At 39.4% G+C, this 104,261-nt stretch overlaps 5 protein-coding genes across 13 annotated transcripts; 1 reads left to right on the top strand and 4 right to left on the bottom strand.

The window, feature by feature from the left end:
* Positions 1-1,350: 1,350 nt before the first annotated feature.
* klhl4 (kelch-like family member 4) lies at positions 1,351-27,198 on the bottom strand. Of its 3 annotated transcripts, XM_030725914.1 has the most exons (12): positions 27,079-27,164; positions 22,567-23,033; positions 14,862-15,029; positions 13,657-13,793; positions 13,038-13,234; positions 10,765-10,977; positions 9,432-9,618; positions 9,072-9,296; positions 7,389-7,551; positions 6,006-6,218; positions 4,204-4,375; positions 1,351-3,899 (listed from the first exon to the last, which is right to left on the bottom strand). In XM_030725914.1, the coding sequence occupies exons 2-12, from the start codon at positions 23,025-23,027 to the stop codon at positions 3,840-3,842; spliced, it is 2,196 nt and encodes a 731-aa protein (XP_030581774.1). In that variant the 5' UTR covers positions 23,028-23,033; positions 27,079-27,164; the 3' UTR covers positions 1,351-3,839. The 3 variants fall into 3 exon arrangements, with proteins under 3 accessions (XP_030581774.1, XP_030581776.1, XP_030581775.1); XM_030725916.1 differs by lacking the exon at positions 22,567-23,033 and having other exon boundaries at positions 27,079-27,198; XM_030725915.1 differs by lacking the exons at positions 1,351-3,899; positions 4,204-4,375 and having other exon boundaries at positions 6,194-6,334.
* Positions 27,199-31,029: 3,831 nt separating this feature from the next.
* On the bottom strand, positions 31,030-64,907 carry ahnak (AHNAK nucleoprotein). Of its 7 annotated transcripts, none has more exons than XM_030725906.1 (7): positions 64,714-64,907; positions 57,770-57,834; positions 53,499-53,555; positions 53,247-53,403; positions 52,903-53,129; positions 40,343-52,778; positions 31,030-40,264 (listed from the first exon to the last, which is right to left on the bottom strand). In XM_030725906.1, exons 4-7 carry the CDS (start codon positions 53,401-53,403, stop codon positions 31,950-31,952), a joined length of 21,135 nt encoding a protein of 7,044 aa, XP_030581766.1. In that variant the 5' UTR covers positions 53,499-53,555; positions 57,770-57,834; positions 64,714-64,907; the 3' UTR covers positions 31,030-31,949. The 7 variants fall into 7 exon arrangements, with proteins under 7 accessions (XP_030581766.1, XP_030581767.1, XP_030581768.1 ...); XM_030725907.1 differs by having other exon boundaries at positions 31,030-40,916; positions 41,199-52,778; XM_030725908.1 differs by having other exon boundaries at positions 31,030-44,337; positions 44,851-52,778.
* Positions 64,908-77,838: 12,931 nt separating this feature from the next.
* Positions 77,839-84,824, bottom strand: eef1g (eukaryotic translation elongation factor 1 gamma). Its single transcript, XM_030725902.1, is given in 12 exon segments — positions 77,839-78,207; positions 78,963-79,087; positions 80,130-80,302; positions 81,263-81,479; positions 81,981-82,110; positions 82,237-82,380; positions 82,564-82,596; positions 82,598-82,684; positions 82,687-82,709; positions 83,091-83,155; positions 83,661-83,818; positions 84,723-84,824. Coding segments are annotated over 12 exon segments (1,326 nt in total). The 5' UTR covers positions 84,735-84,824; the 3' UTR covers positions 77,839-78,048.
* A 107-nt stretch (positions 84,825-84,931) lies between these two features.
* Positions 84,932-89,691, bottom strand: polr2g (RNA polymerase II subunit G). Its single transcript, XM_030725903.1, is given in 9 exon segments — positions 84,932-85,253; positions 85,495-85,528; positions 85,881-85,952; positions 86,175-86,240; positions 86,346-86,396; positions 88,591-88,682; positions 88,685-88,749; positions 88,921-89,030; positions 89,306-89,691. Coding segments are annotated over 9 exon segments (516 nt in total). The 5' UTR covers positions 89,318-89,691; the 3' UTR covers positions 84,932-85,239.
* A 527-nt stretch (positions 89,692-90,218) lies between these two features.
* Positions 90,219-93,752, top strand: LOC115777890 (uncharacterized). The gene is given in 8 exon segments (XM_030725917.1): positions 90,219-90,332; positions 90,418-90,517; positions 91,693-91,740; positions 91,743-91,790; positions 91,793-91,824; positions 92,043-92,177; positions 92,179-92,262; positions 92,264-93,752. Coding segments are annotated over 8 exon segments (636 nt in total). The 3' UTR covers positions 92,339-93,752.
* Positions 93,753-104,261: the final 10,509 nt, after the last annotated feature.

Below are 104,261 nucleotides of genomic sequence, written 5' to 3'. Positions count from 1 at the left end.
GACACAACATTTTGCTTGGCATGACACTCCATTGCAACATGTCAGAAGTGCCATGTTAACAGGCTTATTTAAGCACGCTTGACGGGACAATCTTATTCTAAGTTGACAGTTTGTTGTGGCACTTGTAGAGGGATCCATCTAGTCTTTAGTCCCCGTGGTGAAGACTTCTCACATGCTGTTTTTTTTTTATTCTCAGTCTTTTAAGAACACTGTGTTTTGACATATAAGCCGTCAAAAATCTTTTTTTCAGGCACTCTTCATTTAGTATTAAGCCAACTGATCTGTTCTGAGGTTATCAGACTATATTTTGACAGGAAACAATTACACAGTATTATAATTTCTCTGCATAAAAATCCATTTGGTGAAATCCACATTTCTGTCTGTGTAACATTTTGTGTTTGCAATGCAGTGGTTTATGGCATATAAAATCTTGAGTGTCCCCTAAATCCAAAAATACTTATTATATAAGAAAGAAACTTTGTAAACATACTCTGTCTTCACAGCCAACAATCAATATAGTAAAATGTTTGCAACTCATGCTGTGTTGTTGCATCTTTCTCCCATCACTTTCCATCTCTGTTTGCTGTCACAAAAAGAATAAAATATGAGGGAAAGCTGCTTCTTCGGTCCTAAAAAAAATATCTCCCCCAAAAAAGCTAGGCACAGACCTAAAGAAAAAAAATAGAACAGTCTGTCAAGCTTTGTCACACAATTATGAGACATTGTTCAAACTTTTGTGAAGCTGAAATCCTTTTAAAATCTGACAAGTCAGAACTCGTGTTCAGAAGCTTCAAGCTCCCCTTAAAACTCAGCAAAATGCTCATTTGAAGGTAAGAGAATGAGTTGCCTTAACATCCAGTTTCCAAACATTTCATCATCGTGTCTCAATAATTATGCAGGGTTATTAGCTCAAGTATTTGTCCTTGGCATCCTTAATGCTGGTTGACATTTATTATGAACAGTAATGGTATTGGAGATTTTGATTTGCCGTTCACCTCGGTAAGTACAGCCTCTACAGTGCAACAGCACCCTCTCTTGATAATTTATGATAGAATTACATCACCATACAAGAGCATACAGTATGTGTGCGAGATACCTGTGGAACAAAATTCAAGCAAGGGATGCATATTTTGTCTATAAACCTTGTTCATAAAATACAGTGGATTAAATCTTACATTGCACATGCTTGTTGGAACACGTGCGCTGAATACGCCGTTAATATTTTGTATTGTGCTTTTCTCCCTTTAAACACATTTTATAATGTGTCATGCATGTTTTATCGGCTTATCTGTAATGCAGAGGAACCAGTAAAGAACAAAGCATTTACTCTAAAACAGTCAGCATGGAAATATTCAACATACAAATGTTTATCTGAGACATCATATTTTACCTAAACCAATGTGAATTTAAACATTTCCTTGTTCAGATTCACATTTAAATTTGCAGGAATCTTAGCAGAACTCAAAAACAGTCGAGCTACCCCGCCTATTGCCATCTTAATATTTTACAGTTTTTCCAGAGGTCTGCAGCAACATGTTGTGACACAAACATTTTCTTGGGCCCTTGAAACTAGAATCAAATTTTGATTTGAGGCAGTGGATCTTACAGTATTTCAGTCATGTAGCTGATTCAGTGTGCATCCATGTGTGTGCTGCAGCTTTTAACCTGTTACTAGATTGACTTGGCAAAACAGTGTAGTCTGAGTGTTGTCAAAGATTAGGCAATACCGATGTAAACTGTGTGATGAATATACAGAAATTTGGTATATTTGCAGTTTGTTCGAATCTTTGCACAGCCAAATTGAATAAAGCTATTCTTATCATTACGGCTCCATATTTCTACAGCACCGCTTCTCAAATTAACTACAGACATATTCTGACAAATTCCACATTTTAGACTTTGAGAGGTGAGCTTAGATGAAAGCTATTATCCTTTTATTGATTTCCCTTATGAGCTCCGGCAGGAAAAGATGCAGATAAACAAAAACAGAAAGCTGGAGAAGACGCTTAATCTTTACATCATGTGAAATAGGGAAAGTGAAAAAGGGGCTCTTTTTTCTGTTGGGCATCTAATATTGTGTATTTTAAAAACACCAACAGGTTTTTCCGAAAACAAAAAGCGCACACGTGGACACATAAGCCAATATTATGTATGCGAAAGTGATTGAAATCTTACCAAACAAGCTTAGAGGATGGTGGGCTGAAGGGACTATTTGAAGGGTAAACAATGGGGAAAAAACAAAGGCAAGCAAAAGCATTTGGTCCTCAGTCTGTTGATGGGAGATTGAAAAAACACAGCAATATCAACAAACATGCTTGCTTGATTTAAGAAGAGGGTGCTGCAGTGAAAACAAAACTAAGGTTAATGCTGACAGACATCAAAGCAGCTTCCAAGCCTGTTTAGTCAAAGAATCGGTTTGTTTACTTGAAGCAGAACAACAAGAGTAATCAAAATGTGCCCGGTGTGGGGCCACGGCTCTAAACATGGATTTGAACATGCAGAGAAGACTGAAGTCATTTTATTTATGGGTTTTCATGCTGTACAAAATTATGATAAAAACATTAGCATTTGGCCCCAAAACATGTTAGAATTACAGTTACAAATTATTATGAAGAAGGTCATAATGTTTCATTTTTGGAAGCAGATATATCAACTACAAATGTAAAAATTCTAATCATTTGCATTAATGAACTGCTGTGGCAATCAGGTTTCCTAGTGCTGCACGTAACGTGTAAAATAAAAGCTATCATAGACTCACATAGCTGGTTTAGATGCACCTGATTCCACTGCTGTTGGTTTTTTCAGGGTTTATCCAAAGGGAATGTGATGAAAAAAAAATACTATACATAACCCAGAAGGCCTTATAGCCTCAAAAATACAGACAAGACAGTGATCTTCATATATAATATTGTATAAATCAAATCTGAAACATTCACTCGGCTAGCATGCCCAGAAATGAAGCCAAATGAGTAGTACTGACTGTAATCACCAGAGGTCACTGGTTTAGGCATGGTCCTAGAAACACAAATGTCATTTCAGAAAGTTCACAAAAATCTGTACAGCAATGTGAAATATCAATATGATATATTTTTCTGTAATTCACAAATTTGTAAACCTTTATATCATGTGTAACAAGACATCTAAGACAAGCAAATGACTTTGGTGTTCTGTAGCTACAAGCATAAAATAAAATAGAACCAAAATCCAATAAAACGTGTTTGTTATGTCAGTGTTCACAGTGGTCTCCTATGCTTAAGAATTGATTCTGACCACCCATTGAGGAAAGCCACTGGTACATTTATTTCTGTTTATTACAACAATTTCCATTAGAGTGGCTATAAATGGACATATAAACCCAAAAATATATTGTGTGGGATGGTACTTGTACGAAATGCTTGTGTAGAAATGTAAACTAACCCAGAGTTAGGCTTATTTGTTCAGACTGTAAGTTTTAAATGTAATCTTGCAGACATTCACGTTACTTTTCATAAAACTAGTATAACAAAGCAGTACAACAAAGGCCTGGCACTGATTTGCCGCAGCTTGGCCGAGTCTATGAAAATTCTTGATTGGTCGAGAATGTGAAGAATGTGCAGTGCATTCCAGTTTCTGAACAAGTCCTTCCCAGTGGGCAGGCATGTCCACTAATGATAGCAACACTGGTTTATGGGCAAGGCTCTGTCTGTGTTTCCCTCTGAAAATTCTGGAGAGGCGAGTTAAACTAAGAAAAAAATAAAAGCATGACTCTCAAAGGATGTGTCCTTGATCTGTTGTTTTGTTTGTCCACTCTTCTTTGCTGCTCCCTCATTTGTTACCCATGCTGTTGTGAGACAAAACGCTCAAGGCAATTTCACCACCACCACACAGGCGCCTGCCCTGCCAATGTTAAGAGGGACCTCCTACAGGAAGACAGAGAGGTTAGCAACCAGTCTCTCATGTAAGGATGTCTTTTAAAAAAATCCTGTTTTACTTCATGATAATAAGGAGGTTAAAGGGTCAAGATTAAAAACAAAACAAAAAAAAAAGCTAATGCAAAAATGAAAAGCAATTATAAAATATCGATAGGCTTCAGTCACTTCAGATTTAACTGGAGCCCCGATGCTACTTCTAAGTGGTATTTGCAAAATACCTACAGTTATCTATATCTATAGTTTATATAGATATAGAATATATTTGACAATTTAATGAAGTTAATGCAATTACCTCAGTCCACTCATTGTTCTGTGCATCGTAGGACTCCACAGTGTTCAAATATGACTGTCCATCATATCCGCCCACTGCATAAAGCCGGTCACCCAGCAGGCAAACACCCACCGCATCCCGCGGAACACTGAGGGGGGCCACAGTGGTCCAGGTGTCTGTCTTTGGGTCATACCTGTAATTAAAATATTTGGTTGAATAACTGCTGTTGCATTAAGCTTAGTAGGGAGAAACAACATTTTCTCTAAAAGTTCATTTATTCAGTCAGTCTAACAGCATCTCATCCCCACTAATTGGAGCGGCCTTGTGTTCCTCCTCTTTAATCACAGATGTCTGAATGGTCACAGAGAACTAAACTGAAACATTAAAGCAAAAGACAAAGCTGTCTTGTGAAAAGCAGCTGGCAGATGCTCAGTCCAGGGAGAACTTGACTCATCAGACACAATTTCCCACAGAAAGATTTTTTTCATAAGTTTGACAATATTGAAAGTTAAAAAACATCATATGATTGAGTCTGCATGCTTTCTGAATAAAACAGTCACTCAAATGTTTAGAAATTCAACCCTATAGAAAAAAAATGGGATACTATGGGATTATTAAGTATTATGTACTGCATGTACATCAGTGCATCAGTAACAACATATATCTAAAAAGTGAAGCAGCTACCGCACAAGATATTTGAATTTAACAGTTAAATAACTGCCTGTTAAATAACTTCTTATCCAACTTATTCCAGCTGACAAAGTTAAATAGGCAAGGCAAACCCTGTATAGGTCACACGGTTATCACAGGGCTCACAGAGAGACAAAGTACACACTATCACATACACAAGTACATAATCACCACTTAATCTACCAAGCACGTCTTTGGACTGCAGGAGGAAGTTAAGAAGAACATGGAAATTCCAGGCTGAAAGGCACTGCTCACTTCACCTGCTTCTAAGATGCTCAGAAAAGAGCAAAAGTTTGAAGAGGTTGAAGCGCCAGCATCACTCGTGTTACGAACAACTTTATTGCTTAACCAACACATTTCAGCCTGCAGTCTTCAGCAGCCTCTGCAACATTTTATCTTCCTTAGACGCACTCACCATGGAAGAACAACAATGTACTGCTTTAGAATTTTGCTGTTCTTTGTGCACCTTGGAAGTTGTCCCAGGCATCTGTACTCTGTTTCTACAACCTTTTATCTTTCTGAGACACACTCACTGCGGAAGAATGGCATAATGCCAGAAGGTTACAGGCTGAAACATGTTGGTCAAGCAGTAAAGTAGTTCTTCATACCACAGGTGTGGCTGGAGTTTCAGACTCTTGAAAGGACCTGCTCAACTTGGAGTTAAAAACCTGTAAATTTCTTTGTGTGAGGCAACAATAGCAATCACGGCACCACCACAGCAGAAAAGATCAATTAATATATATAAATAATAGAAATTGCAGAGGCCTGACAGGTCAAGAGGAGGGAAATATGCAGATGTCTGAGTGAAATGGATGTTACGTTTATTTTAATCTCTCCAAAGGGTTTACCTCAGGTTTGGTCTAAGGAGGATATTGTGGCCACCAGATGGTGCCAGATACTATAACATAAAACCATGTGCAGCAGCGATTATCTCTTCAATAGGTTATTATAGTTTATAATGCAGACATGTCTCAAAATGCAGGAACAGGGTGGGGATCAAGAGGTTGTTTCTTTTTGTTCCTTTGAGCAAGTTCTCTATCTTGACCCCACCCATTACTGAGTTCACTGAACATCCGTCCAAACACAGCATTGTCTTCTGTGTACTCTGAGGAGGAGGACGTGCATTTACTGACCTCTCAACACAATCGGAGAGTCTAGAACAGTGGTTGGAAGCAGGGGCATCGTGTCCGCCCACGGCGTACAGGAAGTTGTTGTATGTTGCTACCCCCACTCCTCCTCGCCTCTTGGCCATTGGTGCACACATGCTCCACTTGTTGGTGTGCGGATCAAAGCACTCCATCGACCTAAGACAAGAGCTTCCATCTCGACCACCAACTGCAAATAATCTGAAAGATTAAACTAAATTAAACAAAATTCTGAGCAAATATTTGACAAATACCTGCAGTACTCCTGAATCAGACAAATGAGTCTGATTCGTAGACGTCGCATGCTTCAAAACCCACTGAAAGAGCAATGATAATGTGACAGATTTTTAGAAGATATAGCGCTGAGCTTTGGATAATGTTTTTCAAAGACAGTTCTCTTACAAAAAGAAAACGTCAGTGGGTAAAATGTAGCCTGTAGCTCACAGGCCCAACAAGAAAGAAAGCACAGGATAGAGAAATAGTTTCCTTCTTGTCTATTTTTGACCTAGCTGCAGAAATAGCTCTGCATCATGTTTAAAACTGAATACAGGATGTAAAAGGCAGCAGCCTCTTTTCTCCTTCAGCACACAAACATATTCAAATTAGGCTGAGAGCTGGTATGTTATTTGCCTAATTTACTTTTAAATTGTGTTGTAAGGCATTTAATACATACAAATACATCAAGTGTTTTGCATTTATGGAGTCTAGATTACACTGTATAAATTACCACGCTAATCAGAAAAGCCTTTGCTCTGAGCTGCACTGTTGCACATCCACACTGAAGTTTATCTCACACAGACCATAAAGGAAGTATAATGTTGTCGATTTAATAGTGCGTTAATACTGCACTCCAGCTTCTCCTGGACCGCTGCACTGTGAGTTACACAACCATGCTTGTGTTGTTTTATGCTCTAGTCCATCTGCAAGTTTACCGCTTGTTCCATAACAAGGCACACTGCAGCGTTAAAGATTCCTCAATTTTCATATAAACTTTTTTTGCTGTTGATTTTTAGTGCAAGGAAATAAACAATAAGCAAATACATTTGTTCCAGCAAATCAATAAACAACATGATTTTGTACTAAAACTGACGAAGAGATGCAGGAATAAAGAACGACTGTATGATCCTTTTAACAGTTGAATATGCGAGTTTACTACATTCAAGCAGAAAAGCGGAAATTTATGGAAAAAACTGCCCTCTAGAAATTAGACTTCCTTTTTATTTCCCTGTCTTCTTAATATTAATTTGCAGAGGGCAAGCAGAAATACAATAGCACACTTTGCATTAAAGTTTAAGGTTGCACATTTTAATTAAAATGCTATGATGGGGTAGTCAAACAGGTTAGATAAAGATGGGGGTCAGAGCAACTTACTTTCCATTTAGTGCTGTGACTCCCATGGTGCTCCGTGGTGTCGACATGCTGGCCACGTAGTTCCACTGTCTAGCCTGTGGGTCCCAGCGCTCCACTGTGTTGAGATAGCTCCAGCCGTCATGGCCTCCTACAGCATACATGGGGCCCTCCAGCACAGCAATGCCTACAGAAATGGAAGAATGTTTTATATTACATATGTATTTCAATGAAGTGTGATTTTGTCTGCATTTGTTCGGTTGTTTGCCTCACTGAGGTTAAATGAAACAAAGATTTTTGCCACAAAAGGCCAAACAAGGCAATCCAAATCACATGTTAGAGAATAATCAGTGAATAGAGTTCAAAGATTTCCAAATGAAATGCTGAATTATTCTTAGAGAGTCTGAGCAGAGGTACATTTCTCATTTTAGAGCTGAGCAGAGCGAGTCAACCCGCCGGCCAAATCTATTCAGAAAACAGGAAGACTATAAAACTGCTTTGTTATTCCTCATTCCCAAGTTGCACAGGAACATTTTTTTTTCCACCAGCAACAATACAGCGGATGTTTTAGCACAATGGATTTTTAGATTAAAACCCATATTTCCTTTGGTGAGAGTTCAATTATTTAGAGGGAACACGAGGGCAAGACCACATTCAGAGAACATCGAGTGGCACAAAAACTGTCAGGCAAAAACTAGTTTTGCAGTGAGGCTCCATTTTATTACTGACTCACAAGTTAGGAACAAAAAAAACATATACTTTTTTCGCGTCTTTACCCATAATGCACACAGCAGACAATGGCCATGCAGGGATGTTGGTAGACGCTAAGTTCAAACATATTCTGTCTCAAATTTATGCACAAGATAAGCAAAGCACCAAGAGATATTTGGTACAGGAAAGATCAAAGGCAGTGCAGGTAATCTGTACAGTGTGATCTCCTGGGCTTGCTGATACCGCCGACCACACTGTGTGAGTGAGCTGAATGCTTTGACAAGATCTCCCTCCTCTGTTACCCAGACCTGTTTCAACTGTGAATCAAAATGCTTCTGATATGAGATTTATTGGGCAGGGAAGGGTAAGGAAGAGCAGGGCCAGCACAGCTTGCCAAGCTTTGATAGGGGAATGGAAAAAATATCAAAGGTCTATGTCGCTTTTTTTTTTTTTTTTTTCTTAACAGCCTACCAGTTGTGATCTTGCTAAACATGTATCCTGTCTGGTGTTTCATAACATCTGCTTGCTAAACTGGGCTGAAACATATTACAATCATAAGTGTAATGCCTTTGGAAAAAGTAAGAAATAACTTTCATCATGACATAAACAGTAGTTAGTGAATATATTTTGAAAATTGACAGGTTGCAGTTTGTAATGAAATAATCATTTTAGTCATTCATTTGGCAACAATTGAGTATAATATTCGGGAAGGCCACAAAGTCAAGCTCAGCCGCAATCCTGGCAGGTAAGATGATCTCAGTGCCAATCTACAGTAGCTAAGGGTAGCTGATAGAAAGTGAAGAAAGTCCAGATTTCTTTTTAGGTTTTGGCTGGAATGGCAAAATAATCTCTAAATAGTTTACTCTGCTAAACAAAGTAATGTTGTAAAATGTAATGGTGCAAAGGTCTGTCTGCTTTACTTTATAAATGTTTCTTTAAAAAAAAAAAAAAACATAGTTTCTTGTGATGTACTCCTATTATATGCCAATCACTCACCAAGTCCATGTCTGTGTGTTGACATTGGGGGCATGGTGGACCACACTTTGGTGACAGGATTATAGCACTCCACCATGTTGGACGTCTTCAATCCATCTCTCCCTCCAACCACGTACAATTTGTTGTCTATCACTGCCACACCAAACTGCAGCCGGCGCCCATTCATGACTCCAACCTGGACCCAAGTGTTTGTCCGCAGGTCATACTTCTCTATAGTAGTAGAGCCTAAAATTGAAAACACAGCAAATATTGCAATTTAAATTACCCATGTTGCTGTACACTTAGAACAACTGTGCATGAGCTACCCCTCCTGCCAAAGCCATCTTCAGTGTCTTTTCAGTAAGTTGTTGGGTGGAATACCTTTGGTAGCATCCATCCCTCCTACAGCGTAAAGTGCACCAACAGTGGATTTCCTAGGTTTTGTTCTTGGACTCTGAAACATTGGGCGTCTTTCAGGAAGAAGATGGTACTTCATGGCTTCCATCAGCAGCTTTTGACATTCCAGATCATCAGAGAACATCTTGTTGTTTTCCAAATCTGCAAGGAGCTACATTTCAAGAAATAAAATTAGCTGCATTATAATGTATGGAGAAAATTCCAAATGTTTACAGTATCTATAAAAATGACCTTTGAAGGAATGTTATTGCTTGAAATGTAAATGTAATGTAACAGTATTGGAAATTAAGATCATGTTATGTTCATTTCTTTGTGAAGAGAAGAACTCGACACCTTTCTAACTTAAACTATTTATTAAATTGGGGTGAAAAGCAAATGCAAAATTATCCATCAAACTGATATAAATAAAAGAAGTCACTATGTTGTTTATTACAATTAGATAAAACAGCATGGTTAAAAACTTTATAGTCTGTGTTGTTATAATTTTACTTTTTTGTAAATATAATGCAACAAAGCTAAACATTTCCTGTTCTGGAAAAAATCTACTTATGGTAGCACTCTTACATTTCCACATAACTCTACACTGAAGATTACCAAAGCTGCCTTTTATGTGGGATTTCTCAGATATTTCACTGTTATATATTTTGCATTTATCCACTGGTATTGCTATGCCTGCAAGTCTTAAAAAGAACTTTACGAGTTTTGAGGAAAAGAAAAAAAAAAAAAACAGCGACTCATTTCTGTTGTTTATTTGCCTTGCAGCAAACAACATCTCCCAAGCCTGTGGATGAAAAAACGTATGTATCATATCTTCCACATATTTTTCATTTGGAAAACAATAATGCTGCAGGCTACTTTCTCACATATTGACAATAAAAAATATCACTTGAGCATAATTAGTTTTGGAAAGCAATTTGTCTTTGAAAATAAAGTAGCATTTATTTAATACCAGGGACATTTTCATATTTCATATCTGCCAAAAATGCTTATCTGTTTCCTATGTTATTTAAAGATAACAAACTTGTGGAAATATAGCATTCTGAAAAATTAACTGCATTTTACAAAACATAAACAACATATTTATAGCCTGGAAATACTCAGTAGTGGGGGATATTAGTTTTACCTTTACTAACTTGCCTAAAGTCATCAAGTTATAAAATTAGGGGTTATGCCCTGGACAGACTATCAAAAATCACACCTTCTGTTATGAAGCCAAGTTGACTTGTAATGCCAGAGCTGTCACTTGCAAGCTCTAGCACAAGCATAAGTAATTTACAGTTCTGATCAGCTGTCTCACCTGCGGAGGAAGAAGGGGCAGGCGGATGTAAGCGAGGAGCACCCCGAGGTCCTGTTGTCGATTCTGGACATCATACCTCACCCACATCATCAAAGCTTGGAAGATCGTCTCTTCATCAGGAACATTGATGTCATCGCTGGAGAGCAGCTTAACAATTTCAGCTGTGGGGAGCAGCAGGAACTCCTGGTTCTGAATGACCTCGAGGAAGTGTTCCTGGAACATAGCGGAGACACAGAGGAGACAGATAATCATCAGTTATTAGCCGAGGAGTACGCTTGGTGCAGCATTTTGTGTGTGTCTGTGTGTGCGTTTCTACACCTATGAGATCCAAGTGGCACAAGGACAGAGAGGTGGAGAAAAAAATGAATGTGAGGAGATAGGGAGTGCCAGTTTGGAGGTTTTTATCTACAATAACTGATAGCCACAGTAAATTACTCTCCATTTCTCAGTATTATTTTTTTTTTTCAAAGAACAGATGAAGCCATCATCTGTTTAACTTAGTTTAATAAATAAAATGATCTACAGAACAACAGTCTACAAATCAATCTGGTATAAAGAATTCCCTCCAAAAAGCCTCTTCTTAAGCTAATACAGCATTTATTTTCCTGCTGATCATACATGATACCAATAAGCCTTTATAAGTCTTTAATGAAAAACAGGCCCTGGAAACCTCCATTACAATCCCACCAATGCAGCGTCCAGCTCCAAGTTTGATGGAAGCTGGTTTCTACTGCCTTTCTAAAGATTAATCTTCCATTTATTGGCCAGAAGCCCAGGCAATATTACAGCACTGCATGGCTACCTCTTCAAGGTCTTTGTCTCTGGGCAGTTCCATTAGAGATGATATATAAAACATGCTCTGTCATCTGTGCATCTATGGTATGTCCAACATTAAAACACATGAAAGACACACAGAGCGAGTTTGGCCATTTTTCTGCATTGTTTATGTTTCAAACAAAACGGTAAAGCATTCATTATTAAGCTGCCATGGTAACATTAACAAATCAAGTGCTTACTGTAGCAAGCATGTTTAGCAATTACAAGAAACAAGCATGCTATTGATCATCAACATGCAACAAATTACAGTGTTCATCCAATCTATCTTTTGAAGGCAGGTTTTAAGAGCTTAACAAAGAAAGCTTTAATGAAATGAGGGACATCTATTGATCTCTGGTGTTAAAGCTGAGGGAGAAACTCAATCCAGCTCTTTGACATTGCGTTAAACCAACAAATTTGTAATTACAAATCCTGAACCACTTGCAACAAAATTGAAAGCTTAACCAAGTTTGTTTCATAACCATTTAAAAGGATGTGTTTGTAGATACTGGGAGACTCACTGTTGAGTAAACTGTTTGGAAAACAAGACCAGCAGCACAGGATATTAACTGGTCTGATTGAAAGAGTAATTGAAAAAACGAATGCTTAATTGGAGTTAGCCTAGGAAAATTACCTTCCAAGAACTTTTGATTACTCTATATTTTTCACAAGCTGGTGAAACAGACTGCTCTTTATTATTTCCTAAGATCATAATTAATTTAACAAGATCTACATTTTCAAGTATTAATTGAAATATTGTCTGTAGATGAAAGTGTTTTATAGCTGGAAAAAAAAATACTGCAATATGAGACATTAGATATGTATGTACTGAACATTAAAGTATTCTTTCATGAAGGAAAAGGGTGTCAGACGCTGCCTGCTAAAATAGGGAAAAAAAACAAGCTTATCAAAACAAAAATCTTCAACTGAGAGGATAGAGGATGGTCTTCGAGGAAGTCCACAACTCTCCCTGCTCATTACCGAAGTGACTGAACAGGAAGCTGGCCCTCTTGTGCAGTTTTATGATTAGATTAACCTCCTGGTCTTGGATGGGAACTGTGTAAACAGGGTGAGCAGATGTCCTTTAGGAGATAACGCCTGTCTTGTGCTGTCACTTCTGCATGACCAGCAAGAAATTATCTGAGAAGCATGTGGGTGAATCTTAATCCGGTGCAAATATTTCTCGCAGAAATGTACAGTAATTGCATATCTGGCAGCAAATAAATCCAAACAAGTGGTGGCAAGGACTCTGAATAAATTTGGTTGGCTGTTGTCACTTCGTGTGAGCGCACAGTAATTAAACAAAATTGTTTAAAACTCTTTTTAAAGTTATATCTTTCATGATTAAAGAATTTAATGTGTATGCATGCAGTTCTGAGTGCAATCCCATTATTTTTTACAGACTGAATAATGTAGCCCACCATGAAAATGTGGTCTGGCTCTGTTCACAGTCCTACCATGGTGTAGTTATGAGCTACATTGAGCAGGTCCACACAGCCCTGGGCATCTGCAAAAGAACGGATTCCCAGGCAATTGGAGGGATGAAGCTGTTTCATCAGGAAGTTACAGCAAACCTGGATGACTTGTGAAAGCTGGAGGAGACAAGCTGCTGCCAGTAAACTCTCAATGGTCTCCTCTTTCAGTTCAAGGACACCTACAATATCATGACATGGAAAATACATGAAAAAAAATACATGGCTAAAACTGGGAAGATAAAGTATTGTGAAGGAATATTGTGATGAACATTTGAAACAGATAAATGGCAACAAATGGTAGCAGTTAAATTGCAGCGTTAAATATTAAATCATGTAAAATCTAGAGCAGTTCTTTTACAAGGATAGCCATCATTATGATTTTTACCATGCACTTTTGGTAAAAAGTGGACGTTCTGATTAAAGCATATTTCCCAAAAGGACATTTGCCCAGTTAAAAAAAAAGAAGCAATTTTATGTTGAAGTCCTGCCCAGTCAGCCAGCTCTATGATGAATTGTCTTATTGATCCATTTTAATCATGCTGGATTTAAGAAGTCTCATAACTACTTACAAGAGCTAGTGAACATCTTTATAAGTACTCACCAGTGTAGGCAAAATGAACCAGGGATCTGAGGGCTTCTGGATCCACTCCCTCCATTTTTATCTCCTCTTGCTTCGCCTCTCTCACGTCACTGGTGAACATAGCAGCAAAGTAGTCCGACACAGCACTTAGGACCAATCTGCCATAAAGAAAAAAAAATCAATAAATTTACATCAGCTTACATGTTGGTAGGAGATCTATGTTCCTGTGGTTTTAAGAGCGCCCTCAAAAGAAGCTCTGCTTCATAACAAACAGCGTGTCTCACATGTCTCAATACACCATATTCATAATGTACTGTCAGTGTAATTATTCCATTTTACTGTGATTTATAGCCCCCTTCCACCGCTGTATGATTCCACTTTGTCAGCCTGTGATAAATTATTTTATACCACATACAGTATGCTATGCTAATAGCTACAGTGGTCAGACTTGTAATTATGTTAACTAATTTGTAAAGCAAGCGCACACAACAAGCTGGGGGGATTCATGAAAGAAACATGAATGAATAAATCAGTCAATATGCACTCATATTTAAATGCTCTTATGGTTTTTAATATCTGTTAAATGTGGATTTTTTTATGGCTTACAGTTTGCTTTACTGTATCCTAAAGTAGAAATATACAGTTATAAAAAGACATTCAAGCAGCTAGGTTACTTGGATACTTCTTTTATGACACTGTGGAGCATTCCAGATTATGCTTCATATGTCTGTCTGTATAAACTAACATATGCTGGTGGATAGACATACAAGCAGATCCCCTGAATGAACACAATGGTTCTCAGCAGCCAGGAGATGTCACATGATCTGTTTAATTCAGGCATTCAATTAAGGGCTAGATGCTCAAATATTGACAACACCGTGTAATGGATCACAATGTTTGTCCATGTATAAATTGTAATGTAGGAATTAGGTTGGGCAATGGTGTAATTAGATCACAGTGAAGTGGATGTTAAACCAGTGAACACTGAGTTTGCATACTGTTCCCGTCACCAGAAAATCATAAGAGACTTTCTTTGAATTTCAAAGGTTATCCAATTATTCCCCATATAGATCAAACTGACCAAATTTGTTGCAAACTGTGGTCCAGACCAAAGTCTGACTGCCTGCATGGCTATCTTAATGAAGTGCACCCAGATGGGCTTCTTTGTAACTCCAAATCAGTAAGTAATTAATGAAATCAAAGCAGACAGAAGCACAAACACGAACCTATGGGCTGGTATCTTGTGGTCCCCTGCTATCAAAAGGACATCGCACAGCTGCTTGTGCTGGAGGTAGGTCTCCATTTTACGGAACGTCTGTTCCGCATGGTTTGTGGCTTGAAAAAACTCATCGGAAGAATTGGTATTCATCCTAGAGAAGGTGCTCAGAACCAACCTATGGAAAAAGAACAAAGAGAGTGGGAGAAAAAAAAATGTATGATGTGATTAAAAAATATAAAAACAATTAACCAAATATAAAAACAAAAAACCCTGTAACTGTCAGTGCTATATAAATAATATTTTGTGCGCTGCATCAAAAATCTTTTGCTCCTCCTGGGGCATAAAATCTAGCTATGTTTACAAGAAAAAAAAAGATTAGGTTTGTTTGTTTGTTTGTTTGTTTGTTTGTTTGTTTGTTTGTTTGTTTGTTTGTTTGTTTGTTTGTTTGTTTGTTTGTTTGCTTGTTTGTTTGTTTGTTTGTTTGCTTGTTTGCTTGCTTGCTGCTGCAAACTAACACAGTATGCTGCTGGATAGACATACAAGCAGGTCTACTGAGTGAACTCAGTGGTTCAGCCATTCCACAAAGGGCTGGATGTTCAGATATTGACAGCACCATGCAATGGATCACAATGTTTGTCCATGCATAAACTGTAATGTAGAAAGAAGGCTGGGCAATAGTGTAATTAGGTCACAGTGGAGTAGATAAAACAGTGAACACTGAGTTTGTATAGTTTGTATATCTGTTGTTGTAAGAGACTTTTTTATTTCAAAGCCCATCCTAAGGCATGAAATCTAGCTGCTTTTAAATGTGAAAAGAATTGATTTTATTTGTTTGTTTTGTGATGAACTAACATATTTTGCAGGTTTATACCAGCAGATCCACTGTGTTCATCCAGTGGATCTGCTTGTGATTTTTTTTTAAATTTAGCCATAAAGCAAGCTTTTTGTTTCTTTGTTTGTCTTTTATTGTTATTATTATTGACATTGCCATTTATGATATCAAACAGTAATGTAGGAGCAGCAACTCCATTTCAAGAAGGCACAAAACATGAGAGACTGGGGCTAAGACAAATTATTCAAACTACTTTCCTATCCTCACACGCTGTTCACTCTTCCTGCCCAAATATGAAGTAAAAACAAAATTAAATAGCTGTACACAGCGAGATAAGCAACAAATTACTAAAGACACAAAAGAGATTATTTGGACACATTGCACTCCTGCATCCTTTTTTCCCTGTGGTGTATCTGCATCTTTCTTGCCACTCTAAGCTGAAATTAAAACTCTTATGGACTAAACTCCGTACATAAGTGGATAACTAAGCACTGCAGTCCAATGGGACAAGCCAGCAGCACAATCAATGCAACAGCTTTGCAGACAGAATGTGTGTATGCCTTTTTGTCTGTTCCTGTGTGCCTCTGCATATCTGGGTGTGCATGTGTGTTTTCCAAAAAAACAGGGACTTAACAAGTGAACCAGCCTGTTCCTCACAGCATTGTGGCAAGGCTGAGTCCCTGTCCCCATAGGCTGCTAGATTACATGCTGTTTTATAGGCATCCGAGTAATCCCTCACACTCATGGCGAATATTGCAGCCCAGTCACTTTGGTGTCCTTCACAGAAAAAGTCTACTCAATGACATTTAGAGTTGTTTGTTATGCTACATAAACACCCCAGCCATCTCTCTGAGGGAATTTACTGTCATCTCATGGTGCTTCTGCTGTGTAAAGACTGATAGTGCTCAAGAAAAAAAAAAAAAAATGTTAGTGCTATTTTAAGCAGCACTTTATGTTCCCGACTCATTACTACTCATACATTGATATGAGAGCCGCATAAACCAGTACAGTTACAGAGTTGTCAGTACAAATGAACCGAAAACCCTGTAATGCTTGACAGCACAATATATTGGCACACAGTGGGATTGATATCGCAAGAAAGATGGAGGGCGTGGTGGCTCTTATTGATGTCCTGATTAACACACTATTATAAAATTTTCAGCCAAGCGTGTAACTTTCTCCTCTTTTACTACCAAAAGCAAAAACATTTTCCATCTGGGAATCGTTTATACAGCACACCAGTCACTGCCATATCCTATGGTCTAAGCTTTATTGGGAGACTTTATGCTAAATTCAAAATCTAATTTATTGCCCTGTCATGATATTCCCCACTGACTCCGGCTTCTCGAAGAGGCGCACCAAACAAGACTGAATAAACAGTTGGGCCATAAAACTGAGATGCATTGCCTTTGTATTGGCTCGAAGGCATGCTGTAAGGATTTTTCATGCCTACCAATCTCTCCGACACTAATTGCTTCGGTATCACATTCTAGGGTGCAGTAAATTTGCTCTGAGGTGTATATTTTGCTTCCAATAGTGGGCCGGACAATCACAGGTATAGCCCAGTTTTATAGAGGCACTAAAACACCCGGCTCCAAAGAAACTGCTGTGGAGACAATGTTGCACATTGCACATGGCACATTACTAAGCAATTCACATAAAGCCAGAGTGTCAGACAGCATCTAGATTTCTTTTGTAGTGTACAAACTAAAGCATTTTTTGTTATTGTTGTTGTTGTGCCAACTTGAAGTCAAAACTATAAGAACATAAATAATATGACAAAAAAAAACTAGAAGAGAACTGAAGAGTCTGCTTTATTTATCATCACACCTTATCCTACAGCAAATTTCCTTCAGTGAGCACATATCACCCCAAGACTTGTCATATGCTCCTCACACCCTCTCAGAGCTATCACACCACAAAGTGACTAATTGCTTCTGAGACACTGCATATTTAAAATTTCCGCTATGCAGGTGAGGCAGAGGCAATGCAATATTTAAGGGTTTTGTCAAGACCTGAAGCCCAATTGCACACCTTTTGACCACAAGATACAGATAAATGCATACATGCAGAAGAAGAGACACAAATAAATTATAATGCAAGATTGTTTTTTAAAAACTGCATTTACCTGAAAAAATGGTGAGGCTGTTTAAGTAGTTCTGTCATCAGCATTTAAAAGCCTCTAGGTGTAAAGGTTATGTGTCAGATATGCTTTTGAAAATCTCATTCCTATTCCAAATAGTGTCAACTCCATCTCTCTTTGAGAGCGCCAAATGGGAAATGAATCTTTGAAAATGGATTAGAACAGCCTTTTTCCCCAGAAGTCTACTGAGCAGCTTGAGTTGTGTGGAAAATCCAACAACTCCTTCAAAGCTCTATATGGCTTGTGCCAGCTCTATATATTCAGTGAGAGCCTTTTCCCGCTGTACCTTGACAGTCAGTATACTGCCACTGGGCTTTGTGTTGAGAAAAATTTATACACTGACTGTAATAACTTGATCTGGGCAGTGAGACTGAGATGATAGCTTTAGAGTTTTCTCTGCCTTTTTCCTGTTTGACTGAAGATCACAACAGATTTTCTTTTTCTTCCTGTGCCATTGGTATAGTAGTCATACCTGTTAATACCACATCCCCTGAAATCTGCTCTGACTGTGGTCAACGGAGCCATTTATATGAGGATGGATGCAGTTAAGGGAGAAAAAAAAAAGACACAGAAATGCTATTTGGTCTTCAGTGATCCTGACAGGTCATGAAAGCAAAATTCCTGAAAAGATGCAAACAAAAAAACCAAAGCGAAACATGCTCGAAATACAGAATATGATTAAGGGTAGGGTAAAGGATTGGTAATACATTATAATGATGAGTGTCGCCACAAATGTAGAAACAGATACACATGTGTATGTGTATGGGGAGCTGGGGGCGTCCTGTAAGTGAAAAATGTGCAGATCTTAGCAGAAAGCTCCTTACTGCTTTGCTGATGGCAGGTTAACTTGCATACTGTATGAGGCTTTCATCATTGTGAATTGTCCATAATTCATTTATATGCAATGTTAAACAAATTATTCAGCAATATTACAGCGATGGATCTTGAGTTTCATGTGCTGCATATGCTGGATATTTAAAGCTCGGGGTATTTGTTGTATAATCTTTATGTGCTGGTTGTGACTTTGAAGTCTCAATACTTTTGAATGCAGCTAAATTATTGCATCAGTAGCCTAACAAGAATTTTTTCCCAAATTTCCCACATTTTTCCCAAATCCTACCACAGGTACAGTATGAAATTGTGTGTATTGTGATTTACTTACATTTTAGTCTGTCATAATTATAAAATTGATCACAGTCATCTGTACTTCATTATTCTATTTAAGTGCAAATTGCTGTGAAAGAAACTGTTGAATCAGGTCGTGGCCCCTTCTGTAATATCCACTTCAAATTCATAAAAATTCATGTCTCATTTGAACAGAAATTACAGAATGTGGGTGGCATATAATGTGTCTTCTCAGTATTGCTCAAAGCCTTGAATAAGCACAAAATTTTCCAACTGATAATTCTGGCTTCATCTTTAGCTTCCATCTAAGATTGCCCTTGGCATACAGAAAGCTGATTAGGCAGACAACATTCACAATTTATTATATGCAATAACAAAATCCCCTAAACCCTGAAGGTTTAGTTTAAGATTACAACAGAAAGTTTGTGTTTTGCAATTTACAGAATCTTAAAGATGCATCAACTGGATGTGTCACACATAGACCTAACAAGCCTTGTGGCATTATGAGGCATTCAACAAATATCTGAATTGCTGCTGCTAACAGGGGGAGACGTGGTGGTATTTCTTTTCCAAAACGTTGGAGAGGGAATTGAGATATCATTCACAGTAACAGCATGCTGACTCAAGCCACTGTTAGTGTTTATGTGGGAAAGGTCAGGGTTTCCATTACATTCAAGTTAACTTCTGTCATATATTTTCAGTCAACAAAAGGAAGAAGCCATCTGGATGAGAGTCACGAGGACAGGATAAATATACAGTATATGGATACGGCACTGGGGGCATTAAGAGCAAGGGTGAGAAACAGCAAGGTATTCTACCTCATTTACATTTTATCTACATTTGATTTAACAGCTTTGTGCATACAGTATGTAGCATTCATTTGGATTCATTTGGATGCATTCATTTGGATGAGAAATGTTAAGTAATTTTGAGAGAGCATTAACAGAATGGAAATAATTCCAACAGTGCAGTAACAGTGCAGACCACAGCATAAATGAGTCACTGAATTTTTTGTGTTATCTTCAGTACAATTAATGAACCACATTGTATATAATCTAGTAAGTTTACAGCCACAAGAGGTGCACTGTTCTATTTGAATTTGCCAGATAATTCAGTTTGACAATAATCTGAATTATGAATACCACTATGAAAATGAAAAAAAAATGAATGAAACTGGTGGGACGAGGACATTATGTGAATGAAAACTAATCACTGAGTGACATACACCTCAAAATGACTGACAGATATTTCCTAGCTATAGAAAAAGGGCTAAAACTTTTGTGTTTTTCACTGCCAGCAGAACTCATTTGTGAGATTCCGCCTGAGGGACTGTCACAAATTATGTGTCAAGGATTTATGATGTGAGACATAATAAGGCCACCCAGCTGGTAGAGTAAATGAATGTGCATATCTCAGTGACATCCACACATCTGCTTAGCTGCAGATGAACATGTGAGCCATGATGTGTGACACAGCCACTGGTCTAATTCACCGGGCTACATCGTAGATCCATCCCAAAGTAATTTCCAACAAGTACTCCTTCACAGTTATTGAGTTGGTGTATTTCCATTAAGCACAGCCTTGACTGAAAAGTGGCATTATGCAATGCAACCATTTATTTAACTGCTCATGACTGCTTTACTTCCATCTATTTATTGTACTAAATGATCAGAAAATATAGGATTCTTGATCATGTTTAAGCATTTGCTGACAGGGTGATTATTAATATGAGAAGAGTAAGATGAGAAGTAAAGAAATGTCTGTCAATATTCAAGAGTTATTTTCTATTTACATTTTTTAACAGGTTAGGCAGCCAAAAATACATTTAAAATACATTTTTAATAATCTCTGAAATTAGTATAGCTACAATCAGCAACATAAGAACAGATTATATGCTCCAACAGAACCATTTTAATATTTCAGTATCATGTTAATGTGATGACTACGCTGTATTTTACATGGCATGAACTCAAGGTCCCTAAGAGCCAGAGAGTTGAACATTTTTACTGTGAGTTACATCTTTTATGCATGCACTTTTCACACATTGGGACTCCTAAATATGAACATCTGCCAATTATGCCAACACACAGTACAGGATGTTGAATTGTTTCCAAAAATGTATCTTAACTGAGAATTATTCATGTTCTTCCCAGGAACCAAACCATCCACTGACATTCTGACATCCATTCAATTCAGACTGACATATTTTTGGCTGTAGGTAGAGGCTATATATTGAAAATTGCCTGTTTAATCACACTGAGCTCTAACACAAAAACAAAAGGCCAGGTTTACTTCCATTGTTCACTTCTTCACCAGGTGCACAGAACAAAAGCGAACAGGAATCAGCAATGCTTAAGGACCAATTCACCTTAGAATGTCACAGCCGAGATAAAAGGAAACTTGGTCTTTTCATCTTTAATATGACATGCTTTTAGATTTCTGCCAGACGGCGCGCGCACACACACACACACACACACACACACACACACACACACACAGCAACACACATAGAGGTCTAACCTATTTACTTCCTGGAAAAAGCTGTAGGATCACAAGGAAGATGGGAAAAAACGCAACATGAAAAAGCAGGGAGAAGGATTTATAGCTGGAAAACTCACTGTAGTAAAGGATTTGTAATAAGATTCTGGAAGAAAATAAATCAAAAAATCATACACCAACCACTAGCTTGAATAGCTTTTAGCTCATAAAGTGGATGTAGTTGTGCTTGGCAGTCTAGATAATTCATGTGATTGCACTGCTTCCTCTTTTTATAGGTCCAGTACGTGTTATGTGATGAAATCACTCCTTCCCGCTATCCATTTATATTTCTATAGAAGAATACCATAGTGTGCCCGGTTAAAACAAAACTACTCTGAGGTTTCTGGCAGAGGAATACTGTGCATGTAACCTGGACCACAACACAGTCAAGGGAGCAGAAAAAGCCTCAGCTTTCGGTTCACTGAATAATTAAAAGGATGTTTTATTGGTTCATCCTGCCTAACATGCTGTGGACAATGAGAGTGAGCTGTCCCCAGGTGAGCCATGGGAGAAGCTGAATAGCCTGAGTAAACTGGAAAATGATGGCTGTGCAGTTAATTTAATCTTTGCTTAATTAAAGGATCTACATGCATGATGATACAGCTAATATTTAAGGAGATACTGCCTAATGTAGTTTCACAAAAGATTACTTGTTTTCAAGTATGACTGTTATATCTTGATTATTTAAAGTTGGGTTGTGCTCTTTTTTACTAACAACAAAGCATTTTTATTTTAATTTTTTTATTAATGGGACACTGCCTAATGTGTAAGTTTGTTGTTGTTGTTGTTGTTGTGGTGTGTGTGTGTGTGTGTGTGTGTGTGTGTGTGTGTGTGTGTGTGTGTGTGTGTGTGTGTGTGTGTGTGTGTGTGTGTGTGTGTGTGTGTGTGTGTGTGTGTGTGGTTAGATGCAGATTTTATTCACTAACCATACTTTCACTGTGAAACCTGAAGTAATGATTTATTTCTAAAAGATCATCCCATAACCAGCCTCTACTAATTGAGCATGTGATCTAAAGTGACTGTTATAGCACAATACCCTGTCTCCTAATTTCTAACACCTGATAACAGTCATACCTTTCTCTGGCCTCCACCTCTGCAGGGTCTTCTGTGGTACTCTTTACATCTTCTTGGCCAGTGTTTGTGTCATCTTTCCTTGCGGTGCTGGGAGAGGAACTGCTCTTTGAAGAATCTTCGCTGACCTGGGAACCTTGGATGGTGCTCTGCTGATGATGCCATGATTGATGACCTGCTCTGACATACACAGGTGTGGGCCCCGGGGTTGGTGCCAAGATGCTGTGGACTGGGCTGTTAGTCTTCCGGAGACCTCCAACACCTCTTTCCCGTGAGTGACTTTTCAGTCGTCCCTGGGCAGACGTTCCTCTGTGGTCCAAACCGTCCTGCTGAATGTAACCTCCTCCACCACCAACCCCACCGCCTCCTCCACCAGCCGAACCTTGGGATGAATGGCTGAACCAGCGCCACCGAAGCCTGAGGATCTGTTTCACATCAAATTCCTTCTTCCCTGACACAGACATCCTCCTCTGGTTTTGGAGAACAAGGCAATGGAACGTTGAGTCCCCAAAAACATGGAGAGCAGAGAAGAGCCTTGGTTTCAGTCCTCACTGACTATGGTGTGCCTCTTCTCTTCCGTTATTGTCTCATTACTATCATGACCACCCCCTCCTCCTTCTATTACTCCTCCGTTGTTCTTTTTGTGGAGATGGAAAGCAGTCCTCTGCAGCTATTGTTCTTGTGCCTGAGACTACAACCCTCCCTCCAGTTCTCCCTCTCTGTCTTTCTTTCTCTTTTTTCCTCCTGTACTGCTGCTGTTTCTGTTTGTTGCTGCTGCTGCTGCTGCTGCTGCTGCTGCTGTGCGAGTTAATGCACATGCATGATCCACACTCCCTCCCCTTCGCCTCGTCTGTTTCGCTTTCCCTCTGTCTCTCTTTCGCTCCCTCTCTTTCTCTCAAGCTATGCTTAGACCCCTGCGCTTCTGTTCTGTGTCTCAGTGTGACCATGAGTATGTTCTCTCTATATGTGTGTGAGCTGGTTGCTCTTGCTGTGAGATGGAGGTGGGGTATCATAGAACCTGGATGATGAGGTCACACCGTAACAAAGTAAATCACTGCTTGTTGAATGAGGAACGCAGGAAGATAGCTAACTGCCATATACTATAAGGACAATTTGCAGGAGCCTTTATTACATTAATCTATGCAGATGCACATTCATGCTTGTCCATAAACAGAAAATATGGGCTACATTAATCTCTCACAAATAAGCAGCACATATCACCTCACACTGTTACATGACAGAGAAATTAATTTCACACTAACACTCACATTTATGCAGTCTGCCATTCTCACATCAAACAGAATCCCATGGGGGGGAAGGTCTTGATGTAGGTATGCATGCAGAAAAAATATATTCTCCTTCACTGTCTTAAAAGCCCCCTGTAATTACAAGTGAAAAGACTACATATTGATGAGCCTTCAAGGTCATTGTAAACCCTCTTCCACAGTCAGGGCACTATATTTTACTGCTTCAGCCTAACATATACTTCAACATATTTCAAAATAAAAGTGACAGAACAGTGCATAAATTTATTTGGAGACCATCAGTAGATCTTGATGTTTTAATTTACTTTGTTATGATCCCATTGTGAACTAGGAAGAGTATGTGGAACATACCTTATCCTACCTTCTTTCTGCCTGTGTAGGATCTGGCGAATTTATGGTTTCCTGGAATAACTTGATCAGATTTAATGTTTTGCACATTAGCTTCACACTAGTGTTTTCTTGAATTTTACTGCTGCATAACAGAGTTACAGAAAGTTTAACTTTTACTCCTGTATAATAGATGAAAATGACATTTTAGCTCTATCTTTGTGTACTTGTTCCCAATTTCCACTTCTATGCCAAAAGTTAGACACTCAAAATGCTCTTATCCTCCTCCATCAGCTCCATCTAAAACATAACTGACTGTGTTGTCTGCTTGGGTATTTGCGCCGATATTACATGTTTTTTTTTGTTTGTTTGTTTTTTTCACTATAAAATGTGCTTAAATATATTCCCCTAACACACTTTGCATTACCTTTAATCTCTGATCATAAAAAATACTAAAAGCTAGAGCTGGAATGCACAATTCAAAAATGCTTGTGTGCAGTTTAGTCTGTCAAGCCAAGTAATCAAAGAATATTACCTTCATATTTTTAGTGTAATAATTCTGTATTACAGTAGGAGCAAAGAGAATGAACATCACAGATACAATGATATTCTCAGATGATCAAGAATCATAATCTGTTTCCTTTGTCACAGAAGAAAGATGTCTGAGTCTTTAAATCTACATAAACTTGTGGTGTCACCTCACACTAGGGCTGGACTCTTACAGGCTTAAAAATGTAAATAATGAATTGAGCAAAGCCATTATTTAACATGTATGTGCAAATGTCAGTTTTCTGTAAAATATTTATACAGTGTCAGTATTTAATTTTTATCATTTGGAATAAGATTTTTTTCCACAATTATTAAAATTTCCTCAATAACTTTGGCACAAATCATAATTTACAATCAGTGCACAAAACTGAACTTGTAGATCTTTAAAAGGATATTACATGTTTTTGCGCATATTGTGAAAAGAAAACGTGCACCTACTATGTACAATATCATATTCGTTTTTCTTAATTGCTTTGGTATATTTCTCACCTCATACATGCAGCCAAAAACTACAGTTAACTTGCAAAATGCTTTCCCCATCATCTGTCAAAAGGTAATACACATCAGGTGCTGATAAAAAGCACACATGGTTTTACATTTTTTGTATGTATAGAAAGAGTACATTTACATTTGCATGAGGGGGAATATAAATTTTACCTGATGGCCTCACTATAGACTAAACAATTAAACATTTACACAATACTGCACAGAACAGACTGCATGGACTATCATTATCAACCCAAATAAAATACTGTGGAAAAAAAAAACTACTGTGTGCAATAGTATGCTTCAGTAGCAAAAGAGTGCAAGAAATCATTGCTCTCCTTTGCAATTTAACATAAGACAGAACTGATGCATGCTAGAACTATCTGCTGCACTCTTCTGCACCATCTGCTCTTCTTTCATACATCCTTACAGATGAAGTTTACAAAAGATCATGTAAAATTCTTCATAACAAATTGTTACTTTTGTACATCAGAAAGTGCATTTCTTCTTATTTGAATGCATAAATGCATCCTTTTCCCATATATTCTCCCATGTCTCATATTAAATTATTTTAGTCTAAAAGGGAATTGTGCCCTGACCACACTTAGAAAAGGAATATGAAAACTGTAATGTGAAAAAAAAATTGTGATTCCCATAATATTCCTTATGAAACATCCAATCCAACAGTTTTTCAAAACAGCAATCCATCATACCAGCAGAATGAATTCTTAATGAAAGGACTCCTATAATTCCCAGATGAAAATAAATGCACTCTAGCATAGTATAATTAGAGAGAAAATCAAAGTATACCATAATAATGATCTAATGCACAGTAACATCACACAGAGAAATCTGTTTTACTTGCACAGAAGTCAAGGACACAATCTAGCTGCACACGGCACGACACATGAGATGTGAGATGCCAGATTGGCATGGTAAACCATATTATCATCCAACATCTGCCTACTCCAGTACACATACAGTACCTGCATGCGTAGTTAGATATTCTTTGAGTGTGTGTAACATAGATAAGGTAGATAAGGTCTGTTTGGACTAGCAGTCATGCTAAGATGTCAACTGTAGTATAATAAATAACATGTATTACTTTAAAGACATTTTGCAAAGCAGTTAAAATCCACAATTTATGTAAAAATGCAAAACAACTACAAAATTCATGCAATGCAACGCTTGTCAAAAATCCATTTATGTTTTGTTTTGTTTCTCTTTTTTTTGTTATCTAAGAATATAGCATAAATACTTCCTAATTATTTCTTTAAAGAATTTAATGAAAGCTTTGTATTTAAATGTGTGCTTTGTTGTGCTGGGACTATTGAGACCCAATCAAAGAAAATGCAATGAAAACACAAACACACACTAACGTGCACTCATCATTACCAGCACTCGCACAACATTCATGAAAGTTCACTCATACACGTACACACCAACAGGCACTTGAAATTTCCACACGATATAAATTACTACCTTTAAACAGAAGACTATCTAATCCTTTGCTATTGCATCCTTAACTCAGTATTTGTAAAAAATAGGTGCAATTGTTAACTTCTTATGAAAGTCAGGAAATTAGGTTTAGTCTTGCAATTCTGGCTGCAGTAGCAGGCAGGATTGCTATATAGCTTTTGAATGTTTGCAAACATTGTTTTAGATACACTTCAACATGTACACAGAGGATATATGGACTATGGAATCCTATTGTTATATAAGTTTGGACACACTGTTTACTTCTGTTTGGCAAAGAAAAAGTTGAAGATCTTTCAATAGACAGTCTGTGAAGACTTTCATTCTATTTCTTCAACATTCATTGCACATATTTTAACTTTCTTTTTGTATGATCAATCTCATTACATATATTAGTAATATTTATTCTTACCTGAAGAAGAAGCGTACTCTTCAGTATTCAAATGGTGTACTGACTTTCTAAAATGAATGGCCAGCAGAGAGGATCCTCATGACTGCTCAAACTTTTTCACTACAGAATTGTTTGCTTCTCCAGAACGGAAAGGGGAACTTTCCTCTTTTGAAGGAAACTCCTGATAATTCCCTTCCTCTGCATGACAATAACAACTGCATTCAAGCAACCAAGGGCCAAAGGGATCACATCCTGTGTTTGAGGCAAAGCTTTCACAAAGCCCTTTCCAAATTGATGAAATGTAATGCGCCAAAGGTTTCTAACTGTAACATATTAAAATTATTACATATTAAATTAAATCACTATTACATAGTATAGATATGTGCATTGCCAGTAAATTTCAAGCATTTATATTGTCAAGAATGAAAAAGAGTAAAATATAAAAAAGTAAACCAGTGGACTATTGAGAATGTACACCCTGCAGTTCCAAAGTTTGAGTAAATATATATACTCACATTTTTTGTGGGATAAGATTCTAGTATTCTAGGCAAAGCTGAAAAACTGAATTGCCTTTGTCAGTAAGAGAAGCTTTCATTACTTTGTTTTAGTTTTGTTTACTTTTTAGGGTCCGAGCAGGAAATGTGCGAAGGCCCTATTGCAATTGCTCCGTTTTTTTTTGGTTTTTTTTAGGCAAATGAATTGCCTTTTTGGGGGCTTTAACATGCTCATAAAACTCATGAAACTTTGCACATGCATCACACCTGGTGAAAATGTAAGTATTTTAAAGGCATCTGGCAAGGGCCAGCCAAAATGCCTCAGTAGCGCCCCTTAAAATCCTGCCCCACCGCTGTGTTTCACGTACATTTATGAAACTTCATACACATATGTATCATATCCAGACACACAAAAAATCCTCTTGGAGCCATGCTCTAAACCCAACAGGAATTTTTAATTAAACATGCAAATTGGTGATTTGCACCCCTCAGACTTTTACTAATAACTCAGAGGTTTGGGATGGTATCAACTTCATATTTGATTTGTTTAATTTACACACCAAGAGGAATCTACATTTAAAACATGGTGAGTTTTTGCCAAAGGGGCATGGCCCTTATGCCCCCCTGTAAATCAATCATTAGCCAGGAAATTTTGATTGGCTCTCATTCATACCTACATAATCCAATCTGGATCAAACTTTCTCAGTAGGAGGAGGGTCCGGCCCTGAACACACACATATGACAATATTTACTGACAGTCGCAGCGGCACCTAGTGGTAACAGGAAATGTCTCCGTTTTACACTTTGAGGTCCAGCTCCAAGGTGGTTGAGCAGAACCATCTCAAATTTGCCCTGGAAAGCCTTAAGCAGATGGTCTTACTTTATTTTCAAAACTGTGAGTTTTCACCAAAGGGCGTGACCCTGGTGGGATGGCAAAGGTCAATGTTTTGCCGTGAAGACAAAAAGGGCTGTAACTCAAAGCCACATTGCCCAATCTGCCTCAAACTTCAGTGTTTTCATAAGCGCTCTACACTGAACACATTGATATGCACAAAGTCCATAAACATTAGGACGCCACCTAGTGGCAGCTCGAAATATCATGAAATAGCATGTTTTTTGAGTAGCCCCGGAGCTACATTTTATCTACATATCTGAAATTGTGCAGGCTTATGTAGCATCCTAATATGTACAAAAAAGTCTCTTGGACCCATGCCTGAAACCCTACAGGAAGTCAGCCATCTTCAGTTGAAGGTGTCAATTTTTGCCATTTTTAGGCCTGCTATTTGAATCAACTCCTCCTAGGGCATTTCACCCAGTGAGACCAAATTGGCTACAGGTCATCTACACAAGTAGGGCATCCAAAGTTATTCATGGTTTTTTAAAAGTTTGAATGGTGTTGCCGTGGCAACCCTCTGAATTTGGACTTTCTTAATTTCAAGATCCAGAAAGATTCTAATCATCAACCCCATGGCTGTGCTTACTCTGTGTATCTAAAATTGTGCATGCTGATGTAACATGGTAAGATGTACAAAAAAGTCACTTGGACCCATACCCAAAACCCAACAGAAAGTCCGGCATCTTCAAATTAAGGTGTCATTTTTGCAACATTTTTCACCATTCTCAGGCCTGCTATTTGAATCAACTCCTCCTAGGGTATTTGACCCACTGAAAAACCAAAGTGGTTCCAGATCATCTACACAAGTAGCCCATCAAAAGTTATGTAAGGTTTTATAAAATCTCGAACGGTGTTGCCATGGCAACCCTCTGAATTTGGACTTTTGTAATATCAAGCCCCAGACAGTTTCACATCAGTCCCCGGGCTGTACAAACAAAAAAGTCTTTTGGACCCATACCCAAAACCCAATAGGAAGCCAGGCATCTTCAAATTAAGGTGTCATTTTTGCAGCATTTTTCGCCTTTTTCAGGCCTGCTATTTGAATGATCTTCTGCTAGAGCATTTCATCCAGTGACACAAAAATGGCTCCAGATCATCTACACAAGTAGCCCATCTAAAGTTATTCAAGGTTTTATAGCATCTTGAATGGTGTTGCCATGGCAACCCTCTGAATTTGGGAATTCACCAAATGTCACCAAATTGTCACATCTCAAATATACATTGTCCAATCTGTCCCACACTTCACATGCTTCAGGAGAGGGTGAGTGACACAAGACACACCCATTTACCTGCTTTGTTTCACACTTGTAACGCCACCTAATGGTGACAGGAAATCAACAGTAAACAGATAATCATCATCCTATGAGCATTACAATTTAATTGATTGGGTGCACGCATTACATACAGCATCATGACACTTTAATTAGTGGGCGCTCACCCACGCCACCTAGTGGACGCGGGAGACGTTCGGCGGGCGAACAACGCTAGGTATGGGTATCCTGCTGGACTGACAGCATCTGGGTGAGCCAGCTACTCTCTTGTGCGCGACAACCTCCAAGCACTCCAAGCGTCAATCATGCGGGCCCAATCATCACCGCTTGCAGTTTTAATTTAATTTTATTTTTGGGTTTTTTTGTGTAATTCTGTTGGGGTTTTTTGTTTAAATACAAACACCAGGCAGCACGGTGGGACAGTGGTTAGCACTGCTGCCTCACAGTGCTGCCTTCCATCTGGAAGGTCTGAGTTCAGTTCCACCTTGGCCCCTCCCTCCCTCTCTCCCTGTGTGGAGCCTGGATGTTCTCCCCATGTCTGCGTGGGTTTCCTCCCACAGTCCAAAGACATGCACTTACTGGGGTTAGGTTAATTACTGTCATGGACAAAATCTTTAAGAAAAATATTGTGTTAAAATAAATCTAAAAAAATTTTAAAACTTCTTGCAATTATGCAGATCCTCATGATTTCATTAATCACATAAAATAAGAGTTTTCTTCAAAAGTGTTTTGAAGAATAATCAGTAACAGTTATGCTGTATTATAACTCAACCACTGGGTGGTGTAATCACATTTTATTTTTTGATGCCCCACGTGGTGTATCAATATCATAGAAGTTAATGATTAAACATTTAGCTGCAAGGGTCACCCATTTCAAAGAGGGTCATAACAATTATCCTATCCGCATTCCCACAGTTATGAGAAATCTTACAAAATATGGACCAAAGTACTGGGCAACCTACACATTGAGGAATAAGAGAGATAACTGAGTTAGATGTGGTGGGTTTTTTCCGTGTCCCCACTTCTCTCTCTCTCTCTCTCCCCAACTGTGTACCATGGAATGAATGTGAAGAGTATGTACATTTAGATTTTTTTTTTGTATTCATTTTAAATTCTGTAGTCCATTGACAGTTATGTATTACTCGTAATGAAGTCAATCCATGTACATGATATTCGCACCCAAATCAATGTTGAACATGGAAAATGACATCTCAAAAGTGACAATTCAAGTATATCACAAAAAATCCAGTGTCATTATATCACATTTAAAGTGGCAAGATACAGTCATTTAAGAAAAACTAATAATCCAATATAGTTTTTTATTTAGTTTATTTGGCAGATTGCACACAAAATAATAGACCCAAATAATGATCTCTCTTGCATCTATTCAAAGCTATTCAACTGTCTATCAACAAAGTATTTGTAAATTGTATTTGTAAAATTTGTATGCAAACAAACTGACATCAAAGAGGTACTATTTGTGACACTTAATGTATGTATATGGTGCGAATACAAGGAGAAAGTGAAAAAATGAAATAAAATCATTAAACAGAGCATTAATGAGTGAAAATAACACATGATTAGAGATCCTGTTTAAAATACATGAACCAAATTGATATTTGTGGTAAATGGCAGATTTAAGCAAATACATTTTCTTTATGAACAAAAAAGTACTGACAGCACTTGAAAATGTGTAAAACAGCTGCAATAATGGTATATACATTATCACTCTTTACAGTGTGTTATAAAAATCCATCTCTATAATGATTATTTACTGATTATATATTATTAAAGATTGAAAATATAATCACTCCCTACTTAAAAAAGGAAAAAAAAATTGGTGAATGAACAACATTTTAATTCTAAAAAAACTGTTGTATCCGTTCTGTGCAATAGACCCCTGGACACAAATATACCACACCCATTCTTTAACATTTATTTAATAGAATGACAAAGGACACAGTGAAAAAACCCTGTAACAAACTACTGATGTGACTTATGTGAGATGGCATAGATTCAATAAATCTGGACTATATACAAAAACAACATTTATTATTACAAATTAATCTTATTTACACTTTGAAGGGATTTTAAACAATCTCATGCACTTTGATCACGAAAAAAATACTCAAATTTACCACACTGAGATGATTGTGCATGTCCCCTTAGGTTTTAAAGTTTTCAATTATGAGAATATATTTGGTGTGATTGAGGCTTTAATAAGTCTCTTTATCATTTTGTGGGTGAAACAGATAGCTCAACTTTTGGGAACCTGAAACCACCTCTTGAACCACTATCACTGCTTGAGGATGAAGATAGTCTTGATTTTTTAGCAGGTAGTGAAACACCTGCACTCCCCTCTACATGTGCTTCACTGTCATCTCCAAGTGTCACTTCATATGAGCCCTTTGACTTTGAACCAAAACCTCCAAAAGTACCAAACTTCAACTTGCCTTTCTTTCCTTTGACCTTACTTCCTAGATCTAAAGAAATGTCACCACCTTCAGCTTCTAAGTGAGCTGAAGGAGAGCTAACTGAAAGTCCCCCCTCATCACTCAATGAAGAAGATCGATGTCTTGATTTCTTAAAAAGATCCAGTGAGGCTGACTTGCCTTTAGTTGACAAACTCGGTCCAGGATCACCCTCTAATTCTATTTTTCCACTCATGAGTTCCCCAGAATGTACACTTAGCTCTTTAGAGGGTTTACCTGCTTTTCCACTGCCACTCAATTCTGCATCTGGTCCATGAAGGTCACCTGCACTGCTGCCCTTTGCTTTTGATTTGCCAAACAATTTTGGCTTCTTTACCTTTACTTTGCCTTCCTGTCTCAGCTCTGGACTAGGAACCTCAATATTTTGAGAACTGACTTGGTAACTAATGGATGGAGATTCTATTTTGATGCCTCCACTAGCTGCAGGCTCTGATTCAACCTTTCCTGCACTTTCTTGGCCTTCCACCTGTGGCAAAACAATACCAAATTTTGGCACTGTGATTTTTGGAAATGCAACTTTACCCTCTGGGTACTGAAGACCACCAATTCCACTTCCTCCTGAAACACTTGCATTAATTTCTGGATCAATCCCACTTGGCATTTTAATGTTGGAAGACTTTACTTTCACATCTGACCCTTCCAGTTGAACATTTGCACTGTGACTGCCAGAGCCATCAATGGCAGATAAAGATCCATCCCCTTTTACTTTTGGTGATTTGATATCTAATTCAACATCAGGAAAGTGAAGCTTACCAAAAAGAGGCTTCTTTACTTTTGTTCCTTTGGCATAACTACTTGTTGTGTCAACATCTAGTTCTACTGCTGGTGTTTCTATATTAGCATCAGATTTTTTTGGCTTTCCTTTAACTTTTGGAAGTTTAAACTTTCCTTTTTTCCCCTTTATGTTTATATCAATATCAGGGGCATCAAGACTAGCCTCGGTATCAGGGAAGCTAACTTCTGTTTTAGAACCTTTTCCTACAGTGCTGGGAATGTTGATGTGGGATTTAGGCTCCTCAAGAACTGGGGTTTTCATTGCAAACTTAGGAGTTTTGAACTTGGGAAAGGTAATGGCAGTCTTTTCAGCATCATTAGAAATGTCAGCATTTGGAACTTTTACATCTTTTTCCAGGGTGGGCAAAGATACATCCATGTCACCTTTAATTTTGCTCCCTTTTACATCAATTTCAAGGTTGGCTTCTTTAATTTCTGTGTTAGATTTGGGAAAGTTAATGTCAATGCCTGGTCCCTGCAGTTTAGGTCCAGACAGTGATGGTAATTTGAATGTGGGTCCTTTGAGTTTTGCATCAGGACCTTTAATGTCAACTTCTGGCTGGGTAGTGTCAATTTCAGGCGCGTTCGCATCAACATGGGCTTTGGGAAGGTTTAGGTCAATGTCTGTACCCTCAACTTTTGGACCTCTGAAACCAAATGATGGCATTGTGATTTTGGGCATATCCAGTCCACCTCTGGGATATTCAAAGTCAATCTCCGGAACACTGATGTCAGCGTCAGGTGCTTTCATTTGTCCCTCCATTTTTGGAACAGCTACCTTACCTTCAATTTTAGGGCCTTTCAGATTCAAATCCATATCAGGCATTGAAATTTTGGGTCCTGATATACTGGGCATCTTAAATTTTGGTCCCTTGATCTTTCCACTTGGACCTTCCACATCAATGTCAGCTCCTTTGATGTCCACTTCAGGGGCTCTGACATCAATGTCAGCTTTAGGAAGGCTGACATCAATGTCTGGACCTTCAAGTTTTGGACCCTTAACTCCAAAGGATGGCATTTTGAATTTGGGCATTTTCAGTCCTCCTTTGTGGCCCTCAAGATCAACATCTGGTCCTTCAATGTCCACTTTGGGGCCTTCTATGTCTCCCTCAATCTTTGGTGCTGACACATCAACATCTCCCTTAAGTTTGGGCCCCTTCAAATTGATGTCAAAATCTGGCAGTTTAGGTCCTGATAATGATGGCATTTTGAATTTGGGTCCTTTGAGTTTTGCATCAGGACCTTCAACATCAACCTCTGGCGCTTTAATATCCACTTTAGGTGCTTTGACATTGATGTCGGCCTTGGGAAGGTTTACATCGACATGTGGACCCTCAACTTTTGGACCTTTGACCCCAAATGATGGCATTTTGATTTTGGGCATTTCAAAACTACCTTTCGAACCTTCAATGTCAACCTCTGGACCTTTGATATCAACTTCAGGTACTTTTATTTTTCCTTCAATCTTTGGAACATCTATGTCACCCTCGACTTTGGGGCCTTTCAGATTGAAATCCATATCAGGCATGGAAATTTTGGGTCCCGATATACTGGGCATCTTGAATTTTGGTCCCTTGATCTTTCCACTTGGGCCCTCAACATCTAGCTCAGCTCCTTTAATGTCCACTTCAGGGGCTTTGACATCAATTTCAGCTTTAGGAAGGCTGACATCAACATCTGGACCTTCAATTTTTGGACCTTTCATCCCAAATGATGGCATTTTGAACTTGGGCATTTTCAGTCCTTTGTGGCCCTCCATATCAACATCTGGTACTTCAATGTCCACTTTGGGGCCTTTAATGTCTCCCTCAATCTTTGGAGCTGACACATCAACATCTCCCTTAAGTTTGGGCCCCTTCAAATTGATGTCAAAGTCTGGGAGGCTGGGGCCTGATAATGATGGCATTTTGAATTTGGGTCCTTTGAGTTTTGCATCAGGACCTTCAACATCAACTTCTGGCACTTTAATATCCACTTTAGGTGCTTTGACATTGATATCAGCTTTGGGAAGGTTTACATCAACATCCGGACCTTCAACTTTTGGACCTTTGACCCCAAATGATGGCATTTTGATTTTGGGCATTTCAAAACTACCTTTGTGCCCTTCAATGTCAATCTTGGGGCATTTGATGTCAACTTCAGGCACTTTCATTTCTCCTTCAATCTTTGGAACATCTATGTCACCTTCAATCTTAGGCCCTTTCAGATTGAAATCCACATCAGGCATGGAAATTTTGGGTCCTGATATACTGGGCATCTTGAATTTTGGTCCCTTGATCTTTCCACTTGGACTTTCAACATCAATGCCAGGTCCTTTGATGTCCACTTCAGGGGCTTTGATATCAATGTCAGCTTTAGGAAGGCTGACATCAACGTCTGGACCTTCAAGTTTTGGACCCTTCATTCCAAATGATGGCATTTTGAATTTGGGCATTTTCAGTCCTTTGTGGCCCTCCATATCAACATCTGGTACTTCAATGTCCACTTTGGGGCCTTTAATGTCTCCCTCAATCTTTGGAGCTGACACATCAACATCTCCCTTAAGTTTGGGCCCCTTCAAATTGATGTCAAAGTCTGGGAGGCTGGGGCCTGATAATGATGGCATTTTGAATTTGGGTCCTTTGAGTTTTGCATCAGGACCTTCAACATCAATTTCTGGTCCTTTAATATCCACATCAGGTCCTTTGAAGTCGATATTGCCTTTGGGAAGGTTTACGTCAACATCTGGACCCTCAACTTTTGGACCTTTGATCCCAAATGATGGCATTTTGATTTTCGGCATTTCAAAACCACCTTTGGACCCCTCGGTGTCTATCTCTGGACCTTTGATGTTAACGTTAGGTGTTTTTAATTTACCTTCAATCTTTGGAACATCGATGTCACCTTCAACTTTTGGGCCTTTCAGATTGAAATCTATATCAGGCATGGAAACTTTTGGTCCCGATATACTGGGCATCTTGAATTTTGGTCCCTTGATCTTTCCACTTGGACCTTCCACATCAATGTCAGCTCCTTTGATGTCCACTTCAGGGACTTTGACATCAATGTCAGCTTTAGGAAGGCTGACATCAACGTCTGGACCTTCAAGTTTTGGACCCTTCATTCCAAATGATGGCATTTTGAATTTGGGCATTTTCAGTCCTCCTTTGTGGCCCTCCATATCAACATCTGGTACTTCAATGTCCACTTTGGGGCCTTTAATGTCTCCCTCAATCTTTGGAGCTGACACATCAACATCTCCCTTAAGTTTGGGCCCCTTCAAATTGATGTCAAAGTCTGGGAGGCTGGGGCCTGATAATGATGGCATTTTGAATTTGGGTCCTTTGAGTTTTGCATCAGGACCTTCAACATCAATTTCTGGTCCTTTAATATCCACTTTAGGTGCTTTGACATTGATATCAGCTTTGGGAAGGTTTACGTCAACATCTGGACCCTCAACTTTTGGACCTTTGATCCCAAATGATGGCATTTTGATTTTGGGCATTTCAAAACCACCTTTGGACCCCTCGGTGTCTATATCTGGACCTTTGATGTTAACATCAGGTGTTTTTAATTTACCTTCAATCTTTGGAACACCAACCTCACCTTCAACTTTAGGGCCTTTCAGATTGAAATCTATATCAGGCATGGAAACTTTTGGTCCCGATATACTGGGCATCTTGAATTTTGGTCCCTTGATCTTTCCACTTGGACCTTCCACATCAATGTCAGCTCCTTTGATGTCCACTTCAGGGGCTCTGACATCAATGTCAGCTTTAGGAAGGCTGACATCAATGTCTGGACCTTCAAGTTTTGGACCCTTCATTCCAAATGATGGCATTTTGAATTTGGGCATTTTCAGTCCTCCTTTGTGGCCCTCAACATCAACATCTGGGCCTTCAATGTCCACTTTGGGGCCTTTAATGTCTCCCTCAATCTTTGGAGCTGACACATCAACATCTCCCTTAAGTTTGGGCCCCTTCAAATTGATGTCAAAGTCTGGGAGGCTAGGTCCTGATAATGATGGCATTTTGAATTTGGGTCCTTTGAGTTTTGCATCAGGACCTTCAACATCAATTTCTGGTGCTTTAATATCCACATCAGGTCCTTTGAAATCGATATTTCCTTTGGGAAGGTTTATGTCAACATCTGGACCCTCAACTTTTGGACCTTTGACCCCAAATGATGGCATTTTGATTTTTGGCATTTCAAAACTACCTTTCGACACCTCGGTGTCTATCTCTGGACCTTTGATGTTAAGATCAGGTGTTTTTATTTTACCTTCAATCTTTGGAACACCAACCTCACCTTCAACTTTAGGCCCTTTCAGATTGAAATCTATATCAGGCATGGAAACTTTTGGTCCCGATATACTGGGCATCTTGAATTTTGGTCCCTTGATCTTTCCACTTGGACCTTCCACATCAATGTCAGCTCCTTTGATGTCCACTTCAGGGACTTTAACATCAATGTCAGCTTTAGGAAGGCTGACATCAACGTCTGGACCTTCAAGTTTTGGACCCTTCATTCCAAATGATGGCATTTTGAATTTGGGCATTTTCAGTCCTCCTTTATGGTCCTCCATATCAACATCTGGTACTTCAATGTCCACTTTGGGGCCTTTAAGGTCTCCCTCAATCTTTGGAGCTGACACATCAACATCTCCCTTAAGTTTGGGCCCCTTCAAATTGATGTCAAAGTCTGGGAGGCTGGGGCCTGATAATGATGGCATTTTGAATTTGGGTCCTTTGAGTTTGGCATCAGGACCTTCAACATCAACTTCTGGCCCTTTAATATCCACTTCGGGTACTTTGATGTTGATGTCAGCTTTGGGAAGGTTTACATCAACATCTAGACCATCAGCCTTTGGACCTTTGAACCCAAATGATGGCATTTTGATTTTGGGCATTTCAAATCCACCTTTGTACCCTTCAATGTTACCCTCTGGGCCTTTGATGTCAACATCAGGCACTTTCATTTTTCCTTCAATCTTTGGAACATCGATGTCACCTTCAACTTTAGGCCCTTTCAGATTGAAATCCACATCAGGCATGGAAATTTTGGGTCCCGATATACTGGGCATCTTGAATTTTGGTCCCTTGATCTTTCCACTTGGACCTTCCACATCAATGTCAGCTCCTTTGATGTCCACTTCAGGGGCTCTGACATCAATGTCAGCTTTAGGAAGGCTGACATCAATGTCTGGACCTTCAAGTTTTGGACCCTTAACTCCAAAGGATGGCATTTTCATTTTGGGCATTTTAAGTCCTCCTTTGTGGCCCTTTAGATCAAACTCTGGTCCTTCAATGTCCACTTTGGGGCCTTCTATGTCTCCCTCAATCTTTGGTGCTGACACATCAACATCTCCCTTAAGTTTGGGCCCCTTCAAATTGATGTCAAAGTCTGGGAGGCTGGGGCCTGATAATGATGGCATTTTGAATTTGGGTCCTTTGAGTTTTGCATCAGGACCTTCAACATCAACTTCTGGCCCTTTAAAATCCACTTCAGGTGCTTTGACATTGATGTCGGCCTTGGAAAGGTTAATGTCAAGATTTGGACCTACAACTTTTGGACCTTTGATCCCAAATGATGGCATTTTGATTTTGGGTATATCAAATCCACCTTTCGGTTCTTCTATGTCAACCTCTGGAACTTTGATGTCAACTTCAGGTGCCTTCATTTTTCCTTCAATCTTTGGCATGTCAATATCACCTTCAAGTTTGGGACCTTTTAATTTAAAATCTACATCCGGCATGGAAATTTTTGGTCCTGAGAGAGTTGGCATCTTCAGCTTTTGTCCTTTGATCTTTCCACTTGGAGACTCTATATCAATGTCTGGTCCATCAATTTTTACTTCTGGTGTCTTTATTTCAGTGCTAGGTTTTGAAAGATTTATATTAGCTTCTGGTATCTCTGTCTTTGGGCTTTTGAAACCAAATTTTGGCATTTTGAATTTAGATCCTTTGGTTTTTGGTGAAGACAGTTCCATATCAAGGTCAAGACCCTCCATGCTGCTGGTCTTCCCTTTCAAGTTGATGTCACCTTTCAAATCAGTGTCTGGGACATTTGTCTTTGGACCTTTGAATCCAAACTTTGGCATTTTGAATTTTATTTTCTTTGAGCCAGTTTCAGGGATGTCAATTGAGGCATCAGCTCCCTCAATTTCAGCTTTTGGTAAGTGAGAATCTCCTTTCAAATCACCTTTTATCTTTGGTCCCTTTAAATTAATATCAACATCTGGCATGGAAAATTTAGGTCCACTTAATGTAGGAAACTTCACCTTTGGCCCTGAAATTTTGCCTTCTGTAGATTCAACATCCAAATTGGGACCCTCAATGTCCACTTCAGGGATTTTAATTTCTCCTTCAGTCTTTGGAGATGACACATCCATATCTCCTTTAATCTTTGGCCCTTTCAAATTGATGTCAAAGTCTGGGAGGCTGGGTCCTGATAATGTTGGTAGTTTGAATTTGGGTCCTTTGAGTTTTGCATCAGGACCTTCAACATCAACTTCTGGTGCTTTAATATCCACTTTAGGTGCTTTGACATTGATATCAGCTTTGGGAAGATTTACGTCAACATCTGGACCCTCAACTTTTGGACCTTTGATCCCAAATGATGGCATTTTGATTTTGGGCATTTCAAAACTACCTTTGTGCCCTTCGATGTCAATCTTAGGGCCTTTGATGTCAACTTCAGGTACTTTCATTTCTCCTTCAATCTTTGGAACATCTATGTCACCTTCAACTTTAGGCCCTTTCAGATTGAAATCCACATCTGGCATGGAAATTTTGGGTCCCGATATACTGGGCATCTTGAATTTTGGTCCCTTGATCTTTCCACTTGGACCTTCCACATCAATGTCAGCTCCTTTGATGTCCACTTCAGGGACTTTGACATCAATGTCAGCTTTAGGAAGACTGACATCAACGTCTGGACCTTCAAGTTTTGGACCCTTCATTCCAAATGATGGCATTTTGAATTTGGGCATTTTCAGTCCTTTGTGGCCCTCCATATCAACATCTGGTACTTCAATGTCCACTTTGGGGCCTTTAATGTCACCCTCAATCTTTGGAGCTGACACGTCAACATCTCCCTTAAGTTTGGGCCCCTTCAAATTGATGTCAAAGTCTGGGAGGCTGGGGCCTGATAATGATGGCATTTTGAATTTGGGTCCTTTGAGTTTTGCATCAGGACATTCAACATCAACTTCTGGCCCTTTAATATCCACTTTAGGTGCTTTGACATTGATATCAGCTTTGGGAAGGTTTACGTCAACATCTGGACCTTCAACTTTTGGACCTTTGACCCCAAATGATGGCATTTTGATTTTGGGCATTTCAAAACTACCTTTGTGCCCTTCTATGTCAATCTTGGGGCCTTTGATGTCAACTTCAGGTACTTTCATTTCTCCTTCAATCTTTGGAACATCTATGTCACCTTCAACTTTAGGCCCTTTCAGATTGAAATCCACATCAGGCATGGAAATTTTGGGTCCCGATATACTGGGCATCTTGAATTTTGGTCCCTTGATCTTTCCACTTGGACTCTCAACATCAATGCCAGGTCCTTTGATGTCCACTTCAGGGGCTTTGATGTCAATGTCAGCTTTAGGAAGGCTGACATCAACGTCTGGACCTTCAAGTTTTGGACCCTTCATTCCAAATGATGGCATTTTGAATTTGGGCATTTTCAGTCCTCCTTTGTGGCCCTCCATATCAACATCTGGTACTTCAATGTCCACTTTGGGGCCTTTAATGTCTCCCTCAATCTTTGGAGCTGACACATCAACATCTCCCTTAAGTTTGGGCCCCTTCAAATTGATGTCAAAGTCTGGGAGGCTGGGGCCTGATAATGATGGCATTTTGAATTTGGGTCCTTTGAGTTTTGCATCAGGACATTCAACATCAACTTCTGGCACTTTAATATCCACTTTAGGTGCTTTGACATTGATATCAGCTTTGGGAAGATTTACGTCAACATCCGGACCTTCAACTTTTGGACCTTTGACCCCAAATGATGGCATTTTGATTTTGGGCATTTCAAAACTACCTTTGTGCCCTTCTATGTCAATCTTGGGGCCTTTGATGTCAACTTCAGGTACTTTCATTTCTCCTTTAATCTTTGGAACATCTATGTCACCTTCAACTTTAGGCCCTTTCAGATTGAAATCCACATCAGGCATGGAAATTTTAGGTCCCGATATACTGGGCATCTTGAATTTTGGTCCCTTGATCTTTCCACTTGGACTCTCAACATCAATGCCAGGTCCTTTGATGTCCACTTCAGGGGCTTTGATGTCAATGTCAGCTTTAGGAAGGCTGACATCAATGTCTGGACCTTCAAGTTTTGGACCCTTCATTCCAAATGATGGCATTTTGAATTTGGGCATTTTCAGTCCTCCTTTGTGTCCCTCCATATCAACATCTGGGCATTCAATGTCCACTTTGGGGCCTTTAATGTCTCCCTCAATCTTTGGAGCTGACACATCAACATCTCCCTTAAGTTTGGGCCCCTTCAAATTGATGTCAAAGTCTGGGAGGCTGGGGCCTGATAATGATGGCATTTTGAATTTGGGTCCTTTGAGTTTTGCATCAGGACCTTCAACATCAACTTCTGGCCCTTTAATATCCACTTTAGGTGCTTTGACATTGATATCAGCTTTGGGAAGATTTACGTCAACATTTGGACCCTCAACTTTCGGACCTTTGACCCCAAATGATGGCATTTTGATTTTGGGCATTTCAAAACTACCTTTGTGCCCTTCTATGTCAATCTTGGGGCCTTTGATGTCAACTTCAGGTACTTTCATTTCTCCTTCAATCTTTGGAATATCTATGTCACCTTCAACTTTAGGCCCTTTCAGATTGAAATCCACATCAGGCATGGAAATTTTGGGTCCCGATATACTGGGCATCTTGAATTTTGGTCCCTTGATCTTTCCACTTGGACTCTCAACATCAATGCCAGGTCCTTTGATGTCCACTTCAGGGGCTTTGATGTCAATGTCAGCTTTAGGAAGGCTGACATCAATGTCTGGACCTTCAAGTTTTGGACCCTTCATTCCAAATGATGGCATTTTGAATTTGGGCATTTTTAGTCCTTTGTGGCCCTCCATATCAACATCTGGTACTTCAATGTCCACTTTGGGGCCTTTAATGTCTCCCTCAATCTTTGGTGCTGACACATCAACATCTCCCTTAAGTTTGGGCCCCTTCAAATTGATGTCAAAGTCTGGGAGGCTGGGGCCTGATAATGACGGCATTTTGAATTTGGGTCCTTTGAGTTTTGCATCAGGACCTTCAACATCAAACTCTGGCCCTTTAATATCCACGTTAGGTGTTTTGACATTGATATCAGCTTTGGGAAGATTTACGTCAACATCTGGACCTTCAACTTTCGGACCTTTGACCCCAAATGATGGCATTTTGATTTTGGGCATTTCAAAACTACCTTTGTGCCCTTCTATGTCAATCTTGGGGCCTTTGATGTCAACTTCAGGTACTTTCATTTCTCCTTCAATCTTTGGAATATCTATGTCACCTTCAACTTTAGGCCCTTTCAGATTGAAATCCACATCAGGCATGGAAATTTTGGGTCCCGATATACTGGGCATCTTGAATTTTGGTCCCTTGATCTTTCCACTTGGACTCTCAACATCAATGCCAGGTCCTTTGATGTCCACTTCAGGGGCTTTGATGTCAATGTCAGCTTTAGGAAGGCTGACATCAATGTCTGGACCTTCAAGTTTTGGACCCTTCATTCCAAATGATGGCATTTTGAATTTGGGCATTTTTAGTCCTCCTTTGTGGCCCTCCATATCAACATCTGGTACTTCAATGTCCACTTTGGGGCCTTTAATGTCTCCCTCAATCTTTGGTGCTGACACATCAACATCTCCCTTAAGTTTGGGCCCCTTCAAATTGATGTCAAAGTCTGGGAGGCTGGGGCCTGATAATGACGGCATTTTGAATTTGGGTCCTTTGAGTTTTGCATCAGGACCTTCAACATCAAACTCTGGCCCTTTAATATCCACGTTAGGTGTTTTGACATTGATATCAGCTTTGGGAAGATTTACGTCAACATCTGGACCTTCAACTTTCAGACCTTTGACCCCAAATGATGGCATTTTGATTTTGGGCATTTCAAAACTACCTTTGTGCCCTTCGAAGCCAATCTTAGGGCCTTTGATGTCAACTTCAGGCAGTTTCATTTCTCCTTCAATCTTTGGAACATCGATGTCACCTTCAACTTTAGGCCCTTTCAGATTGAAATCCACATCAGGCATGGAAATTTTAGGCCCTGATATACTGGGCATCTTGAATTTTGGTCCCTTGATCTTTCCACTTGGACTCTCAACATCAATGCCAGGTCCTTTGATGTCCACTTCAGGGGCTTTGATATCAATGTCAGCTTTAGGAAGGCTGACATCAACGTCTGGACCTTCAAGTTTTGGACCCTTCATTCCAAAGGATGGCATTTTGAATTTGGGCATTTTCAGTCCTCCTTTGTGGCCCTCCATATCAACATCTGGTACTTCAATGTCCACTTTGGGGCCTTTAATGTCTCCCTCAATCTTTGGAGCTGACACATCAACATCTCCCTTAAGTTTGGGCCCCTTCAAATTGATGTCAAAGTCTGGGAGGCTGGGGCCTGATAATGATGGCATTTTGAATTTGGGTCCTTTGAGTTTTGCATCAGGACCTTCAACATCAAATTCTGGCCCTTTAATATCAACTTTAGGTGTTTTGACATTGATATCAGCTTTGGGAAGATTTATGTCAACATCTGGACCTTCAACTTTCGGACCTTTGAACCCAAATGATGGCATTTTGATTTTGGGCATTTCAAAACTACCTTTGTGCCCTTCAATGTCACCCTCTGGACCTTTGATGTCAACGTCAGGCACTTTCATTTTTCCTTCAATCTTTGGAACATCTATGTCACCTTCAACTTTAGGCCCTTTCAGATTGAAATCCACATCTGGCATGGAAATTTTGGGTCCTGATATACTGGGCATCTTGAATTTTGGTCCCTTGATCTTTCCACTTGGACCTTCGACATCAATGCCAGGCCCTTTGATGTCCACTTCAGGGGCTTTGATGTCAATGTCAGCTTTAGGAAGGCTGACATCAACGTCTGGACCTTCAAGTTTTGGACCCTTCATTCCAAAGGATGGCATTTTGAATTTGGGCATTTTCAGTCCTTTGTGGCCTTCAAGATCAACATCTGGTACTTCAATGTCCACTTTGGGGCCTTTAATGTCTCCCTCAATCTTTGGAGCTGACACATCAACATCTCCCTTAAGTTTGGGCCCCTTCAAATTGATGTCAAAGTCTGGGAGGCTGGGGCCTGATAATGATGGCATTTTGAATTTGGGTCCTTTGAGTTTTCCATCAGGACCTTCAACATCAACCTCTGGCACTTTAATATCAACTTTAGGTGCTTTAACATTGATGTCACCTTTGGGAAGATTTATGTCAACATCTGGACCTTCAACTTTTGGACCTTTGATTCCAAATGATGGCATTTTGATTTTGGGAATTTCAAAACTACCTTTGTGCCCTTCGATGTCAATCTTGGGGCCTTTGATGTCAACTTCAGGTACTTTCATTTCTCCTTCAATCTTTGGAACATCTATGTCACCTTCAACTTTTGGCCCTTTCAGATTGAAATCCACATCAGGCATGGAAATTTTAGGTCCCGATATACTGGGCATCTTGAATTTTGGTCCCTTGATCTTTCCACTTGGACCTTCCACATCAATGTCAGCTCCTTTGATGTCCACTTCAGGGACTTTGATATCAATGTCAGCTTTAGGAAGGCTGACATCAACGTCTGGACCTTCAAGTTTTGGACCCTTCATTCCAAATGATGGCATTTTGAATTTGGGCATTTTCAGTCCTCCTTTGTGGCCCTCCATATCAACATCTGGGCATTCAATGTCCACTTTGGGGCCTTTAATGTCTCCCTCAATCTTTGGAGCTGACACATCAACATCTCCCTGAAGTTTGGGCCCCTTCAAATTGATGTCAAAGTCTGGGAGGCTGGGGCCTGATAATGACGGCATTTTGAATTTGGGTCCTTTGAGTTTTGCATCAGGACCTTCAACATCAACTTCTGGTGCTTTAATATCCACTTTAGGTGCTTTGACATTGATATCAGCTTTGGGAAGATTTACGTCAACATCTGGACCCTCAACTTTTGGACCTTTGATCCCAAATGATGGTATTTTGATTTTGGGCATTTCAAAACTACCTTTGGGCCCTTCAATGTCACCCCCTGGACCTTTGATGTCAACATCAGGCACCTTCATTTTTCCTTCAATCTTTGGAACATCTATGTCACCTTCAACTTTAGGCCCTTTCAGATTGAAATCTAAATCAGGCATGGAAATTTTGGGTCCTGATATACTGGGCATCTTGAATTTTGGTCCCTTGATCTTTCCACTTGGACTCTCAACATCAATGCCAGGTCCTTTGATGTCCACTTCAGGGGCTTTGATGTCAATGTCAGCTTTAGGAAGGCTGACATCAACGTCTGGACCTTCAAGTTTTGGACCCTTCATTCCAAATGATGGCATTTTGAATTTGGGCATTTTCAGTCCTTTGTGGCCCTCCATATCAACATCTGGTACTTCAATGTCCACTTTGGGGCCTTTAATGTCTCCCTCAATCTTTGGTGCTGACACATCAACATCTCCCTTAAGTTTGGGCCCCTTCAAATTAATGTCAAAGTCTGGGAGGCTGGGGCCTGATAATGATGGCATTTTGAATTTGGGTCCTTTGAGTTTTGCATCAGGACCTTCAACATCAACCTCTGGTGCTTTAATATCCACTTTAGGTGCTTTGACATTGATGTCAGCTTTGGGAAGATTTACATCAACATCTGGACCTTCAACTTTCGGACCTTTGAACCCAAATGTTGGCATTTTGATTTTGGGCATATCAAAACTACCTTTGTGCCCTTCTATGTCAATCTTGGGGCCTTTGATGTCAACTTCAGGTACTTTCATTTCTCCTTCAATCTTTGGAACATCGATGTCACCTTCAACTTTAGGCCCTTTCAGATTGAAATCTACATCAGGCATGGAAATTTTGGGTCCCGATATACTGGGCATCTTGAATTTTGGTCCCTTGATCTTTCCACTTGGACTCTCAACATCAATGCCAGGTCCTTTGATGTCCACTTCAGGGGCTTTGATATCAATGTCAGCTTTAGGAAGGCTGACATCAACGTCTGGACCTTCAAGTTTTGGACCCTTCATTCCAAATGATGGCATTTTGAATTTGGGCATTTTCAGTCCTTTGTGGCCCTCCATATCAACATCTGGTACTTCAATGTCCACTTTGGGGCCTTTAATGTCTCCCTCAATCTTTGGAGCTGACACATCAACATCTCCCTTAAGTTTGGGCCCCTTCAAATTGATGTCAAAGTCTGGGAGACTGGGGCCTGATAATGATGGCATTTTGAATTTGGGTCCTTTGAGTTTTGCATCAGGACCTTCAACATCAACCTCTGGCGCTTTAATATCCACTTTAGGTGCTTTGACATTGATGTCAGCTTTGGGAAGATTTACATCAACATCTGGACCTTCAACTTTCGGACCTTTGACCCCAAATGATGGCATTTTGATTTTGGGCATATCAAAACTACCTTTGTGCCCTTCGATGTCAATCTTGGGGCCTTTGATGTCAACTTCAGGTACTTTCATTTCTCCTTCAATCTTTGGCACATCTATGTCACCTTCAACTTTAGGCCCTTTCAGATTGAAATCTACATCAGGCATGGAAATTTTGGGTCCTGATATACTGGGCATCTTGAATTTTGGTCCCTTGATCTTTCCACTTGGACCTTCTACATCAATGTCAGCTCCTTTAATGTCCACTTCAGGGGCTTTGATATCAATGTCAGCTTTAGGAAGGCTGACATCAACGTCTGGACCTTCAAGTTTTGGACCCTTCATTCCAAATGATGGCATTTTGAATTTGGGCATTTTCAGTCCTCCTTTGTGGCCCTCCATATCAACATCTGGTACTTCAATGTCCACTTTGGGGCCTTTAATGTCTCCCTCAATCTTTGGAGCTGACACATCAACATCTCCCTTAAGTTTGGGCCCCTTCAAATTGATGTCAAAGTCTGGGAGACTGGGGCCTGATAATGATGGCATTTTGAATTTGGGTCCTTTGAGTTTTGCATCAGGACCTTCAACATCAACCTCTGGTGCTTTAATATCAACTTTAGGTGCTTTGACATTGACGCCGGCCTTGGGAAGATTTACATCAACATCTGGACCCTCAACTTTTGGACCTTTGACCCCAAATGATGGCATTTTGATTTTGGGCATATCAAAACTACCTTTGTGCCCTTCGATGTCAATCTTGGGGCCTTTGATGTCAACTTCAGGTACTTTCATTTCTCCTTCAATCTTTGGCACATCTATGTCACCTTCAACTTTAGGCCCTTTCAGATTGAAATCTACATCAGGCATGGAAATTTTGGGTCCTGATATACTGGGCATCTTGAATTTTGGTCCCTTGATCTTTCCACTTGGACCTTCTACATCAATGTCAGCTCCTTTAATGTCCACTTCAGGGGCTTTGATATCAATGTCAGCTTTAGGAAGGCTGACATCAACGTCTGGACCTTCAAGTTTTGGACCCTTCATTCCAAATGATGGCATTTTGAATTTGGGCATTTTCAGTCCTCCTTTGTGGCCCTCCATATCAACATCTGGTACTTCAATGTCCACTTTGGGGCCTTTAATGTCTCCCTCAATCTTTGGAGCTGACACATCAACATCTCCCTTAAGTTTGGGCCCCTTCAAATTGATGTCAAAGTCTGGGAGGCTGGGGCCTGATAATGATGGCATTTTGAATTTGGGTCCTTTGAGTTTTGCATCAGGACCTTCAACATCAACTTCTGGCACTTTAATATCCACTTTAGGTGCTTTGACATTGATATCAGCTTTGGGAAGGTTTACATCAACATCCGGACCTTCAACTTTTGGACCTTTGACCCCAAATGATGGCATTTTGATTTTTGGCATATCAAAACTACCTTTGTGCCCTTCTATGTCAATCTTGGGGCCTTTGATGTCAACTTCAGGTACTTTCATTTCTCCTTCAATCTTTGGAACATCTATGTCACCTTCAACTTTAGGCCCTTTCAGATTGAAATCTACGTCAGGCATGGAAATTTTGGGTCCTGATATACTGGGCATCTTGAATTTTGGTCCCTTGATCTTTCCACTTGGACCTTCTACATCAATGTCAGCTCCTTTGATGTCCACTTCAGGGGCTTTGATATCAATATCAGCTTTAGGAAGGCTGACATCAACATCTGGACCTTCAAGTTTTGGACCCTTCATTCCAAATGATGGCATTTTGAATTTGGGCATTTTCAGTCCTCCTTTGTGGCCCTCCATATCAACATCTGGTACTTCAATGTCCACTTTGGGGCCTTTAATGTCTCCCTCAATCTTTGGAGCTGACACATCAACATCTCCCTTAAGTTTGGGCCCCTTCAAATTGATGTCAAAGTCTGGGAGGCTGGGGCCTGATAATGATGGCATTTTGAATTTGGGTCCTTTGAGTTTTGCATCAGGACCTTCAACATCAACCTCTGGCGCTTTAATATCCACTTTAGGTGCTTTGACATTGATATCAGCTTTGGGAAGATTTACATCAACATCTGGACCCTCAACTTTCGGACCTTTGATCCCAAATGATGGTATTTTGATTTTTGGCATATCAAAACTACCTTTGGGCCCTTCAATGTCACCCTCTGGACCTTTGATGTCAACATCAGGCACTTTCATTTTTCCTTCAATCTTTGGAACATCGATGTCACCTTCAACTTTTGGCCCTTTCAGATTGAAATCTACATCTGGCATGGAAATTTTGGGTCCCGATATACTGGGCATCTTGAATTTTGGTCCCTTGATCTTTCCACTTGGACCTTCCACATCAATGTCAGCTCCTTTGATGTCCACTTCAGGGGCTTTGATATCAATGTCAGCTTTAGGAAGGCTGACATCAACGTCTGGACCTTCAAGTTTTGGACCCTTCATTCCAAATGATGGCATTTTGAATTTGGGCATTTTCAGTCCTCCTTTGTGGCCCTCCATATCAACATCTGGTACTTCAGTGTCCACTTTGGGGCCTTTAATGTCTCCCTCAATCTTTGGAGCTGACACATCAACATCTCCCTTAAGTTTGGGCCCTTTCAAATTGATGTCAAAGTCTGGGAGGCTGGGGCCTGATAATGATGGCATTTTGAATTTGGGTCCTTTGAGTTTTGCATCAGGACCTTCAACATCCACTTCTGGCTTTTTAATATCCACTTTAGGTGCCTTGACATTGATATCAGCTTTGGGAAGATTTACGTCAACATCTGGACCCTCAACTTTTGGACCTTTGACCCCAAATGATGGCATTTTCATTTTGGGGATTTCAAATCCAACTGTGGGCCCTTCAGCGTCACCCTCTGGAACTTTGATGTCAACGTCAGGCACTTTCATTTTTCCTTCAATCTTTGGAACATCTATGTCACCTTCAACTTTAGGCCCTTTCAGATTGAAATCTACATCAGGCATGGAAACTTTAGGTCCTGATATACTGGGCATCTTGAATTTTGGTCCCTTGATCTTTCCACTTGGACCTTCCACATCAATGTCAGCTCCTTTGATGTCCACTTCAGGGGCTTTGACATTAATGTCAGCTTTAGGAAGGCTGACATCAACCTCTGGACCTTCAAGTTTTGGACCCTTCATTCCAAATGATGGCATTTTGAATTTGGGCATTTTCAGTCCTCCTTTGTGGCCCTCCATATCAACATCTGGTACTTCAATGTCCACTTTGGGGCCTTTAATGTCTCCCTCAATCTTTGGAGCTGACACATCAACATCTCCCTTAAGTTTGGGCCCCTTCAAATTGATGTCAAAGTCTGGGAGGCTGGGGCCTGATAATGATGGCATTTTGAATTTGGGTCCTTTGAGTTTTGCATCAGGACCTTCAATATCAACTTCTGCTGCTTTAATATCCACTTCAGGTGCTTTGACATTGACGCCGGCCTTGGGAAGATTTACATCAACATCTGGACCCTCAACTTTCGGACCTTTGATCTCAAATGATGGCATTTTGATTTTTGGCATTTCAAAACTACCTTTGGGCCCTTCAATGTCACCCTCTGGACCTTTGATGTCAACGTCAGGCACTTTCATTTCTCCTTCAATCTTTGGAACATCAATGTCACCTTCAACTTTAGGCCCTTTCAGATTGAAATCCACACCAGGCATGGAAATTTTGGGTCCCGATATACTGGGCATCTTGAATTTTGGTCCTTTAAGCTTTGCATCAGGACCTTCAACATCAACTTCTGGTCCTTTAATATCCACTTTAGGTGCTTTAACATCAATGTCAGCTTTAGGAAGGCTGACATCAACATCTGGACCTTCAAGTTTTGGACCCTTCATTCCAAATGATGGCATTTTGAATTTGGGCATTTTCAGTCCTCCTTTGTGGCCCTCCATATCAACATCTGGTACTTCAATGTCCACTTTGGGGCCTTTAATGTCAATTTCAGGTGCTTTCATTTCTCCTTCCAGTTTTGGAACATCTATCTCACCCTCGACTTTAGAGGTTTTCAGATTGAAATCCACAGCAGGCATGGAAATTTTAGGTCCAGATATACAGGCCATCTTGAATTCTTGTCCCTTGATCTTTCGACTTGGACCCTCAACATCAATATCAGCTCCTTTAATGTCCACTTCGGGGACTTTGATGTCAATGTCAGCTTTAGGAAGGTTTACATCAATGTCTGGACCTTCAAGTTTTGGACCTTTAACCCCAATGGTTGGCATTTTGAATTTGGGCATTTTCAGTCCTTTGTTGCCCTCAATGTCCACATCTGGTCTCTCAATGTCCACTTTGGGGGTTTTTATGTTTCCCTTAATCTTTGGAGCTGACACATCAACATCTCCCTTAAGTCTGGGTCCCTTGAATTTTCCATCAGGGCCTTCAACGTCAACTTCTGGTCCTGTAATTTCCACTTTATGTTCTCTGATGCCAGTTTTAGCTTTTGGAAGGTTTATGTCAACATCTGGACCCTCTAATTTTTGACCTTTGAAGCCAAATGATGGCATTTCAATTTTGGGTATATCCACTCCTCCCTTGGGCCCTTTAATATCAACATGTGTTCCTTCAGTATTCAATTTTGAAGCTTTTATATCCCCTTCAGACTTTGGAACTGATATATCAGCCATTTCTTTTATTTTTGGACTCTTTAGACTGATGTCCAAATCTGTCATCTTTGTTCCTCGCAGTTCTATTTTGGATTCTTTTAGTTTTGCGTCATGGCCCTCAGCGTCCGCTTGTGCACTTGGAATGTCAAATTCAGGTGGTTTAATATTAATACCAGCCCTGTAAGGGTTAATGTCAATGTCTGGCCTTTTGACATCAATATCAGACACTGTGACGTTTACCTTTGTTCCCTGAACATCAACATCGGGTCCTTTAATTCTTACATCCTTACTTTCAACAAATCTTGTTGCTTTCATATCAGCTTCAGGAGTTTTTACATCAGTTTTTCTTCCTTCCTTCCCCTCAGTGCTTATAACTGGACTTTTAATGTCAAGTTTTGGTGCTACTCTAGCTCCCTCACCAGTTATATCAATTTTTCCCTCTTCCTTAGAACTCTTCAAATTCACATCTCTGTCCAGCCCAGATAAAGATGGAACTTTAACCTCCATTTTGTATTTGCCATCACTCGTTGGCAGTTTGATTTGGATGTTAGAGTTGATTTCAGTGCCTTTGATGTCACTTTCAGATTCTGGAAGTCTCAAAACTGTCCCTTCAGTCTTGGCACTGGGACCTTTGGTCTGCACATTGGCCCCTTTGATGTCCAGTTCTGATTTTTCTGAAAAAAATCCTGTGGTAACATTATCTAATGTGATTGTTGATCCTTTTATCTTGGCATCTTTCAAATCCATATCACTATCTGTGGATCCTCCTATTCTGACATGTGGAATACTACCTGATCCTTTTGTCTGTGGGTGACTGACTGTAATTCCAGAGATATTCACTTTTGTCCTCTCACTTAAACTACTGTCTGAACTTCCCATCTGTCTATTGTCTGTGGTTGTACTCAAAATTTTCATTCCTTTCCCTGGTAAAGACATACTTATGGTCCCTCCATTTTCATCGGTTGAGGTTATCCCTCCCACAGTAACGTGCCTGCCGGCCGTGTTTTTGTCATCACTTAGTGTCATGCTTATTTCTGAATCCTGAATACTTATATCTCCTTGCTCTCCACTCCCTCTTAAAGTTTCAGTGCCTTCCTGGTATTTTCCAACTGTTACTCCAAAGCTAGGACCCTTAAATCTGAGATCTGTATTTCTTTCTTTTTCCTCTCTTATATGTGTTGTAGTTTGAACCCCACCATTGCCCCAGCGTGTCACTGTGGAAGTAATCTTTGGCCCAGTGTAAGTTGCATCACTTGACTCAAAAACACCTTCGTCTGCTCCCATTTTACCTGAAGGGCTGCCATGTGAGATTCTGATATGAGAAGATCCAGATTCGTGCCTTAGCCCTTTGACGTCCGGGCTTGAAAGTTCAAGCTGCTCACTTATGCCACTTGGCATGTCTACTGTGTAAGTAGTAATACGACGAGTGATGGTGGTAATTGTGCTGCCATCGCTGCTCGTGCTGCTGTGCCGCTCTGTGCGCACATCTACTCCCTCTGCGAGGTCTTCAGACTTCAGCCTTGGTTTTATCTTTTTTGTGTATATTCTCTTATAATCTTCATCATCCCCACTCTGTTGATTGAAAAAATAAACATGCACCTGTTATAGCATACCATGTATAAGTCCTCTAGCTTTCCTACAAAAAAATGAGTGATAATTGTTTAAAAAAAAAAACAAAAAACAAAACATAACTTACAAGAATGATGTCTGGACTGGAATCTCCAAAGCGGGTCTTCCCTTCCCATGTAAGGGTGCTGATTGGTGAACGACATGGTGTGCTCAGCGGTGAGTAGCAAGGGGATTTGTCTCCTTTGTTTTGTAGTTTCAGTCCAACCTTGTGTTTGTTCAGTGTCTTCAGTAGCTCTGCTGTTTCTTCTGAACTCATATTGTCAAAGTAGATAGTGGCACCCACAATTTGGTCACCTATGATTTAAGTGGAAGCAGCAGCAAAAAAAAAAAAAAAAGTCAGCATATACATCACATATATCTTAATAAACCTTTAATAAAAGTTACTAATTTGTAGAAAAAAGTATTTCTTACCTTCATATACTTTTCCAGATCGTGCTGCTGGTGACTCTCCTTTCACCTCCCTAACAAAGAGCTCTCCTCCACTTCTCTGTTCAATGGTCAAGCCAGTTTTATCAGGACCTTCCCAGTCTGGAAAGAGCACCTCCCTGGTGTCCTCCTCATCAGCCATCTGTAAACATAACCATAAAAATAGCAGGTTCAACAGAAAAAGTCTAGGAAGCTAGCAACAACGCAAGTTGTTGTAATCTTAACTTCCTAAAATACCTTGTTATTGTTTTCTTCAGTTCCCGCCCTGGTGTCACACAAATTCTCTTTGTTTTCCTGTAAAAAGAAAAGACAGACTTGATGGTTGTATGTGAACAAAATGTATATTTGCCTGAAAGAAACTGATTAAATCCCACTTTGTAAGGAGTCTGACTTAAAAGACCCAAAGGTGAACACTAGATGGCGTTAAAACTCCTTCAGACAACATAGTCTCTCTGTCCCCAAAACACCAAACCCTGAGCTCCTTCCCTCCAGGATGCGCTATGTTTTGGAAATTTGCTTAAAGTCAGGCCACTCCCTGCCCTGAGGAAGTAGCCAAATCCCCTGCCTACAGGCCAGCTCAAAAGTCAACAGAAACGGAAATGATGGTTAAAGTTACTTTGTTTTAGGAAAACACACAGAGGTGGATAAGTATATGGTAACAAATATATCACCTGTTAGTATGCACCCTCTCGAGTTAATACACACATACAACCATAAACACTAATCTGCTATACAAGTACACACTTGTTTAACAGATTAAGCTATGCATCCATTTTCAGTACCTATCCATAGATTTGTTATTAATGTATTTATAACTACTGCTGAGTCTGTTATTAAGCTGATGACAGTGATCTACTTTATGATGCAGTGGTACCACATATTAGGTTATTCATTGGGTAAGTCCATTATAGTTTAGATACACTGGTGGTCCAGTACATTATGCCTTCAAACAATTTCTCAATTTACCATATTTATCATATTACTATAAGGTAAACTAGCAATATTACCATATTACATATATTTTTCATGCTTAAATTCATACTTAGCTTTTCAACAACTGTCTATCACTATTTGCAATGTAACAAGTATATATGCAATTATCACAGCAATGATAAAAGGCTGTTGATGACATTCCCAGACGTGCCTCCTCAAACATGCTGACTGGTCATACCCACTCTTCTTTTTGGAACAGAGAACCTATTGTTTCATTAGTACCAAGCTCTCTGCCACCCACTCCTTGAAACACACAAAGCTGTCAAAAATGATACGTCTTTACCGCAAGAAATAGATTTACACTTCTTTCTTTTGTTTAATTGCAGAAAATGTAGATAGCTATTGGTGGCAACAGTATTAGAAGTGCTTTTTGATTAATGATGCTGCAGCATTGGACAGTAGAAAAGCTCTAGTACCACAGTCATTTCAGTGAGACAATCACTACAATTGCCTGGTGTAGTCATTCAAGAGGTTTTAACAAATGTCCTGTCAGGCAACAGAAAATGGCACATCAAAAGCCTGTTCACGGGTGTCATGAATGAAATAGGATGTGAGTCGCTGTGGTAATTATTTGCCTGTTTTTGTGGATATGATGAAAAATACGGATTTGAGGAATAAAAACTCTTTTATTATGACACAATTATGACTGATTAAAAAAAAACTTTTCTGACTTTACAAAAATATTTTTATGTTAGTATCACTGTACTACAAAATAATAATAATAGCAGTAATATTATATTTTTCTATCTTATTTTGCACCACAGTCAAAAACACTGTTACAGCTATAGGCCATAAATCCCTTTCTCATTCAGTGATACTGCCTCACTGTTCTGCAAGATAACAAGCTGCTGGAAACAAAAGGAACCTGAGATAAAAAAGATAAAAATGCGACTGTTTCAAAAGACTCTGTAACATACATCGCTCATTCAGCAGCCATACATCACTCATGCCATGCTGGCAATATACAGTATTTTAAACAAATTAGATGAAAACAATTCTGGTGTTTTCTTCTATATCCTAGTTATGAGATGTGACCCGTTACACTGCAAATCTTGGTGGTGAATAGAGTTATTTGTGTGTGTGTGTGTTTGGGTTTAAGTAAGTAGGGTACAGACTTGCTTGTCTCTGAACAAAATTTTATCTCAAACATATAAACTGCTGTCTCAATAATTTAGATATTTGCTTAGATTGTGCAGGAAAACAAAATTCTCACAAAGTCTTAGCTCCTTCCATGCATACAGTAACAATAGATAGATGTGCCACCAGTGAGCATGAAAAGTTAAGTATGTAACAAATCATTAAAAAACAGATAGTTTGGAAATCAAATTGATTCGCAAATGGTTCTTCCAGTCTGTTGATGCTAGTCTGAGGTCACATAACAAGCCCTCTGCCAGTTAACACAAGTCAAAAAACAGACTAGTTCTGCATGATTGGGAATATTGAAGAAAGCATACAATGCTTTGAGGTAAAATTAAACCCTCTTTCAAATATAGCCTTTAGGCCACTGAGAGTGATTATACCAGAGAATGGGATAATGCTCATTCAAAAGGTGATGCCATACACTTCCAGGTATATACAACCTGATCTTCACTTTGTTTCTTGCTCAGTCCTCCTCCCTTCTTTCTATCGCATTGTGTTTTTCTGCATGACCTCACTGCATGTGGGAACGTGAATCTATCAAGACCTTAAGGTGTAACATTATGTCAGTTATAGCTGAAATATACGAAAACAGAACGGGGCAAACAAAGCAGAAAGTAGTACCAAAAACCCAGCTTTATTCAATTAACTTGGGTAGAGCACATTCAAATCAAGTCAACTACCACTGCCACTTAGAAAATCTTTACTGTGTCCCTCAGATCCCATACTGACAGTATTTAGGGAAATCAAAAGGACTTTGAGTCTTCCCCATGGGTTAGAATGCAGCTCATTTCACACACCCATATCCTGTCTTAATTCAGTCAACAAAAATAGACACAAATAGCTGACAAACCTTTCACATGATCTTGGTTTATCTTTCTCTAGGCTTATTGGCATTGCACAGATTACTGCTGGATGATATAAGTGTTTAGAAAGAAAATGTTCATAAAGGAAAGCAAAGGAAACATTCTTGCATTTACAAAAATATCACAAGAGTGAGAAGCTAAGAATGCACTCTCACACAAATGGATAATATTGGCAACACAACTATCCCTCTATTTGCCCTCATTGGTTTCGTTTTAAACATAATCATATAGTATTGATTAATATTTTGATAATAATTTTAATAAACCCTTGCACACAAGCTTACCATGTTTGAACTACTTGGGCCACTATGTCCTAGACATTTTGACATATTTCTGGCAGCAAGCTGTGGGGAGGAGTTGATGCATGCAACAATAATCAAGGGGGAATTTCAAGCACATAGAAAGAGATACAAGGAAGAGGAAGTTAAAAAAAAATGAAAGTGAAGTAGCAAATATGTAAGGCAGAGATATTGTTGTCAGACTTTGCTATGGAATGGAAGACAGTGAAGAAGAGAAAGGCATCCAAGCACAACTGAAAAATTGGGGATTCTTCTTAGAAGCTCAGAAGACCAGACTGTGTATTAGAAAATATGTACAGAAAAGGCTCTGTCCTTTTAACTTTCATCACTAGACTGAGTCACAAGTATTCCTTCTTTGCCTCTTTTTAGACAAGCTTGGAAAGTTGTCTAATGTAGCATAAACTACATTAGGAAAATTAACAATTAACCCAAAAAGATTGTATGATTAAATTGGATTGTGTTGTAAACAGATGAACCTTTGTTCTTAATATCATAAGACAAGCAACTAGTCTGTGACTCCAAGAGTTCAGAGTACATGACAGTCATCCAGCTCTCTATTCTTTCTCTTTCATTTCTATAACATGCCTTAGTACCACTGATCCAATGCTAAATGCAAAGGTAGACCAACAAGCCACCTAGGCCTCTGTCTGTCATGTTTTATTATGGCCTGGTATGTGTGTCCAGAAGGGGGGATATGGGGACAGCCAGCCAGACAAACAAAAGCTCCTGTTGACTAGCAGGACGTTTCTGGATATGAGTCTCTTATACAGTATCGCTCACCTACAGAAGCAGCACTAATGAGCTACTTTTCTCTCCACACAAAAGAAATAAATTATCTTTGGCAGGCTCTTCATATGGTCATTTCTTAAGAAGGTAAAAAGGGCTCAATGGAACAGGTGGTCACTTTTGGAGGAAGGAGGGCATAGAAAAAGGAGGAACATGGAGCAGAAGCAACCAGGTGTCAGGTTTCCACAAGGCAGGCCTTTCACAGCTGAATGACGAAGGCATGACCTTCCAGTTACGTCTGAGGCTTTGCAGCAAACATTCCAAAAGTGGTTTGGAGTCTGGCTGTAAAATAGATGCTGCTCTGTTTTGATACTGACTAGATGGTGTTTGAACAAAGTGATGATAGCAAGAAAGTTGGCTTATTTTTTTTATGTAGCCTTTCATACATGTTCTTTGTGCCATTTGCATTATATATAAGGACACTTACCTTGGATTGCTCAAGCAAAGCCAAGGAGATTCAGTTTGTTGCTTCTGTTCTTGAATTCTTGACTTCTGCTGACAGGAAGAAAAAAAAAAGACATACTTAAGATGACTTGTAAAGAATTTAAGAATTTTTAAGGCAGCAAAGAAACGTTTGCTGCACTCTTTTACAATAACATGCAATAACATTCCTTGTGATTGATATATATATATATATATATATATATATATATATATATATATATATATATATATATATATATATATATATATATATATATAAAAATGAAGCTAAGTTTAAGTCACATGCTTGAAAGATTACAATAGCTAAAATTTCTCAGATAGAACCAACAATTATCTGGTAGCAGTGCTGACACTGGTAAGGAGTTATGCAAAACTCTTTTAAAGTAAATAAATCCAACTCCTTGTCTTCAAACTAACACAACAACAACAATTCAGTTTGCTAGAGTTTGAAACTGAACATCAAAAAAGAAGCAAATCTGGTTATAGAGGGATTCAAAAAGGAAATATATTTTTAAATATGCTCACGCCATTCCTCTGCTCTAGTTTCATTGCTCAAAAGATGACTGTGAAAAATATAAAATCGCTCCAAAAAAAAAGCAAGAATGAGCGACAATATTAGCAAATATGGCAGTAAAATAAATATAAATATAACTTTTCATTTAAATTCTAAGCATCATTCAGTAGTCAAGTCAATCTTATTTGTACATGCTGTAACTAGCCCAGCATCTTACAGGTCTTATGCCAGTTGTGTTACCTCAGCAGCATATTGTGAAACAAAGCCTTCTTTTTGTCAGTCCCAGTACAAACAGAACCAGACCTGATGTGCATTGAGACACGCAATACCAGTGAGAACATGCCCTTAGGAAAATTCTTCTGAGACAGCCTCTTCAACCCCATCATTAACTTCCGCCTCCCCAATATTTTATGTTCAGTAACCTAAACTGCTCATTATTGTGTTTGTGAGATAGAACAGTCAGGTTTGTAATGTAACTTAAAAAAGTAAGAGTGTTTGTTAAAGCCTCTAACAGTGATGCAAAGTTTGAAAAACATATTAAAGTTTGGCCTGAGAAATGTATTGTTATTGAGTGCCTTTCTGAATGAGACTTATACAGAAATAGAATACATAGCAGACCAGTATTGGGTTCCCATTACAGCTGTGAAGGGAGGTTTGCACCACAACAGCTGTGTATACTCTAGCTCATACCCTTGTTACAGATTCAGACTGTTATGTTAGGGGATACAATGAGGTAAATTAAAGAAAATGTGAGACTGTGTTTGCCTAAGTGATAAAATTATGTGAGCTTTTAGTGTGGTATGTTACAACTTCCAGATTTGATTATATAAAATGACGTATCACAAAGTGGCTATATCAGATTTAACAAAGTCAAAAGATAAGAGTCAGTTTGCTCCGCCCTCTTTACTCAGTGCCTTGGTGAGACCACACACATACACATGCGCAGGTATTTCTGGAAGGTAGTCACCAACAGTGGAAAAAGTAAATAAAAACACATGCAGTGCCTACAAGTAACACACCACAGGTCCACGATGCAGATCACGTCGCTGTGCCTCTCTGATTTGCTTGCAGAGGGAGCAGCAGAGTGCACAGCCCCACCCAGCCCTCCAGTCACACACATTCCTTGATAGAGCCGTCAGGCCAGCTGGAAGAAAGCCCAGCCTCTCCCCACAGTGACTAGCTCCAAAGCAATGTCCTCTTTCTGACTCTTATTCTATGCCTCCCACCCTGTACCCTGCTGGAGTGCCCACCCACCTGCACTGAGTCCACCATACTCCCAACCTCCAAGTTCTGCTCAAATAAGCAAAAAATTCAGCATTCAGTCAGAAATGCATGTGATGGCACCCTGAGACTGAAACATACCTACATACCTGGACTGTTAACTGTCATACTTTGTGCTTAAGTAGGTCACTACGCTCTGGAAACCGATCAAAGTGGCTTTACTCAATCTACCAATTTGATTGCGAAATCCAATCAGTTTGGTGAACAGAAAAGAGGAGCAATGTGACAATAATTACAGCTCAGTTTCTGAATGTATCGTGCAGAGTAGAGCTGCTGAGTGATAAGATTTGATTATGAGGAAATAAAAAGACCAAGGCAGAGATGGATAGAAGACCAGTGACCCAATCAGTCTTGTTGTCAAAACAGAACAGACTCTCTGTTCCCCTTGCTGCATAACAAATCCAAATGCAAAGGAAAAAAAAACACCAAAAAAGACACAGCAGACCCTGGCCTTCATGCTTCCTTCACAAATGGAGATAGAAAATGTGTGTGACGCATATAAAAGGAATGTAGTCAAAATAAATGGTTGTTTTCTGCACTCCATAGTCTACATAGCCCTGAACCAAACCACAAGTCCAGCATAAGACCAAAGCCTGCCCACTGATGCTAACTTGGCCTGCTTCTGATTAAGCCATTGTGACTTTGGCAGGAGTCATGCACCAAATGGAAAAATTGGAGAAACTCTTAAAAAATCCTCTTCTCTTACTTTTACAAGATAAAAAAACAAGGGGCTGCATTTAAAGCAACCTTCAGCTTTGCCTTGATTTTCACATACATTTTAAGCTCTACAATGCACGAGGCACTAAGTACCACATAACTTATGGTTCCTGTCGTGACTGCTTTTTCTCTGTTATGCACCAAGACATCTAAGATCTCACTTTTAATTTCCTCTCTCGAGGGTTCTTACATGCATGCAAAGTTATATTTAGAGATCTGTTTCCTTTCCATTCTTAATCACTGCATCAAGAGCTGCCTCTGAGAGCAATATATATAATATTGTTCTATACAAAAAAACTTTTTTTGAAAAAAAATGTATGATAGCAATTCTACTATAAAATGAGAAGTGATCCAGGGCTGATGCCTGACAATAGTTTCAGAGCCATGCATACTGAGCAGCTAACAAACTACTACATAGGACAGGATGTAAATTTTGAACTGGCATGACTAGTTAGACCACAGAGGAGTGCCAGGTTTGCACAGAGCAGCCACATAAAAAATAGCAGCACCAGAGGCTTGCTGACACCTTAAACCTAGAACACCCACATGAAAGTGATCGTAATAATGTTATAAAACTGCACATTAGTGTTCTTGGGTTAAATAGGCATGCCATCCATGCTCAGTTAAATGTGACAATGTATTCAGGATTCTTTTCAGCTTCTTCCACAGCTGCTGCTTGAATGAGAACAAACACAAGTCCATTCATGGAGCAAGGTGCAAGGTTAAGAGGAGAGGTTAGGTGGCAACCAGAGACAAGAGATTAAGATTGAGCTCTTATCTCTAGTAGCAACATTAGCAGCGGATGTGATAAACGGATGTAAGCAGAGCATCAGGATTGTATTTTCAATTCACACTTATGTTTAGGCCACACCAGAGTAATGCAGTTGTTTAGAGCAAGATAGACTGTTGGATGGATGATGGATGACGAGTATCATCCTTGATATCTTGTGCCAGATAAAGAAAAAAATATGTTGAATATATTTCTCAATTTACATTCCAAGCCAAGACATTCCTGACATTCGAGGCACGTAAATCCAAATAGTGTTTATTAACAGATGCTTTTTTTTCTGTATATAACAGATGCTTGGAAGAGTACTGGTGTAAGTTATTGCTTTATCAGAATGAAATTATTCACACCATTATTTAAGCACCACACTTGGAAAAACCCTACATAGCTAAAGTCTACAGAGAACAAGTCTGAATTGCATGCAGGTGCATGGTTGCGGTGAAGATTGGTATTTTGTGTGACTTGTCATGACTATTTCATCATAAATTTAAAATGACTGTTTCTCAATAACATGGCAAACTAATGATAGGCGCTCCACAAAGAATACCGAGTACACACTGAAACATTCCAAACCAGCAGTGGGTGAGTGAGAAGGGAGTGGCTGCTGGGTGGATTGCCTAGAAAGATTTTTTTTAAAATAAAAAAATACATTTGCACTATATCGCACTATAATCACAAACACACACTATAATCACATCATGGAAGCAAAAATTTCCCCATTGAAAATCTTTTGACTGTACATTTTGCATTGTTTTATCTAACCAGTTGCCAGGCTGGGAGTCTGCTGGACCTTTAAGATGTTTGAGACCTCAGCTTTGTTTCTTAATGAAAGCCAAGTGTGAAAAGTATATGCTACAGTTTGTTCATAATCACCATACTTTCTTTCAGCTTATTGAGCACATCCACCTCACTCTTTTTGCCAACACCCCGCCTTCAACCACCCACTCGACAAACCCATGAGGAAATAGCAGAGGAAGCATGCCACAGACCTGTTTCCTTGCATTTTATACTGGCACATATGAGTAACGCCATTCCTCACGCCTGCAGTGTCAGTCAACACTGCGAGAATATGCCGTTGCACTGGTAGAGAACTGCGATAAGTATCTTAACACTGTTATGGTTCCAAATAGTCATGAGGCATGCTCTTCTTCTAGTTCTCCCTACTAAAGATGCTGTTCATTACATGGGTGACAAGAGCTGCAACATAGGACTGAGAAAAATGTGATCAATAAAGCTTCTTCAGAATTTCAAGGTGTGTTTTTTGGAATTCCAAGTGACCTACATTACCAGGTGACAACATAATGTACCCTCTGTACTGCTGCACTGGTAGACAGAGCAAGTATTTAGACAAACAGTTTTTGCCCTTGGCCAAGATGAGGCCCTGTTAACTGACGAGCGTTTCAGCTTTGGGGCGGTTAAAAGCAGCACTGAATGTTTGAGCAGCTGAAATGTAAATTATGTTTCAAATTTATTATATTTAAGTCCACACCCTCACTTACAGCAAAACTCTACACCTGGAGTATCATGTCTAGTATGACAAGTTGCACCATATTATCACCAAGTAAACCTAAAAACACTAAATATGTTGAAGATTAAATGGCAATCACTACTCAAAGACCCTTTTGACTCTTTAAGCAGCCTGTGCCATAATCAATCACCTTGACAAGAGCAATTTGAGAAATGCCACACATTTACAGCTGCACATTTAAAGGCACGTTATAGAAAAGACTGCAGAGCGGGGCAAAAAGCAGCTCTCACTAACACTCCTCTGAAGTGACTTTTGGGTGTGGCAAGAGGGAGCTGCAGAGGACACGCAACTGTACAATGAAATTTGACTTCCAAGTGAGATCCAACAAAGGATTCTTTTGGATCTTTTTAATCATCCTCTTTCTCACCTTAAACACTCACTTCATATAAAATATAGGCTGGACCACATGTAGCGATTCTAGTTTTGACCACACCTGAAACTATACCATTTTAGGCTTTAAGTATATCATAGGCATGAAAATAATCCCCTGACTTTAGGGTTTCAGAAATGCCACGTTTTCTTTCCCAAAATGTGGAAAGTCTCAGCTCCCCCCCCTCTCTGCCTCAAACCTGGTTTCAATTAGCTTGTCTTTCCAAACCACTACATTCCATTACTCCCCTCCTCACCCCCGCCGCGCCCATCCCCCCCCTCACCAACTCACTCCCTGACTCTCTTTCCCTGTCTTCCTCCCTTCTTCTCCCCCAGCACACCCTGGCCAAGAGCCCAGGTTAAGAGACCGAAGGTAAAAGAGACAAAAACACATTTTTCCCTGTTCAAGGCATGAGCCAAGTAGCAGTGAAAGTTTTCAACTTCTTGTTATGCAACACAAACCAAAAAAAAGTTTTTTTTTCTCAAAAGCTGACACATATGTAGGCACGAAACAAAAGCGATTTGCATTTAAAAGGGTAAGAGTTTTTGTTTTTCCATACATATAATAATCATACAGCAACCAACAACAACAGTGAACAGGCATAGAAAAAGTGATGATCACAACTTTGCTCTTTGCCAGCACGCCCTTAGTATCCCACGAAGGACACTTAGATGTATTTGCTGAGACCCCGTTGTAAAAAAATGTCTGCAGCGTGTTTGGTTTTTTTTTTTTTTTTTTTCCCCTGAGAGTAAAGGGTGTGCCACTGTGAGGAGACAGCAAACAAAAAGGGAGGGAGAGAAAAAAAGAAGGGGGAGGAGAGAGGGGGATCCACACCCAAGCTTGTTGCTGTAGGCTCTAAGTAGCAGTAACTTTTTAAAGTTCCATGTCTTGGCAAAGGGCGTTGGACAGATAAAAGAAATACTTGAACGATAGCATCAACACTGTCAACAATCTTATGATTCCAGCACCTCTGTGATTCAGCTTTATTCTACTTTATGGGTTATTGCAGTCTTGTAAAAAAAGAAAGGTTTGCTATTCCACTCACTATGCAAAGGACATCCACACTACTCAGCAAATCACTCAGATAACTACACGAATGTGGTAATTCTTATCTGTTACCTCAAAGAAGGCTCAAAATCATCTCAAGATACTGTATAGCCACAAATTTAACACTTACTTGTGTCATGGATAACAACTTTTCTTAAAGGAAAAGTAAACTGCACAACTCTGGTCTAGTGTGTGTTCATGTGGTGGGTGTGTAGCCACACCCACTTCTCTTGTCCTGCACTATTTTAATTAAATATTTACTACGTAGGAATATTTTCACACAAAATGACTGCCACTTTACACCTTTACAGAGAAAAAAAAAGTAACAACAGAATCTTTATGCAAGATGCATGTATACAAAAACTTTCCATTAAGAAAAAAAAAGTCATGAGACACCTCTGGAGACAAGTTTTCTAAACAAATCAGACAAGTCACAATAATCTTACACTGATACACACACTCACTGGTGTTATTAATAGGAATATTGGATAGATAATTCTGACGCCTTTGCAACTTAATTATTTAAACTTTGGCCAAGTTGGAACAGCTAATTTGCTATCTTGCAGCACAGTGAAGCCTAAGACAAAGCACAGCTGTTCAAGTTCAGAAACTGAAAAAGAAAAAAAAAAAAAAAAAAAAAACTTTTCACTGCAATCTAAGAAAAGAAAAACATGCATCTTTACCTGCGCGCAGCCTTTGCGCCCTAGAAGCCTCACACCTGCTTGAGCATCCTTGAAAACTTCTCCCCTTCTCCTCACTCCAAGAAAAACACTTTCACACTGTCACACCTTTGCAGTCTGTTAGGACTCTGTCAGTCTTTTTCGATTTCTTGATCAACCAGATTTCCAGGGCGTTTTCTCCCCCTCTCTCTCCCTCCCTCCTCTGCTCTGAGTTGATTTTAACCTCTTTTTTTCTGAGTGACTGCTCTTCTGGGCTGAGCAGAGTGGTTGGACAGGGAGCTGGGCTGGGCTCCTGGTTTGCAGAGGGAGGGGAAGGCAGGGGAGGGGACCTATGTGTGGGGAGTGGTCCTCAGCGTTTGTGGGACCACCCACTGTTTCACATAGAGGGCTGCAATGACAGGCAACAGGAAAAGTAAGCTCTGCTTTAAAAAAAATGTACTTACTACACTTTAATGTAAGATTTTAAAAAGAGTTTTAATAAATTATTCAAGCAAGAAACTCACACTTCTTTTTTCAAGGTCTTTAACCAGTTCAGCTGTTGCTTTACACTGCAGTATAACAATGAAGGACACAGAGAAGCACGCCACAAAATGGTTATCATGACAGACAATGACATCAACATGTTATTAAAACATCTAAACTGCCGCACATAAACTGACACAAAGCTATCATTACCAAAATGACTCAGGAGTGTGGCCTTTACTTAAACACAAAAGGCAAAATGTCTATTTACAAGTCATGATTTACAAAAGTCTTTTGCTTTAACAGGGCCCACCCTGTACCAGTGAACTGCAGTAGCTGTATATTTTGTATTAAATAATTTTGCCCCTCTCTTGGACTTTAAAACGGAGTTTAAGATTTTGCCGTTTGCATAGCATGTTTTCATAAGCAGAAACAGTAGTTATAATAGTGATCTCTGCAGTGAATGCCACACCAATACCATGCTGTGTGTAACTGTAATAGTGTGTGTCACATGAAAGTTTATTTTTAGAGTGAAACTTGTTACGTTAACTCTCAAATAGTGCTCCTCCTACAGCCCACCATTTTAAAAGCACTCTACAGATATGGATTGAACATTATGAATTAAAGACAAAACATCACACATGATCATAGATATAAAATGCTTCGATGTGGCAAACAAATGAAGAGAAGAGCATGATAACTTGTTAAGACAGTCATTGGGCGGTGCCTCTGAGAAATCATCCTGGGATTATGGGTATAGCTGTGTCACCAACAGGCTTATAGATGAGAACATCTGATAAAACATGACTAGGACTATGTTTTAAATGAGGTTTTCCCTGCATTATTTGTGTCTGAGATACACCAGCAGCCCCTGTCAGATGACCTGAAGTACCCCTTCAACGACACATTTGGGCGTTTCTAGCACCGTTAATACAAGTGTGGAATTTGTTAGCAGAGCAGAATGTTAAATCTTTATGTTGGTTTCTTCAAGTGTGCTGTGTAGCTGTCACTACAAGCTAACCTTTACCATCACTTATCCATTACTTTTAGCTGCTTTGACCATTTATCCATAGCTATTCTGACCTATATTGTCTTGCATACTTTTAGCAAAGTGTAATTGCTGTTTTTTGGTCTTGTTTTTAAGAAAATAATTGAGCATTCTATAACAATTCCACATACATTTTTTTGCAGCTGCTGAAGTGCTTTACATATGAGTAGAGGTGACTGATTTAGGATATAAGCGTGCTTCCAGTTTTGCAAATGGGATGCTGTTTGGGTCACAGATGCATGTATGTGTTTCAAATGTACACATGTGCGTCTTCACTTCTCACGCCAGTGTCTGGTTTCCTTGAAATTCCTCGAGTGTCCTTCTCAGTATGTCACACCCATGCTCAGCGAGATGAAATTGCAAGGAACAGATTTACACAAAGGAAGTTACTGTGTTGTTTTTGTGGGGAGTGACCCGGGAATGGTACACACACACACACACACACACACACACACACATTTTAATGTTACCACATTAGACCACCTTGAGTCAAGAGATCTCCGATTTTGTTTTGTTGCGAAAACAGGGTGTTGCTCTCACACAAAAAGAAGACCCGCCTCTTGCACGTGAATGTCTGTAATTGTGCGCATGCTGAGATAAAAGTGGAGAAATAATACTGATCATGTGCGAGATAAGCAGAGATCCTAAAGAACTGCGTATGAAGTGGGGTATTGCTTTACTCTTTCAGCTGTAACAGTGTTTAAAACAATGTTAAGAGGCAGTAAAAAAAAAAAAAGGAGCAATAAAAGTTCCAAATGGAAACACGTTACTTTAAAGCTATGAAAGTTTTTCTAACTTTAACTGACTTAACAGATTAAGATTTCCAGCTACTGCACCTATTTATTCAGCTCTGAGCATGTTTGCCTTTTTTTGCCAGTGAGGTGTGGCCATTAAACAACAGTTTCAGCTAACAGACAGACAACACCTATTATGTCTGCTCACAGTCACCATTACTCCTGTCAAAAACAGTGCACTGATCAAAAACTTCAGCAGGTGTTGTATGTTTATGGTTACTTAATAACTCAATAGCCAATAACTCACGCTCTTGGTTATTATTGAAGAACTTGTTCTTACATTGATGAGGTAAATCTAGAACACAGGCGTTCACTTATCAAAGTGTCTCTTTTTAATTCTAAATGAACTCACAGCAGTAGGTGTGGAGGAGGGGCAGCTAAAGATAAGCGGAAGAGTTAGTTAGCTCTGGGACAACTAAAATATAAATATGGACTGTAGAAATGGGATGGCTGTGAAATATGCTAAATATCTTGCATGCACATCTGTGCATGCTCTTACAAACTGAATGTCGTCTGTGTACTGCTGGTTTGTCACAGGTCACTCGCTTGAATACAAGGATATGTGGGAATGGGTGTGTTTCCTGGCTCTAGGTGTGTCAGCCAGTGTGAACCAGCACAAATAGCTTGGTTCAGATGCACGATGAGTCACGGCCCATGACTACAATGAAAACATGGGCAGCTCAGACTGCAGAGAGGAGTAAAATCAGAGGATTAGACTGGGATGGACGGTTGAATAAATATGTGTGTGTGTGTGTGTGTGTGTGTGTGTGTGTGTGTGTGTGTGTGTGTGTGTGTGTGTGTGTGTGTGTGTGTGAGATTGTTTGCGTGCATGTGCGTGTGCATGTTATGAATAATGTCTCCCGCAGGATAAGGGAAGTCACATGTCGCTGACTTAACTGTAACTTGTGATATTATGGAAGAAAAGTAACATAACAACCAGGCCTAATGACTTTAAATTCTATTAATTTTTGTCATCAACTGTCTGGGCCTGCCCATAGGTAAGAGAGCCAAATGGGTGTGAGTAGCACATTCGATTGTGCAACATGGGCTTAATCAGATCCAAAGGACTGATCTGAATCAGTGAACTCCAACCACATATCATGTTTTTAAACCAAACAGATGAGCAAATGATTTTAAAAACAGCTGATAAAATTTATTAAACGATGAACAGAAAGAAAATTCTTGTATTATACCTATAAAATGTTACAACTATGAAAGGAATATCAGACTATCAAAGTTCTTAGGTTCATACAATGCCAGCAGTGTACTGGCAAAGCACTTGTTTTTCCGAGTCGTGGAGATAATTTGCGAGATACGACACGTGTCCATTCAGAGCATATTTTAAGAATCTAACTCGATGTTTGATGCTTTTTATTTCTAGCTGCATGTATCACATTTTCAAAATACTTCTGTTCTGAACTGAAAGCAATGTAAAGACTGAGCATCACTTTCCCTGTCAGTAATCCCAGGCGAAATAGTGATTTACATAAAAAGTAGAAAAGAAAAAAGGAAATTCAAAGCATCTCTGTGAAAACAATGTTGTTTGCTAAAGCTTCGGTTGCTTGAAAATGTCAGTAAATCTAAAAGTATTTTAGCAGTCTGGTTTGCATGTGGAGAGCTTATCAAACGCAGGCAGCCAGTACACAGAAAGTGTGCAAATAGAAGGCTTCTTTGTAACATCATTAGATTTTATTTTACACAATGCAACATTGTTGATATTGTGTAGAGTGTTTTGCCAACCAATGCTGAAGACAGAGTGAGATAAACATTGTCAAAGAGGCATTGTCAGTAGCGGAGAATGTCAAAAAGAAATTTACCACAAATTCCACTTGTGCTTTTGGTGAATGAATGCACTATTGTAGAAGATGAGTCAAAATAGCTGCAAAAATAATCAGCGCAAACAGTGACCTGTCTTGTGTTCTTGTGTTCCGATGGCTGCTGCCAGTTTAAAAGATGCGAAAGGCACCGTCTTCTTTTTATTTATTTAGGATGTTTTCTCTCTTGTTACTGCTTGAGTCTAAAGGCAAATCACAAAGCAGTAAGAGCATCTTTAAGGATAAAAACCCTGCAAATCTAAAAGTTTATTACCTTTATTATGTATTCAAATGCATTGAAATCAGACAGGAATGAGCAGAAACAGTTTGAACTACTTTACCTAATTAAGTAAGATCTAAAATGCTGCACTGCATAATATTTTTGCTTACTATAATTGTTACTTACTATAATCTTATGGGCATTTTAATTATGAATGTAACTACTTCATTTAAATGGTTTTCTTGAATGCTGCAGAATGAACACTAAACTACTTTATAGATTTTTAAAGGGAAGTATTGCACTTTTCACATCACTTCTTCACTAACTGCAAATTTTTACGGCCCCAATACCAAAAAAGCTGGAACACTATAAAATGTAAATAAAAACAGAATACAATAATGTGCAATTCTCTAAAACCCACATTTTATTCACAATCATTATATATTAGAGTATATATTATGAGTATATATTATAACAGTAATGTAAAATATGCCATTTTACAGTGTTGTGAAGAAGCATTTTCCCTATTCCTGATTTCTTATTTTTTAGCACATTTGCCACACTTACATGTTTCAGATCATCCAACAAATTTTAATATTAGGCAAAGTTAACCTGAGTAAATATAAAATGCAGTTTTTAAATGATTATTGATGAATGATGAAATGATGAATTTAATTTATTAAGGTAAAAAAGCTATCCATACCTCTCTGGCCCTATGTGAAAAGGTTAAATCATGAATTAACTGTGATTAAGCACATTTTTTTTTAGAAAGCTGAGCTCAATTTCACTGCCTGCACCCAGGCCTGATTACTGCCAGACCTTCAATATTAAGAAATCACTGACTAGAACCTGTCTGACAAAGTGAAGTAGGCCAAAAGAGCTCAAAGAGCAACATATTATGCCATGATCAAACAAACATATTTCTAAGGCTTTGGGACTCCTGTGAACCACGGTGAGAGCCATTATCCACAAAAAGAGAAAACTTGGAACAATTGTGAACCTTCCCGGGAGTGGCTGGCCTACCAAAATTACTCCAAGAGTGCATCAATGACTCATCCAGGAGGTCACAAAAAAACCCAGAACTGCATCTAAAGGACTGCAGGCCTTACTTGCATCAGTTAAGGTCAGAGTTCATGATTCAACAATAAGAAAGAGAAAGAGAGCAAAAATAAGAAAGAGAGCAAAAATGGCATCCATGGGAGAGTTCCTAGGAGAAAACCACTGCTGAGCAAAAAGAACACAAAGGCTCGTCTTACATTTGTCCAAAAAAAAAAAAAAAAACATCCTGATGATCTCCAAGACTTTTGGGAAAATATTTTGTGGACTGATTAGAAAAAAGCTGAACTTGAAAGGTTTGAGTCCCATTATAAATGCTGTAAAACTAACAGCATTTCATAAAAAGAACATCATACCAACAGTCAAACATGGTGTTGGTAGAGTGATGGTCTGGGGCTGCTTCACGACCTGGACGGCTTGCTGGAATTGATGGAACCATGAATTCTGCTCTCTACTTCTGCTCTAAGATTCTGGAGAATGGCCAGCCATCAGTTTGTGTCCCAAAGCTCAAGCTCACTTGGGTTATGCAGCAGGACAATGACCCAAAAAAACCAGAGTCCACCTCTGAATGGCCAAAAAAAAAATATATATATATATATATATATATTAATTAAGGTTTTGGAGTAGCCTAAACAAAGTCCGACTGTGATGATTTGGCATGACCTTAAACAGGACGTTCATGCTTGGGAACCCTCCAATGTGTCAGAACATGAATCAGAACAAATCTTCAGTGAAGAGTGGGTCAAAATTTCTCCACAGTGATGTGAAAGACTCATTGACCGATATCGCAAATACCTGATCGCAGTTCTTGCTGCCAAGGGTGACACAGCCAGTTATTAGTTTTAGGGGGCAATTACTTTTTCACACATGGCCAAGTAGGTTTGGGTAACTTTTTTCCCCTTAATAAATTAAATCATCATTTAAAAACTGTGTTTTGTATTTACTCAAGTTATCTAATGTCAAATACTGAGGGCAAATACTTTTAAACAGCTTTTTAACAACACTCCATAAGCATCTGGAAACTGATCAGACCAGATGCCTGGTCTCCTTGGTCTTATTTTTCATTTCAAATGTTTTCAGTTGTTGAAAATTCTGGACTGCCAATTCAACACCCAGGCTCTTCTACTACAAAGCCATGCTGCTTTAATTGCTGCAGCATGTGGTTTAGCAGTGTCTTGCCGAAATATGCATGGTTTTCCCTGAAAAAGGCTTGATCTGGATGGGAGGATATGTTGCTCTATAACCTGTAAACATCTTTAAGTATTGATGGTCCCCTTTGAACTGAGCACTGTTAACAAATCAGATGGTTCCTTCTCATCTATACTCCACAGGACACAGCATCCATGTTTTCCAAAAAAATATATATATATAAAAATCTAATTTCAATTTATTTGACCACAGAACAGTTTTCCATTCTGCCTCAGTCCATTTTGAATGAGCTTTGGCCCAGAAAAGACAGCAATATTTCTAGATCGTGTTCATATATGGCTTTTTTTTCTCTGCATGACAGAGCTTTAACCTACATTTGAGGATGGCGCGGTGAACTGTGTTCACAATGATCTCTGGAAGTGCTCCTGAGCTCATGCACTGATTTCCATCACAGAATCATGTCTGCTGCCTGAGAGCCCGAAGATCCCAGGCATCAGATACTGATTTTCGGTGTTGTGTGCATAAATTTCTCCACCTTCTCTGACTATTTTGATGATGTTGTGTAATGTAGATGATGAGCTATTCAAAGACTTGCTTTTTTTTTTTGTATCCACTCATATTACTGACCTGTTGCCAATTAACCTAATTAGTTGCAAAACTTTCTCCCAGCTGTTTCTTTTCCAGTCTTTTGTTGCCCCATGCCAAATTTATTTTATGTATTATTATTGTGAATAAAATATGGGTTTATGAGATTTGACAGACACTGCATTCTTTTTATTTACATCCCAATTCCCAATATCTTTGGAACCTTGGATAAAGAGCACAAATTGTCATCTTTTAAGCTCATTTTGAGTTACAATTCTCTGTTAAGTGCATCGTACTAGTCGAGTTACAGACCTGTGTCTGTCTGTCATTTGGTGAGCAGGTAATATGCAATGCATTTTCAGAGCTATTGCCTGCTCCTGTTGAAAATGATACTTTGAAATGAGCAAACAAAAATCTAAGCAATGAGTGGAAACTCATGTTAAGCTCTCATAAAGCTAGGGGGGCTGGACATTAATATTAATGCACTGGAGTGAGTCACTTCATGCAAGCCCTCTCACAGTGTAACTGTCATGCTAAGTCATTTTAAATAAAGGCCATATACTTGCAAGGGAATATTTGAATACTGGGATTACTTCTGTAAGGACAATGTGTGTTTTCTTCTAATGCTTGTGCTATTTCCAAACATATCTGAAGTTTAACAAGATAAAAATTGCTTTACTGTCTACGACTCTGTTCAAACTGTTCAGACAAGGGAAGTTTAAATTCTCAAACATAATTCCTCATTTGTAAAACTGATTTGCAAGTTAAGTACTGGGTTCATCCTATATGTGAAGCCCTGTTTAAAAAACAATTTAAGCCAATTTAATTAGCACTGATAATTGAATTTTCTTCATCTTCTGGGCAAATTAGTAAGCCCATGGAATGAAATCCACAGTGATCGCCCCATCATTAAGAAGTTTCCCCATAACTTAATTACCACATGAATCATTTGTTACATTTGACGCAATGTGTTACCACGTACGCAATTCTGTGCTACCCTAGCCCTGGAGTGCTGTGAGTAAGACTACAAGCTGAAACTTCTCAAAACAAAGTGGACCTCAAATAACCACTGTGAGTAGTGTGCATCTATGAAGAGATTAAAGCTACAAAGAAATCACTGGCAGCTCATGAATGTGCAGTACTCAAGATAAACTATCTCGCAACACACAGGTCAGGCTGCCTGTTACTTGCCATCACCATAGTAACTCGTGTATTGGTAATCTTTTTGGAATTCCCCTCAGTTCCTGCTCTCCTCACACACTGCCTTGCAGCGCACACACAAGCATATGCTGATGATTCAGAAAGGCAAGCTGTTCCTTTGGTAGAGAAGAGAATGTCAGGGAAAAAAGGGGAATAAGAGACAGATCGAGTTGTGGTTTCCACTGCAAGTTATGAGTCACCAACACGAGGGAGTGACTCAAAGAAAAAAAAAAAGAAACTATTCTGGGATGGCTACTATAGCAACATAATAAGCAAGGGGGCAGGTACTTGCAGAGATGTTTCCATAGCAATGCCCTGTGTGTGTGTATGTGTGTGCGGATAAATATCACATGCCACAAAGCAGTTTGTTATGTAGTAAGGAACTCTGCCCCACTTTTTACACAAAGTTTATAATGTTTTTTTGGAGCCGATTACCCCACCCCCACCCAAAAAAAAAAAAAAAATTCCTATTTTAGCCTGAGCAATCTTTTTTGTCTGGACACAAGAGTCAAATAAACAGGCTGACGCTTGGAACACCTTCCACATGTTTGGTCTTGCCATCGCCACACTGAACAGTCACAGTCAACTCCTGCACACCTCAGGTATATTTCCGCTGGCTAAGCATTGCAGCACATAGCACCCTGTAAATTAAGCAACAGCTCTGACACATTACTGACACATGCCCTGTGATCAGTAATGTGTCAGTTTTCTTTGCTGTCTCTAACAACTATTGACTAGTAACTGTTTTCAGCTACTCATCTCTCACTCAACTTCCAACTATTGTGTTTTTGAAACAGGCAGATACGGTCCCAAGCTGCACATTCCAGTCATAGCTATAAATGTCGACACTCTAATTCACATGAGTATAATGTAAACGACCAGCAAGTCAGTACATGGAGAAGTAACGAATTAAGTGGGGGGTACCTGTTTGCTTACAAAGTGCAACCAGCTCTAAACGGTCTAACAGAACATCTTCAACTGAAGTGAGACACAAGTGGTACCTGTTTTAGTTCTGCAAAAAATACATTTCTGGCAAAGTACGTTAGTGTTTCATGTGAAGATAGCCTAAGGCTATTTTAAACACTGAGTGTTCAGTACACACCCAACCACAACTGTGGAGCTATTATGACTAAGTTCTGAATTAATTATTTCCTAATACACCATGCTGTACCCTTGTCAGGTAGCGCACACACTGAAAGGTTTATAAGAGAATACATTTTTTTTATTATTATTATTATTTTTCCAAGATGCAATAATTCTGCCTTTAGTAGTCATGGCAGTGCATTGTTGTAGTTTTGCCTTAGTTTGACAACATGCCCCACCTCCACATTCTGGTAACATGAGCCAGGAGCAACTCTGGGGTTTCATGTCCAAAAGTGCAGGGGCTGTCTGTTTTCTCTCTGTACCTCTGACTCGTGTCACGCACTTTCTTCTCTACTTTCACACCGGCAACCTCTGTTGCAGGGCAACACAAAATCACCAGTAAACAACATATTAATAATCACTTCTCTAATGACAGTAACTGCTTCAACTTAGGGGGTTTTACTTGCAGCGGATGCTTCTTGTTATCTGGTGTGGAGCGTTTTGTTACTACTGCAAATGCTTGGTTACTACTGTTTTTCCCTGCCGCCTTCAGTTATTTCCCCTCAACATACTCACCTATGACCTCCCTCATTCCATTCTAGTGCTGCATTTTAGTGCTACAGAAGAATGTGCTACTCACACCCTTTGAATCCACTAAAGGGATGAAAAGACCCTAACACCAAACAGATCTGAAGGCCACTTTCTCATCTAACAGGATATAATACAATATAAAGCATGCAGGTATACATCTGTAACTATCTGTCGAGTGTTGCATATAATTTTCCCCTGTATTGCCTTAATCTTTAGTTTGCATTTCTTGAACTTCATATTTTCATTCTTGGCTCTGGCTGTACCGTAAAAGCAGAGGACATGACATGAAGTCACCCTCGGGTGCTGACTAAGGATCCATCTTCTTGACCTCATTTGTATTGCTCAAATTTAGTGTGTCTAGGGAAACCCATAAAAGACTAAGGGTGGGATTATGCGGTGGCTGAGTGCTGTTTCTATCCGCCCAGAGATGTCCCTCCAACTGTGACAAGAGTGATGTGCTCTTGTTTTGGTCAGCAGGCCAATGCAACAAGCAGAGCTCTAAAAATGTCTAAATTTGTGGAGTAAATAAACATATGTAAGGCTTTTACAGCTAACTTCAGACAGAAATCTGCACACTACACGGTCTAATCATAATTCATAACATGCTTAACCCATATAACAGGAAATTCAGTGGTAGGCCTTACAGCATCTGCAGTATATAAAACTCCTTTCATGAAACTGTGTCAGATTTCTTCACCTTGCTGCTCCAAGCCCTCCACCCGGACTACCTTCACCCTTTTCCAGATGTGGGTCTTGCACCACCAGATGTTCAACACATGCATACCATTGCCTAAAGCTCCTACTGGGAGCTGACAGCCACACAGGGATCTTGTGCGGTGAAACAATACATCTTCTCTCTGTGTTTCCTCCCTTACAGCGCTCCTCACTGCTGCAGCTGCTTTTAAACTCCCACCCCTCCTCATGCGAGGACATAGAAAAAATGTCCCGAAAACGAGGATCAGTAGAGGAAGGAAAAAGTAGTGAGTGTGTGGCCAAGTGAGAAATGAAGACAGGGGGAGGAAGGTTGGCAGGACTGGAAGAGAAAATGTTGCTGTTGGCATAAGACAGCTCATTGTTCTTGTGGCTTGCTTTAGTTTAGCTTTTTAACTCCGAAGTTCTAAATACAAACAGGCCCAGCATATTGTATGGACTTGATCCTGTCTCCATTGGCCAGGAAACTTGCCTCAAAACGACTCTAAAACTGCATGCATTCTGTTCACAGTCATTTCATATGTTAATACGTTATCAAACAGCTTTGGTAACACCACTCCTTCAGCAATCAAGGGTTATCCTTCAGCAGTGTTGTAACTGCTGCAGTGCTGTGGGTGAAGTCAAAGTTATTTGCTCAAGTTACAGCACTCTTGTGCCGTGATCCACAGGATGGGTGGAGTCATGTGTTCAAGGACTTGGGCGCTTCGCTGTTGTGGGAACATTTCCATTTTCTTATTTCCATGAGACCACAGAACAAACTAAAATGGCTTCCCTGATTCAACACCATGGTGGAAGATGGTTGCACCAAAACGATCTTGAATCACGCTTAGTAAGTAGGAAAGAATGACACATCTGAGTCTCTCGGAGACAAGAGGCCTCTCTTGTGCATCTCCCGTGTGTGTGTGTGTGTGTGTATGTGTGTCAGAAAGCCCCTGTATCCACCCAAGAAGTTTTAAAGTTTAACACATCAGTGAACTACAGTTAACAATACTAAATACACTGCAAGTCTTAAAACTGAGGTGACATAAATCAATGTTTATCTAAATTCATTATACACTGCAAGTCTTAAAATGAGGTGACATAAATCAATGTTTATCTAAATTCATTACATGGGCTGGTCCAGGTGCCTATTTTACCTGCAACATGTACAACAAACAATCCAGCAGCAAACAAAGAAATTGAGGATATGCCAGGGAGCAGGTGTGCCCAAATTTCAACAACAATGATCAACTGTGTTCTACAACCTTTCATATGGTTGGGCGTGTCTGATTAAACCAGAAGCATTGTCCTCACAGTCCAACAGACAAAATTTAGTCAAAGCATCTGCCATTATAAAAAGAAAGCAAGTTTTACTTCGACTGGGGCATTCATGCCGTCCTGAAAAGAACGAATAAATTGATGTGGTGATGATCGTGGTCTATCATCGTTTTCTTTTCCTCTTTTTTTTTTTACTGCAGCAATACCAACTTGCAGAAGTAGGTTCTGAAACATGGCATTTCAGCTTTTGACTGGGGTGTGGTCAAACTCTGCACATTTTTATGTGCACTCTTCCAGCAAATTGATCACCATCAAAAAACGAGGCATTGTCATTTAAAGACAATTCATGTATGTATGCACACACACAGAGGTTTAAACAAATCGAGGATCAATCTGAAAGTCTGTCTGGGACTACAAGTCTTAAATAATTATGTAGTTTGGAGGGAGTCCAAAATGACTTTTATGGATGCTTATCAACTTTGTTACCAAGTCCAAATTTTATGTGAATGACCCTTGTCCTAATGTATCCAAGGGGAGTTCCTTATAAAGATCTGTTCCAGTCTCCTCCTTGGGGAAGCACAAACAACTTCAAAACAAGAACCCATAGTTTAAAGCAGACAACATTCCCATCTCCTTAAACCACAGTTCAGCCTGGTCATTTTCTCTGCTAGAGGGACTCCATTCAATATGTTCCAGTGTTGTCTTTGCCTGCACTCTGCTGGAATTGGAGTACACTGCAGTTTTACATTGATGTACCATATTAAGCCAATATATGGTTTGCAACAGCTACAAAGAAATTTAAAAATGGTCTATATATTTCCCCAAGTCAGCTAGATGTTAAACTATGAGTCTCGAAATCGGCTGCAGAAGCGTGCCACAAACCGCCTGAGCCTAACTAACTAGAATGCTGAAAAGCAGTGTTTCACTGACCCTTCTGGTTGAAAGTTTCGTGACACATTTCAAAATCTAACTGCTTATTAGCACTGACGTCTGGGTGGATATAATGTATGATGTTTTCTGACCACATCAAATATTCATCTTCCTTTTATATATTTAGAACATAGGAAATTAAAGAAAATTTGTTGATGGTTTATCACTAAAAGCAAAACTTAAACTTTCAGACTGAAGTCATACACAACAGACATCAATTCCCACAGATAGCATTGAGGAAAATGCTTTATTTTGCACATCAAACAACCAGAAAACCAGTTTGGAGGCCACTGAGAGAACTGTCATTCTTGTCTTCAAATACTGTCATTCCGAGTTATTCCTGCAGGTAAGTAAGCATGTGTGGCTCGAAGTCCATAGGTTTTAAGTGTTGTAGAGCAGAAGCGCAGAGTGCTTTTGTTTGACTGTCTCAATGTCCTCTCACTTGAAGATCTTGCCCTGGTTGAAGGATTTACCCACATGCTTGAAGTCTCCTTCCCAGGCAAAGTACTCCTTTACCATGGTCTTGCACTCCTCACTGTCCGGATCCAACTTGCGCCAGTCATATGATTCATAGTCAATCTGCCAATCTTCAGAGAGCTGGGACAAAAAAAAAAATACATTTTTTAAATGCATTGAATGTGCATTAATTACCCTCAGCTGCCATCAGTGTTCCATACTATCCATGACAGATTAAACATTCCATCTTGCCTCACAAGAGGATAGGTGAACCATAACAGACTGCATTCAGAAGACCGTGTAAACTATGGCCAAATCTCAAAATTCCTCAGATTTTTTTCATTTTCACAAAGATTGTAACAAACACTGGATGAGTAGTTATTTCGTTTAGCCAATGCCAACAGCACAAACAACAATTATAGTTTAGATCTTAGATCATGAAGTCTGATACGCTTGGGCGTGGCCACTGCATGAAAACATTTTATTCACAAAAACAGCCATGGCTATTAACAAGAGTTTAAAAGTCTGCTTTGGTCAGTGACACATACAGAACTAAATCAGTCTTTATTCACCCTAAGAACAGCGGTCTTGTCTTAAAGCTCAATCTTAGTTGTGGCCACAGCATGAACCAGCCTTTTACTCACTTAACCAGAGATGACTGGGATGAATATGGTCTTGAGTTTCTCTTCCCCTGTTAGATTAAGACTTTGTGCCATGACAGGACACTGCCTTGCCCAAAAACAGGGGGGGGGGGGTCATTTCAAATACTGATTGGAATGGTGATTGTAACTGAGGTGCATTCCAAGCATTTCATTTCAGCAAACACAAAGTCTTGACACTGGGGATATTATCAAATCAAAACATCAGTCAAAGTGTGTTTAGAGTCCAATACTTACAGTGAATGCCAGTTCCTGGCCTCTGAAGACCCAGATACCAGAGATGCCGCTGTCATTGTTGGTGCCAAACAAGATGACACTAGCAAAGGCATTCTTTCTGAGTTTGTCCAGCCGCTGGAACATACCTGCAACAACCAATGAGGTTGGAGACACATTTTATGATTTCATCAACATGTCAAGGACATTTTTTGAGCCATACCAATGTCTTTCCACACGTAGCTTACAAAAAAAATTAATAAATTAAAACTAAATTAAAAGAACAAATTTAAGTGCCTGTGGGGCAATTCTGGTCCTGTCTAATGTGACCACAGCATGAACCAGCCTTAAAACTCACTTAAACAGAGATGACTGGGATGAATGTGGCTTCCGTTTTCTCTTCCCCTGTCTGATTAAGACTTTGTGTCATGACAGGACACTGCCTTGCCCAATGACAGGGGGATAATTGCTTCTCTCCTAACTGAAGTACAGATCCATTTCGGAGGTTGATTCAAACAAGTCTTAATGTCCAAACTCCTTACAAGGACTTCACTAAGAGACCTGAAGATAAGAACCTTTGTCAAATGGGTTAACTGTTATTTTTAGGACAGATGGTTGCAGCAGTGCCACACCCTCCTCTGAAAACTGGTTTAATCAGCTTTCCTGAAAAACTGTACAAGCATAAAAGCCGCCTGAGAATCATTCCAAATAATGACTTAAGAGAAACAAATATTTTCTCTACTGAGAATAAAACCTAAGCCTACATCAGGAATGTTTTTAAAAAAAAAAAGATGAGAATAAAACCCATTTAAAATGAGCCGTCCTGTGTAGTAAGTACCAACACTTGTCTCCTCTAATCTCCTCTGTAAGGCTATGTGACAGCTGTCTTAGAAGCCTACAGACGATTTTAGAAAAATTCCATTATACACAGAACTGCCTCTGATCCCAACTTGTTCTTGGGCCATAGGAGCCAAACTAACAGATGGAGGAAATTCATGCCAGCACATGAACCAGCAAAGACAAATACATGTAGGACCAAAAAGAAAAAAAAGACTTTTCTGTGTTTGCTTTCCAACTACTAAACACCATTTAAAAAAAAAAAAAAAAAAAAAAAAAATGCACCATAACAAAACTTCATATACTAATAAATCTCTAAAAGGGCTTTATAAAGTCACTGCTGCCAAGTCTCACCTGTGATAAGGTTGCAGCTCTTGAAGGTAAGCGTGAGCTCCTCAGGGTATTTGTACTGGCTGTACCAGATTGAGTAGCCCTCACGGTCAAAGTGCTCCCAGAAGTGGGGAATGGCTACTGTCAAGGTGTCCTCGTTGGAGTACTTTCTCTTGAACTCATCCATTACAAATGTGCTAAAAAGAAAAATGAGAAGTTCAGGACTAAGGTGATCATTTTTAGCAGATCTACAGCATTATATACGGAGGTTTAAAGTCAGGTTTAGCCAGTGACAATAGCTCAAACTTATAAATACCCACAAACCCTACTCCATATTTACTTCAAACACAATCTTTGAATACCATAAAGCCTTGATTATATTCTGTTGCAGACATGAACAGCTGGAGACACCACGCCAAGCAGTCACTCTTGTTACACTTCTTTAAAGTCCACTGCCTGGGGTATATGCATAGTTGGCACACTAACGTAAATTTTCACAAATAATACGCAGCCAGACCCTCACACTCACCGTCTGATGACAAAATTTATGTCACTCAGACCCAAGCGGAACCCAGCGGACCAACGGATATAAGCATGACCAAGGTTTAAAGGGCAACCACATATCTGAAAGTTAAATTCTGTTTATGGCCACAGCATGAACCAGCCTTTTACTCACTGAATTCAGAGATGACTGGGATGAATGTGGTCTTGATTTTCTCTTCCCCTGTTAGATTAAGACTTGGTGCCATTAATGGACACTGCCTTGCCAAATGACAGGGGACCATCCATCTTTCCACAGAGCAGAAGTGTCTTGTCAATGTATGGGCCTGTTGCAGCTCAACGTGTGTGCAAACTACATATACTGCAGTATGAGTTTTAATAATCAACTTGCTATAAACTGCTACAAATGCACAATTGAGAATAGACCTTCACCAACTGATTACTAATCTTAAAGGAGAAGCATTCAAGGAAATTAATATACTGGTTTAATTTGTCACAGTCAGAATCTACAAACTTTACTGTTGATGTGACTCCTGATCATAGAATTGCAATGGTAATTAAGAAATCTATAATGTGCAAGCTTACAATGTGAAAAGATCCAAATGATGGGGAAAAAAGAAGAAAAAAAAATTTTAAAAAGCAAAAGATCCCTCTACCTCTTTGGCAGGTGTGCAAAGGGGTCCTTGGCTTTGGGCTCTGCAGCCAAAACAGCATCACAGTCATCCATTTCCTCTTCAGGATCAGGCTTCTTCTCTTCCTTTTTCTCCTCTTTCTTCTTCTCCTTCTTCTCCTGGGGCTTGCCAGCCTCCTTTCCTCCCTTCTCTTTCTTGGAAGGAGTCTCTTTCTTGGGCTGCATCTCAGCAAATTTCTTGGCTGGAGGAACAAAACAATCAAAGCCATTCTCAAATGTTCTCTTTGGGTTTGTACCCACTGGAATGGAGTCTGCCTTCATATCAGTAAAGCCAACAATGGCTGATTATAGTCTTATTAGTCTTGGCATGAATGTTGTGAGATATGCAAACCTTTTTTTAACTTCATATAGCCTAGAAAAAAATTCCTGGGGTCAGCACAGTGTGTGCTCTGACTCCACTGTCTACTTTCAGCACTGTCTGTAGCATAGATAGCATATGCATCAGCAGTCAAGCGTAACAGATTCTTAAACTGGGTTCACTCACTGGCAAGGATAAGATAAACTGTCTTGAAATTCAAAAGGTTCAAAAACTGATGTATTTCTAGCATTTCAGAACGTATTTAAATTCTTTTAACACTTCAAATAAACAGCTGTATACACCTTAGTGTTTATTCAGTGAGAAAATAACTATTAGTTGTCTAATATGTATTCTGTGCCTTCTGATCTTACTGCTGGTGACTCACCATCAAATTGGGCCATCTTTTCACACAGCTTGACCTCTCCCAGGACAGCCTTGAACTGTGGCTGGTTGACACAGGTGACAAACCAGCGGGTCACATTGGTGTATGGCTGACGGAAAGAAGGTTCCAGGACCTATAGGGAACAGCAAGGTATTAATTCCTTTTGATGCAGACTCTTCCCCAAACACCATTACAGAGCTCAAGTGTTGCCATTGGTCTCCAAAGTACTGCAGTGTGTGGCTGTTTGTCCAAGTCAAACCTGTTTGTAGAGCCAGAGCATGGAGCAGACCACGGTGATATCTGCAAGGGTGACCCTCTCTCCCACAAGGAAGGTACGGGTGTTCAGGTGTTGATTCAGCACAGCAAGGTAGTTTTTCACATCCTCCTTGGCCTGCTCTGTGGCCTGGAGAGAGACGAGAGGAAAAACTACTTTGCAGGACTACACAACTTAAGTCCAGTTTTGTTTAATGTTCAGTAACAAGTTAAAAACAACAGGGTGTATTACTCTAGGCAGCCATCTACCCTTCCCATTAGATACCAAATACCTATTTAAAATCAAACTATAAAAAAATACTGAGTGGTAGACCTGCTTGTTGAACTGCATGATTCCCAAAGTGGGGGAACACCCATGCGCTGGCTGGAGGAATGATCTCTGAGTCAGCGAAGTTCACCCACTGCAGCACCTGAGCTGCTGCCTGAGGAGTGGCAACCCACGCAGGGTATCATTGCTCACTATAGTTTGAAGGTAAAAAAGCCCCCCAAAAAAAACCATTGAGTTACAGTTTCACAGCCATTCTGCATTTTTTTTAAAGAATTATAGCACAAACTCTGCATTTTAATATTAACATGTTAATTAGTATATTTCAGTGTGCATCAATGTCACAGTAAGTAAAACTGTATAGATGTAACTAGCAGTTTGGTTTGGCCCATCTACACATTCTGCTAGAACAAAACTGAGTAAAGAAGTGTCCCGTGAATTTAAATGTTTGTGCTGAGTGCTCCATCTGATCACTAATTTTAGACTGAGGGGAATAACAAACCCAAATCTACTGACTTGCCAAAACAAGAGTACAGAATGTAAGCAATTTAATTATTAATAATTGTGAGACTTACAGTAGTGAGCAATGGCATTACTCTCAAACAGACAGACGCCGTCATCTCCCTGGTAGGCCAGGTACCTAGAAACAATGACAGAGTTGCTTACTTTAACACATTTAGTGTGGTTTTATAATTCAGAGAATAATGCAGCACATGTATGACAGAGGATCTTGCATACAAACATAACAAAAGGGCTGCAGTCAAACTGTTAACTTTCTACTCCTTAGTTCAATTTAACAAGTGATTAATTCACTTTTTTAAACAATGGTAGTGAATGATGTGTGTGTTTTTCTATTTATTTATTTTGTGTGTGTGTGTGTGTGTGTATGTGGGTGGGTGGGGGGGGGGGGGGGGGGGGGGGGGGGGGGGGGGTGGGGGGGTGGGTGGGTGTGTGGTGTGGGTGTCGTGGTTGGGGTGGTGGGGTGGGGGGTGGGGGGGTGGGGGGGGTGGGGGGGTGGGGGGGTGGTGTTGTGTGGGGTGTGGGGGGGGGGGGGGGGGGTGGGGGGGGGGGGGGGGGCCTGCACAGCAGATCATAATTGCAAATTGAAGTGATTTCACTGAACTGATTAAGCCAGCCGGACTTACTTTGCCCAGAGGGAAGTTGTTGAGGAAGGCAGAAGTACGGTTCGTCTGCCCGAAGGTGAAGGCAGGGGAGCTTGTGGCAACTTTGAGGCGAGCACACTGTACTGGGCTGCAATCTGGGCCTTAAAGGCCCGCCAGTTTTCTGGGTACGTGTACAGAGTCTGAAAGGATTGGAGACAACAGCATTATTACAGAGCAAAGTGTTTACTTTAAAAAAAAAAAAAAAAAAAAAAGAGAAAAGTATATATACACACATGTATCTTCTCAACATGGACATTAAAGCATTAGGCTGGCCTAAGAATGACATTAGGGAAACAGGCCACTGTTTTCCTAATGCATATACTCTAGTCCTGAACAGCCCTCTGTCATTTTTCAATACTAAAATAAATACAAACTTGGACATAATTAGCAAGCAAGTCACCAAACTAGTCAAGAGACAGCTTATAATTTGTTTTCTGGCCACAAATAAAAAGATCCCATCCAAATTAAAAGACTCAACCAATTAAAATCTGGCTGTGAAGGATATGGAGAATGATGCAGCTGGAAAACCTCTAAACTGGAATAAATGCTGGCTTGCGCGGCCCACAGTACTCAAAATAATCATATAAAAAAATATATCTAGTTTCACGTGGCTTTTAAACACTCTTGTCAGACAAGCTGGTTCGAAACCCCGAGTCGTTTAACTTTAGAGAATAAAAATATATATATGGCAGAACTGAACCTAAATAAACTAACTGCGGCGATAACCTTAGCTGAAAAAAGCGTGAAATGTAAAGAACAGGTTTTCAAAGTGATAAATAGGTAAGGTAACGTGGCACAACCCTGGGCTAGGAGAGCGGCGTCTTCCACTGACAATGCATCATTAGCAAAAGCTAACCTCAGTTAGAAGGACTACTGAATGGTATCCTTTATAAATATCCACTGTAAAAGCCAGAAAACAGTCAGAAAGCAACGTCTGTGTGAAAAGCTACTCAGTAAGAGGGCAGATGGGTCTGATTTTTAGCGGATTGCAAATGAAAACTTAAAAGTAAGCTCCATAGCTGGTCAACTCTCCATCTTACTCACCCCTGCCGCCATCTTCAGGACGAGAGAAAGAAAGAACGGCGCGCTTCACTGACGTATTTACGGCCATGTGATGTGCGCGTTCTTGACATCTCCGCGTTCACAATTCTTCTCACTAGCATTTCAAAACATCCTGACTGACTTAAAATCATACATAGCTAGAAATGCACTTTGTGAAGACACTAACATACTGAGAGAAACAGACACAGTGTAATGTAATAACAAATAAAATATTTTATTACAGCACATGTTAAAGCAAAAGGAATGATGGAAATTCAAAATGAAATCAACATTACTCAAAGTGCCCTACTTCTATTTACTGTAAGTTTTTTTAAGTAAATTTTTACAACTCTCACACCATTTCCATTAAAAAAAAAAGACAAATGTAGCCTGTACAGCATAATAAATGATACGGCCACCTGCCATTATACCACAACAGTAGAAAAAAATATATATTTTAACAAACAAACTTGGCTACTACAAAACAATGTCCCATTATTTTGTGCTCCTCAGAAGTAATTCAGCTCACAAGACCTGAAACAAAAACACAGATGGCAAGTTTAACAATCACCAAAAAGATTTTTTTTAATCCAATTATTTCTTTTCAAATCATCATAACCAAAATAAAGCAATTAAAAAAAATAACTTTTTAAATTTAAATTATGGCCCATATATTCCTCATTGCAAATAACCTTTAAAGCATTTTATCAATTTATGGCCATCTAATGAGCAGCTCTATCACGTATCTAACAATGTTCTGTGATCTAATACTTACCCAGGTAATCATCCATGAGAGAGCCGATGGCAAACTGAAAAACAAGATCACCTTGGTTTTGATTTACTGCAATTTAACCATAGACGTATAAAAAGATAAATAAAAGTGGACATAGCCACAGTGGCTTCCCCCATTGGTTTGTTGCCATCTTGTCACCAGATGTGACAAGCAAGGAAGGGATCTGACTGTCAAGCTGCACGCTAAAAGAATATACCCTTGATAATCTTCCTTTCTCTAACTTAGAATCATTGAAATCTACAAAATGGATTTGATGTTCTGATCAATCTGACCCAAAGCCAGTAACCGAATCCATAAACTCACCACAAAAATCTTAGTTCAGGACCAAGTGCCATTTTTCTATAAAAAAGGAAAAGATAAACACTTACGATGTCATTCTTATCCACTCTGGTTCCCACAATCTTCAGCCGGATCTCATCATCTTGCTGGATTACAATGTCCTTAAAAATAAGAAGAGAAAAAAAATCCTTAAATCCAAAACTAGCACTTGTGTTTGAACATTTATCTTTCCTGTGATGTGAACACACCTCTGAGTTTGCTGAAAAATGCCAGTGTAATAACTTTTCATTTTAAAAGTCAAAATGATGGAGAAATGTATTTTAATAAACAGTTTTTGTAATACGGCAATTCTTTTCAGCTAAGAAATAATAATGAAACAATACCTCATCAACTGTCTTATAACAGGGTGGGTTAGAATTGGGGTCAAACTCCATTTCTGAGGGGATAGACTGCAAAAAGAAAGTTATCATGAGATTAAATGATAGATAATATAATTGCTATAAAGTACACTAAAAGGCAACAAATGAAACCAACTATAAAAAAAAATGACTCACATGGCGAGAGATGAAGCAAGACATGGGACCAATTTCTGTGAACAATCCAACCTGTAAGAAATAGAGAATTACTTAGAAACAAAGACAGACCATTCTTATTTTTCAGTAATATATTACTTCATTTTTAAAACTGTGTTTACTGTAATGAATACTTCAGCTATTGAAATAATTCAGAAATTCAGAGGTACATATTTTTTGTATTTCTACATCTTATCAAACACTGGAGTGTCAAGATAATGGATTATAGTGTAAACAGAGAAGAGAAGGGAGAGGTGGTGGCAGGTTTTACAGACTTCACAGAGGGGTTTGCATGTTGTCCAGTGAAAAAGTATTTGCCCCCTTCCTGATTTCGTTTTTTTTTTTTTTTGCATATTTGTCATGCTTATATGTTTTAGTTCATTAAACAAATTTTAATACATTAAACAAATTTTAATATAAAATATGATAAACTGAGTAAATACAAAAAGGAGTTTTTAAATGATGATTTAATTTATTTAGGGACAAAAATTATCCAAACTTACATTGCCCTGTGTGAAAAAGTTATTGCTCCCTAAACCTAATAACTGATTTTGCCACCCTTGGCAGCAAGAACTACAATTAAGCGTTTGCAATAACTGGCACAACCTGATGGCCAGACATTCTACTTCAGGATTTCTGGTAGAGAGCAAAGTTTATGTTTCAATCAATTACAGCAAATCGTCCTGAAGCAGCAAAGCAGCCCCCTAGACTCAAAAGTTGAACTTTTCTCTCATCAGTCCACAGAATATTTTTTCCAAAAGTTTGGGCATCATCAAGATGTTTTTGGCAAATGTGAGGTCTTCGTGTTCTTTTTGGTCAGCAGTTGTTATCTCCTTGGAACTCTGGATGCCATTTTTGCCAGATCTCTTTCTTACTGTTGAATCATGAACTCTGACCTTAAGTGAGGCCTGAAGTTCTTTAGATGTGTTCAGGATTCTTTTGTGACCTCCTGGATGAGTCATCAATGCACTCTTGGAGTGATCTTGGTAGGCCAGCCACTACTGAGAAGGTTCACCACTGTCCTATTGTTGTAGTCCTTACCTTACAGTATAAAGTGCCTTGAGGTGACTGTTTTGGTGATTTGGTGCTATATAAATAAAATATAATTGACTTGATCTGAACTGAACTGTTCCAAGTGTTCTCTGTAGCCTCTTTCCCACCAACAGGGTTCCGAGCCAGTGCCTTTATTTGAACCGTAAGGCGAGTTTTCCACCACGGAAGTACTTGGTGCTCGGCCGGAAAACAAGTTTTCTACCATATTACATGTGTATTACATGAGAAAAGCGCAGCGATTTTCACGGCTGTGAATTAGGTTGAGCTCTAAGTCTGAAATTCCTGCTTTGTATCGGTTCATATCACAGATAAAAGGACACAAAGTGCGTACTTGTCGTCTTGCTCTAATCGCTGTCTGTGTTTCCCTCTGCTGCACAGATGCTGCAGTAGTTTGGTTTGGACTGTATAACGTATTTGCAGCACAAGAAAGGGGAGTGTGTTGTCCCACTTTTGTGCGGTTTGGCTTGCGTGGCCAGATGAGGACCCGCCAACACTCATACGTAAAGGAGCAGTTCACAGAAACGCGGTGGAAACACGGGCCCGTTCTTAAGTGTTTCGCCGGTTCATTGGGAACAGCATGAGCACTGGTACGTGAACCGGCTCCTCGGCAGTGGGGAAGTAGCATGTTTGTGAATAATGGCTCTCACCATGGTTCACAGGAATCACAAAGCCTTAGAAATGGCTTTGTTTCCTTTCCAGACTGATAGATGGCAGTGGTGTTGTTCTTCTCATCTGTTCTCGAGTTTCCTTTAGATTGTAACATGATGTGTTACCTTGTTGAGATCTTTTAGCCTACTTCACTTTGTCAGACAGGTTCTATTTAAATGATTTCTTGATAAAACAGGTCTGGCATTAATGAGGGCCTGGGTATTGCTAGTGAAACAGAATTGATTGAGTGTTCCAAAAAATGTGGTAAATCACAATTAATTCATGATTTAACAAGGGGGGCAATTACTTTTTACATAGGGCCAGGTAGGTTTGGATAACTTTTCCCCTTAATAAATGAATCATCACTTAAAAACAACATTTTGTATTTACTTGGGTTGTAGCTGTCTAATTAAATTTTGTATGATAAGGAAACATAGAACAAATACACAAAAAAATAGAAATGAGGAAAAACCTTCTTACAACATTGTTTAAGAATGGTCTTAGGGTATCTAAACCATCCCTTCACCTTGTTAACCTGAGTGACCACAGCATCCACCACTTCTCCTTTAAACGGACGGAAGACGATGGCCTTGTATTTTACTGGATAGAGGACAAACCTCTGCCTGGCTGGATGACACCAGCCCCAATGTTGTCAATGGTGGTGACTGCAATAACAAAGCCATACCTGAAAGACAGATTTAAACAAATGACTTAAATGGCAAACCAACTTCAATCTGGCCTTTGGCAGCTTGGTGTGTACCAGTTTTACAGTTTTCCAGAAGCCGTAAGTCAAGTTTCAGCCTTTTTAGCCTTTGATTTCAAGCTATTTTGATGTCAAACACATACAACCACTCACTTGCCAGTACACGTCCCTTCAACCTCTGTGAAAAGCTTCTGCTTCACGGTGTTGAGCAGATTTGGCCCAAAATATCTTGGATGGAGTAAGATTTCGTGCTCCAAAGAAATCTGGGAAAACAACAGTTTAAGAAGTAAGCGTTAAAGGGGGACAATGTTCCAGGCATTTTGCTGTTCAAGCTCTGCCATTCAAAAACAACGTTTAGAAAAAAAAAACTGGCGGCCATTTTACACGACCATAAAACAGCGGTAGCGATAAAAGTTTCACGGGGAAAGTTTCACAAAGCTGCAGTAGCTAACATCACGCCAGCCAAACGCTGATCAACAACAAAAGCAGACTGCTGTTATTAGTCGCATCCTACACGTACAGCAGTACAAATACTTACATGGTAAAACATTTCTCTCTGTTTTCCGTTTAATCTCAACTCACAATTCTTGTTTTAATATATATCCCAAAGGTTCCCAAGTATTGAATGAAAACCACCCTTTCGTTTGTTTGCTAACAAAGCCACTTCCGAGTCAGAGGTCGATGAGTGGGACTTTTGTTGCCCTTAGTTCTGTCTCTCAGGAGGAGGACCTTTGCGGATCGCTTTTCTGTACTAATTTGGCAGACACTAAGATCAACTCTGATGATGTCAAATTTAAGTTAAGACTTTACCTACTTGTTAGAGGTAATGCTTAATTAACTGTTAAACGAACCACAGCAACCAGGTTAACTTTTTCAGTCTAATCACAGGCTGACCCCTGGCGGTGAGGAGGATTAGTGCGTGAGGGTGTGGACGTGCAGCAGGCGTGCCTCCATGCTGCGCTTTGATTGGTTTGTTTTTCACGGGGACTGTTAACATTTGACATAAAAACGAAGCACAAAGAAAACGGGATATTCAATAACACGAAATCAGATTATTGGTAAACGCTGGTTAAGTTATGTTGTGTGACGCACTGAGGCGGCACCGAACGGGTGACTGAAAGCCAGACAGGTAAATATCCTTGTTAATTAAGGCGACACCACTTCTTGAGGATTTTCCTGACTTCCTTAAACGACTGGAAACAGCCACAGCTGATTGACGATCACATCAAGCTCACAATATCCTCCAGTTTCTGCCGACTGATATGGCGAGTAACCGCGTCTCGAAGCTGTTTCGCCCTCCTCTGTTAGCACAGCTCGTAAGTTGTCTCTGTACTTTCCCACTTTTTGGCTAACACCAGTCCACTTTGTGAGTGATTTACGTGAACTACGCTGTCCTCCCTTGCAGGCGTATCTCCGTTCAGGGTGCTTGTTTCGGGAAAAGGTGGCAAGCGATGGGCACCAGATATTCCTCCAGTGGCTCTCCTCCAGAGAAAATCAGCCGCTATCCAATTCCTTACAAGAAAGATCTGCCTTATGATATCGTGGAGCTTATGGAGGAAAGTGGAGTCAAAGGTTTCTTATGAGTCATTTAAGGCATTTAAGTCTGCTGAACCTGATTCTACTCCTTGTTAAACTTGTGTTTTCTTACAGGGAGGATTCTTGCCCAATGTCTTCAAAGTCCTGTCTCACAGGCCAGCAGAGTTCAGAGCCTTCTTTGCATACTACAATGAACTGATGAACAAGGAAACAGGTGTCTATGATGCTCTGTTTCTTTGTAGTTGCAACAAGTGCATTTTATGTGAGATTCAAAGGCATAGACAGATTGGGGGAAAACAACAGGGCCCAGACACACATTTAAAAAGTCCCCACTCTTCCCACTGAGAAGCACGAACACCCACAGATGGATACAAAACCGCCCACAAACTGGAGACATGAGTTGCTCTTTCAGCTGTCTTGTCTTCAGCCATAGCAGTAGTCTTATCCTCTTTTGTCCTTTCATGGTCCTCTTGCAGTTCTTCAGGTTGTTTATGGCCCTGTTTGTCCCATTTTTTTTTTTTTTTTTTTTTTTTTTTTGGCATGAGTGTTTGTATTTCCAGAGATTCCTGACTCCACACAGTCTAAGACTTTTTAGTAATTGTTCCTTGCAGAAAATCTGTTACTGGTTCAACCACTCTGGGTTCAATTAATCCATAAGCCATTATTTGGCTAGTACTTTTTGGTGACACAACTCAGTTTGACTGTGCCCAAGTGCTGCATATTACTAGCAGCTGTGTTAAGGAGGTTTCCCTTTGCAGATCAACTGCATGAGGCAGAAGTGTGATACTGAAATCTGTTTTGGCTGAGGAATCAGTGGCGAGTAGGTGTGGTAATGAATCAGGACTGGTACAACGGGTGGAATATTAAAGTTGGGTAAACAGAATGCATATTCAAGTCAGCAAAAGCACGTGTTTTCTGTATGCACAGTATGATTTTAGCAACTACTTGAAAAAAAAATGCATAATGAATGTGTCGACACAAAAGATATGATCTCTCCATATTTGGATGTGCTGGGGGGCCAAGTATGTTTTAAAACATGTGTAAGCATGTTTGCGTTAGCCTTTCTGTTTTCAGGTGTTTACACCTAAAATAAAATCTGTCCTAGAAAAATTTCACTGCAGCCTCAGAGTTTAGAATTACAGTCAGTCTGCTAAACTGGAGTTGAGCTTCTTGTGCCTGAGATTGTTCAGGTGTCTGAAGTTTTGTGGTCTGTCTGTTCCAAGAAGCAGGTTTACTGATTTTATATTTTTTATAACTATTTAACTGGATCAGGTTCACTTTAAGTTTTTAATGCAGGACTACATTTTTAAAAAGTAATCCAATCCAGCAAACTGACTTTTAATGTTTTTGACTCTTGCTACAATTTTATTTTAAATGTCTGTCTTGCAGGCAGATTAACCAAGGCTGATCGTGAGCTGATTGTAGTGGCAACCAGTAGCCCAATAAGTGTCTGTACTGTGTGGTGTCCCACAGCGCTCTGGCATCGCATCTAACTCTAAGAACCCCTCACTTTGTGATCAGGTATAATGTCAAATCCCAGTAACCAGAATAACGCTGTAGTTAAAGTTCTGAGTTCAGACTGAGATCATATCTCATTATGCGATGGCTGGAAAAATATTAACGCTAGGCTACCTCTAACCTATCACATCTGTATATTTCTGTTTTCATGTGGTGGTGGTGGGTGGTATGGTTTCTTCTTTCTGAATTGTCATAAATCAGGCGCACTCTGTTTTCACCAGGTCATTGTTAATTATGAAAATGCTGAGCTGGCCCAGCGAGAGCGCGCCATGCTGGACTTTGCCATGGCCGTGTGTCGCTGCGACACCATCACAGAGGAGCACTTTAAATCTCTGGAGGAAGTCGGCTTTGACCGCGGAGGACGCCTGGGACATAGCTGCCATTGCTGCTTCTTGCTTTCTTCGCATGTCCAACCGACTCGCCCACCTCACCGACATGAGGACCAAACCTGGAATTTTTTAACATGGGTCGTGTTCCACGGAACAAGAGCAAGGACAAGGCAGGAGATGGCAACTGAGAAGGGCGAAGAGGATGTTCCAGATGTGATTGTTCAGAAGTTTAATGCTATGACACTGAAAATGTTCAGTGAAGGAGTGAAGTCTGTTTTATATCGTCTCAACATGTGACTGCTGACATATGAAGTATGGCGTAATTAGGTGTGAGATCAGTTCTACAGGTGTACAAGCTAAATGCCATTAAATTAACACTAGAATTAGTCTGTACCCTGAGATAGGATTTGATTCAACCCGCTTAACTGAGCCACTTCTTTTTTTTGTTTTTGTTGAATTTGCACTGTTATGTTTCGGTTGATGAGTGTTACTGACTGCCCATATTGTTCTAAAGGTTAGGTGGAAATCTGTTTTTCCTCAAGCTTAAAAATAAACTGGGGGTAAAAATGACATTCTTTATACTAGTAAAACTGTATTTTCAATAATGTTGAGTAAAAGGGAAGACAGCTTTATTTTAAGATGACTCAACAGTATTTCCTGTCAATAGCAATTCCTAATCTTGATAAGTATCTCCTATCACCACCAGATGGCACTGCATCCATGTAACATATTGGAATTTACATTATGTCCTCTCAATAGGGATGTGATAACACAGAGTTCCATATGTGGAAAAGATGAGCAAGTAAAAACCCACAAAGAGAGCTTCTAAATAAAACTTTTACTGCTTATCCCTTTAGTGATGCAAACACGGGATCCTTTATTGCAGATGTAACTCTTAGCTGGTGAAGCAGTTGCTGATCTCACTTCTCTGAGCTACACAGCAACTCCCCTCACAAGTTTGCATTCTGTGTGCTATCAAAAGTGATAAAGTCAAACATGACTCCAGGCTTTAACTGAACATTAGTTTTGGTATGCATGTGCAGACAGTGGATTTTTTTTTCTTAAAAACTGAAAAGCTTCTATGCTCACCTGAATATTTAGTTGATGTTCACACAGTGCACACAGCTTATGAATAACCAGTCAGTTCAAAGGATCACAAATTGTGTCTCTGTATTATGACAGCCTGAAAGTCATCCAAAGTGGATAGTTAAAGTACGGTAATGGGATTCTTAAGGTATATACATAAATGTAATTCCTCTGCCAGAGCGTAATGTGTTGTTAAACCATTTGAAACTGAATCACCTGGTGTTAGCAAAGGTCATTTCACAGATGGTTTTCTCTTGGGTCTGTCCTAGGAGATCTATTGATTTGATAAAGTGTCATATGGCTCAGAAACTGCTCATGTACTATTACAGGTCCTCATTAAGCACCAACCTTCATGACCCCCATGTGTCCTATGACTGTTAAAAGAGAAAACAGTATCTTGACAAGACAAGTAGTCTGCAGCTGCCCTGCATCACTCATGTTGTAACAAGAATCGAACAGAATTTTTAAACTGCTGTTTGTGGGGCTTGAGTGCATGAAAAAAAAATATGAGAAAAATCTTCCAAATGAAGGCTTTCACCATTTCCTATTGTAGTCTGTACTTTGATGGAGGAATCAAGGTTTTATGGCAGCTGGAAGGGGAGTCTGCAGGCCTGCCACAGTGCCTTTATTCTCCTGAGAGATAAAACAAATCATGACACACATATCAAATGAGGTATGATAAAGACCAGGAGAAAAAGAAAAGTGAGGTTGGAGGTTATGTGAAAACACTGGAGACCACTTGAGGCAATCACATAAATGCAGATGAACTGCAAACCAAAGAGATGATGGATAAAAGAGAAGCTTTGTTTCTATTAAATAACTGTTAAAAAAAATTTATGGACTGTACCTTTAAATCAGGCATATTTGATAAATTCTTCCATATATATAGTACATAGTATAGTACTATTTGACCAATTAATAGGAAGTAATTTTCCTGTACTGATGCATTCCTGTGATTCTTTATGCATTTGGTGTTAATCTGTCATCTTTTTTTGAATAATCTCCAGGTTGTACAGCATTATACTTCATCCAGCATGGTGAGTGGAAAGATGAGAAGGGACGTTTTGGAAGAAGTTGCTTCTCATCTTTTATTCTTCCACAGCGTGTTCCGGCAAACTTGTCTACTTTAATTTAACACAATTTTCAGTGTTGCCAGGTGGCCTCTCCAATGTTTCACACTTCTTAGAGAAGAGGAAGAAAAGAGAGAGAAAAAATACGAAGTAGGACAAATTAATTGAAATTAATATTTAAATAGTTTTTCTTTTTCATCCAGATTGTGTGCTCAGCATTTCCTCTTTTTGTTGTGGTCTTCTTACACTGTTCTGGTACTCTGTGTGCAGTTCACTTGTGAAGTCAAACTCCAAGGCAGTTCAACACTTTTCTTTCATATGTTAAATACTAAAAAAAAAAAAAAAACTGATTATCGTAATTAGATTGAAGCTTTTATTTTAAGTGAGATGCTGGATTTACACACAGAGGGACACGTTCACTATTTGCAACCCCGTGGAGAGAATGACGACGGGCAGAAGGGATGAATTCTACCCAAGTGAGCACATATGGGACATTAGCAAATGAAGACACAAGAATGAGACCATTACCATCCCTGTTAAGAGCGTGTCAGCTGCTGTTAAGAATATGTGTGAGCATGCATATGTGCAAGTATGCATATGCACATACTTTGTCAAGCAATGTGTGTGTATGTGTGTGTACTGAGTAAGGCTGTTCTGTAAGCCTTTGCAGCTGGGGTCATTTGCATGAATTTGGCTTGATGGAATTTCACATTTAATGGCTACTTGCCCTCTTATCTGGGAGTCTAATCCCTACAGACTCATCATGCAAACCCATCACACAGCTGCTAAACAGAGTGGAAAGGTTGAAGGGAAGTAGCAATGGCTGTAGTGGAAAAACAGTGCATCCATTGGTTACAGCCTGTGATTGCTTGATATTTCCTTTTTGTGTGTGTGCTTAACCTTTTTTTAGTATTCCCTAAATGTAAACTTGTATTTGCAAGATCATGACCTGGGCTGGATTCATCATCCTTTCTTACTCATTCCACTTGCCATTGTCACAGTGCCCCAGTCCAATTCCTGACACCTAGCGCATCTAATCTGTCCGTGAGATGGCTGTTATTTGGTTGGCTGCTGTGTCTCTTACCAGCTGCTCTGCACTCATCACACACACAAGTAAGACAATATTATTGTTAGTGACATTGTGAATAGGGGTGCTACTTCAAACAAATGATGGGTGTAACTAATGTCCATTGTGTATTTGGACATTATGATGTCACCCACTGGATAGTGAAGTTCTGTTTCTCAAGCCCTGAAATAAGCATCTGTCTACAATCACGGTTTCATCAAACAGCCAGATATCATGAGCAATGTCACCACGGACAATGCACGCTCAGTCATGTCAGTCTCAATGTAGCCACACCCTAAGAAATTCCCTGCTTTATTTGACATTTGAGTGTAACATAAACCATTATTTTCAAAGTGCAACGTTATACAGTTAGGTCCATAATTATGTTGAACAAAGATACCATTTTTGTAGTTTTACAAAATCCATTTTTGTGGATTTTAAATCAATCAATGTGTAACTGAAGTGTAGACTTTCAGCTTTAATTCAAAGGGTTTTAATACATTTTTAATAGTATAAGATTTGATAAATGGATGAAACTCCTTTGCAGTCAATGAATGCCTGAAGCCCGAACCCATGGACATAACACAATATGTGTTTCCTCCCTTGAAATGCTTTACAATACTTTACTGCAGCCTTATGGGCCTTTGTGGGTCTTCTGCATTCAGTTTTGTATTTAATACTGTAAAGCACGCTCTGTTGGTCTTTTTCTGAACAGGTGTTCAACAATTTATTAGATCACACTGTCATAAAACACAGAAAACACAAATATTTTGGAAATCTGTCAAAAACTTGTTTAAAACAAAAATTATATTGTTATTTATTAGGCAAAGAACAAACTGAATTCAAGTTTTTATAACCCAAGTTTGAGCTGGCACACTGGACTTCGCTGAGAAGTCAGAAATGAATCAAGCATAACATTCAACCACTAAAAATACTTCTTTTTTTTTCTGTTCAGGAAAAGGAAATAATTCTAATCTTATCAGAAAAAAATAATAATGTGCTTTAGTATTTTTCAACTTTTTATAAAATCATAAAATTTGTGGATAACAACAATAATAATAATTAGTATTAAAATATAATTTTAATTAAAGAGGTTGCACATAGTAGTGGATTAACCATTATAGAAACATAAAAATTATTTTCCAAATTGCCAATACAGTTAATTTAGGGCAGCTGTCTCATACATCTTATGTTGAGTAGTGATCTGATAACAGTGTTAAGCACTGCAGGTTCAAAAGCGCTTCAGTTTATTGGTTGCTTAAGTGAAGTTCAGTTCGATTCAATTCAGTTTTATTTATATATTGCCAAATCACAACAAACAGTCGGCTCAGGGCGTTAAAGTGCAGGTCATTAAGTCTAGATTAGGAAGTGGGACATCAAGTAGGAGTCCTCTTTTAGTTATGTTGTTTTCCTTGAGATGTATAGCATCCACTGTTGTTTTTATTTTTCTCAATTTCCCACCTCAGATACTTCAACGTCTTGTTTGATTAAACATTTCAAACTGTTAAAAGTATAGCACATGTATGCTAGCATTGCTGTACAGGTATTTGATTGGGTTCAACATCACCCTATACAGTAAATTGAAATATGGATATGACAGGTTCTTGGATCAGTCTTTGAAATGTAATGCAATTTAAAGATGTCTCACTTCACATAAAGGTTAATGAACCAGACAACTGTGTTGAGTGGCATCCAATGTCTTTCTTTTAAGATTATATGTTAACTGAGCTATAGTCCCTGATATCCATCATCTCAATGCAACATAATGTGTAAAGCTCCTAATAGACAAGGGTTGGTTTTACTCACTATCAGTAGGAAGCAACATGTAGTTAACAGATTGCTGAGTTGTGAGAGATATTATTTAAAGTTTAAGAAATAAATAACCTTAGTTGAAACTATCAGAAACTTTACCACTTCCCTGAACAGGTAAGCTCTCCTTCAATAATCAACTCTAGTGAGTGAAAGCCAGTAAGGTAGGTAGAGTCATGTTTTAAATGGATCCACTGGAAGCTATCTGGAATTGATTTATGCACCTATAATGAAAGAACAAGAGTTTAATGAAGACACGCGGCACCTGTGGGAGTGACTAAAGAGTTTTTGTGCAACTCGCACTCAGTGACGTAACAAAACACATGGCTGTAGCTCTGTCATGACCCCCCTAGTCTAGCACTTGGGGAAGTGTTTTCAGACTGATAATCCAAATGCACATTTACTCAGATTACTTCATGCCTGAGGATTATCAGCCATGACTTACCCCCTCATTTTTGCTGCTCAAATAAAGCTTTCTCTCTGTTTTTTGTGCATCCTCGCTTGATTCACAGCAGGTGTTTGTGCACTTGCACAGAAGTACAACAAGAAAAAGATAGATAGATAGATAGATAGATAGATAGATAGATAGATAGATAGATAGATAGATAGATAGATAGATAGATAGATAGATATAGATAGATAGATAGATAGATAGATAGATAGATAGATAGATAGATAGATAGATAGATAGTAGATAGATAGATAGATAGATAGATAGAGTGTTTGGGATTCCTTGACCCGAGGACCAGACAGGTGGGCTGGATCCACCTAATCAATCCAGCCCTGACCCGGGGTTGGATTGATTGGAATTGGAAGGAGAAAATGTGAAGAAGAAGCAAGACAGGTGGTAATGGCCTCTGGTGATATCCTGTATTTGTGCTTTGAAGCTGGGTGTGTTGAAGAAAAGCAATAACATTTGGCTTTCAAATCCCACTCACCAAGCATAAACACACACATTTCCACCCACTTATAATCTACACACACAAACACAAAGTGAGAGCTTCATTTTTCTTTAAAATAATAATGCGGGCCCAGCAGTTCGGCAGGCAGAGAGTCTTTCCCATATTAGATAGTAATAAGGTTGAGCTTCATTCCATAACTTTTTCTTATGGAATTTATTACTCTTCTGCCCTTTCCCTGACTTTTCCCTATAACTTCCTGGACTTGTTTATGATTTGGATCCCTACATTATTCATCTTCAGCCAGTCATATACTATTGTTGCATTTTTTAGGATCATAGATTTCAATCTATATTCCCAGGGAAAAAAAGGAAAAAGTCTGTTTTGGGTCATTTCCTTTCGATTCCTGTGACGTATGCATCATTTGCACGCTGAGCTCAGGCAGTCTGACATGCAATCTGGTCTCGCTCAACCCCCACTGTGCACAGCATGTGTGATTGAGTTATGTTGTTTGCACACTGGCACACTTGTGTTTATGTGTGATTGTGTGTCCAGAAGTTGTGGCTGTAATTTTGTATGCGTGTGTGTGAACGTGAAGGCACCCTGACGTTCAGCCTGCTACCACTTAAACTCCATATTATCAGATCTACACATCAAAGCTTCCTGTTGCTGGCTTAATATAAAACAACAACACTGGGGAACCATAGCAGCAACAACAATGCTTGTTATATGTTGTGATCCCACAAGACTCTTGACTGTGAAGATCTGGCAAGTATTTCAGGCACTTAACATTTGCAAGCTGCGCTTCTCTCCATCACTGGGGGTGTGCTATATTATCTACCACTGGTGCTCATGAGATGGGGTACAGGCATCTGTTCTAATGAACTATTTAATTGCTTTCCCAAGACCCCTAACTTGTTTTGATGGTGAAAGACATGGATTATGATACAAAAGCATGAGCTGAGTTTGGGAAAGGGTTAAAAGGTGCACAGGTTTTGAAGTATATATTATATGCCGGGAAAGACAAAGCCTTTTTTCCCCCACAGGTTATCTCTGAAGTTTGCTCACAAATTCAAATCTGCTACAAGAGTCCTTGAATTCCTCCAGAGCATGCTGCTGGTGTATTTCTGCTGTGTACAAAAAGCTCTGCTTAGGTCTAATCAGGTCATATATGTTTTAATGTCAGTAAAACAATAATAATTAATGGTAAGAACAAAGATAATACAATATGAATTAAATGTGTATATACACAGTTTGTCTTTACCTTCTCAGCTCTGATCCATGATGATGTCTCAGAGGAATAACGGAGAAAGCAGATTTCTAATTAAAGGGAGGTGAGTGACTTCTAATTTATTATAACAGATTAAATGATGTCTCATGTGCCTGCTGTGCAGCACTTTGGTCAACATCTGTTGTGTTTAAATGTGTGATATAAATAAACTAACTTCATCTGACTATATTTCCCATAAATTCTTGAATAACTGCAAGTGTAAAAAACTTGAATTTGCCTGCTGCATGTTTAGGTTTTTTTTATTTTGGCTTGTGGCTGCCTGTTAGGTGTCCTTGCCCTAAGTTATGGTTGTTTGTTTATACCAATATGGCACCAGTGTCCTGATACTGTGTTTGATGACAAATAATGGCAAATGTTATAGTTGGTAATATGTCAAATGTTGACATTTCAAGCTAGAATTTCACCCATCTGAATTACAGTAAGTTGGTATTTTCTGGTCTTTAATGTCAGTTAGTAAAAGAAAAGATTGCAGTAACACCAGATGGAAAGTTAGAAACAGGTCTCATTTTTGGTGACACTTATGCTTCCAAGTGGTAAAATCCCACAATCAAATTGACTATATTTACTACAGAAATCAGAAGGAATTTTGCTTATATGAGGCACTTCAATGAATGGTCAGTAGCCCCTTTAAGTTGTTTTTTTTTTGGCTCCAGTATACTATCTTTAGTGTATAGACTGTCTCTGTCACACACACACGCACGCACGCACACACCACACACACACACACACAACACACACCACACACACACACACACACACACACACACACACACAAACCTCAAGGGTGTAGCTAAGGCAAGCAAAACAAACGGGGAGGGCCTGCCTTTCAGAAACAGAGTGAGGGGGGATTAACCTTTAACACAGTATACTGTATAGAGAGGGCTGCTTGTCTCTCAGCCAAAATACATTGAGAGCCTTCAGGCATAACACACACACACACACACACACACACACACACACACACACACACACACACACACACACACAGAATAAATACTTGAACATATGGACTATGGATGCTCTCTTATCACACCTCACATTTACATCTTTAACCTATAATCCACACTTGCAGGATTCCCTCTTTATCTTCAGTTATGTAATAGACTTCAGTGTGGCCCACTGACTGATTCCAAGTGTATTCTCTCCAAGTGTGTGTGTGTGTGTTTTGTTTAAACCAAACACAGTTTATATCCAAACCATATTTACACTTTTACATATTTTCTCCACCAATATATAACAAACCAAATTCTAATTATCTAGTTTCTACAAATGGAGAACAAAAGTCAGACATTGCAGAGTACCTAGGCTTTTGTGTGGATAGATTAATGAAGCAGCACTTGTGAGTCATGAAATTTACAGAAGGGTTAATGTACCCTCCTTGTTCCACTTACGAATTTAAAGTGGCATCAGGGTTTAATGGTGTATTTGTATTAGGATACGCTTCCATAAAGGCACCTGCTTATAGTATGTTAACAATATTATTGGTCCAAACCTCCACTGTAAGAGCCATTAAACAATGTCTGACCATACAGTTTCATGACTCATATCTGCACATAGATTCTAAACTTGCAAATTAATGTGTTCTTTTCAAATGCTTATTCAAAGTGCTGCTATTGAGCTGCAGTGCTTTCATCTCCCTCTGTCATGGACTGTTTCACTCATTTCTATTCCTATGCCCCTTTAATAAGTAATTTGAGTGCTAACGCAGTGCAGCAGGCATAACTCAGCACAGTACTTTAGTATCCAAACATGTTATACGCAGACACCCACAGAAACACACACACACAATATGATGTATGCACAAGAATAACAGCGAACAATAGCTTGTGCACCTGCACCTGCACCAAGTAAGTTTTCCTATGACAGTAAACCAGCTACAGTAATTAGTACCCCAGGATATTTTTACTTAGCATTTCATTATTGTAATTATTGAAATATCTATTGAATATATTCAGCCCAAAATCTTTTATCTTTTATGTTTTTTTTTTGTTTGTTTTGTTTTTTTTTTTCAGTTTTAATCACACAGTATGTAATTTCCTCCCAAATCACTCGAGGGCTGGCCATGGTCAAAACAATCGGATGAAAACTAACCGTGTGCCTGTTGAGACGTGTGGTAATATTATAACTTTAACATCCCCATTAGCATTAGCTTGGTGGCCAGTAGTGTGACTAATGGATATATGAAACTACTGATAGGCCAAAATGTGTTATTGGAAAACATTTCATATCATCTTCAACAAAATACACTGCTCAAAAAAAAATTAAGGAAATGCTCGATTGATGCGGTATAAACACAAAAATCAGTTAAAATTCAGGAATATCACTCTGTCCAATTAGGAAGCATAAACCACTGTGAATCCATCTCAGCTGCTTTGGTGTAAATCATAGCTTTGATTTTTGCTAGTGTCCTTGTCACTGCTGGTAGCATGAAACTGTACCTGCAGCCCATTCAGATTGCATAGTTAGGTAGTAGGCAATACCAGGAGATGGGCTGTTATACAAAGAGAGCTGGATAGGGCAGGCATCTTTGTGTCAGGAGGAACAGACGGAGCACTGCCAGAGTCCAACAGAATGACCTACATCAGACTACTACTATTTCTGACTAAACTGTCAGAATCAGACTCCATGAGCATAGCATGAGGGCCTTTACTCCAGCACCATGCAGCTTGATTGGCATTTGCCAGAGAACAGCAAAACTGGCAGGTCTGTCACTGGCATACTGTTCTCTTTGCAGATGAAAGCAGGTTAAGACTGAATATGTGACAGATGTGAAAGAGCCTGAGGATGTCATGGCGAATGTTATGCCACATGCATCATCCAGCATGACTGGCTGGGCAATGGGTCGGTGATGGTTTGGGAAGACATGTCTGTGGAGGGTCACACAGACTTCTGCATGATAGCCAACAGTATCCTGGCTGCTGTTTTTCAAGTGCACAGTTAGAGCTTAAGCTGGTTCTGTGGACCCATATGAGGCCTTGTGAGTCCAGAGTGTATAAGCAGTTCCTGGATGATGAAGACACTGATGCCACTGTCTGACCCTCACATTCCCCAGACCTGAATCCAATTGAAAACCTCTGGAGCATTATGTACTGGTGGATCCAATGCTGCCAAATAGTGCCAAGGAATGTCCAAGAGCTCACTGATACTCTAATTCAGGTCTAGTAGGAGAGCCCCCTATTTTTTCCATAATAAAAGGCACATAACTGTACCGTATGGTATGTGGTTCAGTCTAACCCTACACCCAAAACGTTTATGTTGTCACAGACACCTCTGCAAAATAAAATCCCCTCTAATTCTAAGCCGTATTTCAAAGATTTACCTGCCTTCTTGTCAAACAAATCCTGAGCAAAGCTTTTATTTTTAAATAATATAGCCATGTGAATTAAGATGATGCAAAAAATAATTGAAATTCAAATGATATGTTATAACTTTACTATGAGTAAAAGGTTGAGTTGAAAAGTGTGGGTTGTATAAGAACATGTGTAAATGTAAACTGGTTTTTAACAGTACTCCTGTCTGCATACATACAACAGTAAAATCTCTTAAAGACAAAGAAATCTTGGCTCAGTTCTATCACTTGGAATTTACCCACAAAACATCAAACAGTTGGAACTTTAGAGCATGTCTTTGTTGGTCTCACAAAAGGAAAAAAGAGGAAGAAGGAAATCAGAGCATGTTTCCTAAATCACAGAAGGAAAACATGCCCCAAATTCTTGGTCATGGTTTTAGCTCAGATTTATATTTAATTTCCCTCTGCATTCAATTTTTTATTCCCCTTCTTTATCTGAGACCAAAGACAATTTTATGCCTCTATCTAAGAAAACCAAAGCTTTACTGAAAAGAGAAAGGAATATACATATCCTTGAATAAAATGTAAAACACTGCATTTGCCTGGTCTACTACGATCTTTAGACTGTTTGACGTGTCCAAAGGTTAAGACTCATGCTAAAGATGGAATTTATTTACATTTTGACTCAGCACTGTGAGGATATCCTGGATCATTAAAAATGTAGCACAGTGAACATATCAAAGCAATAAAAGCTGATGCCAGAATGCAAATGCTGCAATGTCTCACAAATCTTGTGGACTATCACTGGGGATACTATTAGTGTCCTCAAATGTGTCACTGTTTTGCTATTTTTGCAGAGTCACAGCCTGTATGCACTATTTATTCTAAATTCTGCCACTAATGTCCTGGTTTAAAGAGTAAATTTTGCACTGAAAACATCAGTTATATCTGTTTTATTCCAATTTGACAGCTGGCAGACAACTGCACAAGATGGGTTTTACAGCAATCCTCAGCTATTATTTGTGTTTGGGATAATTCTATGAATACCTCAACATAATATGAATATGTGAATACCTAAGTATTCAATAAATTCAATATTCATATATTATAGACATATAAGGGTTAGATGCTATTGTTTTTTTTTTTGTTTTTTTTACAGTATGTAGATTCTGAAGTGAATCTCTCACATAACACAAAGCCACGTGTTCACCTCCCTCCACATTATATCCCCACAGATTTATGCAGAGCCTGTTATGCGGAGAATAAATAGGCTTTTATTACAGAGACCAAAAAAAAACGCACACTTACGCAGAATGAAAGAGGTAAAGATTGTAGCTACAACAAAATGGTGGCAACCCATCTATGAGTGGGAGGTGGATTTGGAAGTAAACACTTTTACAACTTTCAGTTGCTTTCAGTTCCTTCAGGAAAAATCATACCGGCATCATGGCCTGAATCAACACTATATTCTCTGGTGATACGGTGGCAAACGAGGTTATGACATTTTCTGTTTGCCGTTGAGCCTCCAGCAATTTTCAGCAGGGTCAAAAGTCACATCACTCTTCATCCTCAAAAAACACCTATGAGATCCTACAAGCACA

Source organism: Archocentrus centrarchus, unplaced genomic scaffold (genome assembly GCF_007364275.1).
Source record: "Archocentrus centrarchus isolate MPI-CPG fArcCen1 unplaced genomic scaffold, fArcCen1 scaffold_83_ctg1, whole genome shotgun sequence".
In the NCBI taxonomy this organism is placed as follows: Eukaryota; Metazoa; Chordata; class Actinopteri; order Cichliformes; family Cichlidae; genus Archocentrus; species Archocentrus centrarchus.
This window is presented reverse-complemented; position numbering and strand designations above follow the sequence as displayed.

Coding starts and splice junctions, on each gene's coding strand:
- klhl4 (XM_030725914.1), bottom strand. CDS start 23,027: ATGTCTGTGTCAGGGAAGAAGGAATTTGATGTGAAACAGATCCTCAGG. Junction 9,297..9,431: donor AGGGATGGATGCTACCAAAG/GTATTCCACCCA, acceptor TTTCAATTTTAG/GCTCTACTACTATAGAGAAG. Junction 4,376..6,005: donor CTCTCCGATTGTGTTGAGAG/GTCAGTAAATGC, acceptor TTTTAATTACAG/GTATGACCCAAAGACAGACA.
- ahnak (XM_030725905.1), bottom strand. CDS start 53,403: ATGGCTGATGAGGAGGACACCAGGGAGGTGCTCTTTCCAGACTGGGAA. Junction 53,130..53,246: donor ATCTGGAAAAGTATATGAAG/GTAAGAAATACT, acceptor CTTAAATCATAG/GTGACCAAATTGTGGGTGCC. Junction 52,779..52,902: donor CCAGTCCAGACATCATTCTT/GTAAGTTATGTT, acceptor TTCAATCAACAG/AGTGGGGATGATGAAGATTA.